This window comes from Phyllobates terribilis, unplaced genomic scaffold, assembly GCF_046119375.1.
Source record: "Phyllobates terribilis strain yellow unplaced genomic scaffold, ASM4611937v1 Scaffold_4__5_contigs__length_816908805, whole genome shotgun sequence".
Taxonomy (NCBI): Eukaryota; Metazoa; Chordata; class Amphibia; order Anura; family Dendrobatidae; genus Phyllobates; species Phyllobates terribilis.
In genome coordinates this window covers 267,947,277-268,085,427 of record NW_027362764.1, presented here as the reverse complement: position 1 = coordinate 268,085,427, position 138,151 = coordinate 267,947,277, and the positions used below count along the sequence as shown (strand labels likewise).

Below are 138,151 nucleotides of genomic sequence, written 5' to 3'. Positions count from 1 at the left end.
GATTTTGGATCGAGCTGGCAGTCCACCGTGAGTAGTGTTGAGCCACCCCCCTTAGTGTTCGAGTTCGGTTCGTCGAACACCCGTATGTTCGCCGAACTGTTTGTCGAACTGTTCGTCGAACACCTTCGAACACCGTTAAAACCAATGGCAGGCAAACAAAAACACATAGAAACACATAGAAAACACCTTCAAAGGTGTCCAAAACCTGACAAACTGCTCAGAAGACAAAACTAACACATGGAAAAGTGACAAGTACATATAGTCATGCGAAAAGAAAAGAGGTGGAGGAGTAAAAGGAGGGGGAGACACAGATATAGGCATGTCACGCCCTTCAAAAACCAAAAAAGTGCGAAGCCGACACGGCCAGTCCATTCCTGCCCGTGCGACCTCCGTGTCGCCGGCTTTGTGCCAGAGCTGCGGTGGACCCTGATGGCCAGCCCCCCTCTCCCAATACTGGTGCCTGTCCGCTGGTGGGTCGAGCGAGCCCCTCTGTGGTGGAGGCAGGTCTAAGCTTTTTAACTTAAATTGTCTCTCTAATTTGAATGAATACACTTTAAATCCTTTTACAAGGATCTATTGGAGGGCAAGTCTCATGCCAGCAGCCATGTAATTCCAGCTCCAGTAGCATCCACTAAAGCTGCTGCAGTTAAAAAGCTTTCATAAGGGTCGAGCTCGGCGGTCCACCGCAAGGCGTCCTACCGCCAGTCCCAGCCCCTATGCCTTGGGATGCCTCCTGATGCTCTTCACTGAGTATCCCGGGGTCCCGAAGCATTTCCTTTGAAAAAATTAAGTGTCCAAACTACAGGTGGTGTAGCTTGCTTAACAGCTGGGATAATCCGCTGACTAGCAGACACTGCAACTAGGCACAAAGTATTTCCTGGGCTAGATGCAGTTAAAAATTTGTAATTAGATACTCTCGTTGGATGCTGAGAAAGCATTCCATAGTCTCCTGGCACGCCATATATTATTCTCTTAAAAAGCTTGGGGTAGGGGTCTAGGGGACCCTTTTATAGCCAAAATCACGGCCCTGTATCGCAATACGTCACCTAGGCTGAAGATAAATGGAACTGTAGCACCCCGAGGGCTCGGTTGCTACAGAGGTATTGCACCTCACCCAGAGGTGTGATATCTCACTCTCAGGTAAGGATGGAGTGTGGATCAGGACCCCGACACCTGCATGCATTACACCACATTGCCGTGGTGCAGGGTGACCAATATGCCCCTGAGATGGGCACGACAGTCCCTGTCCCTGGCTGGAGTGGGGGGAGGGAACACCGAGGAAGGGGAACCCTGTAGTGCAGGAGCAGGGAGGAAGCAGTTCCTGGGTGCATTGAGAAGGGAGTATAAAAGGTGGGCACCATCTTAGTTCAGTACAGAGAAGTCTGAGCAGAAGTGACAGGGAGCAGGGGCTCTGCATGAGCTCTGCTCCGGAGGCGGGCCTAGTAACAGAGGCCCAGGCCTGGAAGAGGGAGAAGGAAGGAAGAGGAGCGGAGAAGGCTCCAGGAACGAGGAACGAAGGGATCCCAGGGGTGCGGACGGGCGAGTCGCCACCGCACGCCCGAATCCACCTGCGTGGAGGGGTCAGGCCAAAGGGGGAGACCGGTCCCCGAAACTAGTGAAGGCGGGAAACGACCCTCAGCTATAAACCGGAGGCTGTGACATTTTATGTGGCGCAGCCCCTCGCTACACCCGCTAGGAAGGCACCACATAGGGTCAGGGAAGCTGGCGCCAAGTTTACCAAGAGGAGGCCCGAGGCAGCCGGACAGAAGCGTTGGTAAGAAAGGCCAGACAAAGGACACACAAAGGGGGTCCTGTGAAACGCTCCAAGGTTATCTGGGAGTTGTCTGAGCCCCTCACCTGGTGAGCACAGTACGACGTGGGCAGCCGTTACCTGCAGAAGTGGTCTGGATAATATGAACTGTGAGTAAAGGCCCTGGACTGCATCACTGACTCCGTGTCGTTACTGTTGCTGCCCTGCACCATCACCCCCATCCTCCGCATACACTGCCCTGAGGCTATACTCCTCCCGTGGGGAGTTATACTACGATCTGCTGCACCCACAACACCAGCCTCAGCGGTCTGCCCTGCAGCGGAGGTTCACTCTGACCGCAATCCACGGGTGGCGTAGTCGGACATTTAAACATCAAAACCACATAAATAGTTCCGCCACTGGTTTGACCGCCCTGAGCCACGGAACCGGGTCGCCGCCACGGAGACTACAACCACCAGCATCCACCAAAAAGGGTCCGGCTCCGGGTGTCCCAAGGCCCAGGGGGCACGTCAGAACATTTTCATCACCTTTCATAATCACCAAAGGGATAAGGCAGTGATGTCCTCTGTCCCCTCTCTTATATATCCTAGTGACGGAGCACCTGCTCTCATCAATTCGCCATAACCCCAATATTAGGTGGATTGAGGTGGGAGGCACCGAGTACAAGTGCTCTGCATTTGCTGATGATGTCCTAGTATGTATCACTCAATCACATATATCCATCCCTGCTGTTATGGCTGAAATAGATCAATTTGTTACATGGTCAAATTTTAAAATCAATACAGCGAAGTCTGAGGCCCTCGATGTCTCCCTCCCCAAATCCATACAGGATTCCATCCAGTCCAACTTTCCCTTTGCCTGGCCCTCACAGGGTATCAAATACTTAGGAATTCCTATTTATAGAGACCTCTCCCGTCTATGTTATCTTAATTTTGGGCCCTTTATTGAACAACTCCATACAGACCACGGTTTGCAAGTTAGAACTGTAAGATTCACTACTTGAACCACTGGTGTTTTGTGGAAAAGCACATGTACACTGTGTTCCAAATTATTATGCAAAAAGTGTTTAGGAGTGATAAGGGAAGAATTTGTTGGTTTGTCAGTTAAACTCATTGATGGTGATGTGTGTCAGGGCTCTTTATATCACTGTAAGCAATTGCAGACACCTGTGCTAATTAGTTTGGCAGGTGTGTTCAATAAAAGGCAAGACTACTTAAGAAGGCTCTCCCACATTATTAAGCAACCTACATTTTCTGCCAAAATGGGAAAGAAAAAGGATGTGTCGGCTGCTGAGAAGCAACAAATTGTGGAGTGTTTAGGTCAAGGCATGACTACAATCAACATTGCCAAGATACTTCATCCTGATCATCGCACAATCAAGAAGTATATCTGATTCACAGTACACACGTGTGCGTGCTGATAAGGTAAAATTGAGGACTCTTTCCTACAGGCAATTAAGTCAGGTTAGAAGAGCAGTGGCAAAAAAGCCTTGTCATAACAGCAGACAAGTTTTTGAAGCTGCTGGTGCCTCCAACGTCCCCCGAACAACAAGATGCAGAGTCCTTCAGAGGTTTGCAGCTGTGCGTAAGCCATCCTGTCGACCTCCTCTATCCACTGCACACAAGCAGAAACGGCTCCAGTGGGCCAAACAATACATGAAGACTGACTTCAAAACAGTTTTGTTCACCGATGAGTGCCGTGCAACGCTTGATGGTCCAGATGGATGGCGTGGAGGATGGCTGGTTGATGGACACCCCATGCAAACACGGCTACAGCGCCAACAAGGAGGAGGTGGAGTAATGTTTTGGGCTAGAATCATCTGGAGAGAGATTATCTGCCCCTTTAGGATCCCTGAAGGGGTAAAGATGAACTCTATAATGTATGTGGAGTTTCTCAAACAGCACTTCCTGCCATGGTTCAAGAAGAAGACCCGTGTATTCCACAGCAAGATCATTTTCATGCATGATAATGCACCGTCTCATGCTGCACATAACACATCTGCATCTCTGGCTGATATGGGCATAAAAGGGGACAAACTTATGGTGTGACCCCCATGCTCCCCTGACCTCAACCCCATTCAGAACCTCTCGAACATCATCAAAAGGAGTGTCTATGATGGCGGGAGGCAGTTCACATCTAAGCAACAGCTCTGGGAGGGTATTCTGTCTTCATGCAAAACAATTGAAGCAGAAACCATCCAAAACCTGACAAATTCAATGGACGAGATAGTTCAGAAGCTCCTTTCGAACAAGGGGTCCTATGTGCAAATGTAACATCACCTAGAATAAAGTTTTGAGTTGAAAACTGTTTGATTTCAGTTTCTAATAACCTGCTAATGCTTATAATTTCAAAAATGACCATTTTTTTGTTCTTTATTAAAATGAAAAGGTTGATCGAAGAGTGTGGGGGATCTAAGAGTGTGGCAACCCAGTAGTCAGGATTACTTCGAATTCTGACAATCTTAGGGTCATGTTGCAGGTAGTGCAGCAAGAAGGCACTCATGTGTCTTGTGCATCTAGGAGCCCCAAAATTATTTTCTGGGCTAGATGCAGCTAAAAATTATTATTAATTTGAAAGCTGGTGGAGCTTAGTATAGATGGCCTAATAGAATCAGTACTGCACACTGCTACAAAGCCCAAATTATTTTCCAGCCAAGATACAGATAAACATGATTAGTAATTTTAAATCTGGTGGAGTTTAGTATAGATGGCCTAATAGAATCAGTACTGCACACTGCTACAAAGCCCAAATTATTTTCCAGCCAAGATACAGATAAACATGATTAGTAATTTTAAAGCTTAAAACGGTTGGTGAGGTGATTTTAACAAATCATCAAGCTTTTACTCTCCCCAGGATGACACAGGGGTAGAAAAGTCGTTTCGGATCCATGATTTGTTCATCTTTATGAACGTGAGTCTGTCTACATTATCAGTGGAGAGCCGCGTGCGCTTATCTGTCAGCACACCACCAGCAGCGCTGAACACACGTTCAGACAGAACGCTGGCTGCGGGGCATGACAAGATGTCCAAGGCGTGAGTGGCGAGCTCCGGCCATTTATCCAGATTGGAAGCCCAAAAAGAGCAAGGGTCTAGTGACACAGTCATGGCTGCAATGTTTACTTGGTGATACTCCTGTACCATCGTCTCTAGGCGTTGACTATGTGTTAGACTTCTTCTCTCCCGTGGCCTTGCAAAGGATGGGCTAAAAAAGTGGTGAAATGATTCCGCAAAATTAATGTTACCAGCAGATACTGTGTTTCTGTTACGGTTTGAGTGCTGAACACTCGACGGTCCCACGGTTGGCAAGTTGGAACTGTGAGATTCACTACGTGCACCACTGGTGTTTTGTGGAAAAGCGCATGTAAGATTCTGCAACAGTCTCTGCTGATACTCCTGCATGCGTGCATCCCTTTCTATGGCAGGAATAATTTCTGCAAATTTACTTTTGTACCGGGAATCTAACAGTGTGGCAACCCAGTAGTCAGGATTATTTCTAATTCTCACAATTCGAGGGTCATGTTGCAGGTAGTGCAGCAAGAAGGCACTCATGTGTCTTGCGCATCCAGGAGCACCAAGTCCCTGTTGTGTTGGTGGCAAGGTAACAATCATGCTTCCTTCCTCTGTCTTCTCCCCCCAACCTCGCAAAACAGAAATGTGATCAAGGTCTCCCTCATCTGATGAGTCTTCCATCAGTTCGTCCTCCACTCCTTCCTGGCCTCCTGCACCTTCCTCACTAGTTTGGCTGCTACCATGCGCCCTGGTAAAACCATCTCCCCCACCCTCACATGCCTGCCGCCTTGGTGCAGCCGACTGTCTAGACCTTGCAGATGTTAGCCCTTCCGCATACAACTCCTCCTCCTCTACTTCCTCCACCTCCTCTTGTGCCACCACCTGACTCCGAATTCTGTTTAACATGTGCTCCAGCATGTAAATCACCGGAATAGTCATGCTGATAATGGCATCGTCAGCACTAAACATCTTCGTCGCCATTTCAAAACTGTGCAGAAGGGTGCATAGGTCCCTGATCTGAGACCACTCCTCCAGCGTGATTTGCCCCACCTCTGGATCCCGTTGGCCCAGGCTATACGTCAGAACGTATTGTACCAGGTCATGTCGGTGCTGCCACAGTCGCTGCAACATGTGCAGAGTTGAATTCCACCGGGTAGGCACATCGCATTTTAGCCGGTGAAGTGGCAGGCCCAATGACTTCTGTAGAGATGTAAGTCGCTGAGCTGCGGGATGCGAACGGTGGAAGTGAGCACACAGCGACCGTGCCCTCTGCAGAAGGCCATCTAGTCCAGGATAGTGGGCTAAAAATTGCTGGACAACCAGGTTCAACACGTGAGCCATACAAGGCACGTGTGTGACATTGCCCCGGCGAAGGGCCGCACCCAGGTTTGCAGCATTGTCGCACACGGCCTTCCCTGGTTTCAGGTCTAGTAGAGACAACCATTCATGAAACTGGTTCTCCAGAGCTGACCACAACTCCTCAGCTGTGTGACTCACATTTCCCAGACATTTCAAAGTAAAAACCGCCTGATGACGTTGAGCCCTGCTGCCAGCATAGTAAGGAGATGTGCAGGATCCCTTCTGCGCAGTTAGAAATCTTGTGGCATGACCAGACAGGCTTTGGGTGCAGGTGGAGGACCGAGAGGAGGTTGAGGAGGCAGAAGCAGTGGAGGAACTTTGAGATAAAGAGGATTGATGCACAACTCATGGGGACGGCAAGACTTGGACAGCAGCCCCTTGTCCTGCTGTCACCATAGTTACCCAGTGCCCAGTCAGCGACATGTAACGCCCCTGTCCATGCCTACTCTTCCAAGTGTCTGTGGTGAAATGCACCCTGTCACACACAGAGTTTCTCAAAGAAGCGGTGATGTTGTGTGCGACATGCTGGTGGAGCGCAGGCACACCTTTCTTTGAGAAGTAGTGCCGACTGGGCATCTGGTACTGGGGCACTGCGACGGACATAAGGTCTCGAAAATCCTCTGTGTCCACCAGGCGGAAAGGCAGCATTTCTGTACCCAAGAGCTTGCAGATGGTGAAATTCAACCTCTTAGCTTTCTCATGGCTAGGAGGAAATGGTCTTTTTCTTGTCCACATCTGAGGGACCGAGGGCTGGCTGTTGTGCTTAGACGGGGTTGAGAAGAGTGTCCCTGGCAAACTGCCGGTCTGTGAGGAAGATGCAGGCGGACATGTTAGGTTGCCTTGATCCAAAGGTGGTGCTATCGATGTCGGACAGCACTCAACACCAGCTGGTGTTACCACCTCCAAAGAAAATGATGACCTGCCAATCACGCTGGCTGTCGTGGGTAAAGAGGTGGCAGGTCTGCGTCCCAAAACAGGTGTGACTGCTGTCCCCCCAGTCACAGAGGATGAAGAGGCCGCGGATGCACAAGATGTGGCAGACGGTGGTTGGCCCGGCCGGCTAGGCCGCATTGTAGCACAGTGAGCTTCCCACTGCAACTTATGCTTCATGTCCATGTGCCGGTTCATGCATGAAGTACTCAAACTATGTATTTTTTGGCCTCTACTTAGCTTATGCTGACAAATGTTACAGATAGCACGAGTTGGGTCATCTTTATCGATCTGAAAAAATGCCCAGGCTATGCAAGGCTTAGCACCCATGCGACCTGAAGAGCCACCATGACTTGTGGTCAGAGGCAGAGTTGTGTTTGAGGATGCAGTTGTTGACGTGCTTCCAGTACTACGTCTCTGTCCAGGAAGGCGCAACCTGACCTCGTCGTCACTAGCATCCTCCTCCACCTCCTCTGCTGACCTCATCTCTTGGCTGACTGTGGGTTGACAGTAAGGGGGATCTCCAACCTCATCATCATCACCCTGTGTGTTATCACACCCGTCGTCCTCAGAGCCAACCTGTTCCTGCCCTGACAAAAAACTAAAGTTGTCGCTCCAATCAGGTATTTGAGTCTCATCATCGTCTTCCTCATTGTCTCCACCAACAGGAGTTACAGTTTGGGAACGAGGGTCTACATTATGGTCAGAACCTTCTGCGTCTGGTCCTGGATCCGACTCATAAAGATTCTGGGCATCAGTGCAGATCATTTCCTTGTCTGGATTCACAGAAGCTCTGGAGCCGACCTCTGATTCCCAGGCTATAGTATGAGTAAACAGCTCTGCAGACTCAACCATCTGTTCTACCCCATACTCAGATGGGCAGCTGGAGACTTGGGAGCTGCGAGGAAGCAAGTGCGATTGGGGTGACACCTCTGAGGACTGGAGTATTTGTGATGTTGAAGTTGAGGTGGAGGAGAGCCTACTTAAAGGAGCACTTGATATCCATTGAAGCACCTGCTGTTTTTGTGCCTCATCTGGAATTTGTAGCGATTGGCGTGGCCGTAAGAAAGGGATCTTATCACATTGTCCGCTAAAAGAAGTAGACATTTTAGTTTGGCTGGAAGATGGTCTTTCTTCTGCAGATGTTACTGTTGTTTTAACACCTACCCCACGGACACAACCTTTTTTCCCCTTCCCAACATGCCTATTCCCCTTTCCACCAGCAGCAGGCCTTTTTCCACTCATTTTGGTGGTTAACTAATTCACAACTCTGGAGTTGTTTGCACAAAAAAACAATGGATGGGAACCGAGCAGAGCTGAGTGGCCAAACTGTGGTATTAGGCCAAAAGTATTGGCTGGGTTAGATGCAGATAAAAATTATATTGAATTTGCAACCTGATGCAGGTTAATATAGATGGACTAATACAACAAGTCCCACACACTGCTAGAAGCTGAAATATTTTTTCAGAGCTAGATGCAGAAAAAAATTATATTGAATTTGCAACCTGATGGAGGTCAGTATAGATGGACTAATAGAACAAGTCCCACACACTGCTACAAGCTGTAATATTTTTTCAGAGCTAGATGCAGAAAAAAATTATATTGAATTTGCAACCTGATGGAGGTCAGTATAGATGGACTAATAGAACAAGTCCCACACACTGCTAGAAGCTAAAATATTTTTTCAGAGCTAGATGCAGAAAAAAATTATATTGAATTTGCAACCTGATGGAGGTCAGTATAGATGGGCTAATAGAACAAGTCCCACACACTGCTACAAGCCGAAATATTTTTTCAGAGCTAGATGCAGATAAAAATTATATTGAATTTGCAACCTGATGGAGGTCAGTATAGATGGACTAATAGAACAAGTCCCACACACTGCTACAAGCTGAAATATTTTATCAAAGCTACATACAGAAAAAAATTATATTGAATTTGCAACCTGATGGAGGTTAGTATAGATGGACTAATAGAACAAGTCCCACACACTGCTAGAAGCCTAAATATTTTTTCAGAGCTCGATGCAGAAAAAAATTATATTGAATTTGCAACCTGATGGAGGTCAGTATAGATGGACTAATAGAACAAGTCCCACACACTGCTACAAGCCAAAATATTTTTTCAGAGCTAGATACAGAAAAAAATTATATTGAATTTGCAACCTGATGGTGGTCAGTATAGATGGACTAATAGAACAAGTCCCACACACTGCTAGAAGCTGAAATATTTTTTCAGAGCTAGATGCAGAAAAAAAGTATATTGAATTTGTAACCTGATGGAGGTCTGTATAGATGGACTAATAGAACAAGTCCCACACACTGCTACAAGCTGAAATATTTTTTCAAAGCTACATGTAGAAAAAAATTATATTGAATTTGCAACCTGATGGAGGTTAGTATAGATGGACTAATAGAACAAGTCCCACACACTGCTAGAAGTCTAAACATTTTTTCAGAGCTCGATGCAGAAAAAAATTATATTGAATTTGCAACCTGGTGGAGGTTAGTATAGATGGACTAATAGAATGATGCTATGCCTAAAAGGTTTTACTTCACTAGGTGCAGTAAAAAAGTTTGTATTCTATACACAGGTGGTGTAGCTTGCAATACAGATAGGCTACTCCACTGACCAACACACTCTGCAATAGGCCAAAAAGGATTTGCTTTGCTAGATTTAGCCAAATGCTGTGAAAAAAACTTGCACAGCACTGGCACAGACCTGCCTTGCAAAAAGTGATAGGAACTGATGTAACCTAGCCCTGAAAAGGACTGCAATTACAATTAGTCTTTACTCTCAACCTATCTATTTAAGAGCACCGACCTGCCTGAAAAAGTCGTATGAAATGATGTAACCTTGTCCTTAAAAGGACTGCAATCACAACTCTTCCCTACTCCCAAGCTATCTGTAGATTTGTGCGAAAATTGGCTTGAAATTAACAAAGTATAGCGCACACAGCAACAGCGGTGCCGTCTAACACGCAGCTGCATCAGTGAGAAAATGGTGGCGACGGGGAAAATGGCTGGGTCTTATAGGGCAAGGACATGTGACATACACTGCCAATGACACATGCCCTTGCTTGTGTGAAAAAAAGCAGTTCGCTCCATGTATGCGCTGCTGATAGGCTGACAGACTGCACCTCCTCACTGTAAATGCGGGAAAGAGAAAAAAAAATGGAGATCTTCATCATTCCTGCAGAGATCCATCCCCTGCCCCTCCCCCCGCCCCGCTGTACACTCAAACTGCGTATTAACATTAATTTTCATCATTACTGAGAAAAAATCCAGTTATGATTTTGGTGCACGAACAGTTATCGAACATAACCTCGAACAGCCGAATTTTTTTCAAATCGTTCGTGTTCGCCGAACGGCTCGAACACCGCCCAAAACAGCTCGAATTTGAGATTGGCGAACAGTTCGATTCGAACATCGCTCATCTCTAACCGTGAGGCTTGCTACCGGCAGTTCATTAAAATATTTCACCCACAGAGCATGACGTAGAGTACCCCCACAGAAGTAGCTTACAAATTTCAACCACAGACCATGGGGCAGAGTACCCACAAAGAAGCAGCTTACAAATTTCACCCAGAGAGCATAGGGCACAGTACCTCCACAGAAGCTGATGAAAAAAATTCACCCACAGAGAATGTTTTCACGTTTTCCCCACAGTTCCCAAATTCCAGCTCCAGTAGCTTTCATTGTAGCAGCCACCGATGAAAAGCTGTTGCCTAAGGGTCCCGGGTGCCCGAAGTGTTTACCTTGAAAAAACTAATGTTCAAAGCAGGCAACCATGCCTGAATACTCCAGATAGGGATAATGGAAAAGTACTCAGTTTCTATTTTCTTGTTTGTGAGAATTGGGGGCCATGATAAAGAGGGGACCCAGTGGAACACAAAGCCTTGTCTAGAAGGTGGATCCAGGATAGTCAGGTAAGGACAGTAAGCTTCAGCAGGAGCTCCCTTACATTGAGGTTCCAAGGAAACTGAGTTACCCTTAGGACTGAAACAATCTGCAGTGATCTGTAGTGTAAGAACTATGTCTGTGTCCATCATCACCGTGAAAGTGCCATTGCCTGTGAAATAACATCAAGGAAAATGTGTTACATGCTACTCCCTGTATCTGAATGTGTTGATAAGTAAAGAGGACTTTGCAAGTGTGTGTATGGCTGTCTCATTCTGAAGACTAAAAGAATTTGTGCCTCGGCAGGTGAATCAGAAGTGAGTATGAAAATCTACCTCACCAAAACACAGCACTCCACACTCACCCAGGAACCCAAAGGTCCCCCAATTTCTGTAGTGTTGGGTGCCGACTGTATTACACTTGCCCATGACTGCCACCCTAGGACCGGTTACATTTGGCGTAGTCGGCAGGATATGGGTTCCTTGCATAGAGAAAGTGGAGTGAAGAATGCCCATGGCACAACTGAATAAGCACCTGAAAATAAACAACCTAAAATGGTACAGTATATAAATTGTGGATGGTGATGCAGATATGACAGTACCTGAAATTGAACAAACTAAGATGATGGCCAACAGCATGGATCCCGAGATGGAGGCAACCTGAGGTGGAGAAGTTCGACCCATCATGGGAGTGGACGGCACGAAAAGGTGCTCTGCCCATTGGAGGTTCGACCCAGAAGAGAGAATGTGCTGAACCAGGGTTTGGCCCAGAATGGGAGTCGTGTTCCTGAAGAGGATGGGTTTCAAAATGAAGTATGACTCATCGGGTAAGAGATGACGAGTGAAAGAGGCATGGCCGAAAGCTGGGAGTGACTAGTGATACAGTGAGTCAATCAGAAGGATGACCCCCGGAAGGGTGAGCTGAAGAGAAAAAGACCGCATGGAAACTCACACCAGGGACAGTCTGCAGTGAGGTGAGCAGAGAGCAACAATAAGAGCACGTGAGAGTGAAATTGACAGTTATCATGGCTTCTGGAGGTTAAAACTGTACCCAAAACCAATGGGAGTCTGAAATTTTGTGCTGTAAAAAAGTAGATTTATTTTTATGCCACACTACTTGTATAAACACAGCAGTACAGTAAAATAATTTGTTTGGCCTAAAAATGGCAAAGAGACGGCTGCAGAGTAGAATTCTTATTTATGCACACTGCTTGTACAGATATGGCTGCAGAGTACATACAGTGGCTTTTGGGCATACTAGTCCCACAGATATGGGTTTCATAGTACACACAGCGGCTTTTGGCATAGTACTATCACAGACATGGTTGCAGCGCAAACACAGCAGATTTTGGCTTAGTACTCCGACAGATATGGATTACTATTATAGACATGGTTGCATAGTACACACAGCGGTTTTGGCACAGTGCTCCCACAGATATTGGTTTTAGAGTACACACAGCAGCTTCTGACACAGTACTCCCACAGGTGGGGTTGCAGAGTACACCCAGCGGCTTTTGGCGCAGCACTATCACAGACATGGTTGCATAAGATTATACACAACATAATCTGTTACGGCCTATAGCCGCCAGATAAGAAGAGATTTCAGCTAGGTAATAATAAAAAGGTATAACTTTATTAGTAACAATTATAAAATCAAATTTATAAAAAGACAGGATAAAAAGATCTCCAAAAAACAAGGGGTAGGGACACAGCAATGATTTGACAAAGCCCAGTAGGATATTGACAATAATGGGTAATGAAAACAGATAGGTTAAATTACGTCCAGGACCTCAAAAATTGAGGACACATACACAAGACTTGTATACTAGAGCCCTAGTATTTAAATACCCCAAACTGTACAGTGGCAGATCTGCCCAAAAGATGATATCCAAAGGTATCTCTAATGTATTCAATGCTTATCAAGACTCCCTAATGTAATCGATATACCCTTTTATCTATATGGGCTGACATAAGACAATGGTTAGAGTGTGACCAAAGTGATTTGCTAGTGCAACTATTCTAACTGCCACTCAAATCATTCTCATATGCAATAAAAATTCCTAGGAAAATCAATGATAATGACCAACCTATGGTGAGGATATTACATATATCAAATCCAAAGGTGCATTATCTAAAGCTGGAGTAAGTCAGGAAAATCCTAGGAACAACTGTGTCCACCCCACACCCAATGGATGCCGTTTCGCTGCTCGCTTCTTCCGGGTGGTGTCACACTTCAGCTTTAGGTAATGCACCTTTGGATTTAATATACGTAATATTCTCACCATAGGTTGTAGCCCTGTTGATTGTGAGAGGGAGAAAGAGGCTGAGAATGCAGCAGAAGAGGGAGCAGAAAGATGCTCAGATCTGTCATGCTCTTTAAGGTGTGTACTCCACTGCACCTCGTGCTTGGAATTCAGATGCCTCGTCATGCAGTTGGTGCTCAGATTCAGAAGTTTTATGCCTCGCTTCAGGGTCTGAAGGTACAGCTTGCAAACCACCCATCCCTTGCCATCAGGACATTCCCTGAAGAAATGCCATGGCAGGGAACTCTTTTGAGCTGGCTTTCATGTGCTGATTTCAGCGGTGCGGTGTGCAGTAGCAGCCGATGTACTGGCTATGGGCCGCCCACTGTGCCTTTACACCCTTCTCCCTCTTTTGCTTTGCTATTGGTTGAGGCAGCATAGCCACTTCTTCCTCCGAACTGTGCACATGTAAGAGGGTGACCGGGACGGTCATGCGCCTCTTCCATCTTTATGCACATAATGTTATGCTCTGTTTTATATATGAGTACAGTATGTGTTATGACCGACTGTCTAATGTGTCAGTTACAGGGTCAGCATAGGATAGGTATAGATAGGGTGTTAGATTGGGACTAGGGTAGTGCAGAGGTGGGCACTATAGCTTAGAGAGGATGTAGTTGTAAGTTACGAAAGTGTTAAGGGGTTTAGGAGCTGCTCCAGTGTGGGAGGAACAGGTTCAGTGTAAAACTAAGTGACTTCCTGATTGCAGGCAGTTCTAGTAAGAGTCAGAAGGAGAGATGTGACAAGAGCAGTAGAAGGAGGTCCAGGGGGCACAGCCTCTCCAGCAGCAGAGGAACGTTAGTCAGGAACTCTGAAATAGACTTTCCCTTAACGTTCGGGGCCTATGGTCCACAGGAGCCAGCAGAGAAGCTTGTCTCAAAATCTTCCAGGAAGGGAAGTCGGACAGGGAATAGTACAGCGAAGATAGTACGGGACTCTTAGAGCTGTGAGCGTCTCATAGGCCAAAAAGGTTGACTATGGAAGGGACAGCTCAGGACAAACGGACAGTGAACATCAATACGTGCGGTGCAACGGACGGTAACCCTGGAAAAGTATGTGATCAATGCTGCATGCTGTATGAAGTAGAATCCAAACATTCAAGTAAAGTTCTTTTTTATAAAATGAAGTGGAAGTCCCCTAATGTGTGTGTGGCGGTTCCTGGAGTGGAGGAACCAAAGACAGCAGAGACCTGCGACCGAAACGTGGGTGTTACACACCACACACACAGCACAGGAGAATTGGGACATTTGTTTTTGTCAGGGAGCCAGGGTGTAGACACACATCAGCCCCTCACCACAACTGCCACCCTGAGCCCCTCACAAAACTGGTGTAGTCAGCAGAATGAAATCATGCATCATGAGAGAGAGACAGATGCGGGGTAGATTTCAGTGAAAGCTAAGATGGCAGATGATGGCGCGGAGGCTGGCAATAGTCCTGAGCACAAAACGGCACGAAAAACAGGCTGGTATGGATGCTGGGCCGGGTCTAAGTTGTGGCCCCCTGTGAATGGTGCCCGCCCGTGGTGGGTGTGGCAAAGAAAGAAGAAACCCCGCCCAGTAATGAAGATCCCAGAGACCGAGGCTGAGTGGGAGGAACTGCTGGAAGCGGCTTCACCCAGGGATGGGTGGAGCCTAGAGGGAGGATCCTTTGTGTAAAGCAGTGCGGCGCCATTGCTGAAGAAGGCAGTAAAGCTACAGCAACGCAATGCCATGTCCTACCATGGAGGTATCGGGCGGATGGAGTGGAAGCGGCACCAGGAGATGGAGCGGCAGGAAAGAGAAATACAAAGGCCTGTGCAGCCAACTGTGTTGGACGCGGTACAGATGGCAGTGGCCCAAGACCAGGAGGTGAGTCTCAGAGAGGCGCCCCCTATCCCAGAGTCACTGGGGCTACATCAGGCTCTTATTCATTTATATTCAAGGCCAGGGAGTGGCTTATTATGGCGGCCACTGGGAGATCCCTGAGTAAGATGGCCATCTAGAAAAAAGGTGTCTTGTTGTGCTTGTTGCACCAGAAAAAATGGAGACTGTTCTGTGTCTCCGTGGGCAGGAGCCCTGAATGAAAAAAAAATGGAAGTACCCGGTATTGGCCAAGTGTGGCCTTAGAAAAAGAGACTGTTCTGCATCGAGGAGCTTCGGTACTGGCCAGAAAGGCCACAAGTTAAATTTGTTTATGTGTGTTTTCCCCCTCCAAGTTCCTTTGCGCCTGTTGCGCATTCCCCTGCTGGATTACAGAACTAAGACCCTGATAGGGTTAAGTGTCCTGCGCCAAAGGACTGTGTGCTATATCGGCCATTGAGTAACCCACCAGTGTTAAAGGGACCGTACCCAGCAAAAAGGAGGGAGGGGGAAACTGTCAAGACGACCCAAGGATCGTGCCAGGTCACTGCTCCGGGACTGTCGGAGCTGATGCAAATTGACCAGTGGACCAATGTGTCTAAAACAAATGAACTTCCTGTGTCTGGTGAACCTGGAGCAGGAATTCTTGGCCAACGGGCCTGGTGTGTGTTAAAATGGACACTTTTTTTTTTCCAGCAATGAGTCCGGATCTAAATCTCATTGATCACCTGTGGAGAGATCTTAAAATTGCTGTTGGGAGAAGACACCCTTCAAATACGAGAGACCTGGAGCAGTTTGAAAAAGAAGAGTTGTTAAATATTCCAGTTGAGAGGTGTAAGGAGCTTGTTGATGGTTATAGGAAGTGATTGACTGAAGTTATTTATTCCAAAGGGTATGCAACCAAATATTAAGTTGATGGTGCCAACAATTTTGTCCTGCCCACTTTTTGAGGTTCTGTGGGAAATGATGTCCCATTTGCCTTTTTTTCCCTCTATTTTTTGTGCTATTCCAATTCACACAAAATAAATAAACGTTTATAACAAAACATGTGTAATTTCAATAATTTTCTGGGAGAAATACTTCATTTTCTGGAACAATTTCAAGGGTGCCAACACTTTCGACCATGACTGTAAGTTTAGGATTTCTAAATTTAAAAAATGCTCTGCAGTTGCGGTACCATGGCACTGGGAACCTGATGAGTAGAGTTTTTATGTAAATTTGGATCACTTGAACCTTTACAGCAAACTGTAAAAAAAAGCAAGTTTTTAAAGAAGGTAAATATGCGTCATGTGAACATAACTTTACAATTACACCTAATGTGTTAAAAATGTCCTGCGAGGACCAGATGCATTTTATGCACATACTTTTGAAAGTAACTATTCAACTAGATTTGGCTATTTATGTGTGATAGCATAAGGGCGTAAAAGGTGCATAAGCAGCTGTAAGTCCCTCTAGTGTTACTTCAAGGAATTGTACACAGTTCCCTGAGTGGAGTCTAGGGGACAAGGAAAGGAATGAGGAGCTGATCGTGGATGTGTGTCATTAAAGGATGGTTTTATTTTTTTAGCCCTCTTCTGCTGCTGCTACAAGAGCGGGAACAAGTGAAACAGACGCTGATTTCTTTGCTCAATGCAAAAATTCAACAACAGAAAAGTTGGGAGGAGGAGACTGTAATTGAACTTGGAAATGAAGTGAAATGTAGGGATGTCGTCCTGGGATTGAAGGAAAAGGATGATGTAACGGAGTCTGGCAAATAAATGAATTATGCAGCCATGTAAGAAATAGATGTGCAGCACGTCACTTGTGGCACTGCTATAAAGGTGGTTATCTACAGTGCAGTGTGGGCAGCTGGTGGAAAGAAGTTTCTCCACTTCTAATCTACTGCTCAGAATTGCCTAACATCACAAAAAGCAACCTGGCTACAAGTGCACTGGATCCTCTTCCATCATGCTACTGCTTATAACTGCCTTCTGTTTAATAGTGATGGGCACTGGGGTCCATCCAGCTCCCTGTGAGACTGTCAGAATTCCCCTGTGTAAAGATATGCCTTGGAATATTACCAGGATGCCCAACCACCTCCACCACAGCACCCAGGAGAATGCTATACTGGCTATTGAACAGTACCAAGAACTGGTAGACATCAACTGCAGCCCTGTGCTAAGCTTCTTTCTTTGTGCCATGTATGCCCCTATCTGCACCCTGGAATTCCTTCATGATCCTATTAAACCATGCAAGTCGGTATGCCAAAGAGCCAAAGATGGATGTGAACCCATCATGAAAAGATACAATCACAGCTGGCCAGAGAACCTGGCATGTGATGACCTACCAGTATATGATCGTGGTGTATGTATTGCTCCTGAAGCCATAGTCACTGATATTCCTGAAGGTAAGTGACCTACAAATTCCTTATATGAAAAACTAGGTATCATATTAGCTTTCACTTTCTTTAGTTATTGCCTGCACTAAGCAAAACAGAGTTTGTATCAAATATCTTAGATGTATTGTGTATTGCTTTTTGCATAAAGTTGTCACAGGTAATAGAATATCATGTGTTCTAAAAGAATCAGCGATTAAAATATGCATCATATTTAGGAATAAATTATATCTAATGTAAGTGTCCTCAACATTTTGCAGGGCTATAAGTTAGGATATCAATGAATAAACTAGAAATTAAGCTGTATTCTCATTCATCCATGTGAAATGTCCATGTGCTGCCTGATTTTTTAACGGAGCCATAGAGCTTCGTTAACCTATTCATGGACCCAAGTATAAAAGCCTTGAGACTCAGAGCATGTTCTTTTCTGATCCGATTTTGAGGCTCTGAATAGGACATACTCAATGGGTGTCCTACATTTATGTGTAAATGAAGACTTATAGTGAATCTCAAAATCTGTGATGAGACATGATGCTGACGGATCAGACTGCACGTTCAGTCTGACAGGTTTCATTCAAAGGCTGGTGACACCTTTAAATACTTTTCATTATATATATTTTTACAAATAAAATATTTTTTTTTTATTAAATAAGTTTGGCTTGTACAACTAATCTAAGCTCAAATTTAAAAGAAAAAAAAAGTAATAAATGATATAGGATTTGAACTTACATTTGTTTAGAGGAGAGGTCAGAGAAGGGTTTCAGACAGAGATGTCTGCTGGATTTAGCACAGATCTTGATAGTCCAGTCTAAATTGTAGTGCATATGGAGGGATGCTGAAAAAGCCAAAGGGTAGAACATTAAAAAAAAAATCAAATCCTTTTTTGCTTACATTTATTCAACACAACAGGTAAAAAGTATTCAATTGTGCCCACATCTTTTAAAAACCTATTGGTAACGTCATATGCACACTCAGGGCTGCCACGAGGAATTTCAGGGCCCCATACTGTCAAAATTTCCGGCCCCTTGAGACTCCGGCCTGGCTCCACCCCTCCCTCAACAGTGTGTCCTCTCAGCAGCCTCCCCTCCCTCATCAGTGTGTCCCCTCATCAGCCTCCTCTCCCTCAGCAACGTGTCCCCTCAGCAGCCTTCCCTCCCTCATCAGCGTGTCCCCTCATCAGCCTCCCCTCCCTCATCAGCGTGTCCCCACAGCAGCTTCCCCTCCCTCATCAGTGTGTCCCCTCATCAGCCTCCCCTCCCTCATCAGCGTGTCCCCACAGCAGCTTCCCCTCCCTCATCAGTGTGTCCCCTCATCAGCCTCCTCTCCCTCAGCAACGTGTCCCCTCAGCAGCGTGTCCCCTCAGCAGCATGTCCCCTCAGCAGCATGTCCCCTCCCTCAACAGCATGTCCCATCAGCAGCCTCTGAACTGTCTGAACTAATAAAAAATTTTTATCTCATATGGTAATCGCTAAAAAGAAAATAAAGATCAAAATGGTAAAATCACTGTTAAATAGTCACTTTGCTTTCCAAAAAAAAGGATCACAGAAATATACTGTACTTAATAAAACATAAAACTTTAGAAATTTGGTAACACCATAACCAGAGTGACCCAAAGATGGTATGATTCTTGGATGACACGAGGAAAACTAAAGCAAAAAAAATTAAAATGGCTGTGTCTTCAAGGGGTTAAAGTGTACCTGTCTTTTCCTTTATGGTCTTTTTGCCCGTAACACGCACAAGTTAAATTGTTTTTAGTACACTTCCCAGTCTAATATCTCCAGGGACTTTCCCAATTCTCATTCTCTGTAATTTGTCTCTTTTTGAGTGGGTAGTTCCTTTTTATCAGTATCCCGCTAGAGCTGGACTCATAAAATGATCCTATTAATAAAGGGTAAGAAAACTTTCAAAATAGAGCCATTCAGACATGGATCTTCAAATTAAGTACACCAGCCTCAACAGGTGTAAGAGTTCTATTGAATGATGTATGAGTTTGTATTATGAAATTTGGTGATAGATCCACTTTAATTACTTCTGGACTACCAATAGAATTTAGGCATTGTGGGTAGTGATGAGCAAGCACTAAAAAGCACTAAAATGCTCGGGTACTCGTTGCTTGAGTAGAGCAAATTGGAATGCTTGAGTGCTCGGACCGAGCAACGAGCCCAAGTAAGTCTATGGGAAACTCGAGCATTTTTCCAGCGCCCCCCCCCCGGAGGTCTGCAAGGGACCTAAAAATTGCCAAAATCGATGGGAACTGTGCTGAAGTGACATGGGAACAGCATGAGGAAGACCCCTGGAAGCATCTCTGACTCCCAGGTCACTGCTGTGAACAATGTTGTCAGGGTATTATACCACTTTTACGGACTCAAAATAAAACGTAACCAAAATGGATTTTCCTGGGAAAAATGTTAAGGAACATCTTTTCCAGGGTAATGACTTGTATATAAGGCAAAATAAATAACCAAAAACAAAAATGCTTCTCCACACTTTGGGCTATGTTCACACGTAGCATTTTTGATGTGTTTATTGCACTTTTGCATTGCTTTCAAAGGTTAAAAATACATTCACCGGTAAATGTCATTTTACAACCTTATCTGGCCATGTGGTGTGTGAGACATGATCAGACACATCCATACAGTGCTGAAAAGACATGGGAACATCATGGAGAAGACCCCTGGAAGCATTTGACTCTGATGTCACTGCCTAAAACCGTGTTCATCAGACGTGATCCTATATTACTGCGGTAATGTCAACATGACAAATATTAAACTCCATTTAAAATGGGCAAGGGACGGGGAAGTGGACGTAATGGTGATGGTGAGGGTGCACGCAGAGGCTGAGGCCGTGGGCAAGATGAAACTGTGCCTGCCGAGGGAGTACAACAAACACCAACATCATGTTGAACTACCTTTCTGTCCTAATTTCTAGGAGGCCACGGACCACCACTCTTGAAGGCAGAGCAGTGTGAAAAGGTTGTTGGTTGGATAGCAGATAATGAGATACTGCTTCCAGTCAGTTTGCCACCACCACCTCCCTGTCTTCCACATGGTCCAGTCTCAGTAGCCATGAGTCTGGACCACATTATTATTACTTTAGTGCCATTTATTCCATGGCGCTTTACATGTGAAAAAGGGGTATACATCACAAAAACAATTACAATAATCTGGAACAAAAATGTGACAGTGACTGCTACAGGAAAGGAGAGGACCCTGCCCGCGAGGGCTCACTGTCTTCAAGGGATGGGTGAGACTAGAGTAGGTGAGGATAGAGCTGGTCGTGCAGCAGTATGGTGGAGCGAGCATTACTGCAGGCTGTACGCTTGTTGGATTAGGTGGATATTCAGGTACCTTTTGAAGGTTTCAACAGTAGGTGAAAGTCAGAAATGTTGGGGTAGAGAGTTCCCGAGAAGGGGGGATGCATGGGAAAAATCATGCATGCGATTGTGGGAAGAGGAGATAAGAGGGGAGTAGAGAAGGAGATTTTGTGAGGATCAGAGGTTGCGTGCAGGTAAGTACCGGGAGACTAGGTCACAGATGTATGGAGGAAACAGGTTGTGGATGGCTTTGCATGCAGGGTTTTGAATTGGAGTCTCTGGCCAATTGGAAGGCAGTGAAGGGATCGACAGAGAGGAGAGGCCAGGAAATAGTGAGGGGACAGGTGGATTAGTCGGGCAACAGAGTTTAGGATAGATTGAAGGAACATGAGAGTGTTAGAAGGGAGGCCACAGAGCAGGAGGTTGCAGTCGTCACGACGGGAGATGATGAGGGCATGCACTAGTGTTTTTGTAGATTCGTGGTTGAGAAATGTGCGGATCCGGGAGATTTTTTTTACTTGGAGTCGGCATATGCCTCACCCTGATCCTACTTCCTCCCACCATTCCGAGTGGCCTGAGACAACGGATCCCACACTTAAACACTCCAAACTGCTGTTTTGTTCATCTTTCCATTTATAGATTCTGGCCTCTCGCTTGGTCCACTCAGAAATGGAAAGTGTGTGGATATGTGGTTTGAAGGAAAGATTACAGTCCAGGGTTACCCCAAGAGCTGTTCACTTTTCCATTGATAGATTCTGGCCTCTCGGCCCACCAGCTTCAAGCAGGGCAACAGAAGATCGCATGTAGCGATTTGAGCAGCCATGGTCGCCCGAAGGTGACAGTGGGAAAGTGCAATTACTGTCACAAGAGGTGGATAATGATGAAACACAATGGACAGAAAGTCAGGAGGAGGACCAGGGTGCGGAAGTGGAAGATGAAGCGGTGGGCGATAAAGTCACTGACCCAACCTGGCAAGTGGACATGCACAGTGAGGACAGCAGCACACAGGGGGAGGGAGGCATAGCATCACACTAGGCAGGAACAAGCAGTGTGGTGGCCACAGACACAAGGCAGGCAACTGTTCCCTGGAACACCAACATGACGGAAGTTGCCAGTACAACTGTTAGGTCTTCCCGAGTCTGGTTCTTGTTTAAAACCCCAAAAAGGCCATTTGCAACATCTGCCAGGCCAGCATCATCAAGATCAACAAAACTGCGAGCCTGACCACCACCAGCATGCTCAGGCACATGACAGCAAAGCACCCGACTAGCTGGGCCGAACACCAATGTCCAGAAACAGCATCTGCAGGTGACACCACTGCCTCTTCCGCTGTTGCGCGTGCACACCAATCCCCTGTCCATGGCGCATGTGAAGATGCTTCCCGCCCTGCGCCTGTCATTTTAGACTTGCAACCATCACCGTCCACGTCCTTGTCCCAGCGCAGTATTCAGTTGTCCCTACCCAAGTCCTTGGAATGCAAGCGCAAGTATTCAGCCAACCACCCACCCACAGACCGCAATAGTAAACTGCCACATTTCTGGACTGCTTGATTGCACTTTAAATGTTGCTTTTTATGCTCGTTGAGGCGGAAGCGGCGGGTGTCCATACTCGGTCCCCAGCGGCCACTATTTCTCTGCCTTTCACAAGCGCGGGTCCCAGAACATTACCCATGCCCTCCACAGTGCACTTAGTGGGAAGGACCGCCTAACCACAAACACGTGGACAAGTGAATGTGGCCAGAGATGGTACATCTCACTGACGCATTCCACTGGGTTAATATTGTGGAAGCCGGGACCCTGGGACGGAACACGTCCTCCCGAAGCAGAGGATTGTGGGCCCTGGGTCAATCTACATTCTACAGTTCCTACAGTTCCTACACCACTTGCTCCTCTCCAGCCTCCACCTCCATCACTTGATTCATTTCCAGGGTAATGAATTGCATTTAAGGCCAAAGAATTAAAAAAAAAAAAGTTATAGACTGTGGAAGACATTCATGCGACCAGAATAACCACTCATCTGTAGCTAGTGATGATACTACCTAGCAGCACCTGTCCCTATTGTAAATGCATCTTACAGTGCTATTGATAGGGAATAGAATAGATTTTAATTTTTTTTTGGGCAACACCAGCAGCTAGCAGTATAAGGCAATAATACCTGTCTGGATCGGTGTAATACGTTATCCATACTGCGATACCCCACCCGTAAAAGAATTTCAGATAAGACAGTTAATATTCTAGAATATAGAATCTATTTGAATTGTCCTTCCCATTATTAAGGAGTGTGTCTCCTATACTGTTATTGCATATGCAGCAATTTCAAGGGCTACCAAAAATCAGGACGCACTCCAATACACATTTGAAGAGATGTAAAAATAAATAAATAAATAAATAAAAACACAGTAGCATCTTTCTTTAGTATATAAACCAGACTCGCCAATGTAACCTCAATGTAATCACATTGTTCAGCTCCTGCACCTCCTCCTCCTCCTCTTGTTCAGCCTCCATCTCCAAAATGACTATATCAGTCACAAGCTGGAAGCACTGCAGCACTGCCTTGGCCAAGCGGCTGTGCGGAAGATAATATGCTTAATGCTTAGGTGACAAACCGCCCACCGCTGCAGAGTTGTTGAAATCTGTAACACAGCAGCCTGATCTGTGGCTCTCACTGCTGAACATACAGCCAGGCATGGTCATGTGTGACAATGGCCGGAACCTGGTGGCGGAGAAATGACAGCCGGAGTAGATACGGTTTCCCTCTATGCCAGTCCTTTCACCAAAAGAATATGGCTGTGGTGAAAAACAACTCTCACCAAGAAGCAGTGTCAGACTGAAGAACATTGGGCCCACCAGAGGATTTGATTCTGAGGGCCCACCTTTCTCCCCTGCTCAAGAGCCCCATAGCAGCTGCAAAGTTTGCGCTATCATGAACTCTCCTGATGGAGAAGCCAGGACCCACCCGAGGATTCTCTGGTGGGCCCGTCCAACCCTGCCGAGAAGCAGCCTTGGCTAAGAAAAGTCTGTGGGAAGGTTCCTCGACAAACTATGGCTGCTTTTTTACTGAGGGGGAAACCCACGCAAACACGGGGAGAACATACAAAGTCCTTGCAGATGTTGTCCTTGCTGGGATTTGAACCCAGGACCCTAGAAGCCTCTCAGAGGTTAAGAGAGGTTTTCCCCAAGACAGCAGTGAGGCACACAGTGTGCATCGCAGCTCTAGCCCTCCAACCCCAGGAATGTCAATTCGTCAATGCAAAAACATTAGCAGCAGCAGCAGGGGAAGTGTGAGAACAATTTCTGTGTGTCGTTTCACACATTTTTTAGACCAGCTCATGCACTGGCACAACAGAGTACAAGTCTGACACGTGGTGAATGACTGGAGAGGATGGTGCAGGAGTATCTCAAGCTCAATATCAATACCGTCAGGGAGGGTTTGGACCCTTTTACATTTTGGTCTTCAAAAATGGAAGAGTGGCCTGAGCTCGCCTGTCTCGCCTTGGAGGTTTTATCATGCCCGGCAGCCAGCGTTCTCTGGTGTCCTAATGGATAAGCGCATCTGGCCCTGAAAGTGTAGACCGCCTAACTTTCATAAAGATTTTGCACCCCAATCGCAGACTGTGCAGACTAGAGGATGGTGTAGTTTTTAGTGTGCTGCATTGATCTCACATTATTGCAGTCAGTGATATCTTTGTCATGGCTTATATGCCTGCTGTTGCTGCTGCTGATGTTAACAATAGTTATTGGAAATGTGGAGACTCCTGAGTAGTGTTGAGCCAACCCCGTAGTGTTCGAGTTCGGTTCGGTTCGTCGAACACCCGTATGTTCGCCGAACTGTTCGTCGAACTGTTCGTCGAACACCTTCGAACACCGTTAAAACCAATGGCAGGCAAACAAAAACACATAGAAACACATAGAAAACACCTTCAAAGGTGTCCAAAACCTGACAAACTGCTCAGAAGACAAAACTAACACATGGAAAAGTGACAAGTACATATAGTCATGCGAAAAGAAAAGAGGTGGAGGAGTAAAAGGAGGGGGAGACACAGATATAGGCATGTCATGCCCTTCTAAAACCAAAAAAGTGCGAAGCCAATACGTCCAGTCCGTTCCTGCCCGTGCGACCTCCGTGTCGCCGGCTTTGTGCCAGAGCCGCGGTGGACCCTGACGGCCAGCCCCCCTCTCCCAATACTGGTGCCTGTCCGCTTGTGAGTCGAGCGAGCCCCCCTGCGGTGGAGGCAGGTCTAATATTTTTAATTTAAATTGTCTCTCTAATTTGAATGAATACATTTTAAATCCTTTTACAAGGATCTATTGGAGGGCAAGTCTCAGCCGCGTAATCCCAGCTCCAGTAGCGTCCACTAAAGCTGCTGCAGTTAAAAAGCTTTTATAAGGATCGAGCTCGGCGGTCCACTGCAAGGCGTCCTACCGCCAGTCCCAGCCCCTATGCCTTGGGGTGCCTCCCCGATGCTCTTCACTGAGTGTCCCGGGGGCCCGAACCATTTCCTTTGAAAAAATTAAGTGTCCAAACTACAGGTGGTGTAGCTTGCTTAACAGCTGGGATAATCCGCTGACTAGCAGACACTGCTACTAGGCACAAAGTATTTCCTGGGCTAGATGCAGTTAAAAAATTGTAATTAGATACTCTCGTTGGATGCTGAGAAAGCATTCCATAGAGTCTCCTGGCACGCCATATATTATTCTCTTAAGAAGCTTGGGGTGTGGGGTCTAGGGGACCCTTTTATAGGCAAAATCACGGCCCTGTATCGCAATACGTCACCTAGGCTGAAGATAAATGGAACATTTTCATCACCTTTCATAATCACCAATGGGACAAGGCAGGGATGTCCTCTGTCCCCTCTCTTATACATCCTAGTGACGGAGCACCTGCTCTCATCAATTCGCCATAACCCCAATATTAGGTGGATTGAGATCTGCATTTGCTGATGATGTCCTAGTATATATCACTCAATCACATATATCCATCCCTGCTGTTATGGCTGAAATAGATCACTTTGTTACATGGTCAAATTTTAAAATCAATGCAGCGAAGTCTGAGGCCCTCGATGTCTCCCTCCCCAAATTCATACAGGATTCCATCCAGTCCAACTTTCCCTTTGCCTGGCCCTCACAGGGTATCAAATACTTAGGAATTCCTATTCATAGAGACCTCTCCCGTCTATGTTATCTTAATTTTGGGCCCTTTATTGAACAACTCCATACAGACCACGGTTGGCAAGTTAGAACTGTAAGATTCACTACTTGAACCACTGGTGTTTTGTGGAAAAGCACATGTACACCGCGTTCCAAATTATTATGCAAAAAGTGTTTAGGAGTGATAAGGTAAGAATTTTTTTGTTTGTCAGTTAAACTCATTGATGGTGATACGTGTCGGGGCTCTTTATATCACTGTAAGCCATTGCAGACACCTGTGCTAATTAGTTTGGCAGGTGTGTCCAATGAAAGGCAAGACTACTTAAGAAAGCTGTCCCACATTATTAAGCAGCCTACATTTTCTGCCAAAATGGGAAAGAAAAAGGATGTGTCGGCTGCTGAGAAGCAACAAATTGTGGAGTGTTTAGGTCAAGGCATGACTACAATCAACATTGCCAAGACACTTCATCCTGATCATCGCACAATCAAGAAGTATGTAGCTGATTCACAGTACACACGTGTGCGTGCTGATAAGGGAAAATTGAGGACTCGTTCCTACAGGCAATTACGTCAGGTTAAAAGAGCAGCGGCAAAAAACCCTTGTCATAGCAGCAGACAAGTTGACCTCCTCTATCCACTGCACACAAGCAGAAACGGCTCCAGTGGGCCAAACAATACATGAAGACTGACTTCAAAACTGTTTTGTTCACCAATGAGTGCCGTGCAACGCTCGATGGTCCAGATGGATGGAGTGGAGGATGGCTGGTTGATGGACACCCCACGCAAACACGGCTACAGCGCCAACAAGGAGGAGGTGCAGTAATGTTTTGGGCTGGAATCATGGGGAGAGAGATTGTCGGCCCCTTTAGGATCCCTGAAGGGGTAAAGATGAACTCCATAATGTATGTGGAGTTTCTCAAACAGCACTTCCTGCCATGGTTCAAGAAGAAGAACCGTGTATTCCACAGCAAGATCATTTTCATGAATGATAATGCACCGTCTCATGCTGCACATAACTCATCTGCATCTCTGGCTGATATGGGCATAAAAGGGGACAAACTTATGGTGTGTCCCCCATGCTCCCCTGACCTCAACCCCATTCAGAACCTCTGGAGCATCATCAAAAAGAGTGTCTATGATGGCGGGAGGCAGTTCACATCTAAGCAACAGCTCTGGGAGGGTATTCTGTCCTCATGCAAAACAATTGAAGCAGAAACCATCCAAAACCTGACAAATTCAATGGACGAGAGAGTTCAGAAGCTCCTTTCGAACAAGGGGTCCTATGTGCAAATGTAACATCACCTAGAATAAAGTTTTGAGTTGAAAACTGTTTGATTTCAGATTCTAATAACCTGCTAATGCTTATAATTTCAAAAATGACCATTTTTTTGTTCTTTAGTAAAATGAAAAGGTTGATCGAAGAGTGTGGGGGATCTAAGAGTCAGGATTACTTCGAATTCTGACAATCTGAGGGTCATGTTGCAGGTAGTGCAGCAAGAAGGCACTCATGTGTCTTGCGCATCTAGGAGCCCCAAAATTATTTTCCGGGCTAGATGCAGTTAAAAATTATTATTAATTTGAAAGCTGGTGGAACTTAGTATAGATGGCCTAATAGAATCAGTACTGCACACTGCTACAAAGCCCAAATTTTTTTCCAGCCAAGATACAGATAAACATGATTAGTAATTTTAAATCTGGTGGAGTTTAGTATAGATGGCCTAATAGAATCAGTACTGCACACGGCTACAAGGCCCAAATTATTTTCCAGCCAAGATACAGATAAACATGATTAGTAATTTGAAAGCTTAAAATGGTTGGTGAGGTGATTTTAACAAATCATCAAGTTTTTACTCTCCCCAGAATGACACAGGGGTAGAAAAGTCGTTTCGGATCCATGATTTGTTCATCTTTATGAACGTGAGTCTGTCTACATTATCAGTGGAGAGCCGCATGCGCTTATCTGTCAGCACACCACCAGCAGCGCTGAACACACGTTCAGACAGAACGCTGGCTGCGGGGCATTACAAGATCTCCAAGGCGTAAGTGGCGAGGTCCGGCCATTTATCCAGATTGGAAGCCCAAAAAGAGCAAGGGTCCAGTGACACAGTCATGGCTTCAATGTTTACTTGGAGATACTCCTGTACCATCGTCTCTAGGCGTTGACTATGTGTCAGACTTCTTGTCTCCTGTGGCCTTGCAAAGGATGGGCTAAAAAAGTGGTGAAATAATTCTGCAAAATTGATGTTGCCAGCAGATACTGTGTTTCTGTTACGTTTTGAGAGCTGAACACTCGACGGTCCCACGGTTGGCAAGTAGGAACTGTGAGATTCACTACGTGCACCACTAGTGTTTTGGGGAAAAGCACATGTAAGATTCTGCAACAGTCTCCGCTGATACTCCTGCATGCGTGCATCTCTTTCTATGGCAGGAATAATTTCTGCAAATTTACTTTTGTACCAGGGATCTAAGAGTGTGGCAACCCAGTAGTCAGGATTATTTCTAATTCTCACAATTCGAGGGTCATTTTGCAAGTAGTGCAGCAAGAAGGCACTCATGTGTCTTGCGCATCCAGGAGCACCAAGTCCCTGTTGTGTTGGTGGCGAGGTAACAATCATGCTTCCTTCCTCTGCCCCCCCCCCCCATCCTCGCACAACAGAAATGTGATCAAGGTCTCCCTCATCTGATGAGTCTTCCATCAGTTCGTCCTCCACTTCTTCCTGGGCTCCTGCACCTTCCTCACTAGTTTGGCTGCTACCATGCGCCCTGGTAAAACCATCTCCCCCACCCTCACATGCCTGCCGCCTTGGTGCTGCCGACCGTCTGGACCTTGCAGATGTTAGCCCTTCCGCATACAACTCCTCCTTCTCTACTTCCTCCACCTCCTCTTGTGCCACCACCTGACTCCGAATGCTGTTTAACATGTGCTCCAGCATGTAAATCACCGGAATAGTCATGCTGATAATGGCATCGTCAGCACTAAACATCTTCGTCGCCATTTCAAAACTGTGCAGAAGGGTGCATAGGTCCCTGATCTGAGACCACTCCTCCAGCCTGATTTTCCCCACCTCTGGATCTCGTTGGCCCAGGCTATACATCACAACGTATTGCACCAGGGCTTGTCGGTGCTGCCACAGTCGCTGCAACATGTGCAGAGTTGAATTCCACCGGGTAGGCACATCGCATTTTAGCCGGTGAAGTGGCAAGCCCAACGACTTCTGTAGAGATGTAAGTCGCTGAGCTGCGGGATGCGAATGGCGGAAGTGAGCACACAGCGACCGTGCCCTCTGCAGAAGGCCATCTAGTCCAGGATAGTGGGCTAAAAATTGCTGGACAACTAGGTTCAACACGTGAGCCATGCAAGGCACGTGTGTGACATTGCCCCGGCGAAGGGTCGCACCGAGGTTTGCAGCATTGTCGCACACGGCCTTCCCTGGTTTCAGGTCCAGTGGAGACAACCATTCATGAAACTGGTTCTCCAGAGCTGACCACAACTCCTCAGCTGTGTGACTCACATTTCCCAGACATTTCAATGTAAAAACCGCCTGATGACGTTGAACCCTGCTGCCAGCATAGTAAGGAGGTGTGCAGGATCCCTTCTGCGCAGTTAGAAAGCTTGTGGCATGACCAGACAGGCTTTGGGTGCAGGTGGAGGACCGAGAGGAGGTTGAGGAGGCAGAAGCAGTGGAGGAACTTTGAGATAAAGAGGATTGACGCACAACTCGTGGGGACGGCAAGACTTGGACAGCAGCCCCTTGTCCTGCTATCACCATAGTTATCCAGTGCCCAGTCAGCGACATGTAACGCCCCTGTCCATGCCTACTCGTCGAAGTGTCTGTGGTGAAAGGCACCCTGTCACACACAGAGTTTCTCAAAGCAGCGGTGATGTTGTGTGCGACATGCTGGTGGAGCGCAGGCACACCTTTCTTTGAGAAGTAGTGCCAACTGGGCATCTGGTACTGGGGCACTGCGACGGACATAAGGTCTCGAAAATCCTCTGTGTCCACCAGGCGGAAAGGAAGCATTTCTGTAGCCAAGAAATTGCAGATGGTGAAATTCAACCTCTTAGCTTTCTCATGGCTAGGAGGAAATGGTCTTTTACTTGTCCACATCTGAGGGACCGAGGGCTGGCTGTTGTGCTTAGACGGGGTTGAGAAGGGTGTCCCCGGCAAACTGCCGGTCTGTGAGGGAGATGCAGGCGGACATGTTAGGTTGCCTTGATCCAAAGGTGGTGCTATCGATGTCGGACAGCGCTGAACACCAGCTGTTGTTTCCACCTCCAAAGAAAATGATGACCTGCCAATCACGCTGGCTGTTGCGGGTAAAGAGGTGGCAGGTCTGCGTCCCAAAAGAGGTGTGACTGCTGACCCCCCAGTCACAGAGGATGAAGAGGCCGCGGATGCATAAGATGTGGCAGACGGTGGTTGGCCCGGCCGGCTAGGCCGCATTGTAGCACAGTGAGCTTCCCACTGCAACTTAGGCTTCATATCCATGTGCCGGTTCATGCATGAAGTACTCAAACTATGTGTTTTTTGGCCTCTACTTAGCTTTTGCTGACAAATGTTACAGATAACACGAGTTGGGTCATCTTTATCGATCTGAAAAAATGCCCAGGCTGTGCAAGGCTTAGCACCCATGCGACCTGAAGAGCCACCACGACTTGTGGTCAGAGGCAGAGTTGTGTTTGAGGATGCAGTTGTTGACGTGCTTCCAGTACTACGTCTCTGTCCAGGAAGGCGCAACCTGACCTCGTCGTCACTAGCATCCTCCTCCACCTCCTCTGCTGACCTCATCTCTTGGCTGACTGTGGGCTGACAGTAAGTGGGATCTCCAACCTCGTCATCATCACCCTGTGTGTTATCACACCCATCGTCCTCAGAGCCAACCTCTTCCTGCCCTGACAAAAAACTAAAGTTGTTGCTCCAATCAGGTATTTGAGTCTCATCATCATCTTCCTCATTGTCTCCACCAACAGGAGTTACAGTTTGGGAACGAGGGTCTACATTATGGTCAGAACCTTCTGCGTCTGGTCCTGGATCCGACTCATAAAGATTCTGGGCATCAGTGCAGATCATTTCCTCGTCTGGATTCACAGAAGCTCTGGAGCCGACCTCTGATTCCCAGGCTATAGTATGAGTAAACAGCTCTGCAGACTCAACCATCTGTTCTACCCCATACTCAGACGGGCAGCTGGAGACTTGGGAGCTGTGAGGAAGCAAGTGCGATTGGGGTGACACCTCTGAGGACTGGAGTATTTGTGATGTTGAAGTTGAGGTGGAGGAGAGCTCACTTAAAGGAGCACTTGATATCCGTTGAAGCACCGGCTGTTTTTGTGCCTCATCTGGAATTTGTAGCGATTGGCGTGGCCGTAAGAAAGGGATCTTATCACATTGTCCGCAAAAAGGAGTAGACATCTTAGTTTGGCTGGAAGATGGTCTTTCTTCTGCAGATGTTACTGTTGCATTAACACCTACCCCACGGACACAACCTTTTTTTCCCTTCCCAACACGCCTATTCCCCTTTCCACCAGCAGCAGGCCTTTTTCCACTCATTTTGGTGGTTAACTAATTGACAACTCTGGAGTTGTTTGCACAAAAAACAATGGATGGGAACCGAGCAGAGCTGAGTGGCCAAACTGTGGTATTAGCCCAAAAGTATTGGCTGGGTTAGATGCAGATAAAAATTATATTGAATTTGCAACCTGGTGGAGGTTAGTATAGATGGACTAATAGAACAAGTCCCACACACTGCTACAAGCTGTAATATTTTTTCAGAGCTAGATGCAGAAAAAAATTATATTGAATTTGCAACCTGATGGAGGTTAGTATAGATGGACTAATAGAACAAGTCCCACACACTACTACAAGCCGAAATATTTTTTCAGAGCTAGATGCAGATAAAAATTATTTAGAATTTGCAACCTGATGGAGGTTAGTATAGATGGACTAATAGAACAAGTCCCAAACACTGCTAGAAGCCGAAATATTTTTTCAGAGCTAGATGCAGATAACAATTATTTTGAATTTGCTACCTGCTGGAGGTTAGTATAGATGGACTAATAGAACAAGTCCCACACACTGCTACAAGCCGAAATATTTTTTCAGAGCTAGATGCAGAAAAAAATTATATTGAATTTGCAACCTGATGGAGGTTAGTATAGATGGACTAATAGAACAAGTCCCACACACTGCTAGAAGCCGAAATATTTTTTCAGAGCTAGATGCAGATAAAAATTATTTTGAATTAGCAACCTGATGGAGGTTTGTATAGATGGACTAATAGAACAAGTCCCACACACTGCTACAAGCCAAAATATTTTTTCAGAGCTAGATGCGGATAAAAATTATTTTGAATTTGCAACCTGCTGGAGGTTAGTATAGATGGACTAATAGAACAAGTCCCACACACTGCTATAAGCCGAAATATTTTTTCAGAGCTAGATGCAGAAAAAAATTATATTGAATTTGCAACCTGATGGAGGTTAGTTTAGATGGACTAATAGAACAAGTCCCACACACTGCTACAAGCCGAAATATTTTTTCAGAGCTAGATGCAGATAAAAATTATTTTGAATTTGCAACCTGCTGGAAGTTAGTATAGATGGACTAATAGAATGATGCTATGCCCAAAAGGTTTTACTTCACTAGGTGCAGTAAAAAAAATTGTATTCTATACACAGGTGGTGTAGCTTGCAACACAGATAGGCTTCTCCACTGACTAACACACACTGCAAGAGGACAAAAAGGATTTGCTTTGCTAGATTTAGCCAAATGCTGTGAAAAAAACTTGCACAGCACTGGCACAGACCTGCCTGGCAAAAAGTGATAGGAACTGATGTAACCTAGCCCTGAAAAGGACTGCAATTACAATTAGTCTTTACTCCCAACCTATCTATTTAAGAGCACAGACCTGCCTGATAAAAGTGATAGGAACTGATGTAACCTAGCCCTGAAAAGGACATCAATTACAATTAGTCTTTACTCCCAACCAATCTATTTAAGAGCACAGACCTGCCTGATAAAAGTCGTAGGAAATGATGTAACCTAGTCCTTAAAAGGACTGCAATCACAACTATTCCCTACTCCCAAGGACATGTGACATACACTGCCAATGACACATGCCCTTGCTTGTGTGAAAAAAAGCAGTTCGCTCCGTGTGTGCACCGCTGATAGGCTGACAGATTGCACCTCCCCACTGTAAATGCGGGAAAGAGAAAAAAAAATGGAGATGTTCATTATTTCTGCAGAGATCCATCCCCTGCCCCTCCCCCCGCCCCGCTGTACACTCAAACTGCGTATTAACATTAATTTTCAGCATTACTGAGAAAAAATCCAGTTATGATTTTGGTGCACGAACAGTTATCGAACATAACCTCGAACAGCCGAATTTTTTTCAAATCGTTCGGGTTCGCCAAACGGCTCAAACACCACCCAAAACAGCTCGAATTTGAGATTGGCGAACAGTTCGAGTCGAACACCGCTCATCTCTACTCCTGATTGGTTCTCCATCTGCTGGGTTGGCTGTAGTGGAAGAGGTGTCGGTCCCCATTATACTATTTCCACTCTACTGAAATTGATGCCACTTTGGTGGTGTCTGGCCCTAATTTTTGGAAATGTGGAGACTCCTTATTGTGTATCCATCTGCTGGGTTGGCTGTAGTGGAAGAGGTGTCAGTCCCCATTATACTCTTTCTACTCTAGTGGAATTGATACCACTTTGGTGGTATCTGGCCCTAATTTTTGGAAATGTGGAGACTCCTGATTGGGTCTGCATCTGCTGAATTGGCTGTATTGGAAGAGGTGTCAGTGCCCCATTATACTAGTTCTACTCTGGTGAAATTGATGCCATGTTGGTGATGCTTGGCCCTAATTTTTTGAAATGTGGACACTCCTGATTGGGTTTCCATCTACTGGGTTGGCTGAAGAGGCAGAGGTGTCAGTCCCCATTATACTCTTTCTACTCTAGTGAAATTGATGCCACTTTGGTGGTGTCTGGCCATAATTTTTGGAAATGTGGAGAGTCCTGATTGGGTCTCCTTCATGTGTGTTGCTGGTAGCAGTAGGGCTCCCAGACCAGCAGGCCTGCACTTACTTTTAGTCAACTACCTGTGTTACTATCCTTAAATTTTTCTAGCAATTGCAGTCTACGAAACTAATATTTGTGCCACCTGAGTGTGGCTGAGCAGAAATAAAGCTTGACCTGTTACATGTTGTGTCTTTTTTCTTTTTTTTTCTAAATTAGGCTATGTGCCCACGATGCAGAAATGAAGCAGAAAATTTCTGCAGCATTTCTGCATCTCCCTGGCAGAAAAAACGCATGCAGATTGTGCATGCGTTTTTCCTGCAGAATACATGCGGAATACATGCGGATTCACATGCGTACCCACATGCGTTAACGCATGTGTTTCCGCATGCGGACTGACAAGCACTTTCCAAGCGATAGCATCACTTGGAAAGTGCTTGACAACTAGGTCACACTATATAAATCCATGCAAAAGGCATGGATTTATATAGTGTGACCGTAAAAATAAAAAAATAAAGCTATACTCACCCCCGATCCCCCGCCGCGTGTGCTGTCGCGCTCGTCCTGGCTTCTTCCGGGTTGCCGGCATCTCGCGAGACAGCCTGCGGTCACATGACCGCGACGTCATCTCAGGTCCAGGAAGGAGAAGCGCTGCTGGGGCCGCCGGACAGGTGAATATAAACTTTATTTATTATTTTATTCTTTTTTTTACAGGTACAATGGTACCCAGGTCTGGATGAGAGTCTTCTCTCCTCCAGAACTGGGTACCATCCGCACATAGAGACGCATAAAATCCGCTTGTACATATGTACAGACACGGATTCTGTGCGTCTCAATGCAAGTCAATGGCGGCGCTTCCACTGCGGTTCCGCAAAATTAATGAACATGCTGTGGATTTATTTGCGCTGCAGAAACGCAGCATGTGCATTGACATTGCGGAATGCCATTGGGGACCATGGGGTGCGGATTACCATGCGTTTTTGATGCGTTTCCGCTGCGGAAAGTCCGCAGCATAAACGCATGAAAAACGCATCGTGTGCACGCAGCCTTATTCCGAAGTTCAGGAAAATGTTTAAATTAAATACATCCTTTTTAAAGAGGTTTTCTGGCAGAGTTGAGTAGTAACTGCATATTTTTGTATTTACTTATTTATTTATTTGTTAAGGAATGAACTATTCAAGTACTTTGCAATACATTAAGTCTTATTGGAGAAAAAGGCCCTTTATCCTATTAAAGAAAAATGACTCTTTCCTTCTTATCACTTTTTGACTCCTCCACTGATCATTTATTCTCAGAAACTGCTGAAATTATATATACAAATAAGTATACAAATCTGTCTTTAATGAGGGATCAAATTACACCTGCTGCTATAAAACTGTATGAAGAAGGGAGATGGAAGGAACTGGTATAAAGCAAAAGCAGAGAGGTGTAAGGAAGCAATTACTGAGGTTTCTAGTATAGAAAAACTGATGCTACTACAGAACAGAAGTCTTTTATTGGCCAGAAGTAGTGCTATTCCACATAGGCTGGGGTCACACGACAGTATATAAAAAAATCAGTCTGATTTTCATCCAGAAAAGTGGGACGATTTCTTTTCGCACTTATCATCCGTGTGCAGTCCGTGTGCAATCCGTTTTTTTTACATTAATGGCTATTAATTATTTGCAAGACCAATTACAGTTTCCTATGTTACAGAATTGCAATGTATCTGTAAAAATTGGATGCCATACTCTGGCATCTGATTTTTTTCTAGCACACATAGACTTGAATGGGTGAGTCTCATCCGATTTCAGAATATAATCGCAGATTCTGTCAGTGAAAAAAATCATCCATCTGCACTGGGCCATTGAATAACATTGGTCCAAGTGTGATCCGTTTTTTTAACGGATAGCATTCGGACCAAAACTATTGTCATGTGTACGAGCCCTTACACAAGCATACAACATCTTATGCTGAGTTTAAGGCAGGAGTCACACAAGCTTAGATTCTCTCATGCGAGAGAATCGGGCTGATTATGCTAATGACACTCCGATCATACTTTGAGTATGATGTAAGTGTCAGCATAGTGTGATCTGATTCTCTCGCATTCTCTCTTCTCCATTGTCTGAGCCCAGTCAATGTTTTGCACACACCCATAGACTTTAATGGGTGCGTGTACTCCGATTTGCGGAGACACTTGCAGCATCATATGATCTTTTTCTCATGCCGAATCGGCATGAGAAAAAAATGCAGATCTGCTCCGCCTCGTAGTATCAAATTGGTCCGAATGCTGTCCGATAAAACACCGCATAGCTCTCGGCCGTGTTATACGTTCGTGTGAGCAAGCCCTAATATTTACTATTTTAGTTAGTATTGTGAATTAGTTTTATAAATTAATTACATCACGTTACTATATTAGACCGATCAGTTGTTGTTTCAGAAAACAGCACTATTTATTTTTATTTATTTATTATATATAGCACCATTAATTTAACACTAATTTACAGACATCATCATCGCTGTCCCCATTGGGTCTCATAACCTAAATTCTCTATCAGAATGTCTTTGCCTTTCTATATTTATTGCCATATGACACATAAAGCCCAGAGTCATATGGTTAAGTTCATCTGTACAGGATTTCAGTTGCGCAAGTCAAGTCACTTAACCTTCTGTATATTTGCAAGTGTGTGATAATAAGAGGTAATGAGCGGAAATTGCTTCAGCACCTGTTTAAATAACTGGACTCGTGAAAAAGGGAAGTTGTTTGGACCATGGGTTATTTTTTGTTTCGTTTGGCCACCTCACACACATCACATTAGAACCTTCTATGCAATGGAATCATTTCTATAGTTGTGTAACTTCATTAAAAAAAAATATTAATAAAGTAATAGAGCCATCAAAAGCACACGTTTATTTAATACTACTAAAAGCATTTATACTGCAGATGTGGAGAGACCGTCTTATCCGGTTCAAGAGGTGTATTTAAAGACTCAAGTTTCTCCTGGTGTGTTTGGCACAGTGCTGTTATTTTCATTGGCAAATCTCGTCTTGTTCTTTTTAGATATAAAGTGGACGGAGTTTACACAAGATGTCATAATCCCAGAAAAACCAAGGGTGAATCATTGCAAAAGTTTAAACATGGGTAAAGTCTATATTTTCTTATGATAACTGATCCTGTACAATATCTTGCCCTCTGGAGAACTAACAGAACTATTTTGTTATTCAGAAGTTTTGTAAAAAAAAAAGAATAAAAACCTTTTATGGTGTTGTTTAATTCTTTTGTATTTAGATGATCAATTTTTATTTATTTTTTATGGTAAGGATTTGTTTTCTTTCTTTACAGATCGCTGCAAATGTAAATCAATCAAACCTAGCCTAAACATGTATTTAGCAAAAAATTACAGCTACGGTAAGTGACATCAATATATTGTGGTTGTAGCAGCAAAACAAAGACTTTATTTTACACCGGCTGATTTTCTGCATATATAATAAGAAGTCGATCAGTGCTTGTTTTCTTTCATTTTCATTACACAATGATTGCGAGGGTGTAAAGTTGTAGAACTGTGTAGCTGTAGTATTCCAAGAGTTGTACATGCTGTGAATGAGCAATAAGGTTCAACTCACACTGCTAGCAAACATACCAGGAATATCTCCCAACATTCTATATTAATCTATGTAGTCTATAGACTTCAATGGCTTAGAGGGAGCCAGTCATGTCCAGAACCTCTATTTACCTACAGACATAGGCTAAATCTTCAGGTAGATAACATTAAAATCATGCCTGTCTTACTGGAGCAGCGCTACAGAGAGAAAATGAACTTATATCTTTCCGGCGGATGCTCACTTCCATTCATAAGTGCGGTACAAGGAGCAGTTCCATTCACTTGTCACTATGCAATGAGCCCGCCTGTACTCACTGTCCAGTACATTGATTGACTTCCCATTTGTGTGCAGCGAGGGCGTGCAGAGCAATCAAAGTGACCCTGACTTTTTATGCTTTTTTCGAAAATTAAAGAAACTGTCCAAAACTATTATACTAGAAATAGATGAGTCCAGTGCACCACTCTGTTGTCCGTGCACACTCCACAAGGTTGTAGAAATACAGAGCAATCCTGGAACCAGGGCACCAGACGTCCTCCTTTCTGTACCAATAAAGTTACTAAAAGGAGGACTTCTGGTGCCCTGGTTCCTGCATTTCTCGGTCCAAAAAGTATTATTATTATTATTATTTTGTGATCAGGCGGATCATTCTGTTGCTCTCAGTCCTAGAGAATGACAGGAATTTCCCATACTGGGGCCTACTGGAGTAATTTACTTTCCTAGGCCTGTAGTTTAGGCCAAACATTGCTGGACCATGAATTTTACAAGTGATCAATGCAGGACAGTGGCCTTGTTAGTTACTATCTATTCGGATTTCATGATCTGCTAAGTGATGAGTGAATGAAATTTATGTCAAATTTTTAGAAACTTGGTTAACCCAATGAATTTAAACAATTTGTGATTTGCTTGATGCAAGTCGCCTAACATGACCTTCATTTTACACATTGCCAGAGAAGGTTCATATGACTTTGAGCATGGCTGTGCTTCCCTATAAAGACTTGCTACAATCACATTACTAGGTTTAGCACAGACAATCAAGAGAGACTTCATAACCTGTATAAAAGCAGCAGTAGGGAATGCAGTAGCCATTTTATGGTGAATCTGTATAATGAAAGGATGCCAGAGCTCACAGCTTAGCCATAAAGATAAGGAGAGAAAGCCATAACACACTGAACAAATTTGACAGACAGTGTTTGTGTGACAGCACAGCGTGAAAAAGATTAGAGTGGACCTTTCATCAAGTTTTTCATGTAGAACTGGACACAGTATGTAATAGTGGCTGCAGAGGAGAAAAAAAGGTTTTTTTGTTTTGTTATTTTTTTTTTTTTTCATTTTCCTTTCCGTTATGGAGATATTACAAATCAAAGTATTTGGCACATAATGAGTTAACATATTTTTATGTCAAAGTGATTGTTATCTGAGTTTTCTCTTGGGGCATGTACTTCTTCCTGTATGATGTGACTAATCATTAGCACACAGCAACATTCAAAGGAATGGAACACATGCCCCCTCAACTGCTTTGAGCAGATCTTTCAATGTGTGAGATGTAATTGTACAGCATTAATCTCCTGGTCTAACCTCCTGCATGAGTCAGTGTGGGGAGAGGGGCAATGCAGCTGAGTTTAGCTGTGTCACATTACAAACCATAAGCTCTCCTGATCATCAGTAATCACACTTATGTCTGCTGTCCTTAAGCAACTTATAATCGCTCTGCAGTGAGTTAAGGGTTGTTGTTATATCTCACTCAGGTGTAGCTTGCCTGTTCTGGACTATTACTGTGTGAGATCTAATGACTAGAGATGAGTGAACCTTTCAAGGCTCAGTTCGGATCAGTGAACGTCCCGATGTTCGCCGAACATATCCGAACCCCATTAAATTCAATGGAAGGGAAAACCAAACACATAGACAACACCTTCAGCAGGGTCCCCAAAAGCTGCCAAAAATTCTCAAATTAGGAGCAGACACCAGGAAAAGTGGCATCAATTGACATAGAGTACAAATAGTATAATTGTGCAGCATGAATGCATGGGACAGGGCTTAGATCAGTATTTCTAGCTTAAATATTAATCACTAACAAGTAGATGAGTAACAGGTGTAGGCCTGGTGCTGTGAGAGCCCTGCCAAATTCAGGCAACACACATGAAGGAGACCCAATTTGGAGTCCAAACATCTCCAAAAATTTGGGGCAGACACCAGGAAAAATGGCATCAATTGACCCACAGTAGAAATTTTAGGATGGCATAGCAGCAGTCAGACATGGTCCATGCATGAGATATCAGAGTCTGGGGCAGCATTTATAGCTTTGAATTTAAGCAGAAATTAAGACGAGGTGGGTGAGAGAACAATGTAGGCCTGCTGTGCTGGGAGCCTTGATACCTCATGCAACACCTCAAACTACTTTTCTGCTCAGCCACACTCGGGTGGCACAAATATCAGCTTTGTAGACTACTATTGTTATAAAAATTTAAGGATAGTAACACAGGTAGTTGACTGATCAATTGACCCACAGTAGAAATTTTAGAATGGCACAGCAGCAGTCATGCATGAGCCATGCATGAGGTATCAGAGTATGGGACAAGATTTACAGCTTTGAATTTAAGTTCGAATTAAGACGGGGTGGGTGAGGGACCGATGTAGGCCTGCTGTGCTGAGAGAGGGTGGAGTAGGGTAAACAAGACAAACTGCTGGACTGTGAGTGAGGTGCAGGCAGAGATGTTATGGTGGTGTGCTCGGTGTCTGAGATCGGTCAAAAAGAGCAGTCATGTCCACTTCCGTAACAGCTGACAGGCACTCACTCACCCCGACTGTAGCGGGTAAACAAGTGGACGTTCTGTGGCGGGAGACCTGTTGAGAACACGGTGATAGAGGCGGAAGAAGCAGCAGATGCGGTTGATGGGGTGGGCGGTGGTTGGCGAGGCCCGCTAGGCCACATTTTAGCATAGTGAGATTCCCAGAGCATGTGCTGGTTCATGCATGTAGCTGTCAAATTATTGGAATTTTTGCCTCTACTGAGTCATTTTTTACAAATTAGCAGATAACGTGACTTCGGTCAACCTTTGCGGTCTCAAAAAAGGCCCAGGCTAGGCAAGCCTTGCTGCCTCTGCAAACTGCAGACCTGCGACTGCTGCTGGCCACAGCCAGAGTTGTGGCTAAGGATGCAGTGCTTGTCATCGTTGCATCACTCCATGTCTGTGCGGGAAGCTGCAATGTAACCTCCTTGTCTTCCTCATCCACCTCCTCTGCTGAGCTACTACTGCCTCTGGGTTCACACCAAGTGGGATCTAAAACCTCATCGTCATCCTCTCTGTTCTCCCACTCCTTGCCCTGAGAGTCACCCGCCTCCTTTTCCTGCCCTGACAGCACAGTACAATCCGCGTGCGCCTCAGGTATCTGAGTCTCATCAGGATCACCTCGACACCCGGGGGTTAACATCTGGTGACGAGGGTCTGGATTCTGCTCGGACTCTACTTCGTCCGTCCCCGGATCCAACAGAAAAAAAATTTGGCCATCCGTGCAGATACTTTCCTCCTCTTGAGTCTGTGAATCTTTGGAGCAGACTTCTGATGCTCATGGAATAGATTGTGTGAACAGCTCTGCAGACACGCCCTTCTGTGGTTCCCCAGTCAGTTGTGCTGTTGGAGAGTTGTGACACGGGGGTAAACAAGGGTAATTGGGGTGCCAACTATGAGGACTGTACTGTGTGTGTTGTTAAGGTCGAGGAAGAGGAGGAGAGGCCACTTGATGCAGCGCTTGCCATCCACTGGAGCACATGCTCTTTCTGGCCCTCATCTACAAGTTCTACTGCTGTGCGGCTGCCAAAGAAAGGGAGTAGAGTATCATGTCCAGTAACAGAAGTTGTCAGTTATCTTTGGATAGGATGAGCGGGGTTTTTTTTTTTAAGTACAGCTTTTGGTAACATTACCACCTACCCCACGTACACCTCGAACACCAAGACTATTTCCCCTTCCACCCCAACCTCACTTTTTTCCCACTCATATTGGACACTTTTCCTCTTTTAACCAGCTGTTTCACAACTCTACGCCCAGACCTGTCAGTTCACCTGTCACTAAATTAACAATCAGTATTTATTTGTTGAGATAATGTGGCTGGACCACAGAATTGGCACAAAAGATTTATATGCTGAAATGTGGACTGGTGTCTGGACCAAACAATTAGCACAAAGGATTTAGATGCTCAAATGTCGACTGGTGTCTGGACCACACAATTAGCACAAAAGGATTTAGATGCAGAAATTTGGATTGCTGGCTGGACCACACAATTAACACAAAGGATTTAGATTCTGAAATGTGGACTGGTGTCTGGACCACACAATTATCTCAAAGGATTTAGATTCTAAAATGTGCACTGGTGTCTGGACCACACTATTAGCACAAATGATTTAGATTCTGAAGTGTGGACTGGTGTCTGGACCACACTATTAGCAAAAAGGATTTAGATTCTGAAATGTGGACTGGTGTCTGGACCACACAATTAGCTCAAAGAATTTAGATGCTGAAATTCGGACTGGAGTCTGGACCAAACAATTAGCACAAAGGATTTAGATTCTGAAATTTGAACTGCTGGCTTGACCACGCAATTAGAACAAAGGATTAGATTCTAAAATGTGGACTGGTGTCTGGACCACACTGTTAGCACAAAGGATTTAGATTCTGAAATGTGGACTGGTGTCTGGACCACACTATTAGCACAAATAGCACAAAGGATTTAGATTCTGAAATGTGGACTGGTGTCTGGACCACACTATTAGCCAAAGGTTTGATATGCTGGAAGGTCGATTTCACACAGGATCCTATCTAACTGAACTAGCTGACAATAAAACGCTTAGCTAACTATCTGACTTCTTGCAACAGAAGCAGCCTCACTATGCTGTTACACTGACAAAATGGCACTGAAGTCACACGTCCGCTTTTTATATGGAGATGGACATGTGACTTCGGCAGCCAATGACACAAGCCTTTGTGTTTGGATGTTGTGGATTGTTTCTGCGCCCTGATTGGCTGCCGGGATCTCCACACATTAAGCTAAGAAAAAAAATTAAGAATAACAGTCCACTGCTCCTCTGAGCTCTCCCGACCCCTTCCCCTCATTAAACACACTCATCATACAGCACCACTATCCTAGCCAAACTCCTAAAAAAAGCATTTGTGGAAACTCAATCATTTACCGAACTTTGGCTGAATTTTGCCAATTTTTAGGAAAATGCTTGGGAATTCGAACACGAATCCGAATGTGCAATGTTCGTGCCGACTTTGAGATTGGCGAACGTTTTCCGAACAAGTTTGCTCATCTCTACTAATGACACTCTGCTCTAATCTCACTGCAGAGTGATTACAAGTTGCTCTGAACATAACAAACATAAGTGTGATTAATGATACATCTCTGGACCAGCAGTGTGGAGGGAGGGGCCGTACAGCAGAGGTAACAGCGCTATGACAGGATAGCTTATTGAAGGACTATAACAAATCTAAACTCAGCTATGCTGCCTCTCCTCCCACAGGGATGGTATTGACTAGCACAGGGGGAGATGGGGATGACTCGGTACCCGGGCCTTTAGCCTGGCCTTTAGGGATGTCGCGGTGGTCGGCTCCCGGGCCCGTACCCTGGGCCTCTCCTTTAAAAAGGGGTTGGTGATTTGTTACGTTTATAAAAGAGTTCGTGACTCCACCTGTGGATTCTGGTGATGATCACCAGCGCTGCGCAGTCCACTGAGGCTGGTGGTAAGGCAGCTGGATGGTGTAGCTCCCCACAGGTGGAGCTAGGCCTCAGGGCAGTGTATGAACGGGGAAAGCAGGATGAAGAGACCCCGCCGGGTCAGAGCAAGAACAGGGACAGACACGATAGTCACTTCAGTACCTTTTACTGATGGAAATTCAGGCACTTCCCAGAGCACTGTAGGGTGAAGAGTGTATGTCCGGATCCTCCCCAATGAGCGGGTTTTGGGCCTCCTGTTTCTTGACTCTGCGTAGTAAGTTTCTGACCTGCCTGGAGCTAGGCCTAACTTTGTCTCTGTCCTGCGCTCGCTGACCTTGTGATAGGGCCTTCTGTTGGATTACACTCTCCCATCTTACGGGGCCTATGTGCCTCCTGGCTCTGATACGTATCAGCACTTTAGCGATTCTGGGACTTGTAGTTCTCCAGTGATTCTGGTTTATCCTACTGGGTCATGGAGATCCCAGTAAGCTTCGGACCCGGTGTCCGGTAACTGCTTCTTCGGGGTGAGCTAGTTAAGCTCCTCTGCCCCCTTTGTACTAACTCTCTCTACTCGCCTTCAGCCTACTCGGGCCCTCTCTAGGCTACTCACACTAACGGCAGCTTGCCGCGCTTCACCGATCTTATGGCGCCGGCACACCTAAAGCTCACCTCTCTGAGCTACAACTGAGTCTAGAACACACTCCACTGCAGACTGACCTCTCTCAGGCTTTTGCACTGCAGGAACTCTCTCAACAGGTTTGCTTTCTGTCAACTCAAGTCTAGACTAACTGAGCTTGACTCTGCATTCAGGTTTGTACTTGCTGAACTTTTCAGAGGAACCGGAACTGCCTGGCTCCACCTTCCCTATTTATCTATCCCTAACAGGCTCCCTCTGGTGGTCTGAGGTGGAAGGTGGAGATGTGTGAATGGTTATGGGGGCCTCTTGTGGATGAATCCTTCAATACACCCTTCTAGGATTTGTGATACCAAGCACAGCTGGGCTTCACAGTATCTGTACGGTGTTCCCCATAAATGTCTTTTTTGTAAATTATACCTGTAATGTATTTATCTAGGAAGGTAGTGAGTAGTTTGATACCAACATTTTTTATGCAGTTGATGCAACACAAGTTTGAAAAATTACAATTTGCATTTTCTTCACGGTCACTTTATTGAATCTTTTTGTACGTTCTCGGTAACACACTTCAAATTTTATTGAACTAGTTTTTTAGTTTTCAGAAATACATCCAATATGGCACCAATGTGAGTACTGGACACACGGCTATGCCTATAATAATAGATGGTGCACTATTTGGTCTTTAGGGTAAAATTTATGGAATTCCAGGACCCATAGAACTCATTCAAAGCTTACAGAGACATTGAGCAAACAAGAAAATCCTTCTAGGAATTATTACTCACAGAGGGAGGTATAATAATAATATAATAATAATTTTTATTTATATAGCGCCAACATATTCCACAGCACTTTACAATTAAGCGGGGACATGTACAGACAATAAATTCAATACAATTTAAGACAGTTTAAACAATTACATTAGTAGTGAGGTCCCTGCTCGGAAGCTTACATTCTCCACGGAAATGGGGGCACAATAGGTGGACACAATAGGTGAAAAGTGCTTGTTATTTCAGGTCTGGCAATTATAATAAATAGGGATTTTCATATAAAGTTGCATGATCAGGTCATCAGCCAGTATGTTTAAGTGCTATACTGAAGTATCGAGTGCAGTTATCGTGTGCATGGAGGGTGTCGAGACAGATGACTAGTAGGGTGCAGATTCTGAATAATATTTAGAAGGAGGGCACAGGGGAAAGTTAGTTTACTGAGTAGTTGAGGTGGTAGGCTTGTTTAAAGAGATAGGTTTTTAAAGCTCGCTTGAAGGCTTGGAGGCTAGGCATCAGTCGGATCGTCTGGGGTAGTGCATTCCAGAGCACGAGAGAAGCCTTGGAGACTGAGGTGCGAGGTTCGGATTATGGGGGATATTAGTCTTAGGTCATTTGTAGAACGGAGGGCACGTTTAGGGCGATAGACAGAGATGAGAGAGGAGATATAAGGCGGTGAAGAACTGTGGAGAGCTTTGTCGGTGAGAGCAATGAGTTTATATTGGACCCTGTAGCGAATGGGCAACCAGTGTAATGACTGGCACAAGGTGGAGGCATCGGTGAAGTGGCTGGACAGAAATACGACCCTGGCTGCCGCATTCAGGACGGATTGGAGAGGAGAAAGTTTGGTAAGAGGGAGACCAATCAGAAGAGAGTTGCAGTAGTCCAGACGAGAGTGAATAAGAGCGACAATAAGAGTTTTAGCAGTTTCAAAGGTGAGAAAAGGTCGGATTCTGGAGATGTTTTTAAGATGCAGGTGACAAGAGTGAGTGAGTGATCTGATATAGGGAGTAAAGGAAAGGTTAGTGTCGAATATGACCCCAAGGCAGCGGGCGTGCAGCTTGGGAGTTATGGTTGAACCCTCCAAGTAATTTCGATGTTAGGTAGAGTTAGGTTAGTAGAGGGGAGAAACACAAGAAGTTCAGTTTTGGAGTGATTCAGTTTAAGATAGAGGGAGGACATGATGTCAGAGACAGCAGACAGACAATCCTTGGTATTTTGTATTAGGGTAGGGGTGATGTTAGGGGAAGAAGTGTATAATTGGGTGTCGTCAGCATAGAGATGATAATGAATCCCAAATCTCCTGATTGTTTGTCCAATAGGGGCAGTGCATATAGAGAAGAGGAGGGGGCCTAGGACTGGGCCCTGCGGAACCCCGATAGTAAGGGGACGAGGAGAGGAAGATGAGCCGGCAAAAGATACAGTGAAGGAGCGGTCAGAGAGGTAGGAGGAGAACCAGGAGAGAACGATTTCCTTGAGGCCTATAGAGCGGAGCATAGTGAGGAGGAGCTGGTGATCTACAGTGTCAAATGCGGCAGAGAGAATCCAGGAGAATCAGCAGGGAGCAGTGACCTTTGGATTTAGCTGTTAGTAGATCATTAAAGACTTTAGTGAAGGCAGTTTCAGTGGAGTGTAAAGAGCGGAAACCAGGTTGTAGAGGGTCGAGATGAGAGTTATCTGAGAGATAGTGGATTAGACTGGAGTGGACCAAGCGTTCCAGGAGTTTAGAGATGAAGTGAGGATTAGAGACCGATATGTAGTTAGCAGTGCAGTTCTGGTCCAGGGATGGCTTTTTAAGTAAAGGGGTTATTATGGAATGTTTCAATGAGGAGGGAAAGATACCTGAAGAAAGAGAGAGGTTAAATATTTTAGTCAGGTGAGTGGTGACCACCAGTGAGAGAGACTGCAGGAAATGTGAAGGAATGGGGTATGCCCCTAAACACATTTGCTGATTATAAAACTTGCAATTGCAAGTTGCAGTTGTCTTACAATTGTGTATATTGTAGCAGGAAGAATAAACTGTACTGGAATGAAGGGCAAAATGTGGAGGAAAATACAACCAAGTTTGTGGCAAACCTGAATTTGTTTCAAAGACGAAAGAACACCAGCAGGGCTAGAATGACAGGTTTATCTTTCAAAGAATAAATCCTATGAAAAGAAGGAAATACCAAATATTCACTTAATCATGCACCCAAAATACTTTAATAAATAAGACAAAAACCACCAAAAAGGCATAATGGAAGAAACCCCAATTTAAATGAATTCAATATATTTTATTTAATTAGTCAATCAAGATAAAGACACAACACAAGACAAAAAGCCATTAAAAACAAATACAAAGGAGCTCAGGGGGGGAGGGGTATGCCCATAAGGTTAGTATAAATATAGATATCTAAAAAGAGTACCCTCTAATAAATGCTGTACAAGCAATGATGTAACTAGCACATGCACATATATATATTGTAGCATCGGCATCTCTGCCTCCTGCCGGGCAGAGACGCCGTTCCTCTCACCACCGCGGTACCGATCCGGCGTCTTCCTGTTCTCCTGCTGCTGAGGCACGCACTACGTGCAGCTTCCCGGGCACTGTGCTTAGGGCGTGCGCGCGCTCCCTCCCTCTTTAAGGGGCCGCGCGCGCCATCCTAATGAGTCCCCGGCCAATGGCTGGAGGACTGCCCCTATATTAAGCACCTCCTCCAAAATGGAGGTGCCTGTGCAAGGTTGTTGTTTGTGTGCTAACACTCTCCTAAGCCCTCAGGTTCCTTGCCCGCCAGTCTGTCTAACAGTCCTGCCCGCCAGTCTGTCTAACAGTCCTGCCCGCCAGCCTGCCTAACAGTCCTGCCCGCCAGCCTGCCTACCCGGAGCACCTGTCAGATTACCTGCCGTGCCCTCCTGCCTGTCTACCCGGAGCACCTGCCAAGTTACCTGCCATACCCGCCTGCTCGTTTACCCGGAGTACCTGTCTGGCTATCCGCCGTACGCGCTTGCTTGTCTACCCGGATCACCCTACCTGCCATGCTCATCTGCTGTACCGGTCAGCTCCTGTCATCTGACCCGTGGGAGTCACCTGCTCTCACAAAAGGTCGGTCCCAGAGTGGCACCTGGTTCACCTGCCCGGTCCCTTGGTTCACGGAGTCAAATAAGCTGCCGTGTGACCTGGGTCGGTCCGAGTAGGCACTTAGTTACGCCCTTCTGGTCCCTCCTTGTATCAAAGCACAGAGGTTCCACCACCGGGATCCGTAACAGTTTGCACAGGCCATGGAATCCAGTGGCTCCCAGGCTCCTTCACTCTCAGACCTGTAACAGGAGGTCTCTCGTCAGAGATCCCAACAGGAGACTATCCTGTCCTATCTGCGGACAGTCAACTCCCGCCTTGACACGCTGTCTACTCCGACGGTGTCCGTCTCTAATCGAGCGGCACCCACTCCGGAGGCACCTCTACCCTGTGGCGCTGTGGCACCCGGCTTTCGATGGTGACCCTGTCCTATGTTGGGGCTTCATAAATCAGTGCACGCTGCACTCTGAACTTCTGGCACACCAGTTCATCTCCGACCGGGTCAAGATGGCATTCATCATGTCTCACCTCAACGGAGAGGCGTTGGCATGGCTTAACCCTCTTTGGGAGAGAGGGGATCCTTTGGTGTCCGATCTCCAGGCCTTCCTCGCGGCTTTCTGGAAGGTGTTTGATGAACCTGGACGAAGATCTTCTACTGCCTCCTCACTTCTCCAACTCCGTCAAGGGAGTCTTTCTGTGGGACGGTATGCCGTGCGTTTCCGCACCCTCGAATCTGAACTGGCCTGGAATAATGAGGCACTGGTGTCCACCTTTTGGGAGGGACTTTCTGGACGGATCAAGGATGAGCTAGCCGGCCGAGACATACCTCCCACCCTGGACGACCTGGTGTCTTTAGCTACCCGGATCGACATCCGCTTTCTGGAAAGTGCTAAGGAGACGACCCGGGAGAGAAGACCTCCGCATCTCGCTCCAACCTTCCAAAGGCCTGTCTCGCAACCAGCAATCCCCCAGGTGTCTTCTCCAGAGCCAATGCAAATTGACCAAGCCAAGATGGTCAAGTCTCGTCAGGAGACACGCCGCGCCGAGGGGAGTTGCGTCTACTGTGGCAGTATAGAGCATCTGATCCGTTCCTGCCCGGAGAGACCAGGAAACTCCAGTGTCTAGGGCCGCTCTGAGAGGTCATCCTAGGCAAGAGTTCTTCCTCTCCGTCCTTGATTCTGTCCATTTCTGTCACCAGGGATGAGATCCGCTTCTTCGAGACTGCCTTTCTGGGTTCCGGAGCTGCAGGGAATCTCATTCAACAGGCCGTTGTGGAGCGTTATCAGATTCCTACCATAATTCTGGCTGAACCTTTGGTGGTTTCCTCAGTGGATGGGAAGCTTCTTCCGGAAACCATCTTGCTGGTCACTGAGCCTGTAACTCTTCAGGTGGGAATGCTGCACTCGGAGAAGATCTCATTTCATGTGCTGTCCGGTTTCTCTCATCCCCTCTTGCTTGGTCTGCCCTGGTTACAGAGACATGAGCCCGTCCTGAATTGGAGATCTGGTGAAGTGCTCCGTTGGGGTCAGGAATGCCATGAATCCTGTCTGGTTCCGGTTCGTCCTGCTTGACCCCCGTCTATGCCGGCTAACCTACCTGGCCCCCTGGCACCCTACTGGTCCTATGTGGACGTCTTTGACAAAAAGGAGGCTGAGACACTACCACCTCATAGGCCGTATGATTGCCCCATCGACCTAATACCTGGTGCTTCACCTCCTCGTGGGTGAATCTACCCCTTGTCATTGGCCAAGACCCGTGCTATGTCTGAGTACATTGAGGAGAATCTTGCTAGGATATTTATCCGGAAATCCACCTCTTCGGCTGGAGCGGGATTCTTCTTCTTTAAGAAGAAAGAATGCTCGCTTCATCCTTGTATTGACTATCGGGGCCTAAACCAGATTACCATCAAAAATAAGTACCCCCTGCCTTTTATCTCAGAATTGTTTGACCGCCTAAAAGGCGCAAAGATCTTCACCAAGCTCGATCTTCGGGGGGCGTACAATCTGGTCTGGATTCGCCAGGGAGACGAGTGGAAGACGTCATTCAACACCCGGGATGGTCACTACGAATACCGCGTGATGCCCTTCGGTCTCTGTAATGCTCCAGCCGTCTTCTAGAAGCTAGTTAACGACATATTCCGAGATCTCCTGTATTCCTGCGTGGTGGTGTGCCTGGACGACATCTTGGTGTTCTCCCCGGATCTGCCCTCACATCGAAGGGATGTTTGTCAGGTTCTGCTGAGGCTCCGGAAGAATCGCTTGTATGGTAAATATGAGAAATGCCTCTTTGAGCAGACCTCCTTGCTGTTTCTTGGTTACATCATTTCTGAGACCGGTCTGCGGATGGATCCCGAGAAGGTGTCTGCCGTCTTAAAGTGGCCCCGACCGGAGGGATTGAAGGCGATTCAATGGATTCTGGGCGAACTATTACCGCCTCTTCATTCCTCATTTTTCCTCCCGGACTGCTCCCATCTCTGCTCTCACCCGTAAAGGAGCAAATCCCAGGGAGTGGTCTTCCCCACTGTCATCTGACCAGTGGGAGTTACCTGCTCTCACACAAGGTCGGTCCCAGAGTGGCACTTGGTTCACCTGCCCGGTCCCTCCTTGGTTCACCGAGTCGACTAAGCCGCTGTGTGACCTGGGTCGGTCTGAGTAGGCACTTAGTTACGCCCCTCTGTTCCCTCCTTGCATCAAAGCACAGAGGTTCCACCACCCGGATCCATAACATATATATACAATTGCATATACCCATCATAGGGATTTGATAATAAATAATGCAAAAATAGTGTTTAATATATACTATCATGAAAAAATCTTAATAAAGGGGGTTAGAAAAATATATATATATAAACTTATATATACCCCACGCTTGGCCTCGATAAAATAAAAAATCTTATACTCGTCTCCCATACCGACACTGCAGGAACAGTTCCGGGGTTCCCGTGACACGTGAGGCAGACGCCCAATCAGTGCTTGTGTCACTGTCCTCACCTTCGTACGAATAGAACATGAAGAGGAAGTCAGAGATCAACTGCAGCCCTGACTTCCTCTTAATGTTCAACTCAGTTCGACAAAAGGTGGGGACAGTGACACCAGCACTGATTGGGCGCCTGGCTCATGTGTCACAACAACTGCACGAGAGCCCCTGGACTGCAAGTGCCGACAACGCTGGAACAGTGCTGGCACGGGAGGTGAGTATAAGTGTTTTGATTTTATCTGGGCCAAACATTTAGATCAAGAAGGGGTTGTCCTAGTAGTGGACAACTCCTTTAAATATACTTTATTGGAATTTTATGTGATACACCAACACAAAGCAGCAAGTATTTGTGAAGTGTAAAGGAAATGATAAATGGTTTACTAAATATTTAAAAAATATAAATTTGAAAATTGTGATGTGCATTTGTATTCAGCCTCCTCTAGTCTGATACCAGTAAAATAAAATCCTGAGTGACCAATTGCTTCCAGAAGTCACAAAATTTGTAAATTGAGTCCACCTGTGTGTATTTATTCTCAGTATAACAACAGCTGTTCTGTGAAGGTCTCAGAGGGTTGTTTGAGAACATTAGAGATCAAACAGAATCATGAAAACCAGCGAACACGCCAGAAAGGTCAGGGATAAAGTTATGGAGAAGAGTAAAGCGGGGTTAGGTTATAAAAGAATAGCCTAAGCTCTGATCATCTCACGGATCACTGTTAAATCCATCATCCAAAAATAGAAGGAGTATGGCACAACTGCAAATCTATCAAGACATGGCCGTCCAACTAAACTGACATCCCAAGCAAGGAGAGCACTAACTAGAGAAGCAAACAAGAGGAGATGCAGAGATCCACAGCTCAGGTGGGAGAATCTGTCCACAGGACAACTGTTAGTTGTATATTCCAGGAATCTGGCCTTTATAGAAGAGTAGCAAAAAGAAAGCCAGTTTTAAAAGTAAGCCATAAGAAGTCCTTTTTGCAGTTTGCAAAAAGCCATGTATGGGACACAGCTATCTCGTGGAAGAAGGTGCTCTGGTCGGATGGGATTAAAGTAGAACTTTTTGGGCTAAATGAAAAACGCTATGTGTGGCGGAAAACTTACTCTGTACATCACCCTGAAAACACCATTCCCACAGTCACACGTGGTGGTGGCAGCATCATGCTGTGGGGATGTTTTTCTTTCGCAGGGACAGGGAAGTTGGTCAGAGTTTATGGGAAAATGGATAGAGCTAAATATAGGGCAATCCTAGAGGAAAGCCTGTTAGAGGCTGAAAAAGACTTGAGACTGGGGCATAGGTTTTCTTTCCAGCAGGACAACGACCCTAAACATGCTACCAAAGCTACAATAGAATGGTTTAGGTCAAAGCATATTTATGTGTTTGAATGTCCCAGACAAAGTCCCGACCTATATCCCATTGAGATTCTATGGGAAGACTTGAAAATTGCTGTTCCCAGATGCTCTCCATCCAATCTTACTGAGCTAGAGCTAGTTTGCAAAGAAGAATGGGACAAAAATGTCAGCCTTTAGGTGTGCAATGCTGGTAAAGATATAACCCAAATGACTTGCAGCAGTAATTGCAGCCGAAGGTGGTCCTGTTAAGTATTGAATCAGGGGGGCTGATTTATATTTTTAAAATAATTAGAAAACCATGTGTCATTTCCTTTACACATCACAAATATTTGCTACTTTGTGTTGGTATATCACATAAAATCCTAATAAAATACATTTACGTTTGTGGGTGTAATGTAAAAAAAGTGAAAAAGTTCACATTTACGTTTGTGGGTGTAATGTAAAAAAAGTGAAAAAGTTCACAGGGTATGAATACTTTTTCAAGGCACTGTTATTCACAACTTATTCCATTTGATGGACTGGATGAAAACAGTCAGTGTTTGGACAGGAAATGATGGGGCAGAGGTGGTGGAGGACATGACTCAAAGACCTAGCTGTGTTGGTGGTGGTGATATTAGTGGCACTGGAAGCTGTTGAGCTAGGGACATCAGCAATGGCAGTCGAAATGTTAGTGGCACTCTGAGTCAGGATATATCTAGAGGTGGGAATGAAAGGGGTGGAGCACGGTGCTCAGGACATTTCCCACACCCGAGAAAACTGACAACTGAGTCGGGGATGATGATGATGGATGATTGTTTGTACATCTTGTCGCATGTATGCAATCCTTGAACAGTCATTTGATGGTGCATACTGCTGTGCTGGATGTGTGCATGTCGAACATTTGAAAGACCAGGTATTGGATCTAAATAAGCAGCTCGCAACACTTAAATCCATTGAAAATATGGAAAGTTATTTTGCTGTTCTCTGAGCAGGTACTCTCTGGGGTTTATGTGGGGGAGAATAGTAGTGTGGAGCTGTTGGACAATGAGACAGCTAGCTGGAAGGCAGTCAGATGGCAAGAGAGTAGGGGAGGTTAGTCCTGATCCAGCTCCCCCAACAAGTTTAGAACGTTGGCAGATGAAGTGGGTCTCAGTATAGGGTTAGCTGCTGTAAGACACATCCTCTGAAAGCTAGGGGAGTGTCTGCTCCAGTAAGGCGGAGATTAGGAGTGCAGTGTGGGCTGCACAGGTGCTGGTAGTGCAGGATTCAGACAGGGAAATCTGTCACAAAGACCTGCATCTTTTTAGTCATGTGTCATCTTAGAGTTAAAGGATTACTGGTTGGGGTTGTTGAGGATCCAGAGGTCATGGTGCACATTGGCACCAATGACATAGTTTGAAGTAGGTGGAAGGTCCTTAAAAAATATTTCAGGATTTAATTCTTAAGGGACCTCAAAAGCAGTATTCTCTGAAATATTACCTACATAACGATTCCAGTCCAGAGAGGCAGTGAACGTTTAGGAAGGTAAATAAGTGACTTAGGAATTGGTGTAGGAAGGAGCGTTTTGGGTTCATGGAGAACTAGGAAGACTTCTCTGTTGATTACAAGATCTATGTTAGAGATGGGCTACATCTCAATGGGGAGAGTGCAGATGTACTTGTGGAAAGAATAGCTAGAGGGTTGTAGGCGTAATGAAGGTTGGGTGGCATGGAAGTAGGGGTTACAACAATTAATAAACAGAGGAGGAACAAAGATACAAAAAATACATAATGTGCATGTTGACTAATGCCAGAAACCTCACCGAGATGGAGGAATAATTAAAATTAATAATATTGTAACTAAATTATGATATAATTGGGATATCGGAGACATGGTTAAAAGATAGCTGTTAATTTACAGGACTATAGTATAGTCTGTTTTAGAATGAATGTACAAAAAAGAAAGGAAGTAGTGATTTGTTCATGTAAAATCTTGCCTAAAACTGATCCTGCATAATAATATATGTGAGACAAATGAAAATGTACAGTCTTTATATGATGAGGGATGTGGGGGAAGCGACAGCGGCTGAGTAGCAGGGCACAAGAGGCAGCAGTGGCCTGTTGCACTCTACACTGTGAACACTACTAAAGAAAATGAATATTCACTGCTCCCCACACCCATGGGAGTGGGGAGCAGTGAATATTCATTTTCCTTAATATCCGGCACACTGTGCTTGCAGCGCGGCTCCTGGTATGTATGGCACCCTTCATCCCTGTATGTATGGCCCCCCTCATCCTTCATCCCAGTATGTATGGTACCCTTCATCCCTGTATGTATGGCCCCCCTCATCCTGGTATGCTTGGCATCTCCTGATCCCCGTCACGCTGCACAGAAAAAAAAATAAACACTCATACTTACAGTACCTTCTCTCTCCTCCAGTGCTGTGTCTCTCTCCTCTAGTCACTCCTCCCAACGCCGGGACTGCGTGACCATTCATTCTCCCTAATAGCGCATACATTTTAGCTGCAGCGCGGCTCCTGCTGTGCTCGGCTGTCAGTGTGCCCGCTATTAAAGTCCAGGAATATTCAACACTCCCATGGGTGTGGTGAATATTCATGGACTTTAATAGTGGGCACACTGACACCCGAGCGCAGCAGGAGCCGTGCTGCGGCTACAGTGTGCACATTATTAGGGAGAATGTATGGTCACTACTCCCCACACACTGCTATTCTGGCACAGCATCTTGCTGTGTGAGGACACATGGCAGTTTCGCCATGCGCGGCTCACACAGTGAGAACCCTGTCGGCAGCAGACTGACACAGCGCTGGAGGAGAGAGGAGGTGAGTATAATTGTTTATTTTTTTTCTGTGCAGTGTGACGGGGATCAGGGGGTGCCAAGCATTCTAGAATGAGGGGGGCCATACATACAGGGATGAAGGGTGCCATACATACCAGAAAGAGGGATGAGGGGGGCCATACATATCGGGATGAAGGGGCCATACATACCAGGATGAGTGGGGCCATACATATAAGGATGAAGGATGAGGGGGGCCATACATACAGGGATGAAGGGGGACATACATACCAGGATGAGGGGGGCCATACATACAGGGATGAAGAGTGCCATACATACCAGGAAGAGGAATAAAGGTACCATACATACCAGGAAGAGGGATGATGGTGCCATAGATACCAGGATGGGTGTGAGGGGGGCCATACATACCAGGATGAAGGGTGCCATACATACCAGGAAGAGGGATGAGGGGGGCCATGCATACCAGGATGGTGGTTTGGGGTGCCAGGATGGGGATGAGGGCCAAGTATAACAGGAAGGAGGGGGGCATATATACCAGGATGGGGGGTATTAACAAAATTGGGGGACATTATCCCTATAACAGTGCCAGCAACAGATCCTCTCCCCCTTAACAGGGCATCATGACCACATTTTTTGCTTAAATTTTTTTTCTATTTTCCTCCTCTAAAACCTAGGTGCTTCTTATAGTCCGGTGCGTCTTATAGTCTGAAAAATATGGTAAATATGCTGAAATTGACTCAAATAACAAGTGTGCAAAAAAAATTTAGTTTGTGACACACACACTTTGTGAAGCAGACAGTCACACAGTTAAATGACTGTATTTTTTTATTTCTCTTTTGAATTTTTTAAACACAATTCTCACCTTCCCAAAAATGGTAAGTATATAAAAATAGAGGAAACAGCCCGCAAAATTGGTGTGGTGTGCATGTACATTGAATTTGACTCGTGCAAAAAATGAGTAGTTTGTGACATTGATATTTTGTGAAGCAACAGCCTCACAGTTATTTTTTACTTTTCGTTTGTATGTTTTAAACACAATTCTCATCTTTCCAAATACCACCAAGAATCTCCAAAAAGTAGTGTCAACAGGCTGCAGTAAAGGTGTTGACTTTATGTATGTCAAATTAGACTAATACAACAGGTGTACAATAAAATAAGTAGTACTGTTTGTGTCATACACATCTTGTGAAGCAGTCAGAAAACTTAAATTTTTTTTTTCTTTCGGCTATATTATTGACATTGCTTTTTCATGAATGCAAACATTAAATATGTAATTGAAATGCTGCAAGAGCACCATAACCACAGTGATCAAGCAAGCGTCAGTTTCCTATCAATTAAATTTGTATTATTTTCTTTTCCTCACTCACTAATCATCTTCACTGCTGTTTTATGGCTTTCTCTTCCTATCTCTGTGGCTTTTAGCTATGAGCTCTGAAAACTTCTTACTGTTTAGATTTATCACACATTTGCTGCTGCATTCCCTACTTGTGTTTGTATACAGGCTATGATAGTTCCTCTTATTTGCAGTGCTGTACCATGTGATGTAATAGCTGTAAGGCTTTATGGAGAAATTAGCCAAACTGTGCCTGAGGTCATGTGAGTCTTCTCTGTCTGATGCATCTCCTGTAATGTATAAAATGGTGGTGGCCATTTAAGCCAATTCACGCTAACTAAATCGCAAGGTTTCCTGATTCACCAGGTTTCATCAAATAACTACAAATTGTGTGTGGTGTCCAAAAGACCACAATTCAGAGCTTTACCATGTAGGTAATTAATTTTATATTTTGAAAGGCTAGACTTTAAACGACATGGCGATTTCAAATATGTTTATTTTTTTATTTTTAATTTCTTTATTTTAAGGGTAAAGAGATTTGAATTTTCATATTTTTTTATTTTATTTTATATATTTTTTTAAACTTTTTTAAAAATTTTATTCACTTGAACCTGTGATCGTTCATTCACTAATGCTATATGCTGCAGAATATAGAGAAAATCACGGTCTCCTTTTATGCACAACCTGCCACTGAGCTTCACAGGAGTACCAAGATGGCAGTGACGGTGACCTTCAATAGGCCACTACCTGCCATGCTAACTCATCGGCGTCCTGTGTTCATGTCACCAGGGACGATTGGAGCTGATATGCATTCAGAAACCATTACTTTTAAATACCACTGTCAGATATTTCCAGCGGCATCTAAGTGATTAATAGTAGACGGCATCTACTGAGAGTTCAGCTCTTGACGGCATCAAAAATGCACAATCTCTACAAGTATAATTTCACTGTTTTCTTTTGTAGTAATCCATGCAAAAGTAAAAAGTGTCAGTAGAAGTAATTGCAATGAAATAACTACAGTGGTGGAAGTGAAAGAAACATTGAAATCTTCATCAACTATTACTCGATACCAAGTGCCTCTCATCACAAACTCATCTTGTCAGTGTCCACAGTTACTTCCTAGCCAAGATGTTCTTATAATGTGCTACCAATGGCGTTCAAGGTGAGAAATATTAAGTCTTGCACAAAAGTCTTTGCCGCAAAAAAATGCTTCAATACTTTGACCTACTGTAGTTTATAATTATTTTAGTTTATTAGTGTACTGCCTCTACTTGGTTAATCAAAAATTAAACCAGCTATATAAATACCTTTCAATGTACAATTATTATTATTATTATTATGATTACAAAAGGATTATTGTAAGATTGTTATGAATGTTCTATATCCAGCCATTCTTCTAGAGTTATCTGTTAAAGAGAAAACTGTTTTTAGGTCCCTGCAGCCAATCATATCATAGCTAAAAGGAGTTGTCCATGTAGTCAACAACCCTTACTTAAATACTATATTCTCCAGTGTAAAATAAAAATAATATATACTTACATCCTTCCCTGGCGTCATTACAGCTAAATCAACACCAAGTTTCTCAGCTCTTGTGTGACATTATTATGCCATGTTAGCACTGCAGCTTATCAGAGGCAGTTTATGGGCTGCAGTTCTCACACTTCCTTTAGACCGCCAAATCGAAAGGTTATTTTTCTCTTACACTGGAAAATAGAGGTTATCTGGGTAGTGGACAACCCCTTTAGTGCTGGAGACCTATATTTAGAGAAGGGGCGTACTAAGTTCAGTATTTTGCACCATGCAAAACCATGATTGAAGAGAAACAGAAAACAAGTGAAATAAAAAAGTGTACTTCTTCAGTGTTTCGGACACACTCCTGGCTTTCAGAAGTCACAATAGGTAATACGGCACTCCTGATGTAGGTGCTCAAGTAGGGTCCAATGCCAGTAACATACAATATAGTAACTTGGCACTCACAAGTAATATTTCATAATTTTTAATAGGAGTCAAAAAGGAACTGAGTATTACAACATAGACATTTCGGCCCCAATGACCTTCATCAGTATACTCTATAAAGATTTAATCAAAATGACACTATGAACAAAAGGATAATATAATTCTTTCAGTGTCAAAGCAAAATATCTAGAAACATCAAAAGGCAAAATTGTACCATATAATATAAAGCTTGAAAAGATGAGGAGCAAAGGGAGTGTGTATAAAATATTTTCTTTTATTAAATACTGGTTAAAAACATTCTTACAAATAACCAGGACAGGCAAAATAGCAACAAGAAAAAATCCTGGGGTAGGAAAAACACATGCAACATGCTAGTATAGAAGGTAGTATCTTATGACTGACAGGTGGAATCTTGACATGTATACAATCTGTCCTATGTCACACATGTGTAAATGAAAGTATGTCAGAAAAACCCCCATCAAATAGTTCAATAAAAAGAAACCTTACCCATGTGGCAGGTGAAGTCCCCCCAGGGAATGCACAAGGAGAAAGTGCAGAACCCTACATACGCATGTTTCGCGTGTTAAACACACACTTTCTCAAGGATTTCTTTACATGCATGAATGATCTATGATGATCTAATTATTTGTATTTCATTATGCCTATGAGACTTGTATTTCATATAAAATAAAGCTGTAGATTGCCCACGACACATTATTATTATTATTATTATTTATTTATATAGCGCCATTGATTCCATGGCGCTGTACATAAGAAGGGGTTACATACCAAGTAAAAATATCACTTACAGTAAACAAACTAACAAAGATAGACTGGTACGGAGGGAAGAGGACGCTGCCCTTGTGGGCTTACATTCTACAGGAGTGGGGAGGAGACAGTAGGTTGGGGGTTGCAGCAGCTCCGGTGTTGTTGAGGAGGCAGCAGGGTCATTGCAGGCTGTAGGCTTTCTTGAAGAGATGGGTTTTCAGGTTCCGTCTGAAGGATCTGGATGTGGTGGATAATCGGACGTGTTGAGGCACAGAATTCCAGAGGATGGGGGATATTCGGGAGAAATCCTGGAGGCGATTGGGTGAGGAACGGATAAGTGTGGAGGAGAGAAGGAGGTCTTGGGAGGACCGGAGGTTACGTGAGGGAATATAGCGGGAGATTAGTTCAGAGATGTATGGAGGAGAGAGGTTATGGATGGCTTTGTAGGTCAGTGTTAGTAGTTTGAACTGGATACGCTGGGGGAATGGGAGCCAGTGAAGGGATTTGCAAAGGGGCTTAGCAGAGGAGTAGCGAGGCGAGAGATGAACGAGTCATGCAGCAGAGTTGAGGATGGACTGGAGGGGTGCGAGAGTGTTAGCAGATAGGCCACAGAGGAGGATGTTGCAATAGTCGAGGCGGGAGATGATGAGGGCATGCACAAGCAGTTTAGTAGGGTTAGGGTTGAGGAAAGGACGGATTCTGGAGATATTTTTGAGCTGGAGGCGACAGGAGGTGGCGAGAGCTTGGATGTGGGGTTTGAAAGACAGGGCAGAGTCAAGGGTTACTCCGAGGCAGCGGATTGTCGCTACAGCGGAAAGAGTGATGTCATTTATTGTGATAGAATGATCAGGTGGGAAGGATATGCGAGATAGTGGAAAGATAATGAGTTCAGTTTTGTCCACATTGAGCTTGAGGTAGCGGGAGGAGAAGAAGGAGGATATGGCTGATAGACATGCTGGGAATCTGGACAGCAGAGAGGTGACGTCTGGGCCAGAGAGGTAGATCTGGGTGTCATCAGTGTACAGATTGTACTGGAAGCCATAGGATTTTATGAGCTGTCCCAGGCCAAGGGTATAGATTGAGAAGAGTAGGGGCCCTAGGACAGAGCCTTGAGGGACTCCAACAGAGAGGGGGCGGGGTGTGGAGGTAGCGTGGGAGTGGGAGACGCTAAACGTGCTGTTAGAAAGGTATGAGGAGATCCAGGATAGGGCAAGGTCTTGGACGCCAAAGGAAGAGAGGATCTGTAGTAGGAGGCAGTGGTCAACTGTATCGAAAGCAAAGGACAGGTCAAGAAGAAGGAGTACAGAGAATTGTCTGTTAGCTTTGGCTGTGAGCAGGTCATTGGTGATTTTGGTAAAGGCAGTTTCGGTGGAATGGTGGGGGCGGAAGCCAGATTGTCGGTTGTCGAAGAGAGAGTTAGATGAAAAGTGGGAGGAAAGTTCAGCGTGAACGTGTTGCTCAAGGAGTTTGGAGGCAAATGGGAGCAGCGATATGGGGCGATAGCTGGACAGGGAGGATGGGTCGAGGGTTGGCTTTTTGAGGATGGGCGTGATTGTGGCATGTTTGAAGGCAGCAGGGAAGGTACCAGAGGATAGTGATAGGTTGAAGAGATGGGTTAGGGATGGGACGAGTGTGGGGGTGAGGTTGGGGAGGAGGTGGGATGGGATGGGGTCGAGTGCCCATGTGGTGAGGTGCAATTTGGAGAGGAGGCGAGTAAGGTTTCTTTCCGTGATGTTGGGAAGGGAGGTTATGGGGTTAAGGAAATGGTGTGGAAAACAAAGGGGTTGTGGTGGTTGGACAGTAAAGACATGCCACGTTTGGTCAATCAACACATTGGTAAATAGACATATAAGGTATCCTAATAATATAGGAAAGGTGCATCTATCCGACCACTTGGGGGAGAGAAAATATAAAGGTAAAGGAAGGACGCTGTGTCCCACAGGGAAAACAGTTCTGTAGAGAAATTAAGTAAATGAAGAGAAATTAGTGCCACCAAATAGTTCTGAATGTTGTGAAAAACTGAAAACATACCCCGTTTCAAGAAGAGGGCTAAAGCCTCTACGGCGTTACAACTAGAGATGAGCGTTGTTCTACTCGAACTGTTCGCCAATCTCAAATTCGAGCTGTTTTGGGCGGTGTTCGAGCCGGTCGGCGAACACGAACAATTTGAGAAAAATTCGGCTGTTCGAAGTTATGTTCGATAACTGTTCGTGCACCAAAATCATAACTGGATTTTTTCTCAGTAATGATGAAAATTAATGTTAATACGCAGTTTGAGTGTACAGCGGGGCGGGGGGAGGGGCAGGGGATGGATCTCTGCAGGAACAATGAAGATCTCCATTTTTTTTTCTCTTTCCCGCATTTGCAGTGGGGAGGTGCAATCTGTCAGCCTATCAGCAGCGCACACACGGAGCGAAGTGCTTTTTTTCACACAAGCAAGGGCATGTGTGATTGGCAGTGTATGTCACATGTCCTTGCCCTATAAGACCAAGCCATTTTCCCCGTCGCCACCATTTTCTCACTGCTGCAGCTGCGTGTTAGACGGCACCACTGTTGCTGTGTGCGCTATACCTTGTTAATTTCAAGCCAATTTTCGCACAAATATACAGATAGCTTGGGAGTAGGGAATAGTTGTGATTGCAGTCCTTTTAAGGACTAGGTTACAGCATTTCCTACGACTTTTATCAGGCAGGTCTGTGCTCTTAAATAGATAGATTGTGGGAGTAAAGACTAATTGTAATTGGAGTCCTTTTCAGGACTAGGTTACATCAGTTCCTATCAGTTTTTGCCAGGCAGGTCTGTGCCAGTGCTGTGCAAGTTTTTTTCACAGCATTTGGCTGAATCTAGCAAAGCTAATCCTTTTTGGCCTATTGCAGAGTGTGTTAGTCAGTGGAGTAGCCTATCTGTGTTGCAAGATATACCACCTGTGTATAGAATACCAATTTTTTTACTGCACCTAGTGAAGTAAAATCTTTTGGGCATAGCATCATTCTATTAGTCCATCTATACTGACCTCCATCAGGTTGCAAACTGAATATAATTTTTTTCTGCATCTAGCTCTGAAAAAATATTTGGGCTTCTAGCGGTGTGTGGGACTTGGTCTATTAGTCCATCTATACTGACCTCCATCAGGTTGCAAATTAAAAATAATTTTTTTCTGCATCTAGCTCTGAAAAAATATTTGGGCTTCTAGCAGTGTGTGGAACTTGGTCTATTAGTCCATCTATACTGACCTCCATCAGGTTGCAAATTAAAAATAATTTTTTTCTTCATTTATCTCTGAAAAAATATTTGGGCTTCTAGCAGCGTGTGGGACTTGTTCTATTAGTCCATCTATACTGACCTCCATCAGGTTGCAAATTAAAAATAATTTTTTTCTGCATCTAGCTCTGAAAAAATATTTGGGCTTCTAGCAGTGTGTGGGACTTGGTCTATTAGTCCATCTATACTGACCTCCATCAGGTTGCAAATTAAAAATAATTTTTTTCTGCATCTAGCTCTGAAAAAATATTTGGGCTTCTAGCAGTGTGTGGGACTTGGTCTATTAGTCCATCTATACTGACCTCTATCAGGTTGCAAATTGAATAAAAAAATTTTCTGCATCTAGCGCTGAAAAAATATTTGGGCTTCTAGCGGTGTGTGGGACTTGGTCTATTAGTCCATCTATACTGACCTCCATCAGGTTGCAAATTAAAAATAATTTTTTTCTGCATCTAGCTCTGAAAAAATATTTGGGCTTCTAGCAGTGTGTGGGACTTGGTCTATTAGTCCATCTATACTGACCTCCATCAGGTTGCAAATTAAAAATAATTTTTTTCTGCATCTAGCTCTGAAAAAATATTTGGGCTTCTAGCAGTGTGTGGGACTTGGTCTATTAGTCCATCTATACTGACCTCCATCAGGTTGCAAATTAAAAATAATTTTTTTCTTCATTTATCTCTGAAAAAATATTTGGGCTTCTAGCAGCGTGTGGGACTTGTTCTATTAGTCCATCTATACTGACCTCCATCAGGTTGCAAATTAAAAATAATTTTTTTCTGCATCTAGCTCTGAAAAAATATTTGGGCTTCTAGCAGTGTGTGGGACTTGGTCTATTAGTCCATCTATACTGACCTCCATCAGGTTGCAAATTAAAAATAATTTTTTTCTGCATCTAGCTCTGAAAAAATATTTGGGCTTCTAGCAGTGTGTGGGACTTGGTCTATTAGTCCATCTATACTGACCTCCATCAGGTTGCAAATTAAAAATAATTTTTTTCTGCATCTAGCTCTGAAAAAATATTTGGGCTTCTAGCAGTGTGTGGGACTTGGTCTATTAGTCCATCTATACTGACCTCCATCAGGTTGCAAATTAAAAATAATTTTTTTCTTCATTTATCTCTGAAAAAATATTTGGGCTTCTAGCAGCGTGTGGGACTTGTTCTATTAGTCCATCTATACTGACCTCCATCAGGTTGCAAATTAAAAATAATTTTTTTCTGCATCTAGCTCTGAAAAAATATTTGGGCTTCTAGCAGTGTGTGGGACTTGGTCTATTAGTCCATCTATACTGACCTCCATCAGGTTGCAAATTAAAAATAATTTTTTTCTGCATCTAGCTCTGAAAAAATATTTGGGCTTCTAGCGGTGTGTGGGACTTGGTCTATTAGTCCATCTATACTGACCTCCATCAGGTTGCAAATTAAAAATAATTTTTTTCTGCATCTAGCTCTGAAAAAATATTTGGGCTTCTAGCAGTGTGTGGGACTTGGTCTATTAGTCCATCTATACTGACCTCCATCAGGTTGCAAATTAAAAATAATTTTTTTCTTCATTTAGCTCTGAAAAAATATTTGGGCTTCTAGCAGTGTGTGGGACTTGTTCTATTAGTCCTTCTATACTGACGTCCAGCAGGTTGCAAATTGAATATAATTTTTTTCAGCATCTAGCTCTGAAAAAATATTTGGGCTTCTAGCGGTGTGTGGGACTTGGTCTATTAGTCCATCTATACTGACCTCCATCAGGTTGCAAATTAAAAATAATTTTTTTCTGCATCTAGCTCTGAAAAAATATTTGGGCTTCTAGCAGTGTGTGGGACTTGGTCTATTAGTCCATCTATACTGACCTCCATCAGGTTGCAAATTGAATAAAAAAATTTTCTGCATCTAGCTCTGAAAAAATATTTGGGCTTCTAGCGGTGTGTGGGACTTGGTCTATTAGTCCATCTATACTGACCTCCATCAGGTTGCAAATTAAAAATAATTTTTTTCTGCATCTAGCTCTGAAAAAATATTTGGGCTTCTAGCAGTGTGTGGGACTTGGTCTATTAGTCCATCTATACTGACCTCCATCAGGTTGCAAATTAAAAATAATTTTTTTCTGCATCTAACCCAGCCAATCGTTTTGGCCTAATACCACAGTTTGGCCACTCAGCTCTGCTCGGTTACCATCCATTGTTTTTTTGTGCAAACAACTCCAGAGTTGTGAATTAGTTAACCACCAAAATGAGTGGAAAAAGGCCTGCTGCTGGTGGAAAGGGGAATAGGCGTGTTGGGAAGGGGAAAAAAGGTTGTGTCCGTGGGGTAGGTGCAGAAGAAAGACCATCTTCCAGCCAAACTAAAATGTCTACTTCTTTTAGCGGACAATGTGATAAGATCCCTTTCTTACGGCCACGCCAATCGCTACAAATTCCAGATGAGGCACAAAAACAGCAGGTGCTTCAACGGATATCAAGTGCTCCTTTAAGTGGGCTCTCCTCCACATCAACTTCAACATCACAAATACTCCAGTCCTCAAAGGTGTCACCCAAATCGCACTTGCTTCCTCACAGCTCCCAAATCTCCAGCTGCCCGTCTGAGTATGAGGTAGAACAGATGGTTGAGTCTGCAGAGCTGTTTACTCATACTATAGCCTGGGAATCAGAGGTCGACTCCAGCGCTTCTGTGAATCCAAACGAGGAAATGATCTGCACTGATGCCCAGAATCTTTATGAGTCGGATCCAGGACCAGACGCAGAAGGTTCTGACCATAATGTAGACCCTCATTCCCAAACTGTAACTCCTGTTGGTGGAGACAATGAGGAAGACGATGATAAGACTCAAATACCTGATTGGAGCGACAACTTTAGTTTTTTGTCAGGGCAGGAACAGGTTGGCTCTGAGGACGACGGGTGTGATAACGCACAGGGTGATGATGATGAGGTCGGAGATCCCACTTACTGTCAACCCACAGTCAGCCAAGAGATGAGGTCAGCAGAGGAGGTGGAGGAAGATGCTAGTGACGACGAGGTCAGGTTGCGCCTTCCTGGACAGAGACGTAGTACTGGAAGCACGTCAACAACTGCATCCTCAAACACAACTCTGCCTCTCACCACAAGTCGTGGTGGCTCTTCAGGTCGCATGGGTGCTAAGCCTTGCATAGCCTGGGCATTTTTTCAGATCGATAAAGATGACCCAACTCGTGTTATCTGTAACATTTGTCAGCAAAAGCTAAGTAGAGGCCAAAAAATACATAGTTTGAGTACTTCATGCATGAACCGGCACATGGACATGAAGCATAAGTTGCAGTGGGAAGCTCAGTGTGCTACAATGCGGTCTAGCCGGCCGGGCCAACCACCGTCTGCCATATCTTGTGCATCCGCGGCCTCTTGATCCTCTGTGACTGGGGGGACAGCAGTCACACCTGTTTTGGGGCGCAGACCTGCCACCTCTTTACCCGCAACAGCCAGCGTGATTGGCAGGTCATCATTTTCTTTGGAGGTGGTAACACCAGCTGGTCTTGAGCGCTGTCCGACATCGATAGCACCACCTTTGGATCAAGGCAACCTAACATGTCCGCCTGCATCTTCCTCACAGACCGGCAGTTTGCCGGGGACACCCTTATCAACCCCGTCTAAGCACAATAGCCAGCCCTCGGTCCCTCAGATGTGGACAAGTAAAAGACCATTTCCTCCTAGCCATGAGAAAGCTAAGAGGTTGAATTTCACCATCTGCAAGCTCTTGGCTACAGAAATGCTGCCTTTCCGCCTGGTGGACACAGAGGATTTTCGAGACCTTATGTCCGTCGCAGTGCCCCAGTACCAGATGCCCAGTCGGCACTACTTCTCAAAGAAAGGTGTGCCTGCGCTCCACCAGCATGTCGCACACAACATCACCGCTTCTTTGAGAAACTCTGTGTGTGACAGGGTGCATTTCACCACAGACACTTGGACGAGTAGGCATGGACAGGGGCGTTACATGTCGCTGACTGGGCACTGGGTAACTATGGTGACAGCAGGACAAGGGGCTGCTGTCCAAGTCTTGCCGTCCCCACGAGTTGTGCGTCAATCCTCTTTATGTCATTTTTCCTCCACTGCTTCTGCCTCCTCAACCTCCTCTCGGTCTTCCACCTGCACCCAAAGCCTGTCTGGTCATGCCACAAGCTTTCTAACTGCGCAGAAGGGATCCTGCACACCTCCTTACTATGCTGGCAGTAGGGCTCAACGTCATCAGGCGGTTTTTACATTGAAATGTCTGGGAAATGTGAGTCACACAGCTGAGGAGTTGTGGTCAGCTCTGGAGAACCAATTTCATGAATGGTTGTCTCCACTGGACCTGAAACCAGGGAAGGCCGTGTGCGACAATGCTGCAAACCTGGGTGCGGCCCTTCGCCGGGGCAATGTCACACACGTGCCTTGTATGGCTCACGTGTTGAACCTGGTTGTCCAGCAATTTTTAGCCCACTATCCCAGACTAGATGGCCTTCTGCAGAGGGCACGGTCGCTGTGTGCTCACTTCCGCCGTTCGCATCCCGCAGCTCAGCGACTTACATCTCTACAGAAGTCGTTGGGCCTGCCACTTCACCGGCTAAAATGCGATGTGCCTACCCGGTGGAATTCAACTCTGCACATGTTGCAGCAACTGTGGCAGCACCGACAAGCCCTGGTGCAATACGTTCTGACGTATAGCCTGGGCCAACGAGATTCAGAGGTGGGGCAAATCACGCTGGAGGAGTGGTCTCAGATCAGGGACCTATGCACCCTTCTGCACAGTTTTGAAATGGCGACGAAGATGTTTAGTGCTGACGATGCCATTATCAGCATGACTATTCCGGTGATTTACATGCTGGAGCACATGTTAAACAGAATTCGGAGTCAGGTGGTGGCACAAGAGGAGGTGGAGGAAGTAGAGGAGGAGGAGTTGTATGCGGAAGGGCTAACATCTGCAAGGTCCAGACGGTCGGCAGCACCAGGGCGGCAGGCATGTGAGGGTGGGGGAGATGATTTTACCAGGGCGCATGGTAGCAGCCAAACTAGTGAGGAAGGTGCAGGAGCCCAGGAAGAAGTGGAGGACGAACTGATGGAAGACTCATCAGATGAGGGAGACCTTGATCACATTTCTGTTGTGCGAGGTTGGGGGGAGAGGACAGAGGAAGGAAGCATGATTGTTACCTCGCCACCAACACAACAGGGACTTGGTGCTCCTGGATGCGCAACACACATGAGTGCCTTCTTGCTGCACTACCTGCAACATGACCCTCGAATTGTGAGAATTAGAAATAATCCTGACTACTGGGTTGCAACACTGTTAGATCCCCGGTACAAAAGTAAATTTGCAGAAATTATTCCTGCCATAGAAAGGGATGCACGCATGCAGGAGTATCAGCAGAGACTGTTGCAGAATCTTACATGTGCTTTTCCACAAAATACCAGTGGTGCACATAGTGAATCTCACAGTTCCAACTTGCCAACCGTGGTCTGTATGGAATTGTTCAATAAAGGGCCCAAAATTAAGATAACATAGATGGGAGAGGTCTCTATGAATAGGAATTCCTAAGTATTTGATACCCTGTGAGGGCCAGGCAAAGGGAAAGTTGGACTGGATGGAATCCTATATGGATTTAGGGAGGGAGACATCGAGGGCCTCAGACTTCGCTGCATTGATTTTAAAATTTTACCATGTAACAAAGTGATCTATTTCAGCCATAACAGCAGGGATGGATATATGTGATTGAGTGATATATACTAGGACATCATCAGCAAATAGAGAGCACTTGTACTCGGTGCCTCCCACCTCAATCCACCTAATATTGGGGTTATGGCGAATTGATGAGAGCAGGTGCTCCGTCACTAGGATGTATAAGAGAGGGGACAGAGGACATCCCTGCCTTGTCCCATTGGTGATTGTGAAAGGTGATGAAAATGTTCTGACGCACCCCCTGGGCCTTGGGACACCCGGAGCCGGACCCTTTTTGGTGGATGCTGGTGGTTGTAGTCTTCGTGGTGGCGATCCGGTTCCGTGGCTCAGGGCGGTCAAACCAGTGGCGGAACTATTTATGTGGTTTTGATGTTTAAATGTCCGACTACGCCACCCGTGGATTGCGGTCAGAGTGAACCGCCGCTACAGGGCAGACCGCTAAGGCTGGTGTTGTGGGTGCAGCAGAGCGTAGCATAACTCCCCACGGGAGGAGTATAGCCTCAGTGCAGTGTATGCGGAGGATGGGGGTGATGGTGCAGGGCAGCAGCAGTAACGACACGGAGTCAGTGATGGAGTTCAGGGCCTTTACTCACAGTTCTTATTATCCAGACCACGTCTGCAGGTAACGGCTGCCCACGTCGTACTGTGCTCACCAGGTGAGGGGCTCAGACAACTCCCAGATAACTTTGGAGCGCTTCACAGGACCCCCTTTGTGTGTCCTTTGTCTGGCCTTTCTTACCAACACTTCTGTCCGGCTGCCTCGGGCCTCCTCTTGGTAAACTTGGCGCCAGTTTCCCTGACCCTATGTGGTGCCTTCCTAGCGGGTGGAGCAAGGGGCTGCGCCACATAAAATGTCAGAGCCTCCGGTTTCTAGCTGAGGGTCGTTTCCTGCCTCCACTAGTTCGGGGACCGGTCTCCCCCTTTGGCCTGACCCCTCCACGCAGGTGGATTCGGGCGTGCGGTGGCGACTCGCCCGTCCGCACCCCTGGGATCCCTTCATTCCTCGTTCCTGGAGCCTTCTCCGCTCCTCTTCCTTCCTTCTCCTTCTTGCAGGCCTGGGCCTCTGTTACTAGGCCCGCCTCCGGAGCAGAGCTCATGCAGAGCCCCTGCTCCCTGCCACTTCAGCTCAGACTTCTCTGCACTGAACTAAGATGGTGCCCACCTTTTATACTCCCTTCTCAATGCACCCAGGAACTGCTTCCTCCCTGCTCCTGCACTGCAGGGTTCCCCTTCCTCAGTGTTCCCTCCCCCCACTCCAGCCAGGGACAGGGACTGTCGTGCCCATCTCAGGGGCATATTGGTCGCCCTGCCCCACGGCAATGTGGTGTAATGCATGCAGGTGTCGGGTCCTGATCCACACTCCATCCTTATCTGAGAGTGAGATATCACACCTCTGGGTGAGGTGCAATACGTCTGTAGCAACCGAGCCCTCGGTGCTACAGTTCCATTTATCTTCAGCCTAGGTGACGTATTGTGATACAGGGCCGTGATTTTGGCTATAAAAGGGTCCCCTAGACCCCTACCCCAAGCTTTTTAAGAGAATCATATATGGCGTGCCAGGAGACTCTATGGAATGCTTTCTCAGCATTCAACGAGAGTATCTACTTACAAATTTTTAACTGCATCTAGCCCAGGAAATACTTTGTGCCTAGTAGCAGTGTCTGCTAGTCAGCGGATTATCCCGGCTGTTAAGCAAGCTACACCACCTGTAGTTTGGACACTTAATTTTTTCAAAGGAAATGCTTCGGGACCACGGGATACTTAGTGAAGAGCATCAGGAGGCACCCCAAAGCATAGGGGCTGGGACTGGCACTAGGATGCCTTGCGGTGGACAGCCGAGCTCGATCCTTATAAAAGCTTTTTAACTGCAGCAGCTTTAGTGGACGCTACTGGAGCTGGAATTACGCGGCTGCTGGCATGAGACTTGCCCTCCAATAGATCCTTGTAAATGGATTTAAAGTGTATTCATTCAAATTAGAGGGACAATTTAAATTAAAAAGCTTAGAGCTGCCTCCACCACAGGGGGGCTCTCTCGACCCACCAGCGGACAGGCACCAGTATTGGGAGAGGGGGGCTGGCCGTCAGGGTTCACCGCGGCTCTGGCACAAACCCGGCGACACGGAGGTGGCACGGGCAGGAGCGGACTGGCCGTCTCGGCTTCTCACTTTTTGGATTTTAGAAGGGCATGACATGCCTATATCTGTGTCTCCCCCTCCTTTTACTCCTCCACCTCTTTTCTTTTCGCATGACTATATGTACTTGTCACTTTTCCATGTGTTAGTTGTGTCTTCTGAGCAGTTTGTCAGCTTTTGGACACCTTTGAAGGTGTTTTCTATGTGTTTCTATGTGTTTTTGTTTGCCTGCCATTGGTTTTAACGGTGTTCGAAGGTGTTCGACGAACAGTTCGACGAACTGTTCGGCGAACACACGGGTGTTCGACGAACCGAACCGAACTCGAACACTACGGGGGTGGCTCAACACTAGTTACAACGCGGTGTCCACCACTTGTTGCTGAATGTGCCCATGTTGTATAGAGTCCGGAAGTATAAAGGGGGAAGAGGTGGAGCTAAAGTGGCAGAGAGCCAATCAGAAAAGGAACGATACAGCCGTCGGCTGAAGTAACATATTTAGTTGCTAGGTAGAAACTAGTGACATAGTGTTGGTCAGCGTGCGTTCCACAGTGGTGGAAGTATGCGTTCCACCCGGTGTGCGTTCCAAGAAGCAGGAACTAAGCATTCCACTGGGTGCTGAATGAGCTTTAGTGTTACTAATAGGCAATAGAGTTGAGACAGGTGGTTGGTGAAAGACATCACACCGTGGAGAACCACAGAATAGCAGATAATTAACCCTTTGGGGGTATATAACTTTAATACTGGGTCTAAAAGAGAAGGGAGACGAATTATCAATAATACATATTATTAGAAATCATACATATACATAGATAGATACAGTACAGACCAAAAGTTTGAACACACCTTCTCATTTAAAGATTTTTCTGTATTTTCATGACTATGAAAATTGTACATTCACACTGAAGGCATCAAAACTATGAATTAACACATGTGGAATTATATACTTAACAAAAAGTACTTTCTTCTTGAAGCTCATCAAGAGAATGCCAAGAGTGTGCAAAGCAGTCATCAAAGCAGAAGGTGGCTACTTTGAAGAACCTAGAATATTAGACATATTTTCAGTTGTTTCACACTTTTTTGTTAAGTATATAATTCTACATGTGTTAATCGATAGTTTTTGCCTTCAGTGTGAATGTATAATTTTCATTGTCATGAAAATACTGAAAAATCTTTAAATGAGAAGGTGTGTCCAAACTTTTGGTCTGTACTGTATACATTGAATCAATTAGAACAGCTACCATCTAATTTTGAACATGATAAGATAATATTGAAACATGGAGATAGAATAGATCCAAGTCCATGTAATCAAATGCATTCCTAAAGTTGGAAATGGGACAAGTCAAAACATAGCCAGATAAATTACACAAATGCAAGTAAATCATAGTCTCTGTTAAGACCTTTTGGTGCCAGAGTCTGAAGCTCATGGATCAAAAAGGCCTCCCTGTACTTCAAAAAGCATACCCGGTCTCCACCCCTCCTAAGCGGGGGTATATGTTCAATTATTTGGAATTTTAATTGAGACACATTATGCCCTGCTGAGATGAAGTGGTGAGGGAAAGGCAGTAGAGTATTTTTACACCTGATGGTTGACTTGTGTTTTGATATCCTATCTTTGATAGGTTGGGTGGTACAACCATCAGGTGTAAAAATACTCTACTGCCTTTCCCTCACCACTTCATCTCTGTAGGACATAATGTGTCTCAATTAAAATTCCAAATAATTGAACATATACCCCCAAGTAGGAGGGGTGGAGACCGGGTACGCTTTTTGAAGTACAGGGAGGCCTTTTGCATCCATGAGCTTCAGGCTATGTGCCCACGTTGCATTTATGAAGCAGAAAATTTCTGCTGCATAAATGCAAGTCCTCTCCCGGAAAAACGCATGCGGAATTCCGCACGCGTTTATCGCGCTTTTTTCGCGCGTTTTTCACGCGTTTTCCACATGCGGAATTGCCTTGCGTTTTTTATGCATTGGACAAAGGCAATTCTGCATGCGGAAACGCAAAATTAAATGACATGCTGCGGATTTTTGAACGCGGCATAAACGCTGCGGAAAAATCCGCAGCATGTGCATAGAAGTTGCGGAAACCCATTGGGGATCATGGGGTGCGGGTTACCAAGCATTTTACAAGCGTTTCCGCTGCGGAAATTCCGCATCAAAAACGCTTGTAAAACGCTACGTGGGCACACAGCCTTAGACTCTGGCACCAAAAGGTCTTAACAGAGACTATGATTTACTTGCATTTGTGTAATTTATCTGGCTATGTTTTGACTTGTCCCATTTCCAACTTTAGGAATGCATTTGATTACATGGACTTGGATCTATTCTATCTCCATGTTTCAATATTATCTGATCATGTTCAAAATTAGATGGTAGCTGTTCTAATTGATTCAATGTATACAGTACAGACCAAAAGTTTGGACACACCTTCTCATTTAAAGATTTTTCAGTATTTTCATGACAATGAAAATTGTACATTCACACTGAAGGCATCAAAACTATCAATTAACACATGTAGAATTATATACTTAACAAAAAAGTGTGAAACAACTGAAAATATGTCTAATATTCTAGGTTCTTCAAAGTAGCCACCTTCTGCTTCAGACTCTGGCACCAAAAGGTCTTAACAGAGACTATGATTTACTTGCATTTGTGTAATTTATCTGGCTATGTTTTGACTTGTCCCATTTCCAACTTTAGGATTGCATTTGATTACATGAACTTGGATCTATTCTATCTCCATGTTTCAATATTGTCTTATCATGTTCAAAATTGTATGGTATCTAGTGTTGAGTGAACATGCTCGACACTGCTCGGTACTCGTGTAGCACCCTGAGGATTCGGCTGCTACAGGGGTATTGCACCTCAACCCAGAGGTGTGATATTCCACTCCCGGGTAAGGATGGAGTGTGGAACTGAGCTCGGTAGGCTGCATGCACTACATACATCCCATTTCCGAGGAACAGGCCGACGGTACTCCCACTTAGAAATGTGCAGGTACGACCGAGTCTGTTCCTGGCTGGAGTGGGAGGGGGGTGGTACATCCCAAGTAGTGTAGGGGCAGATAGGGGGAGCAGCCTGGGTAAAGATAGGAGCTCATTGGGTGCTGGTCACCTGAGCTCACACATAGAGGGTGTATATAAGGTGGGCACCATCAAAGAACAGGGTCAGTCTGTCAGCCTTTTGTCAGAGCAGAGCAGAGGAAGAGGAGCAGAGAAGCCCCAGAGAGAGAGAGAGGAGAAAGTAAGAGAGACCCAGAGGGGGAAGCAGAAGAGAGGACTCTGAGACCCCAAATCCAATCAACGGGTGAAGAGTCGGCATTAGGGTACCGGAACCCAAGCTGGTGGGGGCAAAAACACACCCCAGCCAGAGACCGGAGGCCGTGGGCAGCGTCTGCCACGGCCACCCACCACATCCACCACGAAGGCATACCACGTGGAGGGTCAGGGAACCCAAGGCCAAGGGTCTCCCAACAGAAGGCCCGAGGGAGCTGGACCTGGGTGGATCAATAGTGGGGACGGCCAGTGAAAGGACAGAAGGAGAGCTCAGGGTCACGCTCCGGACTCGCTTGGGGGTTGGCTGGATCCAGGACCTGGTGGATGCAGCACGGCTCGGGAGGTCACTTGAAGCTGGAGTGACCGGAACATCAGCAGTGAGTAAATACCCTAAACTGCAAACCCGACTCTGTCTTCATTACCATCTATGCTGCACCACCACAACCCCCATCCTCTGCACCTGACCCCCTGAGGCTATACCCCACCCGTTGGGGGTTATACCATCAATAGCTGCACCAACACCATCAGCCTCAGCGGACCCTGCTGCAGCGGCGGCCATAGTGACCGCAATACAACGGGTGGCGTAGTCGACATTAAGAACTTATTAACATCTGTAGGACTGCCACATACAACTGAGTTTGACACCCTGGGCACGGACCGGGTCACAGCCACTCAGAAGACTACAACCCCCATCTGATCCGGCTCCGGATATTCCCCCTAAAGAATATGGCCCAGGGGGCGCGTCAACTTTGGCGTAGTCGGCAGGATTACGTGCCCGCAACAACCGGGTACTGCGTGCCTGAAGAAAAGGACGAGTTTACCTCAAAAAGAAGTCTCCTGCCGGTTCCGGAGGGTCCCCGCCATCGGACTCCATCACAGGTCGATTCCCGCCGGTTGTCCGCCATTAACAGCTTTTTCCCGCCATCTGCAGAGTTTCCCGCCACTGGGAAGTGATTCCCGCCATTTCCAAAGGTTTCCCGCCTTGGAAGAGCGGACGCCATTATGGGCGTGCCAGAGGGTGGTGAGAGGCCGCCTCCCATCGTGGGCCAGGACCGAAAATGGCGCCAAAAGTGGAAACCGCCCCCACCAACGGAGACTGTGATGCTAGAGGTGTCTGTCAGCGTGAAAGAACTGCCCCTGGAGCTGACAGTCACCAAGTGGCCCCGGGACCGCCCTCGAGGTGGGAGGAGACGAAAGGAGAAAGAAAAGATGGGTGCCGCCTGGAGCAGTCTAGAGCGAGCGCACCCGGAGGCAAGAAGCCTGGAGAAGAGTATCGGAGGAGCTTACCCGGAGATGGCGAGAAAGCAGAGCAGCACCGGCCCGTTGGCCAGGAGCCTGCTAGAAACCGAGAAGGGAGAGCAGAGCAGCACCGGCCCGCTGGCCAGGAGCCTGCTGGAGACGACTGTAGGAGAGCAGAGCAGCACCGACCCGTTGGTCAGGAGCCTGCTGGAAACAACGACCCCACTAGGACTAGTGGAGGTCCTAGCACAGCTCCCCCGAGACCGGGAGTGTGCACAGACCGCTCTGGAGGGCCTCGCAAGGAGGATGGCCCGGGTGCAACGAGAGACGTTGGCGGAGTGGAGCCGTGAGATGGCCCAGCAGACCGAGACCTGTCAGCGGAGCACGCCACCCAAGACGAGGAGACAGACCGCCTCTGAGGATGGCGCAGGAGGACTAAAGGCCGGAGACGGCGCCGAGAAGGGAGCCGAACGAGTGGAGGCAGGTAAAGGGGACGTCTATACCCCAAACCGGGAAACCGCGTACCTGCCCCAGCTCCCCGTCGCAGAGCCCGAAGTCTATCCTGCCGTGCCCGTCGCTGCAACGTCACCGCCGCAGACTAGGCCTCAAACGGGAGCCGCGACCCCTGTGACGTCACACGCCTCGACCCCGAGCGTGACCAAGCAGGAAGTACCACCAGCCTGGTCGCAAGGCCTAGTACCCCCGGGCGCCGCAATACCAACAGCGCCCCCTACCTCCGCGGAGCCCCCGGCCTGGTCGCAGGGCCAAGTAGCCCAGGGCGCCGCCGTCCTTACGGTGCCCTTTACCTTCCAGATACCCCAGGCCTGGCCGCAAGGCCCGGGCAACCCGGGCGCCACCACCACCGCGCCCATGAGACCAAGAGTGCCGCATCTGGGAGAGGACCTGTACGCCCAGCATACGTGCCCGGGTGGGCAGCCATTTATATGGCCACCGGAGTTTCACCATCCCCGACTCCGGAGAGAGAGACCCCTGGATGAACCCCTGATCCCGGCTCCAAAGCCCGTAAAGAGGATCTCGCCCCCGCTAGCAGAAGCGCAGTTTGAGTGGGACCCCACCGGAGAAGATCTCATGGGGTTCACTCAAGAGACTTGGGCAGCTGCAGCGGAGCGTGCTGAGTGCTGCCGCCAACAGCTCGAGGACTTCGAGAGGGAGCGGAGAGAGAGGCGGGTCCGGGAACAGCTAGCTCAAGTAAGGAGCGCAGAGCAGAAGAGCCGGGCCAGGAGAGACCCCCGTGCAGCGCATAGTCCCCGCACCACCGGGACTGTGATAAAGTTTAATCTGCAGCATGGGTGGGGCTTCATCCGAGACCACCACACCCTAGGCGACGTCTTCGTAACCAGGAGAGACGTTGAGTCCCACCTACCGGAGGGACACAGAGGTCGTGACCTTTACATCGGGGACGAGGTCACCTTCACCCGGCACAAGTGTGCCAAAGGTCCCTACGCCCTCCATGTGCATCGCCTGACGGAGGAAGAGCTGCGGTGTGAGGAGGAAGAACAAGAGGACCCGGACGGGTCTGAAACTAGAGCCAAAGGTAACCAAAAAGCAAGAGCAGGAGGACGCCGTCGCTAAGGACAGCGAAGCAGAAGCTGTATATAGTTGCCCGTCGGGGCACAGTAAACTGAAACCGTAAACTGAAACTGAAACTGTTGTTGCTAATATAGTCCCCGTTGGGACCAGCATGTGTGAACTGTCACCCGTATTTCCCTTAATTCCCACTGACCGAGGACTGAGAGCGGTCATTCCTCCCTAATACCTGGCCGAGGACTGAGAGCGGCCATATCCCTGTAAATAGTTGCGCGTCCTAAAGCGCCCCCTACCGGTTTTATAGGAAAACCAGTTTTCCAGAGAGACTGTCGCACTTTACCCGGTCACACGTTGCACAGTGACCGGAGGAGGAGCCAGAGGCGACGAGAATGTTTTATATATATATAATGTTTTATATGTTTTATATGTTTATGCAAAAATTTGTATGTTTTGGTGTTTTGTCTTACAGCCCGAGGACGTGCTGTGATTTACCAGGGGGGAATGTAGCACCCTGAGGATTCGGCTGCTACAGGGGTATTGCACCTCAACCCAGAGGTGTGATATTCCACTCCCGGGTAAGGATGGAGTGTGGAACTGAGCTCGGTAGGCTGCATGCACTACATACATCCCATTTCCGAGGAACAGGCCGACGGTACTCCCACTTAGAAATGTGCAGGTACGACCGAGTCTGTTCCTGGCTGGAGTGGGAGGGGGGTGGTACATCCCAAGTAGTGTAGGGGCAGATAGGGGGAGCAGCCTGGATAAAGATAGGAGCTCATTGGGTGCTGGTCACCTGAGCTCACACATAGAGGGTGTATATAAGGTGGGCACCATCAAAGAACAGGGTCAGTCTGTCAGCCTTTTGTCAGAGCAGAGCAGAGGAAGAGGAGCAGAGAAGCCCCAGAGAGAGAGAGAGGAGAAAGTAAGAGAGACCCAGAGGGGGAAGCAGAAGAGAGGACTCTGAGACCCCAAATCCAATCAACGGGTGAAGAGTCGGCATTAGGGTACCGGAACCCAAGCTGGTGGGGGCAAAAACACACCCCAGCCAGAGACCGGAGGCCGTGGGCAGCGTCTGCCACGGCCACCCACCACATCCACCACGAAGGCATACCACGTGGAGGGTCAGGGAACCCAAGGCCAAGGGTCTCCCAACAGAAGGCCCGAGGGAGCTGGACCTGGGTGGATCAATAGTGGGGACGGCCAGTGAAAGGACAGAAGGAGAGCTCAGGGTCACACTCCGGACTCGCTTGGGGGTTGGCTGGATCCAGGACCTGGTGGATGCAGCACGGCTCGGGAGGTCACTTGAAGCTGGAGTGACCGGAACATCAGCAGTGAGTAAATACCCTAAACTGCAAACCTGACTCTGTCTTCATTACCATCTATGCTGCACCACCACAACCCCCATCCTCTGCACCTGACCCCCTGAGGCTATACCCCACCCGTTGGGGGTTATACCATCAATAGCTGCACCAACACCATCAGCCTCAGCGGACCCTGCTGCAGCGGCGGCCATAGTGACCGCAATACAACGGGTGGCGTAGTCGACATTAAGAACTTATTAACATCTGTAGGACTGCCACATACAACTGAGTTTGACACCCTGGGCACGGACCGGGTCACAGCCACTCGGAAGACTACAACCCCCATCTGATCCGGCTCCGGATATTCCCCCTAAAGAATATGGCCCAGGGGGCGCGTCACTCGCACGAGCATCACGCTACTCGGGATGTTCGGTGAGCACCGAGCATTTCCGGGTTACTCGGGCGGGAGCTCGGGTCTCCGCCCTGCATGTTTGGCGCTCTTTACAGAGCCAATGAACATGCGGGGATTGCCAGCCAGTCACTGTAATGCCGCAGCCATGTTGGTTGTGGGCATTACATTGATTGGCTGGCCGCACGGCATCATCTCGAGTATTTAAAACGGGGCGCCGCCATCTTGGACACAGACGGCTGGGATCAGACAGTGTAGGGATAGCGCTGCTGATTTAAGGAGAGATATATCCTGCGAAATAGTTAGTGTAGGGTCTGTAAAGGCTGCCAGATCAAAAAACAGTCCTTCTCAGGACTAATATCCATCCCAGATATCAGGCAGGCAGGCTGTATAGGAGACGCAGTGGTTATACAAGCAAACGCTGCATTACAGTCCTGTGTGCTCCTGTTGCTGAAATTGCTGGACTTAGCCCCAGGTCTCTTGGGCCAGGAAAAATCCTTTTTTTTTTCATCTAAATCCTCTTTTTTTCTTCCTCCTCCACACTGTAAAAATACCCGTCTTATTAACCTTTTGGTGTCCCCCCCCCAAAAAAAAAGTGTATATATATCTGTTGAAAATAGTCTGGTATACACCAGTAAATTATGACTGTGGTTTTGCTGTTCCACGGTAAAAAATCTCTATTATCCTGCTTTTGGCATTTTTTGCCGTAAAAAAAAACTAATAGTGTCTCCCTGATTTTTCAGACACAAATATATCTGTTGAAAATAGTCTGGTGTAGGCCAGAGAAACAGAAGTGTGGTTTTGCAGTTCCACGGTTCAAACCTCTGTATTATCCACTTTTGGGCCATTTGTATCTAAAAAAAAACAGTTTGAGTGTGTCGCTCACTGTTCAGCCGCAAATATATATATTTAAAAAAGTCTGGTATACACCAGTAAATTATAACTGTGGTTTTGCTGTTCCACGGTAAAAAATCTCTATTATCCTGCTTTTGGCATTTTTTGCCATAAAAAAAAAAGCTAATAGTGTCTCCCTGATTTTTCAGACACAAATATATCTGTTGAAATTAGTCTGGTGTAGGCCAGAGAAACAGAAGTGCGGTTTTGCAGTTCCACGGTTCAAACCTCTGTAGTATCCACTTTTGGGCCATTTACATCTAAAAAAAAAACAGTTTGAGTGTGTCGCTCACTGTTCAGCCGCAAATATATCTATTTAAAAAAGTCTGGTATACACCAGTAAATTATAACTGTGGTTTTGCTGTTCCACGGTAAAAAATCTCTATTATCCTGCTTTTGGCATTTTTTGCCGTAAAAAAAAACTAATAGGGTCTCCCTGATTTTTCAGATTGTTTAAAAGAGTCGGGTGTAGGCCAGAGAAATAGAACTGTGGTTTTCCTCTTCCACGGTTCTAATCTACTTTTTATTACCCTTTTTCCATTGATAGTGCGAGTGTAAGCTATTTTACTTCCTTTACAATGGGCAAGGCGCGTGGCAAGGGACGTGGAACTGGACGTTCTTGTGATGGCGCGTGCAGAGGACGGGGCCATGGCCAAGGTGAAAATGTGCCACAACCAACAGCCACATCTTCTCGCTCCCACTTCTTGACTGAAGTACTAGGGAAGCACAGAACAACACCAGTATTGCGAACTGATCAGTGTGAACAGGTTATTAATTGGATAGCAGATAATACTTCCAGTTACCTGGGCACAACCACCTCCGGTCTGTCTTCCACACGGTCAACTCTTAGTAGCCGTGAGTCTCGACCGCATACTCCTCCTCACCCTGATGCTCCTTCCTCCCACCATGCCGAGTGTCATCAGACAGCAACTGATCCCACACTTGGACACTCTGAAGAGCTGTTCACTGGTCCATTTCCAGATTTGTGTCCCTTGCCTGCTGCGCTTGAAGTGGTGGAAGAGGAGAACCCATGTAGCGATGCCCAAATATTTGAACAGCCATGGCCACAGGAAGTCGATGCTGGCAATTTGTCACAAGAGGTGGACGATGACGAGACACAATTACCAGGAAGTGAGGAGGAGGATCGTGGTGCGCAAGTGGAAGAGGAGGAGGTGGTGGATGACCTAGTAACTGACCCAACGTGGCAGGAGGGCACGCAGAGCAAGGCCAGCAGCACACAGGGTGAGGGAGGCAGAGTACCCCAAAAGGCAGGAAGAAGCAGTGTGGTGGCTGCACACAGAAGGCAGGCAACAGTTCCCCGTAACACCAACACGAGGGACGTTGCCAGTACAGCCTGTAGGTCTTCCAAAGTCTGGAATTTTTTTAAAGACTCTGCTGATAACCCCAAAAAGGCCATTTGTACCACCTACCACGCCAGCATCAGCAGGGGTGACAAAACAACCAGCCTGATCACCACCAGCATGATCAGGCACATGGCAACAAAGCACCCGACTTTGTGGGGCGAACCCCAGGGTCCACAACCCGTGACAGCGGGTGTCACCACTGCTTCTTCCGCTGTTGTGCGTGCAATAGAACCCCCTGTTGTGTGTGCAAGGCAATCCCCTGTCCATAATGCATGCAAAGATGCCCCCTCCTCTCAGTCTTCACTTGTTATGGCAGTTTCTCAAGAAACAGCATCAACGTCCACGTCCACGTCCCACCGCAGCGTTCAATTGTCCATATCCCAGACCTTTGAATGAAAGTGGAAATTCGCAGCTAACGCCCCACAGGCCACAGTCCTAAAGTCGCACATTTCATGACTGCTTGCGTTGGAAATGCTGCCTTTTAGGCTGGTGGAGACGGAATCCTTCCGCAACCTTATGGCGGTGGCCGTCCCTCGGTACTCAGTCTCCAGCCTACACACTACACTAGCACGTGTCCCAAAACATCTGCCGTGCCCTCAACAACGCAGTTACTGGGAGAGTCCACCTGACAACAGACACGTGGACAAGTGCTTGTGGCCAGGGACGGTACATCTCCCTGATGGTACACTGGGTAAACATAGTGGAAGCCGGGACCCAGTCGGACCTTGGGATGGAACACATCCTCCCCACACCGAGGATTGCGGGCCCTATGTCAGTCAGAGTTGCCCCCACAGTGTACAGCTCCTGCGCATCATCCTCCTCCTCCTCCTCATGTTCAGCCTCCATATCAGATATCACCACATCAGTTACAAGCTGGAAGCACTGCAGTACTGCCTCCGCCAAGCGGCAACAGGCTGTGCTGAAGCTCATAAGCTTAGGTGAGAAACCTCACACTGCTTGTGAGTTGTCGACAGCTGTGAAAGAGCAGGCAGATCTGTGGCTGACACCGCTGAACCTACATCCAGGCATGGTCGTGTGTGACAATGGCCGTAACCAGGTGGCGGCTCTGAGGCTAGGCGAGATCACACACGTACCATGCCTGGCTCATGTGCTTAACCTCGTGGTTCAGCGGTTTCTTAAATCGTACCCCGAGTTGCCAGATCTGCTCGTCAAAGTACGCCGCCTGTCAGCCCATTTTCGCAAGTCGGCTACAGCTTCCGCCGCCCTTGCTGTGTTGCAGCAGCGTTTGCAGCTTCCGTCACACCGACTGGTGTGTGATGTCCCCACACATTGGAAGTCTACCCTCCACATGTTGCAAAGGATTTGTGAGCAGAAGAGAGCAGTTGTGGAGTACCAGCTGCAACAAGGCCGTCGATATTCAGGTCAGACTCCACACATAAGACCTCAGGAGCGGACCTGGATGTCTGACATATGTACCATCTTGACAAACTTTGAGAAGTCCACCAAGATGGTGAGTGGCGATGACGCCATCATTAGCATCAGCATTCCACTTGTCCGTCTTTTGCAACGCTCTCTGCAGAGAATTAAAGAGGAGGCATTGCAGCTTGAGTATGATGAGATGGATCAAGAAGCCGTAGCGGTCGATTACACACAGCCCAGCCTCATCTCATTCCAATGTGCATTACGGGACAATGAGGGAGAGGAGGAGGAGGAAGAACAGGAGCTTGAATCATGCGCTGTAGACGGTAGTACCTGTACAACTGTCATACCGTCGGTTCAGCGTGTGTGGCCTGAGGACAGGGGGGAGGAGGAGGAGGAGGAGAGCATGGTCAGTCGTCATCTTGGTGAGTACACGGATGTCTTGCCCGTTACCAGTCTGGCACACATGGCTGACTTTATGTTACACTGCCTTAACCGTGACCCTCGCGTTGTCAAAATGTTGGGTGACAGTCATTACTAGTTGGTGACACTTTTAGACCCCCGCTACAAGGAGAACTTTCACTCTCTTATTCCTGAGGTGGAGAGGTCTACAAAAATGGGGCAGTACCAGTAGGCCCTTGCTGCAGAACTGTTAAAAAAATTCCCATCTGAGCACGCTAGCAGCAGAGGTCACAGTTCGTTGCCCAACCAAGGTGTACATGTGAGAGAGACACAACTCCAATCCAGCAGAGGCAGGGAAACACTGTCAACGTTCTGGGACAGTTTTCTCATACCCTCCCTTCGGACAGACCCTGAGGCGTGGGGTACTCTCACAAGGAATGGAAAGTTTCAAAAGATGGTGAGGGAGTACCTTGCCGACCGTACCAGTGTCCTCCGTGATTCCTCTGTGCCTTTTAATTATTGGGTATCCAAGCTGGACACTTGGAATGAACTCGCTCTGTATACCTTGGAGTTCCTGGCCTGCCCTGCCGCTAGCGTGTTATCGGAGCGTGTTTTTAGTGCCACTGGGGGAATTATAACTGATAAGCGCACTCGTCTTTCAACTGACAATGCTGATAAGCTGACCCTTATCAAAATGAACAAGGGCTGGATTGGGCCAGACTTCTCATCACCACCAAATGACAGCAGAGTAACATAAAGTCAAATCCACTGTGTTATTTCGGGAGGTATATTCACATGCACCGCTTCACACCCACACATGGGTATACGCTTCCTCATTTCGGCTGTTTTATGTTCTTCTCCTTATCATCAGCCTCCACCACCACTATACCTCCAGGGTGACCGTGGTCCATGTTGCCATTATTGAAAGTTCCTCTGTCCTTATTTTTGTCAGCTTTTGCTTGGAAGGCATAAGAAAAGACTGTGGGAGACCCACTCCCCAATAATGGGAACAATATTTTTAAGATGCTGTACTGTATGGCTCTTGTAAGGGGCATTAAAACCGTCTTGTTAAGCTACTGTGACCTCCACCACTTTTCCAAGGGGCATTAAAACCATCTTGTTAAGCTACTGTGACCTCCACCACTTTTCCAAGGGGCATTAAAACCGTCTTGTTAAGCTACTGTGACCTCCACCACTTTTCCAAGGGGCATTAAAACCGTCTTGTTAAGCTACTGTGACCTCCACCACTATTCCAAGGGGCATTAAAACCGTCTTGTTAAGCTACTGGGACCTCTACGTCTCTTCCAAGGGGCATTCAAACCGTTTTGTTAAGCTACTGCGACCTCCACCACTTTTCCAAGGGGCATTAAAACTGTCTTGTTAAGCTGCTGCGACCTCCACCACTCTTCCGAGGGGCATTAAAACCATCTTGTTAAGCTACTGTGACCTCCACGTCTCTTTCGAGGGGCATTAAAACCATCTTGTTAAGCTACTGGAACTTCCACGTCTCTTCCAAGGGGCATTCAAACCGTGTTGTTAAGCTACTGCGACCTCCACCACTTTTCCAAGGGGCATTCAAACCGTCTTGTTAAGCTACTGCGACCTCCACCACTTTTTCAAGGGGCATTCAAACCGTCTTGTTAAGCTACTGCCACCTCCACCACTTTTCCGAGGGGCATTAAAATCGTCTTGTTAAGCTACTGTGACCTCCTACACTCTTCCAAGGGGCATTAAAACCGTCTTGTTAAGCTACTGGGACCTCGACGTCTCTTCCGAAGCGCATTTTAACCGTCTTGTTAAGCTACTGTGACCTCCACCACTTTTCCAAGGGGCATTAAAACCGTCTTGTTAAGCTACTGCAACCTCCACCACTTTTCCGAGGGGCATTAAAACCGTCTTGTTAAGCTACTGGGACCTCCACATCTCTTCCGAGGGGCATTAAAACCGTCTTGTTAAGCTATTGTGACTTCCACCACTTTTCCAAGGGGAATTAAAACCGTCTTGTTAAGCTACTGTGACCTCCACGTCTCTTCCGAGGGGCATTCAAACTATCTTGTTAAGCTACTGTGACCTCCATGTCTCTTCCGAGGGGCATTAAAACCGTCTTGTTAAGCTACTGTGACCTCCACGCCTCTTCAAAGGGGCATTAAAAGCGTCTTCTTAAGCCACTCTGAACTCCACAGCTCTTCCAAGGGGCATTGAAATGTTGTTTTTAATTACCTCTAACCTCCACGACTCTTCCAACGGGCATTGCATTTCCTCCTAATTTTAGTCAGCCTTTGCTTTTCAATGCAAAGGTGAAAACTAAGGGAGACCCACTCCCCAATAATGGGTAGAAGGTTTTTAGTACGCTGTAATCCACGTCTGTTTCAAGGGGCATTGCAGTTCCTCATAATTTTTGGAAAGCCTTCCATTCACTGCTTAGGCCAACAGTGTACAGGAGACCCAGTTGCTATAAATGGGGCATTGGAGTGCCTCGAAATTTTTGGTAGGCATTGCATTCACTGTATGCCCTATAACTGTGTAGCCGAACCGCTCCTTTTGTTACAGAAACATATCCTACAAGACATATGTGGTTGACTGGCCTGATATTGATGTGAGTGGTCCCTGTTCCTCCTGCTCTTTCTCCTACCTCATCCATCATTTATCACCTGAAGCTTTGTTTTAATGGGAGTCATAGACTTGGGATAGTAGCAGGAAAACATCCAGCAATCCTCGGAGGAGGTAGGATATGCGCCAAAACGCTGGCCACCTCAGGCCTAGCCGCTACTACATACATGCGCTTGCATTCCAAGAAAACAAAGCAGAGGCTAACTTCTATCATCATCATCATGCTCCTCACCTTGGCACTCTCAACTCCCCTGATGAAGAAGCCAGGGCCCACCGGAGTCTGGTTCTCTGGTGAGCTCGTCAAATGCTGCCCAAAGCAGGCCTGGCTAAGAAAAGTGTGTGGGGGGATGTTCCAAGGAGAAATGGGGCGGCTGGGGACCGTTTATGGACACCCGGCTGCCCCCAAGTGGCTGGGGACCGTGTGTGGACACCCGGCCGCGGGGCGGCTGGGGACCGTGTGTGGACACCCGGCCGCGGGGCGGCTGGGGACCGAGTAGGGACACCCGGCCGCCCCCTGGCGGCTGGGGACCGAGTGTAGACACGCGGCCGCCGGGTGGCTGGTGACTGAGTATGGATACCAGGCCGCCAACGCAGCCATGACGTTGTGGCCAGATTCCGCCTCCACATGCCTAAAAGACCCAATTTCAAGTGCAAGCTAGCAGTATGGTATTGCAGCCTGGGGTTGGGTGGGTGTCATGCTGCATACTTGCGCTTGCATTGCAAGTAATGGGAGAGGTACAATTGAACACGGCCCTGGGACAAGGACTTGAACGGGGATAGTTGCAAGTCTGCAACGACAAGTGCAGGGTGGGAGGCATCCTCGCATCTACCATGAACATGGGTTTGGCATGCATACACTACAGCGGAATAGGCTGTCCTTCCCACTAAATGCACTGGGGAGGGCACAGGAAATGTTTTGGTATGCGCGCTTAATCTTATGTTTAAGGCACACCGGGACAAATAGGGGCGGCTGGGGACTGAGTATGGATACCTCGCTGCCGAAGCAGCCATGAGGTAATGGCCAGCTTCGGCCTCCTCCAAACTAAAAGGCCCCATTTCAAGTGCAAGCTAGCAGTATGGTATTGCAGCCTGGGGGTGGGTGGGTGGCAGGCTGCACACTTACACTTGCATTCCAAGAAAACAAAGCAGATGCTAACTTCTATCATCATCATCATGCTCCTCACCTTGGCGCTCTCAACTTCCCTGATGGAGAAGCCAGGGCCCACCGGAGGAGTCTGGTTCTCTGGTGGGCTCGTCCAATGCTGCCCTAAAGCAGGCCAGGATAAGAAAAGTGCGTGGGAAGGTGACAGGAGAAATAGGGGTGGCTGGGGACCATTTATGGACACCCGGCCGCCCCCAGGCGGCTGGGAACCGTGTGTGGACACACGGCCGCGGGGCGGCTGGGGACTGAGTATGGACACCCGGCTGCCCCCTGGCGGCTGGGGACCGAGCGTGGACACCCGGCCGCCGGGAGGCTGGGGACTGAGTATGGATACCTCGCTGCCAAAGCAGCCATGAGGTAGTAGCCAGCTTCGGCCTCCTCCAATCTAAAAGGCCCCATTTCAAGTGCAAGCTAGCAGTATAGTATTGCAGCCTGTGGGTGGGTGGGTGGTTGGCTGCATATTTGCGCTTGCATTGCAAGGAATGGGGTAGGTACAATTGAACACTGCCCTGGGACAAGGACTTGCACGGGGATAGCTGCAAGTCTGCATCTTCTGATGCGGCAAGGATCACTTCTGATGGGCACACTTTTAGGCAGTGACCTGGGTGTCAGAGATGCTTCCACGGGTCTTCCCCATGCTGTTCCCATGTCTTTTCAGCACTGTATGCATGTGTCACACAGCACATGGCCAGATAAGGTTGTAAAATGTTAAAATGACATTTCCCGGTGAATGCATTTGTCACGGTTGAAAGCAATACAAAAGTGCAACAGCGCATAAAAAATGCTACTTGTGAACATAGCCCAAGGTGTGGAGGAGTATTTTTTGGGGGGGGTATTTATTTTACCTTATGCACAAGTCTTTACCCTGGAAAAGAACTTCCTTAACATATTTCACAGGAAAGCAGTTTCAGTTTCGTTTTTGAACTTTTTATTGTGAGCCCTTAAAAGTGGCTTAATACCTCTGACCACGTTGTTGACAGCAGTGACCTGGGGGTCAGAAATGCTTCCTGGCGCGATCCCCATGCTGTCCCCATGTCATTTGAGCATCGTCACTATCGTTTTTGGGCACTTGTTAGGCTTTTAAAAGACTGCCGGGGGTGCTGCCGCAAAAATGCTCGGGTCTCCCATAGACTAACATTGGGCTCGTTGCTCGGGTCGAGCACCTGAGTATCACGGCGAGCTCGGCCCGAGCTTCGAGGACCCGAGCATTTTAGTGCTCTCTCAACACTAATGGTATCTGTTCTGATTGATTCAATATATATCTATGATGATGATCTAGAAACTATATAGAAACTAGATGATCTATCTAGTATGATTTCTAATAATATGTATTACTAATAATTTGTCTCCCTTCTCTTTTAGACCCAGTATTAAAGTTATATATCCCCCAAAGGGTTAATTATCTACTATTCTGTGGCTCTCCACGGTGTGATGTCTTCCACCAACCATCTGTCTCGACTCTATTGCCTATTAGTCTCGCTAAAGTTCATTCAGCACCCAGTGGAACGCGCAGTTCCTGCTTCTTGGAACACACGCCGAGTGGAACACATACTTCCAACACTGTGGAACGCACGCTGACCATGTGCGCTCTCAACACTATGTCACTCTTTTCTACCTAGCAACTAAATATGTCACTTCCGCCGCCAGCCGTATCATATCTTTTCTTATTGGCTCTCTGCCACTTTCTCCTAATTTACTTAACTTCTCTACAGAACTGTTTTCCCTGTGGGACACAGCGTCCTTTCTTTACCTTTATATTTCCTCTCACTCAAGTAGTCAGGTAGGTGCGCCTTTCCTATATTATTAGGATACCTTATATGTCTATTTACCAATGTGTTGTGGGCAATCTACAGCTTTACATTATATGGTATAATTTGCCTTTTGATGTTTCTAGATATTTTGCTTTGAAGCTGAAAGAATTATATTATACCTTTTGTTCATAGTGTCATTATAACTTTATAGAGAATACTGATGAAGATCCTTGGGACCGAAACGTCTACGTTGTAATACTCAGTTCCTTTTTGACTACTATTATGAAATATTACCTGTGAGTGCCAAGTTTCACACTCCTGGCTTTGTCATACCCATACTGATGCAGTAGTGGCCTAAGAGTGATGGGCCATCTATTTTAATTCCACCGAATTCACTTTTGCATTGCTGCAATAATTTTTTAAATGAACATAAATCAACCTTATACTTTATTGCTATTAGTTGAATTTTGTTTAAATATAATTGGCAGAAGAAATACATATTGTTCCCATCTGTGTGTAAGGCTAGTTCTACACTGTGTTTAATCATTACTAAGGCATGTAACATGTCCATAGCCTATTGATAGCAATATGTATTATACTGTAAGAGTATCTTTTTTGAATAGATTTAGCTGGTATGCAGTAGTACCTTTTACTGTCTATACTGTGTACTCCTTTTTCAGATTATGTTTCAAGGGGGTTTTCATTCATAGATTTTATTAAACCCATGAGATTGCTTTAGATAAAGATAATAAAATCAGCTAGACTCATCAACCCCTTCTGCAGCATTGCCTCTCCGCTGCTGTTCCCAATCTTTATTGATCAGCTGCACCAGTGACTTCACCACTGAATAGTTCATGACCACTGTAGCCAATCACAAGGCTCAGCGATTATGTTATAGTCAGCATAAGACTATTCAGCCTAGATTATCTGCTGCAGTCCCGAGTCCTGTAGTTGTGATGTCATCGCTGCAGTTTATCTACAAAGATCAGGAGCAGCAGGGGAGAACCACTTCTGGTGCCAGGGTTTGTGACGGTCAAAATACATTATAGGTGGAAAATCTCTTTAGCAGTGTAAAAATAATGACAGAATCGCCTAGATGTTATCCTCACACAAGACTTGTTATATCTTAAATATAAGCTAGAACCTGCAAACACTGTGCTTCAATCATATGTATACAACACATACTGTACATATAAGCTGTAATATGGATGCAAGAGTATAATCACATACTCTACAAGTCTCTAGCTGTACTTTCCATCACCTAATCTCAGGGAGGGAACTTTAACAGGATGTACATTACTAACCTAGAATACTTTTAGTTCTCGACTAAATAAACATTATTTTTTAGACCATAACAACTCTATAGCAATAGACTTATTCTTAACTTTATGCCAACATGCTAGAACATGCTGTCAGACACAAATCCAAACAGGAACTGGATAATTACACATTTATAACTGTCAGATTTTACATCTAAGGTTTTGTAAAGGTCAGAAATAAACTTTATCTACAGTTGATTTTCTTTGGTGTCAGCTCTGTAATTAGTTAGAACTGTTTGAGTAATACCAGTTTAGTGAACTTTTAATATAGATCTGTTTGACAATGTAGAGAAATGCTTTTTTTCTGGTATAGGGGTTGGTCCACAAAAAGCATTTATCACCTGACCACAGGATTGAATCATAGAATCATAGAATGTTGGAAGGGACCTCCGGGGTCATTGCGCCCAAACCCCTCATCAATGCTAAACTATCTGTCCAACCTCTGTTTGAAGACTTCGATTGAAGGAGATAGGTGATAAATGAATGATATATAAGACACGCACCACTAGAATTCTGCTAATTACTAGAACTAGCTTTCCATTGTGGGAGAGTTTCATTGGAGTTTTGGTCACACATGCACACTGAAGCTCCATTTAAATTTCCTGGCTCAGCACCATCATTCTAATGGTTATTTATGTCCCAGTGATGTAGCCTTCAGTGATCATGCATTAAACACCTATTTTCCTTTTGTTGTGATTTCCACCTTACATTAGAATAGGCATTTGAAACTCACTTTCTTTGAGACACTTCAAATAATCTTAGTGTACAGTAAAATCTCTGTAACTCCATAGCCATAGTTAATGTTTTGTACCTATATGTAGGACAAAAAGACAATCCTCTCTCTAGTACAGATAATTCCGCTATACCAGTGGAACACACACTTTCTGCTTCTTGGAACGCATGCCGGATGGAACGCATACTTCCAGCACTGTGGAACGCATGCTGACCATGCACGATCTCAACACTATGTCACTAGTTTCTACCTAGCAACTAAATATGTCACTTCCGCCGATGGTCATACATGTACACTATCTGTGAATTTAAATCACTAGTACCTCCTGACAAATAACTATTGTCAGTTTTAAAGGGCTTTCTAATAATTACGGTACAATTATTTTAAAAATGGGCCTATGATGGCACAAGATAAAAAAATACTTATTCATCTTCCTAACCCCTGACACTCCTCTATACTACTGCCAGTGTACCTCACCGATTCCTTGCTGCTTACTTTTCCAGCAGGGGGTGTCAGATGATTTTTGCAAACAAACCCATGCTACTGACTTGCAGCAGTGGTCATGCTTCACCTGATCTTAAAGAAATGGCAGAAAGACATTTTCTTCAAGCTCAGACAGAAAGCTACCACTGCAAACAATCATGGACTGCTGAAATGGTTAACTGACACTGCCAGCAAAAGAGGAAGCCAGGGGACACTGTTACGAAGAATCGGCAAGGGTTTTAAAGGTACTCTAAGCTTGTGGTACTTTTTGTTTTAAGGCCTCCATAGGTCCAATTTTTTAATATTTCATACTTTTATTGTTTCATATTTGAAAGAAGATCATTGAGATCTAATTATCACCTAACATTTTTATACAGAGGAAGGCAAAAACCCCATGGGGCAGCAGCTAATTGGTCCTTGTTTGGGAAGAATTTCCTTCCCAACTCCACATATAGCAATTAGATTAGTTCCCTGGATCAATGCATGCAGTTCACACATTCCCTTAATAATCTCGGTGGTCTGCAACAGCTCTAGTTCAGCTATGTCCTTCTTATACACTGGATCCCAAAATTGTACTGATTATTCTAAGTGTGGCAGCACTAGTGACTTTGTACTTGAACATCTATACCTCTTTTAATGTATCCGATGATTTAATTTGCTTGGCACTGGTTTGTTTGCAACTAAACTTGAGTTTGTCTGCCAATGCATTTCGGGACAGTTTTAGCCACTATTTTACCCTTTAATACATAATTGTACATTTTATTTCCTCAGTCCAAATGCATGACCTTACATTTATATACATCAAACTTCAATTGCCATTTTTCAGCACAAGTCTCCATATTACAGATATATCTCTGTAATATTAAGTTATCCTCCTTTGTGTTGATTGCTTTGCAAAGTTAAGTATCATCTGCATTTATGGAAATTCTAATCTATAAATCCTCAACAAGGCCATTAATAAATATATTAAAAAGAAGAGAGCCCAATACTGACCACTGTAGTAAATGCATTTAAAGTAGTGGACCCCTATGAACTACTAAATTATGTACACAAATGTCTATAATGTATTTTTTTAGGTTCCTCACTTGACCCTCATCATTTCTGGATATTTTGCACTTAGAAAATTCTTAAATAAAATTATATTTAGATATGATGATATGTATGTAAATTATTATATTTAATTTCTAGGATGATGCTTCTTGATGGCTGTTTAGTTGAAAAATGGAAAGACCAATTAAACAAGAGATTCAAGGTAATGCTACTGGCCTTTATAATGTAAGGGTAATCCTGACATTTTGCATGGCATGCCAGCTAGCCCAATATTTCAGAAATTCCTGCATTGGCAATTCTGATCCCAGAGACTGAGCCTACAAGCTCCCTAGTGCCATTCCCTGAGTAGAACCTTACTTAAGAGGTTAAGATAAGTATTCTAAAACAAACTGTTAGCAGGTATCTCTTCGATAAACTCCATTACTTATCAACAATAATTGTACTGATCTAGAAATCTGATTGACTTCTCATTTTTACCACACAATGAACACCATTAAAAACGACACCCACAAAACAATGGCAGAATTGCATTTTGTTCACCATTTCAGTGCTTTTGGAATTATTTTTCCATTCCGGTTACATCGTATGGTAAAATTAATCATGTCATTTAAAACGACTAATTGTCCCACAATAAAAACAAGTCCCTATAAGGCTATGTAATTAAAAAAAATAAAATTATGACTTTAAGATTGAAGAAGAGTAAGAAAAAAACAAAAGAGCAAAAATGAAAATTGACAATTTAAAAAGAGAATCAAGATACACCAGCATATGATAAAGGCACATCCATAATATTCTTGGAAAAGTATTAACACAGTTATTTATTAATGACGCATAATTAGCTTGTAAAGAAAACCACACATGGTTTAAAAACACCTGAAAGTATAATATAGTATAAAATAAACTCCTCACAGCCGTGACTCATAATAAAGTCAACACGCTACCATATGGACAAACATGATACAGATGGGACAACGGCCTTCCTAAATAAAGCTATACTTAAGCACAACCTATCCCACAATATACAGTAGAACAAAGAAATATCCAAGAAAATCCAAGATATAAATATTTAAACATATCATAAAGAAGGTTCAAGATTACATGAAAATAGCAGAGAATCCCATGAAAGATTGAAGTGGTTAGAATATATAACAGTAGATAATTTAGTAAATTTTATTATGCTGCAAATGAAGATCCAAAGTCAATGTTGGTCAGATAGTCCCTACATACACCACTGGTATACAACAGCTTCCTTAGGGGGTGGTTGAAAATTGATGAAAAATGATGACAATTAGAAGAGGTTAATTAACTTAATGCATGGAAAGATGTATGTAAATATAAAACACCAGTATGTATTTTATTATTATAAATTAAAGTTTAAGTTATTTGTTATATCCTGGTTTTGTGGTTTGTATGATGTCCACACAATTAATTCTTTCTTTTTTTTAACTATTTAGAGATGGGAGCAGACCTTACAAGAGCAGCAAGTGAAAACGGCAGACGAAAAAATTAAACATGCAGGGCGAACTGGTCGTAGTGGGAACCCAAAGATGAACTTAAAGAACACTAACCCTCCTCCGAGGATCTCTAAAAAGAATGTAAAAGCCAAGAAGGAGCAGAGAGAGAAGAGAATATAAGTTGCTCTATGTTTCCACAAAAGTACATTCCATTTGCATGGTGACAGTCACTAGCTGGCTACAGTGGCAGAGCGTATTATTCCTAAACCCATCCACCAGGAAAAATAACATGCAGAATCCTGCATTGACTTTTTATTTGCTGCACTTTAATTACCAATGTTGGCTTTTTTCATACTTTGACCACTACAACCCATACGTTTAGGGCTTGTATGAAAAAAAACTGAGACGTTTGTATCAAGGAAAATTGGTGCAAATGTGGGAGTAAATAACTTGCACCATATCTATAAATAAAATTCTTCAAAATATTTTCTTTTATATTTATGGTGCAAATATGTTATCTGTTTCCTCCTTTGATAGCTTGTATAAACTAAGTTTTTGCACTTGTGCTTAAGCATGTTGATATGTTCACATAAGAGGTTTGTGCCCCATATTATAGTTTTATTACTATTGTACTTCAGGCTGGACTCTGTTGTTTAAATATATTTAACAATTATGATAATAAACTTATTAAACTGTAATATGACTCTTCATCATTAGCTGGGCATTTTTTTATAATAATTTAGTCATTTATTATACTGTATGTTTGAAAATAGTGTAACCCCTTCACGACATGTTCCATACATGTACGGCGCATGGCGTGTCTCCCCTTTTGACGCAGGCTCCGGCGATGAGCCGCACCTTTCCGATCAGCGGTCATGTGCCCTTAACAGCCGCGGCTGGAATCGTGATCTAACCGCGGCTGTTAACATGTTAAATGCGGCTGTCAAGCTCTGACAGCAGCATTTAACATGGCCGCGCCGGAAGTGTGTCATTAATCCCGCCCACCGGCGCCCTGTCACATAACCATGGGTCGCTGATGGGTTGGACTGACAACCCAGGGTCTGCAAGAGACCCCTGCAGTTGTCATTGCTGGGATGCTATGAGCGCCACCCAGCGCTCATAACAAGTGAGCATTTCTGCTACACACAGGCGATCTGATGATCGCAGCTTCTAGTCTCTTCATGGAGACTATTGAAGCATGTGAAAAGTGAAAAAAAATGTTTTTAAAAATATGTAAAAAATATATCTAAAAGTTTAAATCACCCCCTTTTGCCCTATTCAAAATAAAACAATAAAAAAAAATTAAATATACACATATATGGTATCGTCGCGTTCAGAATCGCCCGATATATCAATATATATATATAAAAAGAATTAAGCCGTAAACGACATAACTAGAAAAAAATCAAAACGCCAGAATTACGTTTGTTTGGCCGCCGCAATATTGCAATAAAATGCAATAACGGGAGATCAAAACATCATATCTACAACAAACTGGCATCAATAAAAATGTCAGTTTGGTGCGCAAAAAATAGGCCCTCACCCGGCCCCAGATCCTGATTTTTTTTTCACCACTTAAATAAAAAAGAGCCTATACATGTTTGGTATCTATTGTAATGACCTGGAGAATCATAATGGCAGGTCAGTTTTAGCGAACATGGTAAAAAAAAACAACAAAAAACAACTGTGGAATGGCACTTTTTTGCAATTTCAATGCACTTTAATTTTTTTTCCTGTTTTCCAGTACATGATACGGTACAACTCGTCCCGCAAAAAACAAGCCCTCACATATTGACGGAAAAATAAAAAAGTTATGGCTCTGGGAAGAAGGGGAGCAAAAAACAAAAGTGTAAAAACGGAAAAGGGCCATGGCGTGAAGGGGTAGACTCTTCAGATTAGTACAGTTAAGCTCTCTAGCAGATGTAGACATTGCAGTAGTCATGCGGCATGCACCTTATTGATCCAAGATCACTTTCTTGAGAATAGAGGCTGGTGTTCTGAGCTTTAAGGTACATTCACGTGCAGCACGTTTCTGCAACGAAACATCAATTGAAAACATCGTTGTTTGCTTTTGCAGCAATCAAATGAATTTTTGGAATCCTGCTTCAGATAAAAGGAAAATGCGTATACAAAAAAATTTTGTAACAATCTGCTGCAATGTGAATATGCTTTATCTCCAGACATTGTTATGCCCTGTATACAAATAGTTGTGTCATTGTAGGGGTGTGGTCATATTTGCCACTGAAAAGCCCAGCAGCATTAGCGCTAAGACTATATTCACCCTCCACATAAGAATTATGTTGTGGAAACATCTTAGAAACCCACCCAAAAATCTGCAACAAATCTTTCAGACTTTAGAGTAACAATAACTATGGACTTCGCAATTTACATTGCAATGAATGAAATCTGCTGTTAGAATTTGTGGCATTTCCATAACAGCTAAGACATGCTAGTGAATATCAAAATCCACAACACTTAGAATATGCAGAATTAGTGAAAATTTAATAAAAAAAAATATTTGAACATAGAATATGCAGAATTATTTTTAAACTATGAGTAAATAGGATTTGTTAAAACCGTTTTTATTACGGCCTCATTCACACATCCATGCAGGGTTTTGGATCCAATTTTTATCAGTGTTTGGTCAGCGTCAGTTTTTACCATCAATGTTTCATCAGTGATTATCACATATGGGAAAATAAATAAATCACAAAGCTGAAGGGACGTCCTCCCACGTAGTTCTGAGGACCACTCAGGCTACATGCCGAAAAAGGGCTGTATACAAGGGAACAAACTTAGGTTAGGTGCTATTTCATTCTGAGGCCCATTGGGGGCACATTGGGACATTATAAATATTGGGAACTATGGATCACCTCTGCCTTTACAGTTTTATTGTGGAGGCACTATGTGGGCACTGTTATTCTTTAGAGCACTATGGGAGCACTATGCTCGCCACAGTTATTTTAAACAGGTCTGCTAAATGCATTCTATTTGCACCTATACGACCATGCCCAGTGCTGAGTGAACTGTTCATATCTTTCATATACTATTAACTTATTATGATTTTACGGAATGGCAGATTTTTTCTATCTCACATTTACATTTATTTTTGGGGTAGCGTTAGGCAGTATGATGGGTACAATTTTTGAGTAGATACTATTACTGTCAGGGTAATATGGACATTGCTAAGCACCAATAATTTTGGTTTGAAAGGTGTAATGTTAGAGATGATCGAATCCATTCCATGTGAATCACATTTCAGTTGAATTTTACTGAATTTCCTGGTCTGGGGATGTTTTAACAATTTGCTATTTGATTCACGTGAATCGCAAAAAAAATGCCGCCATCATTTTACACATTTCAGAAGACTGCATCAGCAGGGCTGCCACCAGGAATTTCAGGGCCCCATACTGGCAAAATTTTCGGGCTACCTCGAGACTCTGCCCAGGCTCCACCCCAGCTCCTCTTGCAGCCCTTGAACCTCCCACAGTCCCACCGCACACTCTTGGAAAAACTCCATTTCTGCACCCCGTCCTCACCAATCACACATTACCAGTGAGCACCAGATCACATACAGAGCCAGCAGCTTTTGTTTTGGCCAAAATATTTTTTACATAGAAGCTACCACGATAAGGTATATTTTTATTTATTTTTCTTTAAGGGAATGTGTCATATACATTTTGTAAAATGACCAATAATACCACATACAAGTGTCAAGGTAAAATATATACAGTGGTGGCCAAAAGTATTGGCACCCCTGCAATTCTGTCAAATAATACTCAGTTTCTTCCTGAAAATGATTGCAATCACAAATTCTTTGGTATTATTATCTTCATTTAATTTGTCTTCAATGAAAACACACAAAAGAGAATGAAGCAAAAATCAAATCATTGATCATTTCACAAAAAACTCCAAAAATGGGCCCGACAAAAGTATTGGCACCCTCAGCCTAATACTTGGTTGCACAACCTTCAGCCAAAATAACTGCGAACAACCGCTTCCGGTAACCATCAATGAGTTTCTTACAATGCTCGGCTGGAATTGTAGACCATTCTTCTTTGGCAAACTGCTCCAGGTCCCTGATATTTGAAGGGTGCCTTCTCCAAACTGCTATTTTGAGATCTCTCCACAGGTGTTCTATGAGATTCAGGTCTGGACTCATTGCTGGCCACCTTAGAAGTCTCCAGTGCTTTCTCTCAAACCATTTTATAGTGCTTTTGGAAGTGTTTTGGGTCATTGTCCTGCTGGAAGACCCATGACCTCTGAGGGAGACCCAGCTTTCTCACACTGGGCCCTACATTATGCTTCAAAATTTGTTGGTAGTCTTCAGACTTCATAATGCCATGCACACGGTCAAGCAGTCCAGTGCCAGAGGCAGCGAAGCAACCCCAAAACATCAGGGAACCTCCGCCATGTTTGACTGTAGGGACCGTGTTCTTTTCTTTGAATGCCCCTTTTTTTTTCCTGTACACTCTATGTTGATGCTTTTTCCCAAAAAGCTCTACTTTTGTCTCATCTGACCAGAGAACATTCTTCCAAAACATTTTAGACTTTCTCAGGTAAGTTTTGGCAAACTCCAGCCTGGCTTTTTTATGTCTCGGGGTAATAAGTGGGGTCTTCCTGGGTATCCTACCATACAGTCCCTTTTCATTCAGACGCCGACGGATAGTGCGGGTTGACACTGTTGTACCCTCGGACTGCAGGGCAGTTTGAACTTGTTTGGATGTTAGTCGAGGTTCTTTATCCACCATCCGCACAATCTTGCGTTGAAATCTCTCGTCAATTTTTCTTTTCCGTCCACATCTAGGGAGGTTAGCCACAGTGCCATGGGCTTTAAACTTCTTGATGACACTGCGCACGGAAGACACAGGAACATTCAGGTCTTTGGAGATGGACTTGTAGCCTTGAGATTGCTCATGCTTCCTCACAATTTGGTTTCTCAAGTCCTCAGACAGTTCTTTGGTCTTCTTTCTTTTCTCCATGCACAATGTGGTACACACAAGGACGCAGGACAGAGGTTGAGTCAACTTTAATCCATGTTAACTGGCTGCAAGTGTGATTTAGTTATTGCCAACACCTGTTAGGTGCCACAGGTAAGTTACAGGTGCTGTTAATTACACGAATTAGAGAAGCATCACGTGATTTTTCAAACAGTGCCAATACTTTTGTCCACCCCCTTTTTTAGGTTTGATGTGGAATTATATCCAATTTGGCTTTAGGACAATTGTTTTTGTGTTTTTTCATTGAAGACAAATTAAATTAAGATAATAATACCAAAGAATTTGTGATTGCAATCATTTTCAGGAAGAAACTGAGTATTATCTGACAGAATTGCAATGGCGCTGTAACATACCTGGTGGCGGGCTTGCATAGTGCACCATCTCTCAATATGCAAGATCGCAAACCTGTATTCCCAGACTGGCTCCTGTATCTCTTTCAGTAGCAGGTCCTGTCTGAACTTTATCCTAGCCTGTTCATCCCGCCTTCTAGGGGCCGCATACCTAGATCTGTTATCTGTATTTTCTTGCCTGTCTGTCCGCCTTCCTGGAGGCTGTATTTCCAGACCAGTCTGAACACGCTCCTAGCCTGTTCGTCCCGCCTTCTAGGGGCCGCATACCTAGACCTGTTGTCTTTGTTTTCTTACCTATCTGTCCGCCTTCCTGGAGGCTGTATTTCCAGGCAAGTCTGAACACGCTCCTAGCCTGTTCGTTCCGGCTTTTCTGGGGGCCGCTTACCCAGACTCGCTCCTATACTTCGCTGCAGTGTCAGTTCCTGTCTGAACACTCAGTTCCTGTCTGAGCACTCTCCTAGCCTGTTATCTGTCTTTCTCTATGTCCGTACCTTCCCTTTTTCGGCAGAGTCTGAACCTGCACCTAACTCCTACTCGTTGTCGCTGTACTTCCGTTTGTGAGTTTAGAGTCCACTCGCTATTTCATTGCAAGTATCTTGTGTGTATCTGGTTCTGCCATTCCCTTCCAGTCTGTTCCGTGTGAACAGAGCCCTGTCCACTCTGCCCTGCCTTTGCTCACCGCTCCGGCGGTTTATCTCTGCTCTGCCTTGCTCACCGCTCCGGCGGTTCTTGCCTGCTCTGCCTTTGCTCACCGCTCCAGGCGGTTTCGCTCTGCTCTGCCTTTGCTCACCACTCCAGGCGGTCTCGCTCTGCTCTGCCTTGCTCACCGCTCCAGGCGGTCTCGTTCTGCTCTGCCGTTGCTCACCGCTCCAGGCGGTCTCGTTCTGCTCTGCCTTTGCTCACCGCTCCAGGCGCTCTCGCTCTGTTCTGCCTTTGCTCGCCGCTCCAGACGGTCTTGCTCTGCTCTGCCTTTGCTCGCCGCTCCAGGCGGTCTCGCTCTGCTCTGCCTTTGCTCGCCGCTCCAGGCGGCCTCGCTCTGCTCTGCCTTTGTTCACCGCTCCAGGCGGCCTCGCTCTGCTCTGCCTTTGCTCACAGCTCCAGGCGGTCTCGCTCAGCCCTGCCTTTGCTCACCGCTCCAGGCGGTCTCGCTCTGCTCTGCCTTTGCTCACCGCTCCAGGCGGTCTCGCTCTGCTCTGCCTTTGTTCACCGCTCCAGGCGGCCTCGCTCTGCTCTGCCTTTGCTCACAGCTCCAGGCGGTCTCGCTCAGCCCTGCCTTTGCTCACCGCTCCAGGCGGTCTCGCCCTGCTCTGCTCTTGCTTACCGCTCCGGCGGCCTCGCCCTGCTCTGCTTTTGTTCACCGCTCCGGCGGTCTCGCTCTGCTCTGCTTGTCTACCGCATCTGCGGTTCTGTTCCTGAGTCCCAGTCTGTACTTGACCTTATCCAGTCTGTGCTCCAACCTGCTAGTGCCTCCCTGTCGGCACTCCAGCCGTGCTTGCCAGTACTCCCTGCCTGCATACCAGTCGTGCTTACCAGTGCCCGCCTGTCTGCATACTTGCCGTGCCTGCCTATACCCACCAGTCAGTGTGCCAGCCTTACCTGCCTGTTCCTGTATTCTACGGTGTGGGTCAACAGCCGTGTCCGGGGTCTGCCCTGGAGTAGCACATGGTCCCTCTGCTCGGTTCCTCCCTGGTGCACTGGCGTCGTTAGCCGTTGTGCGACCTTGGTCGGATCGGGTAGACGCTTAGTTACGCCCGTCCAGGCACTCTCCGGTTCATGGTCTAGTGGGATCACTAAACACGCACACGCCAGTCAGTCCGGGCCTGTGCATAACAGTTAGCTCAGGCCATGGTTCCCGTTGAGCCCCACGGCCCTTCGCTCTCAGAGACATTTTGAATCCATGATCAGTGAATACGTGCATTAAAGATAAATAAATTTTAAAAAAAATTCTCTAGCTACGGCCCAGGCGATGTACGCACCAGTCCAAATGGAGCTTTCTGCACCCGTTCCTGCGGATCCGCCACGGTACTATGGGGATCCTAAACAAAGCCGTGCGTTTGTGGAGCAGTGCAGGCTGCATTTCAAGTTCTACCCTCTCTATTTTCCTACCTATTGGGCTAAAGTGGCATTTATGTTATCCTACCTAGCGGGTGATGCCTTGAAATGGATCACCCCCCTATGGGAAGCATGGGATCCTATCGTCCTTGACCTGCAGGCCTTCCTGGTGGTGGCCTTTCTAATGGTCTTCGATAACCCCAATCCTGAAGCCTCTGCTAATGCTTCACTTTCCAGTATCCCGGAGCAGCCCCGATGGGTAATGTGTGTGGGTAGCTCACCAGTTCTCCAGCCCGAAGAGACTGATGCCCACGCAGAATCCACACAGGATGACTACGCTCCGCAGAATACTTCTCTTCCCAACCTCAAGAGGCAGTCCAGACGTGCAAGGCATAGAGGCAAACCATCACGACATGTTCTGTCCTCCCAAAGACCTCTTGTTCCCCAGCCTGCAGAAGCAGCTACCCGCACTGAATCCATGAAGGTTGACCATGTTCGGCAGGCAAAGCAGAGGCCGCAACTCAGTCACAAAATCGGATTGCAGTCCCGCTGCGGTTGTTTGGGTCCCCCTGACGGTCTTTGTCCAGTGAAGGTTGGAGAATCCCAAGACATTAGGCCTATAGGAAAGGCTGCCCTGGGCATTGGTGTTTCCTCTCCACAGATGACCATGACTGTCTCCGTGGCAAGTAAAAGCCTCGGATTAATCGGAAGTTTCGGGCTTAAAGCCTTGAAGAGTCAGTGTCTGATTCCCGTCCGAAAACTCCAGAAGCCAGTTTGGGCATTGTCTGCAGAAGGACGAGCCCTACTCAGAAACAGTCAAAGGATGTCAGTACAAATTAAGCTCCAGATTGGAGCATTATACTTGAAGAAGCTTTCCTTTCAGGTGCTGACTGGTTTACCCACAAGTCGTCCAGAGCCGAGAAATCTAGTGCCCGCTCAGGTCTGGAGACCTTGCATGGTGTATCGTGGGGGACTGTTAAGGTACAAGGGGTGTCCAGTCCCCATATCTTCAGGACAGTCAGCAATGTCTTCTTCTTCTTCACCAGATCTCCTAGTCGCTGACTCTCTGTGCGCTGAAGTCTCCGAAGGAAGAGAAGCGGAGGCAATGTCTCCACACAGTCTCGACGATTGTACCAAAGATCTGGCTTCAGGTACCGTCCCGCCTCACAGACATGTCATCTCTGAAACCAGTTTGAGGATGGTCCCAAAGCATGGACCCTCCATCTTTATTAAATCTGGCCTTCCGTCCATCGTGGCGGTGGATACCCTCAAGTCTCTGCACCCCTCCAACCAGGCGGAGGACCTCCAGTTGCCTCCTGAATCTTCCGGGGTGCTACCTGATATCAAATGGAGAGAGACTTTCCTACACCCTGTACTTGATACCTCGCTCACTTCGTCCAGTGAGCTTGACCAAGTGTACCCCGAAGCAGTGGTTACCTCCGAGTCTCTGCACCCCTCCAACCAGGCGGAGGACCTCCAGTTGTCTCCTGAACCCTCTGGGGTGCTACCTGATAACAAATGGACAGATACTTTCTTACACCCTGTACCTGGTACTTCACCCACTTCATCCGTTGCTGAGGATGGCTTGATGGGAGGAAGCATCCTAGTTACCAAGATGATGAGACCAGTTTCGTTTCCTCTAGTGGACAGAAGAGGTAATCCTCTTGAAGAGAAGGACTGGCCTCCCAATTCTCTGCGGAACACTCTTGCAGGCTTGAAAAAGAGGGGGCGTAAGGGGGGGTACTGTAACATACATGGTGGCGGGCTTGCATAGTGCACCATCTCTCACTATGCAAGATCGCAAACTTGATCTTCAGTCCAGTCTGCTAGCCTGGCTTCTATTCATGCTGTCTGTTTGTCTCTGTTCTGACTGCTTAGGGCGGCTGCCCGGTTACTTCCTGTTTCTTGTAGCTGCTGTGGGCACAACCCTAATGCGTCCTCAGCCTATTGCTGTCTGTCACTGGATATTTAAACCAGCTTCACCTGGAAGCTGATGCCTGAGCAACTCTTTCATTCAGTGTGCGCCTTGACTCTGAATGTGCCAGGTCCTGTTCTGTTCTTGTCTGTTTCCGCCACTCTGGGGACTGTATTCCCAGACTGGCTCCTGTATCTCTTTCAGTAGCAGTTCCTGTCTGAACTGTATCCTAGCCTGTTCATCCCGCCTTCTAGGGGCCTCATACCTAGATCTGTTGTCTGTGTTTTCTTGCCTGTCTGTCTGCCTTCCTGGAGGCTGTATTTCCAGGCCAGTCTGAACACGCTCCTAGCCTGTTCGTTCCGCCTTTTCTGGGGGCGGCATACCCAGACTCGCTCCTGTACCTCGCTGCAGTGTCAGTTCCTGTCTGAACACTCAGTTCCTGTCTGAACACTCTCCTAGTCTGTTACCTGTCTTTCTCTATGTCCGTACCTTCCATTTTTCGGCAGAGTCTGAACCTGCACCTAACTCCTACTCGTTGTCGCTGTACTTCCGTTTGTGAGTTTAGAGTCCACTCGCTACTTCATTGCAAGTATCTTGTGTGTATCTGGTTTTGCCTTTCCCTTCCAGTCTGTTCCGTGTGAACAGAGCCCTGTCCACTCTGCCCTGCCTTTGCTCACCGCTCCGGCGGTTTATCTCTGCTCTGCCTTTGCTCACCGCTCCGGCGGTTCTTGTCCTCTCTGCCTTGCTCACCGCTCCGGCGGTTTCTGCCCGCTCTGCCTTGCTCATCGCTCCGGCGGTTTCTCTCTGCTCTGCCTTGCTCACCGCTTCGGCGGTTCCTGCCTGCTCTGCCTTGCTCACCGCTCCGGCGGTTCCTGCCTGCTCTGCCTTACTCACTGCTCCGGCGGTTCTTGCCTGCCCTGCCTTTGCTCACCACTCCAGGCGGTCTCGCTCTGCTCTGCCTTTGCTCACCGCTCCAGGCGGTCTCGCTCTGCCCTGCCTTTGCTCACCGCTCCAGGCGGTCTCGTTCTGCTCTGTCTTTGCTCACCGCTCCAGGCGGTCTCGTTATGCTCTGCCTTTGCTCACCGTTCCAGGCGGTCTCACTCTGCTCTGCCTTTGCTCGCCGATCCAGGCGGTCTCGCTCTGCTCTGCCTTTGCTCGCCGCTCCAGGCGGTCTCGCTCTGCTCTGCCTTTGCTCGCTGCTCCAGGCGGCCTCGCTCTGCTCTGTCTTTGTTCATTGCTCCAGACGGCCTCACTCTGCTCTGCCTTTGCTCACTGCTCCAGGCGGTCTTGCCCTGCTCTACTCTTGCTCACCGCTCTGGCGGCCTCGCCCTGCTCTGCTCTTGTTCACCGCTCCGGAGGTATCGCTCTGCTCTGCTTGTCTACCGCATCTACGGTTCTGTTCCTGAGTCCCAGTCTGTACTGGACCTTATCCAGTCTGTGCTCCAACCTGCTAGTGCCTCCCTGTCGGCACTCCAGCCGTGCTTGCCAGTACTCCCTGCCTGCATACCAGTCGTGCTTACCAGTGCCCGCCTGTCTGCATGCCTGCCGTGCCTGCCTATACCCACCAGTCAGTGTGCCAGCCTTACCTGCTTGTTCCTGTATTCTCCGGTGTGGGTCAACAGCCGTGTCCGGGGTCTGCCCTGGAGTAGCACCTGGTCCCTCTTCTCGGTTCCTCCCTGGGGCACTGGCGTCGCTAGCCGTCGTGCGACCTTGGTTGGATCGGGTAGATACTTAGTTACGCCCCTCCGGGCACTCTCCGGTTCATGGTCCAGTGGGATCACTAAACACGCACACGCTAGTCTGTCCGGGCGTGTGCATAACAGGTTCCAATACTTTTAGCCACCACTTTATTATAGAAAATCAATTAGTGTCTTTTAATAGATTACCTAATCAGTGTGAATCAATATAGCGATGATGGAATAATCTATGTGTATGTATGTATGCAAATGTGTATATGCACATGGATTATGTTAATAGTTAATGAATATATAACTAACAGCTTCTGTTCTAATTTGTAGACACGAACAACTAAATGATTTCCTGGGAATGACGTATGCATGTGCACGGCTGATAACAGAGAGATTCATGTCGAGTTGGCAAAGATGGTGCTGAGAGGCAAACTCACCCCCTCCATCGGAATTCCTAAGGTGTTACTCAAACCAAGAGATACATAGATGAACAAATTACAGCGTGTCGAGTTATCAGAAAAGAGCAATAAATTTTACTAATCCCACCTAGAAGGAGATTTATTTAATTTTTATTTTATATAAATAATTATATAATAAATAAAATATAAATAAATATATATATATATAATAATAAAAAATAATATATAATTATAAATTAACTATTTAACCCCATGTCTAAGTAATAAAGTATGCCATTTGCGTGGTTCAGTCTCTGAGTGAAGTTTATCAACCAGATTAGCAGATTTGGTTAATTAACTTCTCTGCATGCACTCGGACATCTTTAATTTGGAGGAGAGCAGTTACCTAGTGTATCTTAAATTGGTGAAACCTTCACACAAGGATCAAACACCACCACACCATGACCAGACCACATATTACCACCACATAGTGACTGTGTGGCACCCCAGGGGTCTGGTTGCCACAGTAATAGAAATATTACGTCTGAGAGCAAGTGGGAGGTTTCTCTGGTCAGGAGCCCTTAAGCATGCAACACTTCCTGCCCAGACCTGGGAGGGGAGGAATCTGCCCTTATAAACTGGGTCTGGGGTGGGATTAGAGTTGAGTCAGAGCCTGGATACAGTTCCAGACACAGGGAGAGTTACAGCAGGAGCTCTGTAGGAGCTAGGAGCAGAAGACCAGGGGCTGGAAGCTAAGCAGAGATATAGCTCGCCCTGGCAGAAGAATCTAGGAACCGGACACAGGAGTCCGAGGCTGTGGGGACTGATATTCACCCAGCAGCAGAAACCAGCCGGCAGGGGATTCCAGGTCCTCTGGCCATAGAAGCCCAGAGGCTCAGTCACAAGGAAGGGACCAGCACCGCCATCCAGGAGCGGAGGCTAACAGAAGGCCCCAAGTCACCAGCCATACGGGCGAGCACCACACTGTATACTCAGGGACGTGGGCTACTTCTACCCGCTTACAGCAAGGTAGCCAGAAAGAGTGCAGATAGACGGGGAGGCCTACAACTCCACCTGGCCAGGGGAACTCCTGTTTGCTCACAGACTGACCAGGCCCCTTATGTTAGCCAGTACTCCCGGGAGGGTCTGCCTTAATATCACCAGTAAAGACCCTGAACTGCACTGCAAAGACTCTGAGTCGTTCCTGCTTCATCGCCGCACCAGCACTACTAGTCCTGGGACTCCCATGCACTATCACCCTCACCATCAACTACACTGCCCTGGGGCTCCACTCTTCCCGTGGGGAGTCACACTACCTCAGCTGTACAGACCATCAGCCCCAGCGGTCTGTCTTGCAGTGGCGGTCCGCGCTGACCGCAATCCACGGGTGGCGTAGTCGGACAATTAACCTAAAACCCCCACAAAATACCGCCATCGGCCTGACCACCCTGAGCCACGGGACCGGGTCACCGCCACGGATTCTACAACCCCCAGAGACCCGGCTCCGGGTATCCCACACACGTCCACACTAGGCCCAGGGGGCGAGTCAGCTTTGGCGTAGTCGGCAGGATTTCGTGCCCACAACCACCGGGTACTGCGTGCCTTAAAAAGACTGTCATACCTGCCGTGGTGAAGGTACCCGCCATCCGGAGCCGTCTCCCGCCATCTTCAGTTGGTTCCCGCAATCCGAAGCCGTCTCCCGCCATCTTCAGTCGGTTCCCGCCATCCGCAGCTGTTTTCCCGCCATCCGAAGTCGTTTTCCCGCCGTCGGACGCCATCTTCAGGACGCCGCGTGGGAAGAAGAGGGGCGTGGACGCCGAAAGCGCGCGAGACCTGAAGCTCCGCCATACGCACCGATGCTGCGCAAGGTCCTGGAAGGAGAGGGAGCAACGCTGACATCACCAGAGCGCGACACAAGGTCCTCCACCCTGACGATCGTCTGCGGAGCTGCGGCCTACGGAGAAGAAGCAACAGAAGGTAGGCCACACTTAACTAGGGGGGAGGAAGATGACAGACACGGAGGGACCCTCTACCACCAGCGCGGCCGCTGCCGCAATAATGCCGTTCACCATGCCTTACATCCCTGGAGCGGCCTGGCTGCCCCAATACTCAGGGGAGTCGCATACCCTAAGCGACTTTAAAGAGAGACTGTACAGCCTATTTAAGGTATACCCCCTGACAGAAGGACAAAAAGTGAGCATATTGGTAGGCCAGCTAACCGGGGCAGCCCAACGTGAAGTAAAGTCCTGGTCAGTCCGGGACAAGGAGACTGTAAAAGAAATCTTAACCCGTCTGAGGGACACTTTTGATACCCGCACCTCAGCCGAGATTAAAATGAGATTTTATGGGTGCAAGCAGCGGGCCCAAGACAGTATAAGAGACTATGCTTTGAATTTGCAAGAGGCCCTGGGAGCCATTAAACAGGCAGACCCTGACAGTGTACGGAATGCAGATGAGCTGTGAACTGAGAAATTCATTGAGGGTCTGCTGTCCAACGCCCACCGAACCCAGTTACGTGCAATGGCCTTGCAGAACCCTGGTTTAGACTTTGCAAAGTTCAAGGACAGGGCCATCCGGGTGTTCCGAGAACCGGCACAGGGTAGCGCTGTAACCCACCGGCGCCCTGCTATAACCTATCATCAAGAGGCGGCGCCCTTGTCTGCAGAGCCTGTAGGAGCTGGTGCGCAGGCTTTGGACAACAACCTGGCTACAGACCTGCACCATCAGGTCCAAGAGCTGACTAAAAGCGTAGCCGCGCTAACCCGAACTGTGCAGTCTTTACAGGTCTCTCCTCCAGGAAGGATCAAGTTGGCCACCAGTCCGGAAGACGTCCCGTGGCACCGACAGAGGAGGATCCCATCGTCCAGAGGAAGACCCAGCGACAGATACAACGAGGACGGACAACCCATCTGCCGCCGCTGCAATCAACCCGGACACATGGCAAGGTACTGTCATTTAAACGGGCACAACCTGGGGTAGAGGGCCAACCCCCAGGTATAAGATCATCAGGCCCATCGAACTGGCGTGATAAATACGTAGGGGGACGTCCGGTCTTGCCTGTGATACTGGATGGCATTCCTATGAGTGCCCTACTAGACACTGGGTCACAGGTGACTACCATCCCCTACGTGCTCTTTAAGCGGTACTGGAATGACTCGGACATAACCCGCTACCCAGATGACGACCTGAGTATCATCGCCAGCAATGGTCAGCCCGTGCCGCAGGTGGGGTTCAAAGAGGTGACCATTAAGATCGGTAAGATCGAACTAGCGGCACAAGGACTGATTATTGTGGACATTGACCGTCATGAGAGTCACCCTAGAATAACCTTGGGAACTAACGTGATTGAAAATTGTCTTGCAGAGGTGATTCTCATTTTACAGCAGGTTGCCAAGAACGCCAGTTCCAGCCAGCAGCGTGTCCTCCAAAAAGAAATCCGGGCACTGATGAAACGGCAACAGGTGGAATTATCTGGTGGTGAAATAGGTAGCGTGAGAATGTGTGACCCGTTCCCTATTGCCATGCCCCCGAAAAGTGAGATGATGATCTGGTGCTGGGCAGCTATTGGTCTAAGAGGTAGAGACTACCAAGCAATGGTAGAACCCGTCTACTCAGACAGTAGGCCCACCATTTTGACAGCACGGGGGGTGGTCGATGTACGCCATGGGAGGGTGCCCGTCCACATCATAAATATCGGGGAGAGGGAAGTGTACCTGCGCTGGTATGCCACGCTACCCAAATTGTTCACCATAAACCAAAATTCTGTAAGGGCCGTGGAACCCTTGCCTCCATCTCAACCAGAGGAAGGTAACGGCTCTAAGAAACAAATGGAGGACTGGTGTCAGCAACTGCATTTGGGTACTGGCTCCACTCCCTCACACCAAAAACAGGGAGTCTACCGGGTGGTTCAGGAGTACGAAAGAGTCTTTAGTAAACACCCGCTAGACTTCGGGCGAGTAAAGGGGGTAGAACATCACATCCCCACAGGAGACCATCCGCCCATAAAGGAAAGATACCGACCTGTACCCCCTGCACACTATCAGCATGCAAAAGGGATGTTGCGGACATGAAGGAGGCTGGGGTAATCAGGGACAGCTGTAGCCCCTGGGCAGCTCCACTAGTTCTAGTGAAAAAGAAGGACAACACTATGAGAATGTGTGTAGACTACAGAAAGGTCAACCGTATCACACACAAAGATGCGTACCCGTTACCTAGGATAGAAGAATCTTTAGCTGTATTAAAATCTGCTAACTTCTTCTCCACTTTGGATCTTACTAGCGGGTACTGGCAGGTTCCTGTAGCAGAGGCAGACAAGGAGAAGACTGCATTCACTACCCCGATGGGCCTCAGCGAAGTCAACTGTATGCCGTTTGGGCTCTGCAACGCACCAGGAACCTTCCAACGGTTGATGGAAAGCTGTCTGGGACACCGGAATTTCAAGACGGTCCTGTTATACCTGGACGATGTCATCGTCTATTCCAAAACCTACGAGGACCATCTGAAACACCTGGCAGAAGTGTTTGATGCCCTGGCAAGCTACGGCCTCAAGGTGAAACCCTCCAAGTGTCACCTGCTGAAACCAAAGGTGCAGTACCTGGGACACGTGGTGAGTGCTGACGGAGTGGCTCCCGACCCCGATAAGATCACCGTGATTAAAGACTGGCCAAGACCCTCCAGCATAAAGGAAGTGCGGCAGTTTCTCGGGTTGGTAGGCTACTACCGAAGATTCATTCCCGGTTTCACCAAAATGGCAGCTCCTATGCAGGACCTCCTGATAGGCCAATCCAGGAAGGCCAAAAACTAGAAGCCGCCCTTCAGATGGGAAAAGCTAGAAGAAGAGTCCTTCCGCCAGCTGATGATGGCCCTCACGGGGGATGAAATCCTGGCGTACCCTGACTACAGCCAGCCCTTTATCCTCCACACGGATGCGAGCAACATCGGGCTAGCAGCCATACTGTCCCAGATCCAGCAGGTGAAACAACGGGTAATTGCTTACGCCAGCCGAAAACTACGGCCCACAGAGAGAAACCCTGAGAATTATAGCTCATTCAAGCTCGAGTTCCTGGTCGCGGTGTGGGCAGTGACCGAACGTTTCAAGCATTACCTTGCCTCTTCCAAGTTCACCGTGTACACGGATAACAACCCGTTGACACACCTGGACACTGCAAGACTTGGTGCCCTGGAGTAGAGATGGATGGCCCGCCTGTCCAACTATGAATTCACCATCAAATACCGGGCGGGACGCTCAAATGCCAACGCGGATGCCCTGTCAAGAATGCCAAACCTACCGGACGTAGGGGAAGATCCAGAAGAACTGGAAGAAATCGAACTCCCTGCGTTCCACCGCCATGGGATTACCCTGTATTCCCACCATGTGAGGGACAGGCGCTCTGCTACGTTCAACCCCTTACCCCACTACAGCTGGGCAGAGACACAAGACAGTGATCCCGCAGTCCGTCTGGTGAAGGAAATGCTGACACAGGCTGATGCCCGTCTTGACCCAGATGCTCCGGAGGAGACCAAGCAACTGTGGAAGGAGAAAAGCAGGCTGTTTCTTTACAAGGAGAAGCTGTGCCGGAGAATGGTCAACTCTAGAACACATGAGCTGACCTGGCAGGTAGTGGTCCCAAGACGAGACGCGGCTATGGTTCTGGAGGCGTACCACGACGGAGCAGGACACTTCGGATGGAAAACGCTGGAGTTCTTGTTGCGTGAACGGTTCTACTGGGTAGGCATGAGAGGAGCCATCGAGAGGTGGTGCAGAGACTGTGGCCCGTGCAACCTAAGAAGAAAGGACCGTGCCAGCCAGAAGAGTCCCCTGCAGCCCATCATCACCAGGCAGCCACTGGAACTGGTAGCCCTGGACCATGTGAAGCTGGCTCCAAGCAAATCTGGGTACGTCTACGCCCTCACCATCGTAGATGAGCCTTCCAGCAGCACTTCTGCCATCCACATGGGTATCCGGAGCAAATGTTGACTGACCAAGGGCCAGCCTTCGAAGCGGAGGTCTTCCAGGAGTTCTGCAATCTGTATGGCTGCAGGAAGATAAGAACAACGCCCTATCACCCTCAGACCAACGGACTATGTGAGAAAATGAACGAGGTGGTGATAGACTTGCTAAAAACGTTGCCCCTGGAAGAACGCAGTCTGTGGCCTGAAAAACTGCCTGATTTGGTGGACTTGTACAATCACATCCCCGTAGGCTCCACCAACTGTACCCCGGTTTACCTAATGAGAGCAAGACCTGGTAAGCTGCCTATTGACCTGGATATGGGAGTCCTGACACCTGAGGACACCCCGCCAGAGGTGGACTGGGATACAGAATGGCAGCAGCAGTATCGGAAAGTACAGGAGAGCGTCGAGCGAAGTCTGTCTCAAGCAAGAGAAAGGCAAGAGAAGGCTTATAACCAGTATGCTCCCCCTGTTCCCCTGGTACCTGGAGAGCAGGTCTTGAAGAGAAAGAGGCGGCACCACAAGTTGGACGACCAGTGGGAGAAGGACCCGTACACCGTACTGCCCTCAAGTCATGAGAACCCAAAAGTATGTATCATCAGTAAGGATGGAGGAGAGACCACAGCCATTGTCTCCAGAGACCACCTGAAGAAGTGTCCCGAGCAGCTGCAAAGCCCTGAAGAAGATCAAGAAAACCCTCAACCCGCAGAGGAAAGTGAAGAAATGATCAGTACCGTACTCTGAGACTTTCCCCGGTCCTGGACTCAGATCAACAACGCAGTCGTGGTACCCGTCCTCACCTTTCTCCAGCCAGCCCCTCGAGGACCTACAGAAGAACAGGTAGTGTCAGAAGAGCAGCCGGCCCAGGAGGCAGAAGAATCCATACCAGCAGCCCAGGAGAATCAACCCTCTGCTAGTAGTGAGCCTGCCGTGCCCCTAGTAAGCCAAAGAGTATGCAGAAAGCTGCCAGGCCTGCCCGTAACACCTCCTACACCCTGTAGTGCAGAACCAGATAGTGGGTTACGTAGGTCCACCAGGAGCACTAGAGGACAGATGCCCGCTCGCTGGAGAATCTAAACTGTGATACCTGTAAACTGCAAATGTTGAAAATTGTTTATGTTTTTGTTGCCTGTTCATTAATTATGTTTCTCTAGTTACCCTTCAGGTTTATTTGGACTGACAGGTTATGCCTCTTGCGAAGATGGCCGCGGAAGAGAAAACCTGTCTGGCGTGGCCTCCTTGTGGCCCAAAGTAGCTAGCCTCAGCCTTGCAGCCACGCCCAGGGCCAACGCTTGGGGTTTGCTTTGGACAGGTCCCCTACTCTGTGCCAAGACTTCACCTTGTTGGGTGATATGGACACCTGGTTACGGACACGCCGTGACCTCTAAAGACTAAAGCTTCTTGTACATATGTTGTTGTATTATTGTTTATACCCTGTATTTGTGTTTTCTTAAAAATGTGTTTAGTCCCAGCAGGGCCGGCGTCAGCACCCGGCGCACCCGGGCAAATACCGGGGCCCTGAGCAGGCAGAGGGGCCCACTGGCGGTCGCGCACCCCACTGGGCTATGGGCAGAGGAGAGCGGTGTCAGGGCCCGCCCTTCTCCGCCGCTTGCTCAGGGCCCCGGCAGGCGGATACTTACCTCTCCCCGTGCCTCCGCAGATCAGCTGTCTTCCTGCTCTGCGCTCCCTGTGACGTCTCAGGTCAGAGGGCGCGGTGACGTCTTTACACCGCGCCCTCCCCTGAGCCGTCACAGGGAGCGCTGAGCAGGAAGACGCTGACAACGCTGGAGTTCGGACCCGAGCAGCGGGCAGCAGGCAGTGGGCAGCGGGCAGCAGGCAGCAGGCAGCAGGTAGCAGGTAGCAGGTGAGAAGAAGGGAGGTGAGTATTTGATTTTTTTTTTTTAATGTATGGAGGCATGGGGCAGTATAAAGAGAAGGGCGGGGGGCATCCTGCATGGGGCATTATAAAGAGAGGGGGGGACATCCTGCTTGGGGCATTATAAAGAGAGGGGGGGACATCCTGCATGGGGCATTATAAAGAGGAGGGGTGACAGCCTGCATGGGGCATTATAAGGTGGGGAACAGCCTGCATGGGGCATTATAAAGAGGGGGGGGGACATCCTGCATGGGGCATTATAAAGAGGAGGGGTGACATCCTGCATGGGGCATTATAAAGATGAGGGGTGACAGCCTGCATGGGGCATTATAAGGTGGGGAACAGCCTGCATGGGGCATTATAAAGGGGGGGGGCAGCCTGTATGGGGCATTATGTGGGGGGTAACAGCCTGTATGGGGCATTATGTGGGGGGTAACAGCCTGCATGGAGCATTATAAGGGGGGGACAGCCTGTATGGGGCATTATATGGGGACCGGTATCCTGTATGGAGCGTTATATAGGGGCCAGTATTCCGTATGGGGGCCAGTATTCCGTATGGAGCCTTATATGGGGGCCAGTATTCCGTATGGAGCCTTATATGGGGGCCAGTATTCCGTATGGAGCCTTATATGGGGGCCAGTATTCCGTATGGAGCCTTATATGGGGGCCAGTATTCCGTATGGGGGCCAGTATTCCGTATGGAGCCTTATATGGGGGCCAGTATTCCGTATGGAGCCTTATATGGGGGCCAGTATTCCGCATGGAGCCTTATATGGGGGTCAGTATTCCGCATGGAGCCTTATATGGGGGCCAGTATTCCATATGGAGCCTTATATGGGGGCCAGTATTCCATATGGAGCCTTATATGGGGGCCAGTATTCCGCATGGAGCCTTATATGGGGGCCAGTATTCCATATGGAGCCTTATATGGGGGCCAGTATTCCATATGGAGCCTTATATGGGGGCCAGTATTCCGCATGGAGCCTTATATGGGGGCCAGTATTCCGTATGGGGCCTTATATGGGGGCCAGTATTCCTTATGGGGCCTTATATGGGGGCCAGTATTCCGTATGAAGCGTTATATGGGGGCCAGTATTCCGTATGGAGCCTTATATGGGGGCCACTATTCTGTGTGGAGCGATTCACCGGTTTCTGAGCTATTGTGGAATTTACAGTAGATATCACTCATGTAATGTAAGAAGTGAAATCTTTGCATTGTACTATATATATATATATATTCCTCTGCGGTATCTCTTCATCATGAATCGTGGTATGTGTTAAAGGGGCCCACTGAGACTCTTTCGCCCGGGGCCCAGAAAAACCTGGAGCCGGCCCTGAGTCCCAGAGTACTAAAATTCACTAGGGGGGAATGTGGCACCCCAGGGGTCTGGTTGCCACAGTAATAGAAATATTACGTCTGAGAGAAAGTGGGAGGTTTCTCTGGTCAGGAGCCCTTAAGCATGCAACACTTCCTGCCCAGACCTGGGAGGGGAGGAATCTGCCCTTATAAACTGGGTCTGGGGTGGGATTAGAGTTGAGTCAGAGCCTGGAGACAGTTCCAGACACAGGGAGAGTTACAGCAGGAGCTCTGTAGGAGCTAGGAGCAGAAGACCAGGGGCTGGAAGCTAAGCAGAAATATAGCTCGCACTGGCAGAAGAATCTAGGAACGGGACACAGGAGTCCGAGGCTGTGGGGACTGATATTCACCCAGCAGCAGAAACCAGCCGGCAGGGGATTCCAGGTCCTCTGGCCATAGAAGCCCGGAGGCTCAGTCACAAGGAAGGGACCAGCACCACCATCCAGGAGCGGAGGCTAACAGAAGGCCCCAAGTCACCAGCCATACGGGTGAGCACCACACGGTATACTCAGGGACGTGGGCTACTTCTACCCGCTTACAGCAAGGTAGCCAGAAAGAGTGCAGATAGACGGGGAGGCCTACAACTCCACCTGGCCAGGGGAACTCCTGTTTGCTCGCAGACTGACCAGGCCCCTTATGTTAGCCAGTACTCCCGGGAGGGTCTGCCTTAATATCACCAGTAAAGACCCTGAACTGCACTGCAAAGACTCTGAGTCGTTCCTGCTTCATCGCCGCACCAGCACTACTAGTGCTGGGACTCCCGTGCACTATCACCCTCACCATCAACTACACTGCCCTGGGGCTCCACTCTTCCTGTGGGGAGTCACACTACCTCAGCTGCACACACCATCAGCCCCAGCGGTCTGCCTTGCAGCGGCGGTCCGCGCTGACCGCAATCCACGGGTGGTGTAGTCGGACAATTAACCTAAAACCCCTACAAAATACCGCCATCAGCCTGACCACCCTGAGCCACGGGATCGGGTCACCGCCACGGATTCTACAACCCCCAGAGACCCGGCTCCGGGTATCCCAAACACGTCCACACTAGGCCCAGGGGGCGAGTCAACTGAATAAAACCACATACAAGGGACAAAAACCGCCACACCATGACCAGACCACATATTACCATCACATTGTCACCGAATAATACCACATACAAGGGACAAATACCGCCACACCATGATTGGACCACATATTACCACCATATAGTGACCGAATACTATAATACTGATCATTAATTAAAAATCACAATACTAATATTACCATAAGTGTCATTATACACGGGAGCTCTGTACATGGTATACAGTGTATAATGTAAGTGTACAGGTAATATAGTGATCACCAGTGACATTATACACAGGAGCTCTGTATATAGTGTCAGTTTACAGGTAATACAGTGACTACCAGTGACATTAAACACAGGAGCCCTATACATAGTATACAGTGTATAGTGTAAGTGTACATGTAATACACTGACTCAGTGAAGTCTCGGTGACGTCTCTAGGTGAAGTCCTTCATCTTCGCTTTTCTCCTTCATCCAGCACAGACCGCCATCACTTCTTCCAGCCAGGACTTGTCTCTGCATAAAATAACACACAGTTATCCAGAGCACATTCCCCAACTTCTACATTACACAGCTGAATACAGACGTGCACCCACCATTAATACATAATTAGTCATTATGCAACCCACCATTCCAAATATAAATTGTAATCCTCCACTGTGCCCCCACTAACAGTAAATAGCTACTTTCCCCACCTAATAAATATATAAATTAATTAGCACCTATACTCTTTCCCCCAATTTATTACCAGTCACACTCCTGCATCCTCAACGCCCCCTCAACCCTGTACCTCCTGTTCCCCCAATTCATTATATTTACATGCACTCTCTGCCCCAATTCATTGTCATGTCCGTGCTCTCCCCATCCCCACCTTCTATTCATCATCATTTACTCTCCCCACCTCCAATTCACCATTTGCTCTTCCAAACCTCCACTCCCAATTCTCCATGTGCTCTCCCCACTCTACACTCCAAATTCCCCATGTGCTCTTCTCACTAGTGTTGAGCCACCCCCGTAGTGTTCGAGTTCGGTTCGGTTCGTCGAACACACGTGTGTTCGCCGAACTGTTCGTCGAACTGTTCGTCGAACACCTTCGAACACCGTTAAAACCAATGGCAGGCAAACAAAAACACATAGAAACACATAGAAAACACCTTCAAAGGTGTCCAAAAGCTGACAAACTGCTCAGAAGACACAACTAACACATGGAAAAGTGACAAGTACATATAGTCATGCGAAAAGAAAAGAGGTGGAGGAGTAAAAGGAGGGGGAGACACAGATATAGGCATGTCATGCCCTTCTAAAATCCAAAAAGTGAGAAGCCGAGACGGCCAGTCCGCTCCTGCCCGTGCCACCTCCGTGTCGCCGGGTTTGTGCCAGAGCCGCGGTGAACCCTGACGGCCAGCCCCCCTCTCCCAATACTGGTGCCTGTCCGCTGGTGGGTCGAGAGAGCCCCCCTGTGGTGGAGGCAGCTCTAAGCTTTTTAATTTAAATTGTCCCTCTAATTTGAATGAATACACTTTAAATCCATTTACAAGGATCTATTGGAGGGCAAGTCTCATGCCAGCAGCCGCGTAATTCCAGCTCCAGTAGCGTCCACTAAAGCTGCTGCAGTTAAAAAGCTTTTATAAGGATCGAGCTCGGCTGTCCACCGCAAGGCATCCTAGTGCCAGTCCCAGCCCCTATGCCTTGGGGTGCCTCCTGATGCTCTTCACTAAGTATCCCGTGGTCCCGAAGCATTTCCTTTGAAAAAATTAAGTGTCCAAACTACAGGTGGTGTAGCTTGCTTAACAGCCGGGATAATCCGCTGACTAGCAGACACTGCTACTAGGCACAAAGTATTTCCTGGGCTAGATGCAGTTAAAAATTTGTAAGTAGATACTCTCGTTGGATGCTGAGAAAGCATTCCATAGAGTCTCCTGGCACGCCATATATGATTCTCTTAAAAAGCTTGGGGTAGGGGTCTAGGGGACCCTTTTATAGCCAAAATCACGGCCCTGTATCACAATACATCACCTAGGCTGAAGATAAATGGAACTGTAGCACCGAGGGCTCGGTTGCTACAGACGTATTGCACCTCACCCAGAGGTGTGATATCTCACTCTCAGATAAGGATGGAGTGTGGATCAGGACCCGACACCTGCATGCATTACACCACATTGCCGTGGGGCAGGGCGACCAATATGCCCCTGAGATGGGCACGACAGTCCCTGTCCCTGGCTGGAGTGGGGGGAGGGAACACTGAGGAAGGGGAACCCTGCAGTGCAGGAGCAGGGAGGAAGCAGTTCCTGGGTGCATTGAGAAGGGAGTATAAAAGGTGGGCACCATCTTAGTTCAGTGCAGAGAAGTCTGAGCAGAAGTGGCAGGGAGCAGGGGCTCTGCATGAGCTCTGCTCCGGAGGCGGGCCTAGTAACAGAGGCCCAGGCCTGCAAGAGGGAGAAGGAAGGAAGAAGAGCGGAGAAGGCTCCAGGAACGAGGAATGAAGGGATCCCAGGGGTGCGGACGGGCGAGTCGCCACCGCACGCCCGAATCCACCTGCGTGGAGGGGTCAGGCCAAAGGGGGAGACCGGTCCCCGAACTAGTGGAGGCAGGAAACGACCCTCAGCTAGAAACCGGAGGCTCTGACATTTTATGTGGCGCAGCCCCTTGCTCCACCCGCTAGGAAGGCACCACATAGGGTCAGGGAAACTGGCGCCAAGTTTACCAAGAGGAGGCCCGAGGCAGCCGGACAGAAGTGTTGGTAAGAAAGGCCAGACAAAGGACACACAAAGGGGGTCCTGTGAAGCGCTCCAAAGTTATCTGGGAGTTGTCTGAGCCCCTCACCTGGTGAGCACAGTACGACGTGGGCAGCCGTTACCTGCAGACGTGGTCTGGATAATAAGAACTGTGAGTAAAGGCCCTGAACTGCATCACTGACTCCGTGTCGTTACTGCTGCTGCCCTGCACCATCACCCTCATCCTCCGCATACACTGCCCTGAGGCTATACTCCTCCCGTGGGGAGTTATGCTACGCTCTGCTGCACCCACAACACCAGCCTTAGCGGTCTGCCCTGTAGCGGCGGTTCACTCTGACCGCAATCCACGGGTGGCGTAGTCGGACATTTAAACATCAAAACCACATAAATAGTTCCGCCACTGGTTTGACCACCCTGAGCCACGGAACCGGATCGCCGTCACGAAGACTACAACCACCAGCATCCACCAAAAAGGGTCCGGCTCCGGGTGTCCCAAGGCCCAGGGGGTGCGTCAGAACATTTTCATCACCTTTCACAATCACCAATGGGACAAGGCAGGGATGTCCTCTGTCCCCTCTCTTATACATCCTAGTGACGGAGCACCTGCTCTCATCAATTCGCCATAACCCCAATATTAGGTGGATTGAGGTGGGAGGCACCGAGTACAAGTGCTCTCTATTTGCTGATGATGTCCTAGTATATATCACTCAATCACATATATCCATCCCTGCTGTTATGGCTGAAATAGATCACTTTGTTACATGGTAAAATTTTAAAATCAATGCAGCGAAGTCTGAGGCCCTCGATGTCTCCCTCCCTAAATCCATAAAGGATTCCATCCAGTCCAACTTTCCCTTTGCCTGGCCCTCACAGGGTATCAAATACTTAGGAATTCCTATTCATAGAGACCTCTCCCATCTATGTTATCTTAATTTTGGGCCCTTTATTGAACAATTCCATACAGACCACGGTTGGCAAGTTAGAACTGTAAGATTCACTACGTGAACCACTGGTGTTTTGTGGAAAAGCACATGTACACCGCGTTCCAAATTATTATGCAAAAAGTGTTTAGGAGTGATAAGGGAAGAATTTGTTTGTTTGTCAGTTAAACTCATTGATGGTGATGTGTGTCAGGGCTCTTTATATCACTGTAAGCAATTGCAGACACCTGTGCTAATTAGTTTGGCAGGTGTGTCCAATGAAAGGCAAGACTACTTAAGAAGGCTCTCTCACATTATTAAGCAGCCTACATTTTCTGCCAAAATGGGAAAGAAAAAGGATGTGTCGGCTGCTGAGAAGCAACAAATTGTGGAGTGTTTAGGTCAAGGCATGACTACAATCAACATTGTGCGATGATCAGGATGAAGTGTCTTGGCAATCAAGAAGTATGTAGCTGATTCACAGTACACACGTGTGCGTGCTGATAAGGGCAAATTGAGGACTCTTTCCTACAGGCAATTACGTCAGGTTGAAAGAGCAGCGGCAAAAAAGCCTTGTCATAGCAGCAGACAAGTTTTTGAAGCTGCTTGTGCCTCCAACGTCCCCCGAACAACAAGATGCAGGGTCCTTCAGAGGTTTGCAGCTGTGCATACGCCATCCTGTCGACCTCCTCTATCCACTTCACACAAGCAGAAACGGCTCCAGTGGGCCAAACATTACATGAAGACTGATTTCAAAACTGTTTTGTTCACGGATGAGTGCCGTGCAGCGCTCGATGGTCCAGATGAATGGAGTGGAGGATGGCTGGTTGATGGACACCCCACGCAAACACGGCTACAGCGCCAACAAGGAGGAGGTGGAGTAATGTTTTGGGCTGGAATCATGGGGAGAGAGATTGTCGGCCCCTTTAGGATCCCTGAAGGCGCTAAAGATGAACTCCATAATGTATGTGGATTTTCTCAAACAGCACTTCCTGCCATGGTTCAAGAAGAAGAACCGTGTATTTCACAGCAAGATCATTTTTCTGCATGATAATGCACCATCTCATGCTGCACATAAAACATCTGCATCTCTGGCTGATATGGGCATAAAAGGGGACAAACTTATGGTGTGACCCCCATGCTCCCCTGACCTCTACCCCATTCAGAACCTTTGGAGCATCATTAAAAGGAGTGTCTATGATGGCGGGAGGCAGTTCACATCTAAGCAACAGCTCTGGGAGGGTATTCTGTCCTCATGCAAAACAATTGAAGCAGAAACCATCCAACACCTGACAAATTCAATGGACGAGAGAGTTCAGAAGCTCCTTTCGAACAAGGGGTCCTATGTGAAAATGTAACATCACCTAGAATAAAGTTTTGAGTTGAAAACTGTTTGATTTCAGTTTCTAACAACCTGCTAATGCTTATAATTTCAAAAATGACCATTTTTTTGGTCTTTATTAAAATGAAAAGGTTGATCGAAAAGTTTGGGGGATCTAAGAGTGTGGCAACCCAGTAGTCATGATTACTTCGAATTCTGACAATATGAGGGTCATGCTGCAGGTAGTGCAGCAAGAAGGCACTTATGTGTCTTGCGCATCTCGGAGCCCCAAAATTATTTTCCGGGCTAGATGCAGCTAAAAATTATTTTTAATTTTAAATCTGGTGAAGCTTTAGTATAGATGGCCTAATAGGATCAGTGCTGCACACTGCTACAAAGCCCAAATTATTTTCCAGTCAAGATACAGATAAACATGATTAGTAATTTGAAAGCTTAAAACGGTTGGTAGGGTGATTTTAACCAATCATCAAGCTTTTACTCTCCCCAGGATGACACAGGGGTAGAAAAGTCGTTTCGGATCCATGATTTGTTCATCTTTATGAACGTGAGTCTGTCTACATTATCAGTGGAGAGCCGCGTGCGCTTATCTGTCAGCACACCACCAGCAGCGCTGAACACACGTTCAGACAGAACGCTGGCTGCGGGGCATGACAAGATCTCCAAGGCGTAAGTGGCTAGCTCCGGCCATTTATCCAGATTGGAAGCCCAAAAAGAGCAAGGGTCCAGTGACACAGTCGTGGCTTCAATGTTTACTTGGAGATACTCCTGTACCATCGTCTCTAGGCGTTGACTATGTGTCAGACTTCTTGTCTCCTGTGGCCTTGCAAAGGATGGGCTAAAAAAGTGGTGAAATGATTCCGCAAAATTGATGCTGATACTCCTGCATGCGTGCATCCCTTTCTATGGCAGGAATAATTTCTGCAAATTTACTTTTGTACCGGGGATCTAACAGTGTGGCAACCCAGTAGTCAGGATTATTTCTAATTCTCACAATTCGAGGGTCATGTTGCAGGTAGTGCAGCAAGAAGGCACTCATGTGTGTTGCGCATCCAGGAGCACCAAGTCCCTGTTGTGTTGGTGGCGAGGTAACAATCATGCTTCCTTCCTCTGTCCTCTCCCCCCAACCTCGCACAACAGAAATGTGATCAAGGTCTCCCTCATCTGATGAGTCTTCCATCAGTTCGTCCTCCACTTCTTCCTGGGCTCCTGCACCTTCCTCACTAGTTTGGCTGCTACCATGCGCCCTGGTAAAATCATCTCCCCCACCCTCACATGCCTGCCGCCCTGGTGCTGCCGACCGTCTGGACCTTGCAGATGTTAGCCCTTCCGCATACAACTCCTCCTCCTCTACTTCCTCCACCTCCTCTTGTGCCACCACCTGACTCCGAATTCTGTTTAACATGTGCTCCAGCATGTAAATCACCGGAATAGTCATGCTGATAATGGCATCGTCAGCACTAAACATCTTCGTCGCCATTTCAAAACTGTGCAGAAGGGTGCATAGGTCCCTCATCTGAGACCACTCCTCCAGCGTGATTTGCCCCACCTCTGAATCTCGTTGGCCCAGGCTATACATCAGAACGTATTGCACCAGGGCTTGTCGGTGCTGCCACAGTCGCTGCAACATGTGCAGAGTTGAATTCCAGTGGGTAGGCACATCGCATTTTAGCCGGTGAAGTGGCAGGCCCAACGACTTCTGTAGAGATGTAAGTCGCTGAGCTGCGGGATGCGAACGGCGGAAGTGAGCACACAGCGACCGTGCCCTCTGCAGAAGGCCATCTAGTCTGGGATAGTGGGCTAAAAATTGCTGGACAACCAGGTTCAACACGTGAGCCATACAAGGCACGTGTGTGACATTGCCCCGGCGAAGGGCCGCACCCAGGTTTGCAGCATTGTCGCACACGGCCTTCCCTGGTTTCAGGTCCAGTGGAGACAACCATTCATGAAATTGGTTCTCCAGAGCTGACCACAACTCCTCAGCTGTGTGACTCACATTTCCCAGACATTTCAATGTAAAAACCGCCTGATGACGTTGAGCCCTACTGCCAGCATAGTAAGGAGGTGTGCAGGATCCCTTCTGCGCAGTTAGAAAGCTTGTGGCATGACCAGACAGGCTTTGGGTGCAGGTGGAAGACCGAGAGGAGGTTGAGGAGGCAGAAGCAGTGGAGGAAAAATGACATAAAGAGGATTGACGCACAACTCGTGGGGACGGCAAGACTTGGACAGCAGCCCCTTGTCCTGCTGTCACCATAGTTACCCAGTGCCCAGTCAGCGACATGTAACGCCCCTGTCCATGCCTACTCGTCCAAGTGTCTGTGGTGAAATGCACCCTGTCACACACAGAGTTTCTCAAAGAAGCGGTGATGTTGTGTGCGACATGCTGGTGGAGCGCAGGCACACCTTTCTTTGAGAAGTAGTGCCGACTGGGCATCTGGTACTGGGGCACTGCGACGGACATAAGGTCTCGAAAATCCTCTGTGTCCACCAGGCGGAAAGGCAGCATTTCTGTAGCCAAGAGCTTGCAGATGGTGAAATTCAACCTCTTAGCTTTCTCATGGCTAGGAGGAAATGGTCTTTTACTTGTCCACATCTGAGGGACCGAGGGCTGGCTATTGTGCTTAGACGGGGTTGATAAGGGTGTCCCCGGCAAACTGCCGGTCTGTGAGGAAGATGCAGGCGGACATGTTAGGTTGCCTTGATCCAAAGGTGGTGCTATCGATGTCAGACAGCGCTCAAGACCAGCTGGTGTTACCACCTCCAAAGAAAATGATGACCTGCCAATCACGCTGGCTGTTGCGGGTAAAGAGGTGGCAGGTCTGCGCCCCAAAACAGGTGTGACTGCTGTCCCCCCAGTCACAGAGGATGAAGAGGCTGCGGATGCACAAGATATGGCAGACGGTGGTTGGCCCGGCCGGCTAGACCGCATTGTAGCACACTGAGCTTCCCACTGCAACTTATGCTTCATGTCCATGTGCCGGTTCATGCATGAAGTACTCAAACTATGTATTTTTTGGCCTCTACTTAGCTTTTGCTGACAAATGTTACAGATAACACGAGTTGGGTCATCTTTATCGATCTGAAAAAATGCCCAGGCTATGCAAGGCTTAGCACCCATGCGACCTGAAGAGCCACCACGACTTGTGGTGAGAGGCAGAGTTGTGTTTGAGGATGCAGTTGTAGACGTGCTTCCAGTACTACGTCTCTGTCCAGGAAGGCGCAACCTGACCTCGTCGTCACTAGCATCTTCCTCCACCTCCTCTGCTGACCTCATCTCTTGGCTGACTGTGGGTTGACAGTAAGTGGGATCTCCGACCTCATCATCATCACCCTGTGCGTTATCACACCCGTCGTCCTCAGAGCCAACCTGTTCCTGCCCTGACAAAAAACTAAAGTTGTCGCTCCAATCAGGTATTTGAGTCTTATCATCGTCTTCCTCATTGTCTCCACCAACAGGAGTTACAGTTTGGGAATGAGGGTCTACATTATGGTCAGAACCTTCTGCGTCTGGTCCTGGATCCGACTCATAAAGATTCTGGGCATCAGTGCAGATCATTTCCTCGTCTGGATTCACAGAAGCGCTGGAGTCGACCTCTGATTCCCAGGCTATAGTATGAGTAAACAGCTCTGCAGACTCAACCATCTGTTCTACCTCATACTCAGACGGGCAGCTGGAGATTTGGGAGCTGTGAGGAAGCAAGTGCGATTTGGGTGACACCTTTGAGGACTGGAGTATTTGTGATGTTGAAGTTGATGTGGAGGAGAGCCCACTTAAAGGAGCACTTGATATCCGTTGAAGCACCTGCTGTTTTTGTGCCTCATCTGGAATTTGTAGCGATTGGCGTGGCCGTAAGAAAGGGATCTTATCACATTGTCCGCTAAAAGAAGTAGACATTTTAGTTTGGCTGGAAGATGGTCTTTCTTCTGCACCTACCCCACGGACACAACCTTTTTTCCCCTTCCCAACACGCCTATTCCCCTTTCCACCAGCAGCAGGCCTTTTTCCACTCATTTTGGTGGTTAACTAATTCACAACTCTGGAGTTGTTTGCACAAAAAAACAATGGATGGTAACCGAGCAGAGCTGAGTGGCCAAACTGTGGTATTAGGCCAAAACTATTGGCTGGGTTAGATGCAGAAAAAAATTATTTTTAATTTGCAACCTGATGGAGGTCAGTATAGATGGACTAATAGACCAAGTCCCACACACCGCTAGAAGCCCAAATATTTTTTCAGAGCTAGATGCAGAAAAAAATTATTTTTAATTTGCAACCTGATGGAGGTCAGTATAGATGGACTAATAGACCAAGTCCCACACACCGCTAGAAGCCCAAATATTTTTTCAGAGCTAGATGCAGAAAAAAATTATATTCAATTTGCAACCTGCTGGAGGTCAGTATAGAAGGACTAATAGAACAAGTCCCACACACTGCTAGAAGCCCAAATATTTTTTCAGAGCTAAATGAAGAAAAAAATTATTTTTAATTTGCAACCTGATGGAGGTCAGTATAGATAGACTAATAGACCAAGTCCCACACACTGCTAGAAGCCCAAATATTTTTTCAGAGCTAGATGCAGAAAAAAATTATTTTTAATTTGCAACCTGATGGAGGTCAGTATAGATGGACTAATAGACCAAGTCCCACACACCGCTAGAAGCCCAAATATTTTTTCAGAGCTAGATGCAGAAAAAAATTATATTCAATTTGCAACCTGCTGGAGGTCAGTATAGAAGGACTAATAGAACAAGTCCCACACACTGCTAGAAGCCCAAATATTTTTTCAGAGCTAAATGAAGAAAAAAATTATTTTTAATTTGCAACCTGATGGAGGTCAGTATAGATAGACTAATAGACCAAGTCCCACACACTGCTAGAAGCCCAAATATTTTTTCAGAGCTAGATGCAGAAAAAAATTATTTTTAATTTGCAACCTGATGGAGGTCAGTATATATGGACTAATAGACCAAGTCCCACACACTGCTAGAAGCCCAAATATTTTTTCAGAGCTAGATGCAGAAAAAAATTATATTCAGTTTGCAACCTGATGGAGGTCAGTATAGATGGACTAATAGAATGATGCTATGCCCAAAAGATTTTACTTCACTAGGTGCAGTAAAAAAATTGGTATTCTATACACAGGTGGTATATCTTGCAACACAGATAGGCTACTCCACTGACTAACACACTCTGCAATAGGCCAAAAAGGATTAGCTTTGCTAGATTCAGCCAAATGCTGTGAAAAAAACTTGCACAGCACTGGCACAGACCTGCCTGGCAAAAACTGATAGGAACTGATGTAACCTAGTCCTGAAAAGGACTCCAATTACAATTAGTCTTTACTCCCACAATCTATCTATTTAAGAGCACAGACCTGCCTGATAAAAGTCGTAGGAAATGCTGTAACCTAGTCCTTAAAAGGACTGCAATCACAACTATTCCCTACTCCCAAGCTATCTGTATATTTGTGCGAAAATTGGCTTGAAATTAACAAGGTATAGCGCACACAGCAACAGCGGTGCCGTCTAACACGCAGCTGCAGCAGTGAGAAAATGGTGGCGACGGGGAAAATGGCTTGGTCTTATAGGGCAAGGACATGTGACATACACTGCCAATCACACATGCCCTTGCTTGTGTGAAAAAAAGCACTTCGCTCCGTGTGTGCGCTGCTGATAGGCTGACAGATTGCACCTCCCCACTGCAAATGCGGGAAAGAGAAAAAAAAATGGAGATCTTCATTGTTCCTGCAGAGATCCATCCCCTGCCCCTCCCCTCGCCCCGCTGTACACTCAAACTGCGTATTAACATTAATTTTCATCATTACTGAGAAAAAATCCAGTTATGATTTTGGTGCACAAACAGTTATCGAACATAACCTTGAACAGCCGAATTTTTCTCAAATTGTTCGTGTTCGCCGACCGGCTCGAACACCGCCCAAAACAGCTCGAATTTGAGATTGGCGAACAGTTCGAGTAGAACAACGCTCATCTCTACTTCTCACCCTCCCTCCACTCCCAATTCCCCATGTGCTCTTCCCACCCTCCCTCCACTCCAAATTCCCCATGTGCTTTTCCCACCCTCCATGTACTCATCCCCAAGACCATTAATTAATTTAAAAAAATAAAGTTTTCATAGCTACCTGTTATACGATCCCTGCAGCTGTGCTGGCATCCTGGTGCGGCTCTCACTCTCTGCAGGCGCTTGCGCGCCTTCACCAGCACGTCACAGGGGAGGATGGACCCCTTTGGAGCTACGTCACAGCCGTTCAGTGTTGAAGGCTGTGAGCGCTCTGGGGGGTCCCTGCACCAGGAGAGGTACAATGCCGGGTTCTCCTGACTTCTGGTCAGATGACGGCGCGAACGCGATGTCACCTGACCAGAAGTCAGGAGAAATATGGGGGAGCTGCTGGCGCAGCTCCGGGAGGGGATTTGGTGCTGGGGTGTGCGCCCCCAAAGGCGGCGCCACAGTGCACCGCACTTTGCTACAGCATGGGGCCCCGTGAGCAGAAGCACAAGAAGGGGGGGCCCCGACCGGGCCCGGGCCCCCCCTCTGTACTGCTGCTCAAGGGGCTACATACAGCAGTAAGGGCAGTAATGCCCTGATGGAGGCGCTGTACATCAGTCACAGAAGGCTGACATGAGCTCAGGTGCGATTGAACAGGTTTCTTATAATGCTTTGCAGCTATCACATGGTATAATGCAAACAATCAGAAGGGCATACCAGAGCTTGCAAAAAAGTGTAATCGGAATGCAGCAGCAATTTTGAGGTGAATTTAGGATAGTCAGAGTTTGTGAGAGCTTAGAACTCGGCAATAGCGATAGGACGAGGAAGTCATAAAACATTGGACAAATACTCCAGACAAAAGGTTGAATAGCTGCAGCAGTGAAGTAGTAGGGAAATAATTCAGAGATTCACTTGATAGGGGGAGAGAAAGGGGCAGTGCCAGACTCAATGGGATTGATCAGTGATGTGGTGCAGCTGTCATCTGTTCTACAGGCTTTGAATTACAATTACACATTTTTCATAATTCTTTAAGCCCTTATAGTAGCAAGAAGCACAATAGTTTTATAGGGAAAAAAATCTGAAATCAGTGTCAGACTTAAACCTATTTGTCACAAGTGAATATACTGGGTTTTTACATTTCTTGTGCAATAATTTTTATGAAGAGGGAATAATAAAAAAATTGAAATTCCCAACATCTAATCACTTACCTCTAAGCAGGATGTTGTTACCTCTAAAAGCGACATTATCAGTTTTATGTCAGTGTTATGACCAGAATAGCCTGATCGAAAATGACTAAGTGGGATAATTTATGGACCTTTTTTTATTATTTTAAAACACATGAAAAGTCTGTCACTGCACTGTGTTATTAAATAGGCCGTTACTACTGGATTACTATCTGTTTCTACCGGATTACCATCTGTGAAGTCACTTTGAGAGTACTAAATCTGTGTTTGCATTAAAGAGATTGAAAGGGGTTGGATACAGTCCTAGGAGACCTCAGCGTGTTATACTGTACACAACTTATCAGGGTAATTGTGATACCCATGATTCATTGCATATCAAAATTTTGTCAAATTTGAATTTTAAAAGATTCCATCATCCCTTTGTAATGCTATTACTGTCAGAACACTAGCTGATAGCCAACATTTGTGTGGCACTATTATTCTTTTTGTTTGTCAATTTGTTTTGTGATTATTATAGATACTGCATTTGTGGTCACTGGGCAGCAAATTACACACATTATTAGGGGTATCATGATATCAATGTTAGTGCACCATAAAAAAAATGCAATGTAAGTAACCTAAGATATGTGTTCAGTGAATCAGAGCTCAAGACTGGAAGACACATCATGATGGTCTGGGTTGATGAACAGAATTAGGCTGCGTGCCTACTATGCGTTTTTCAAGCATTTTTGCCGCGGAATTTCTGCAGCGAAAACGCTTAAAAAATGCTTGGTAATACGTGCCCCATGGTCCCCAATGATAATCCGCATGTGCTATGCACATGCTGCGGAAATTTCCGCTGTGGATTATCATTGCAGAAAAATACGCAGCTTGTCAATTAATTTTGCGGACACGCAGCGTAATTGCCGCCATTGCTTGCATTGAATCGCATAATATCCGTGTCAGCACATTTGCACAAGCGGATATTATGCGATTTAATGTGCGGATGGTACCCGGGTTTGGAGAAGAGGAGACTCTCCTCCAGACCCAGGTACCATAGAAACTGTTAAAAAAACAATTTAAAATAAAAAATAATGATTATACTTACCTTCTGATGGCCCCCGGTGTTTTCTCCGCTGCGTCCGGTCTGTTGTATGGGTCGCGGTGGTGTGAAAGGACCTGCCATGACGTCATTTAGTCATCTGACAGGTCACATGACTAAATGACGTCATGAAAGGTCCTTTCACACCACCGCGAGCCTTACAAGAGACCGGACGCAGCGGAGAAAAGACCGGGGGCCATCGGAATGTAAGTATAATGTTTATTTTTTACCATTTTTATTCTTTTTTTTTAACTATTAACTTGGTCACACTATATAAATCCATGCCGGTTGCATGGATTTATATAGTGTGACCAAGTTGTCAAGCACTTTTCCAAGTTATGCTAAAATCGCTTGGAAAAGCGCTTGATAACACACATGCAGAAATCTATGCAAAAACGCTTGACAAACGCTTCTACCTGCCAGTAACAATGCATGTAAAATCCGCATGCATTTTTCCTGCCAGGGAGAAGCGGAAAAAATATGCAGCATTTCTGCATCGTGGGCACTTAGCCTTAGACATCAGAAAAGGAGCCAACCAGCATCAGAGATATATTATCTGTTCAGAAAAATGTTCTCATTTTAGCACACTACTGTGTGCAGAGCCAATTGTGTTAAGCACTGTATCAAAGTAAGATGTGATCCTTCATTAGACATAGGCCCTGAACTTTAAATGGGTGGATTTATACATGGAGGATTTACTTCAAGTTGAATTTTACAAGTTACTGTGAATTCAAACAATTTGTGATTCGATTCGCAGGGATCCCAATGTGATGTATCCCAATGCATAGGCCTGCAGTATGATATATTGCCCATAAATTCCAATTGTAAAAAAGGTTATATAACAAAGTATGCATTATTTTGGGGGAGCCATGTCATCTGCTGGTGTAGGTCCACTGTGTTTTATCAAGGCCAAAGTCAGCGCCGCCGTCTACCAGGAAATTTTAGAGCACTTCACGCTTCCCTCTGCTGACAAGCTTTTTGGAGATGGAAATTTCATTCTCCAGCAGGACTTGGCACCTGTCCACACTGCCAAAAGTACCAATACCTGGTTTAAAAACAACAGTATCACTGTGCTTGATTGCCAAGCAAACTTGCCTGACTTTAAGCCCATAGAGAATCTATGGGGCATTGTCAAGAGGAAGATGAGAGACACCAGACCCAACAATGCAGATGAGCTAAAGGCTGCTATCAAAGCAACCTGGGCTTCCATTACACCTCAGCAGTGCCACAGGCTGATCGCCTCCATGCCACGCCGCATTGATGCAGTAATTGATGCAAAAGGAGCCCTGACCAAGTATTGAGTGCATTTACTGAACATACATTTCAGTAGGCCAACATTTCAGATTTTAAAAACATTTTTCAAGCTGTTGTTATAAAGTATTCTAATTTACTGAGATAATGACTTTTGTGTTTTCATTGGCTGTAAGCCATAATCATCAACATTAACAGAGATAAATACTTGAAATAGATCACTCTGTTTGTAATGACTCTATATAATATATGAGTTTCACTGTTTGTATTGAAGAACTGAAATTAATTAACTTTTTGATGATATTCTAATTTAGTGACATGCACCTGTATATATACACTGTGTGCAGAATTATTAGGCAAATGAGTATTTTGATCACATGATACTTTTTATACACGTTGTCCTACTCCAAGCTGCATAGGCTTGAGAGCCAACTATCAATTAAGTAAATCTGGAGATGTGCATCTCTGTAATGAGGAGGGGTGTTGACTAATGACATCAATACCCTATATAAGGTGTGCTTAATTATTAGGCAACTTCCTTTCCTTTTGCAAAATGGGTCAGAAGAGAGATTTGAAGGGCTCTGAAAAGTCCAAAAATTGTGAGATGTCTTGCAGAGGGATGCAGCAGTCTTGAAATTTCCAAACTTTTGAAGCGTGATCACCAAACAATCAAGCGTTTCATGGCAAATAGCCAACAAGGTCACAAGAAGCGTGTTGGCCAAAAAAGGCACAAAATAACTGCCCATGAATTGAGGAAAATCAAGCGTGAAGCTGCCAAGATGCCATTCGCCACCAGTTTTGCCATATTTCAGAGCTGCAACGTTACTGGAGTATCAAAAAGCACAAGGTGTGCGATACTCAGGGACATGGCCAAGTTAAGGAAGGCTGAAAAACGCCACCTTTGAACAAGAAACATAAGATAAAACGTCATGAATGGGCCAAGAAATATCTTAAGACTGATTTTTCAAAGGTTTTATGGACTGATGAAATGAGAGTGACTCTTGATGGGCCAGATGGATGGGCCAGAGGCTGGTTCAGTAAAGGGCAGAGAGCTTCACTCCGACTCAGACGCCAGCAAGGTGGAGGTGGGGTACTGGTATGGGCTGGTATCATCAAAGATGAACTTGTGGGACCTTTTTGGGTTGATGATGGAGTGAAGCTCAACTCCCAGCCCTACTGCCAGTTTCTGGAAGACAACTTCTTCAAGCAGTGGTACAGGAAGAAGTCAGTATCGTTCAAGAAAAACATGATTTTCATGCAGGACAATGCTCCATCACATGAATCCAACTACTCCACAACGTGGCTGGCCAGTAAAAGTCTAAAAGAAGAAAAAATAATGACATGGCCCCCTTGTCCACCTGATCTGAACCCCATAGAGAACCTGTGGTCCATCATAAAATGTGAGATCTACAGGGAGAGAAAACAGTACACCTCTCGGAACAGTGTCTGGGAGGCTGTGGTGGCTGCTGCATGCAATGCTGTTCGAAAACAGATCAAGCAACTTACATAATCTATGGATGGAAGGCTGTTGAGTGTCATCATAAAGAAAGGTGCTATATTGATCACTAATTTTTTGGGGTTTTTGTTTTTGCATGTCAGAAATGTTTATTTCTTAATTTTGTGCACTGATATTGGTTTACCTGGTGAAAATAAACAAGTGAAATGGGATTATATTTGGTTTTTATTAAGTTGCCTAATAATTCTGCACAGTAATAGTTACCTGCACAAACCGATATCCTCCTAAGATAGCCAAATCTAAAAAAAAACCACTCCAACTTCCAAAAATACTAAGCTTGGATATTTATGTGTCTTTTGGGTTGATTGAGAACATAGTTGTTGATCAATAATAAAAATAATCCTCTAGAATACAACTTGCCTAATAATTCTGCACACAGTGTATATACATACACCGCGTGCAGAATTATTAGGCAAATGCGTATTTTGATCACTTTGATACTTTTTATACATGTTCTCCTACTCCAAGCTGCATAGGCTTGAGAGCCAAAAACCAATTAAGTAAATCTGGTGATGTGCATCTCTGTAATGAGGACTAATGACATCAACACTCTATATAAGTTGTGATTAATTATTAGGCAACTTCCTTTCCTTTGGCAAAATGGATCAGAAGAGAGATTTGACGGGCTCTGAAAAGTCCAAAAATTGTGAGATGTCTTGCAGAGGGATGCAGTAGTTTTGAAATTTCTAAACTTTTGAAGCGTGATCACCGAACAATCAAGCATTTCATGGCAAATAGCCAACAGGGTCGCAAGAAGCGTGTTGGCCAAAAAAGGCGCAAAATAACTGCCCATGAATTGAGGAAAATCAAGCGTGAAGCTGCCAAGATGCCATTCGCCACCAGTTTTGCCATATTTCAGAGCTGCAACGTTACTGGAGTATCAAAAAGCACAAGGTGTGCCATACTCAGGGACATGGCCAAGGTAATGAAGTCTGAAAAACGACCACCTTTGAACAAGAAACATAAGATAAAACGTCAAGAATGGGTCAAGAAATATCTTAAGACTGATTTTTCAAAGGTTTTATGGACTGATGAAATGAGCGTGACTCTTGATGGACCAGATGGATGGTCTAGAGGCTGGATCAATAAAGGGCAGAGAGCTCCACTCCGACTCAGACGCAAGCAAGGTGGAGGTGGGGTACTGGTATGGGCTGGTATCATCAAAGATGAACTTGTGGGACCTTTTCGGGTTGAGGATGGAGTGAAGCTCAACTCCAAGAACCTACTGCCAGTTTCTGGAAGACAACTTCTTCAAGCAGTGGTACAGGAAGAAGTCGGTATCGTTCAAGAAAAACATGATTTTCATGCAGGACAATGCTCCATCACATGCATCCAACTACTCCACAGCGTGGCTGGCCAGTAAAGGTCTAAAAGAAGAAAAAATAATGACATGGCGCCCTTGTTCACCTGATCTGAACCCCATAGAGAACCTGTGGTCCATCATAAAATGTGAGATCTACAGGGAGGGAAAACAGTACACCTCTCAGAACAGTGTCTGGGAAGCTGTGGTGACTGCTGCATGCAATGTTGATCGAAAACAGATCAAGCAACTGACAGAATCTATGGATGGAAGACTGTTGAGTGTCATCATAAAGAAAGGTGGCTATATTGATCACTAATTTTTTGGGTTTTTGTTTTTGCATGTCAGAAATGTTTATTTCTAAATTTTGTGCACTGATATTGGTTTACCTTGCGAAAATAAACAATTGAGATGAGATTATATTTGGTTTTTATTAAGTTGCCTAATAACTCTGCACAGTAATAGTTACCTGCACAAACAGATATCCTCCTAAGATAGCCAAATCTAAAAAAAACCCACTCCAACTTCCAAAAATATTAAGCTTGGATATTTATGAGTCTTTTCGATTGATTGAGAACATAGTTGTTGATCAATAATAAAAATAATCCTCTAAAATACAACTTGCCTAATAATTCTGCACACAGTGTATATAGAAATATACGGTTATAGGAAGTTTCCTCCCCAGCAGTTGGCCCCCGCAATTTGCCCCCAGCAGTTCGCCCCTATCAGTTCGCGCCCAGGTACATTTCGCCCCCGCACATTTCGCCCCCAGGAAGATTCGCCCCCGCCCATTTCGCCCCCGCACGTTTCGCCCACAGACCGGGGCGAACTGGGGGCGATATGTGCGGGGGTGAAATGTGTGGGGGCAAAACATCCTGGGGGCCAAATGCTGGGGACGAAATGTGCGGGGGCGAAATGTACCTGGGGGCGAATTGCTGGTGGCGAACTGCTGGGGGCGGACTGCTGGGGGCGAAACATCTAAATATGCTATGTATTGTACCAATAAAAATGCTCGCCACCCGGGCGTAGAATGGGTTCATTTCTGGCGCCATTTTTTTTTAAGACACTATCTGCGAATTCGCATCTACAGTGTCTTCAATAAAATGGCCGTGGAGATCGCGGTATGCGCGCGCGCTGACTCCGGCACCATTTTATTGAAGTATTGTACAACAAGGTCAACATAGCATAGGGATAATAGCTATGGATGGTGCATGCGCACTGCTATGTTGACATTGTAGTACATAAAAAAAAATGGCACTGGATAGAGTGGTATGTGCATTTGCTGACTCTGGTGCCATTTTATTGAGTTATTGTGCTACAAAATTAAAGTGATCCTGTCATCAGAAATAACGCTGTTAACCTGCAGATATGCAGTAAATCTGCCGATTCAGTTACCGCTCTGAGTATACAGAGCAGCCACTGTAACCACGCCCCTTGCGGCGGCAGTTTGTCCTAATGGTGCCTGAAATGGCGTTATGCGGTCAGCGCCTATGCATATTGCAATTTCTGACGCCACACTCCTCCATAGTCCTCATCACCTAACATCTCTAAACGCTGGATGTGTTCTTCTGATCCGGCCACATTGCGCATGCTCAGTCTATAGAGGCTTAGGACAGAAGGACACATCCCTGGTTTAATTATAGATATATATAGATAAATAGGGGTGCTTGTATATATACAATAGGCCTGCACCAAATAAGAAAAAAAACACATATTTGTCTGTGGGTGATTACTAAAGTATGGTATAATATTCCCGCTATGCTTAAAAGCAGAGACAGGAAAAAAATCTAGTAAATATATGTTTTAATTATATAGTTGATATGGACTAACTAGTTTAACTTCTTATGGCGTATTTACCTAATTTGATGGTTTTGACCTATTAGGGTAAATACTACCCCTCCTAAAATACACTTTATGGCAAAAATCTGTGATGACCCTTATGGGATTAGGATATGTTAGGACAAGGTGCAGGTGCAGACATTTAAGCAGTATTCGCAGTATATATTCTAGGCAGAATTACCATGTGTTTTAGTACAAGTACAGGATATTGCTATGTTTAGCTCATAAAAGCATATGTATTTTAGAATGATGGGTTTCAAGAGTTGAACTCCTTGGTCGCTGTGTATGTTTCCTCTAGAAAAGGGGGAGATGATTATAGGAGGCATAATCACCTTTGCAAAGTTAGTGGAGCCGGTGATACAGGATAGTCTTTAAAAGTAAGAAACTGGCTTAACAGTGATCAAAATCCATATTCATGTCTTTAGTCAATAGTAATGTTGAGCGAGCACTAAAATGCTCGGGTGCTCGAAGCTCGGGCCGAGCTCACCGTGATACTCGGGTGCTCGACCCGAGCAATGAGCCCAATGTTAGTCTATGGGAGACCCAAGCATTTATGCGGCGGCACCCCCGGCAGTCTGTAGAAAGCCTAAAAAGTGCCCAAAACGATAGTAACAGTGCTCAAATGACATGGGGACAGAATGGGGACCGCCCCAGGAAGCATTTCTGACCCCCAGGTCACTGCTGTCAACAACGTGGTCAGAGTTATTAAGCCACTTTTAAGGACTCACAATAAAACGTTCAAAAACGAAACTGAAACTGGTTTCCTGTGAAATATGTTAAGGAACATCCTTTCCAGGGTAAAGACTTATGTATAAGGTAAAATGAATAACCTAAAACAAAAATACTCCTCCACACCTTGGGCTATGTTCACAAGTAGCATTTTTTATGCGTTTTTGCACTTTTGTATTGCTTTCAACCGTGACAAATGCATTCACCGGGAAATGTCATTTTAACATTTTACAACTTTATCTGGCCATGTGCTGTGTGACACATGCATACAGTGCTGAAAAGACATGGGAACAGCATGGGGAAGACCCCTGGAAGCATCTCTGACACCCAGGTCACTGCCTAAAAGAGTGCCCATCATAAGTGACCCTTGCCGCATCAGAAGATGCAGACTTGCAACTATCCCCGTGCAAGTCCTTGTCCCAGGGCAGTGTTCAATTGTACCTCCCCCATTCCTTGCAATGCAAGCGCAAGTATGCAGCCTGCCACCCACCCACCCCCAGGCTGCAATAACATGCTGCTTACTTGCACTTGAAATTGGGCCTTTTAGGCATGTGGAGGTGGAATCTGGCCACCACGTCATGGCTGCGTGGGCGGCCTGGTATCCATACTCAGTCCCCAGCCACCCCGCTGCTGGGTGCCCACACATGGTCCCCAGCCACCTGGGGGCAGCCGGGTGTCCATAAACGGTCCCCAGTTGCCCCTATTTGAAGGACAGCCTAACCACAAACACGTGGACAAGTGAATGTGGCCAGGGATGGTCCATCTCACTGGCGCCTTCACACTGGGTTAATATTGTGGAAGCCGGGACACAGTTGGACACTGGGATGCAACACGTCCTCAAGACATAGAGGATTGCGGGTCCTGGGTCAATCAGGCTTCAACACAAAGTTCAGAAGGTAGACAGCAGCAGTGGTCGGCCTCCTACACAACGAGTAAATTATTCATGAACATGAGGCCATCCATCTCCTTAGCTTTCTGTTCCTTGGAATGCAAGTGCATGTATGTAGTAGCAGCTAGGCCTGAGGTGGTCAACGTTTTGGCGCATATCCTACCTCCTCCGAGGATTGCTGGATGTTTTACTGCTACTATCCCAGTTCTATGACTCCCGTTAAAACAAAGCTTCAGGTGATGAATGATGGATGAGGTGGTGGCAAAGGAGAAAGAGCAGGAGGAACAGGGACCATTCACATCAATATCAGGCCAGTCAACCACACATGTCTTGTAGGATATGTTTCTGTACCAAAAGGAGCAGTTCGGCGACACAGTTATAGGGCATACAGTGAGTGCAATGCCTACCAAAAATTTCGAGGCACTCCAATGCCCCTTGGAAGTGACATGGAGGTCAGAGGGCCTTAACTAAACCGTTTTTTCCATTTATAGCAACTGGGTCTCCTGTACACTGTTGGCCTAAGCAGTGAATGGAAGGCTTTCCAAAAATTATGAGGAACTGCAATGCCCCTTGAAACAGACGTGGATTACAGCGTACTAAAAACCTTCTACCCATTATTGGGGAGTGGGTCTCCCTTAGTGTTCGCCTATGCATTGAAAAGCAAAAGCTGACTAAAATTAGGAGGAAATGCAATGCCCGTTGGAAGAGTCGTTGAGGTTAGAGGTAATTAAAAACAACATTTCAATGCCCCTTGGAAGAGCTGTGGAGTTCAGAGTGGTTTAATGCCCCTTGGAAGAGACGTGGAGGTCACAGTAGCATAACAAGACGGTTTTAATGCCCCTTGGAAGCGATGTGGAGGTCACAGTAGCTTAACAAGACAGTTTTAATGCCCCTTGGAAGAGACGTGGAGTTCAGAGAGGTTTAACAAGACGGTTTTAATGCCCCTTGGAAGAGACGTGGAGGTCCCAGTGGAATAAAAAGACAATATCAATGCCCCTTGGAAGAGTGGTGGAGGTCCCAGTGGAATAAAAAGACAATATCAATGCCCCTTGGAAGAGTGGTGGAGGTCGCAGTGGAATAAAAAGACAATATCAATGCCCCTTGGAAGAGTGGTGGAGGTTACAGTGGAATAAAAAGACAATATCAATGCCCCTTGGAAGAGTGGTGGAGGTTACAGTGGAATAAAAAGACAATATCAATGCCCCTTTGAACAGTGGTGGAGGTCGCAGTGGAATAAAAAGACAATATCAATGCCCCTTGGAAGAGTGGTGGAGGTCCTAGTTGAATAAAAAGACAATATCAATGACCCTTGGAAGAGACGTGGAGGTCACAGTAGCTTAACAAGACGATTTTATAGCCCATTGGAAGAGATGTGGAGGTCCCAGTGGAATAAAAAGACAATATCAATGACCCTTGGAAGAGACGTGGAGGTCACAGTAGCTTAACAAGACGATTTTATTGCCCCTTGGAAGAGACGTGGAGGTCACAGTGGAATAAAAAGACAATATCAATGCCCCTTGGAAGAGACGTGGAGGTCCCAGTGGAATAAAAAGACAATATCAATGACCCTTGGAAGAGACGTGGAGGTCACAGTAGCTTAACAAGACGATTTTAATGCCCCTTACAAGAGCCATGCAGTACAGCATATTAAAAACATTATTCCCATTATTGGGGAGTGGGTCTCCCATAGTCTTTGCCTATGCCTTCCAAGCAAAAGCTGCCAAAAATGAGGACGGAGGAACTTGCAATGCCCCTTACAAGAGCCATGCAGTACAGCATATTAAAAACATTATTCCTATTATTGGGGAGAGGGACTCCCATAGTCTTTGCCTATGCCTTCCAACCAAAGCTGCCAAAAATTAGGATGGAGTAACTTGCAATGCTCCTTACAAGAGCCATGCAGTACAGCATATTAAAAACATTATTCCCATTATTGGGGAGTGGGTCTCCCATAGTCTTTGCCTATGCCTTCCAAGCAAAAGCTGCCAAAAATTAGGATGGAGGAACTTGCAATGCCCCTTACAAGAGCCATGCAGTACAGCATATTAAAAACATTATTCCCTTTATTGGGGAGTGGGTCTCCCATAGTCTTTGCCCATGCCTTCCAAGCAAAAGCTGTCAAAAATTAGGACGGAGAAACTTGCAATGCCCCTTACAAGAGCCATGCAGTACAGCATATTAAAAACATTATTCCCATTATTGGGGAGTGGGTCTCCCATAGTCTTTGCCTATGCCTTCCAAGCAAAAGCTGCCAAAAATAAGGACGGAGGAACTTGCAATGCCCCTTACAAGAGCCATGCAGTACAGCATATTAAAAACATTATTCCCATTATTAGGGAGTGGGTCTCCCATAGTCTTTGCCTATGCCTTCCAAGCAAAAGCTGCCAAAATTAGGACGGAGGAACTTGCAATGCCCCTTACAAGAGCCATGCAGTACAGCATATTAAAAACATTATTCCCATTATTGGGGAGTGGGTCTCTCATAGTCTTTGCCTATGCCTTCCAAGCAAAAGCTGCCAAAAATTAGGACGGAGGAACTTGCAATGCTGGCAACACGGACCATGGTATAGTGGTGGTGAAGGCTGAGGATAAGGAGAAGAGCAAAAAACAGCCGATATGAGGAAGCGTATACCCATGTGTGGGTGTGAAGCGGTGCATGGGAATACACCTTCCGAAATAACACAGTGGATTTGACTTTATGTTACTCTGCTGTCATTTGGTGCTGATGATAAGTTTGGCCCAATCCAGCCCTTGTTCATTTTAATAAGGGTCAGCTTGTCAGCATTGTCAGTTGACAGGCGACTGTGCTTATCAGTTATAATTCCCCCAGCGGCACTAAAAAGACGCTCCAATAACACGCTAGCAGAAGGGCAGGCCAGGACCTCCAAGGCATACAGAGCGAGTTCATTCCAAGCGTCCAGCTTGGATACCCAATAATTAAAAGGCACAGAGGAATAACGGAGGATGCTGGTACGGTCGGAAAGGTACTCCCTCACCATCTTTTGAAACTTTCCACTCCATGTGAGAGTACCCTGCGCCTAAGGGCCTGTAAGCTGGGCGGGTCTCAGAAAACTGTCCCAGAACATTGACAGTGCTCCCCAGCCTCTGCTGGATTGGATATGCGTCTCTCTCGCCTGTAAGCCTTGGTTTGGCAACGAACTGTGACCTCTGCCGCTAGCATGTTCAGATGGGAATTTTTTAAACAGTTCTGCAGCAAGGGCCTTCTGGTACTGCCCCATTTTTATAGACCTCTCCACCTCAGGAATAAGAGAGTGAAAGTTCTTCTTGTAGTGGGGGGTCTAAAAGTGTCACCAACCAGTAATGACTGTCACCCAACATTTTAACAACGCGAGGGTCACGGTTAAGGCAGCGTAACATAAAGTCACCCATGCGTGCCAGACTGGTAACGGGCAAGACTTCCG

The 138,151-nt window shown here is 46.5% G+C and overlaps 1 protein-coding gene across 1 annotated transcript; it reads left to right on the top strand.

The window, feature by feature from the left end:
- The first annotated feature begins 16,586 nt into the window (after window positions 1–16,586).
- On the top strand, window positions 16,587–92,929 carry SFRP4 (secreted frizzled related protein 4). The gene is made up of 6 exons (XM_073676606.1): window positions 16,587–17,490; window positions 36,997–37,077; window positions 37,279–37,344; window positions 57,096–57,294; window positions 90,979–91,042; window positions 92,295–92,929. Exons 1-6 carry the CDS (start codon window positions 17,052–17,054, stop codon window positions 92,472–92,474), a joined length of 1,029 nt encoding a protein of 342 aa, XP_073532707.1. The 5' UTR covers window positions 16,587–17,051; the 3' UTR covers window positions 92,475–92,929.
- Window positions 92,930–138,151: the final 45,222 nt, after the last annotated feature.

Excerpts from the sequence above, each read along its gene's own strand:
- SFRP4 (XM_073676606.1), top strand. The coding sequence starts at position 17,052 with ATGCTACTGCTTATAACTGCCTTCTGTTTAATAGTGATGGGCACTGGG. Across the intron at positions 17,491-36,996 it reads AGTCACTGATATTCCTGAAG|ATATAAAGTGGACGGAGTTT; the intron begins GTAAGTGACCTA and ends TGTTCTTTTTAG. Across the intron at positions 37,078-37,278 it reads TTGCAAAAGTTTAAACATGG|ATCGCTGCAAATGTAAATCA; the intron begins GTAAAGTCTATA and ends CTTTCTTTACAG.